We start from the raw sequence: 144179 nt of genomic DNA, 5'->3' as shown, positions 1-144179 counted from the left end.
AGACTGTTCAGAGTTAACTTCTGAATATAGTCTAGTTTTGTTGTTAGTACAGATTCACTTTACAAATCCATAATCAAAGAGGAGAAGTGTTATTGAGGAGGCCTGTTGATAAAGTCCTATATAGATTTGTTTTAAACTGTTGACCGGAAAAAAATAAATTGGGTCACAGGCCTTTTTTGGTTTGGTGCCATCATGAAAATATCTCTTTAAGATTCATGAATGAAACTAGGAAGACACAAATCCTACACATTAACAAAAGTAGACACAATTCTGAAATGGCAACAATTGCTACATGCTTTGTTTTCAAGTGACTAAGGTTAACATGACTCACTGACACCCGTCAGAGTGTTTTGCCCTACAGCATCATCTAGTGGATTAATATTGTCATAGCAGCTTAAGCTTTGGGTTGGTACCTTAAGTTAATTAAAATACACTAAGGGTTGTGGTAAACATGTGAAATGTAACACATCAAAGCAGCCTATTCAGATATTGGGAGACTATTTTTAGTTTGTTACTTTTTAAAGCTAAGGAACATTAGGGGGTTAAGATAACATTGAAAACGTGCCATATAGTAAAGTAAATATATACAAAATGTGAAATAACATTAAGTATTTTATTTGAAATACTTAGGGATAACTGTGTTATAAAGACACACTTGCTTTTTTACTCATTCAGAATTGTATACATCCCGCATAGACATGATATATGTTATAGTTACTTTGTCTACTTTATCTGTATATTCTTTTGTCTCTTTCTGTGGAATCATTTTGGACAATTACCACAATTAATCAATTATCCAATTTCATTGAGCCTGAATGGTCATGGTATTATGTTTATAATGGTCATGGGGTTCACGGATAGAAGGGGGATGGTTAGTTTGGTTAGGTATTATTATTATTATTATTATTATTATTATTATTATTATTATTATTATTATTATTATTATTATTATTATTATTATTATTATCATGTTTTTCTCCTTTTTCCTGAACACTGCCTTGGTCATGTCATGGGTTAGACTAGTTGAAGGGAAACCAGGGAAATTAGCTGCTGAGGACTGGTATTGCTTTCTGCCTAACATCACTTTTATGACTTGGGTTTCCCTCCCTTGTATAAACACAAAATAAATGATTGATCACCTATTTTGCCCATTTTATTATTGAGAGTATTTTTTTTATCTGGTTTTCCATTTAATTTAAACTACATACTTATCATACTAGTACTGCACTATAGGTTGTGTGCTTAGATCATAGTGAAAGATAAAAGCAGTGACATTATCTTAGGCTTGCGTGACTCTTTGAGTGTAGGCAACACTAAAATAAATAGGTGAAACTGAAAAATTGATTCAAAGACTTTCTTACTTTTATTATATTTTTGAAGACCTTATCTTTACATTTGCCTTCCTTAATCTCTGCAAACTAAACACTTTGTTGTGTAGGTTTGAGTAAAAGCAAACTAAACCATACGCCAATACTGTTTATGACTGACACATTTGTCATATTGTTTATTTTAGTGCGTTGCCTTGGGGCAGCTCATTACTGTTACTGTGGCTGAGGCAGAAACTGGATGTTAGCTTGTAAACAAACAAATTAAAATAACAAAGAACAAACGTACAGGGGGGTGTTCACCTCGGCATGAAATAGATTTCCTGTAGGACACTGTGTTCTTCTTTATTTATTGTTTTAATCGAGCACAGCAGTGTCCTCTTTATACTTGTGTTTCCTTTTATCATTACTTACTACTTCTTGCACCTAGCTTTAAAAAGAAATAAAATAAAATAAATGTGCAGCATGTAGAAGAAACCACACATTAGGCAGATTTTTGACAATGAGAGCGATAGTGCCATCATGTGGCTACTGATAAAACACTTAAAATGCTGGTTCTGTGCAGTCCTTCATACAGATATGACTTCTATCTTTGTAATTTATTATCACATGAATGCAGCTTCAACGGACAGAACAGCCTTCACCAACTTTTAACACCAACGACCTTTAAAGAATGGAATATTTACAGTACGAAATGCAGAGGTTGTCAGAGGTTAACAAAAGGAGACTTTGATCCTATGAATACATGCATAATATTTATGATACTAGTTCACTGAGTTCAAAGGGAGCGTTTTAGTAGGCTTGCCACTACTATACATGAAATATATACATGAAAATATACAAACAGACTAGGAAAACAAGAAGTTGAAGCATTGTGTAAACACCAATAAAATTACATGGATATACAGATACGTTCTAAGTATTGTTTTATTCAAACAGTGACGTCACATAGAAACACAGAATATACACACAAAACCACAATATTCTTCCTAATTTGACAAGTAAATATGGAATTGTGTAGAAAATCGAGTTACTTGATTTGTAAGAAAGAAAGATACCCTATTTGCATATAGGCTACAGTTTGCAGGCAAGTGCTCCCTCATGCATGTCTTCATCTTGTGCCATGAAAACATTTACTCACATATGCATGAATGCTAAAATAGGCCCACATGCAATGCAACTCCCGTGTAAGTTCCAACATTTGCACACGCAGATGCACTAGCTACCCCCCACTACACACCCGCTCAATATCAGTGGTGAACCATGTGAAAATACACTGAAGCAAAAATAATGTGGTCTTCCTCATCTCAGTTTGAACAAAATAGGACACTATGTAATATGAATGCACATCCCAGGATAATATGAACCTTTGGAATTATAGTGTTGGTACAATTCATCAGATGCTACTCTTATAAACCTTTAAGTCTGTTCTGAATCATCCACTCTATTTAGCACAGGGCATTACGCCACTGACAACAAAATGCGTTTACAGATGGATACACTGTAAGCAATGCATTCCATTGCAATAGTGTTAAGATGTGTGTGCCATTCAAGCGTGACTGTCCTATTATCAAGGGGCCCAGTGTTTCTTGAAAACACCGCCCGCATTGTCACACACAGTCTTAACGTGATCAATATGTTTTCGCCAGCTGTTCTCACTCGTTATCAACTGGATGACAAAATATACTGTAGTTTGTATCCGTTTTGACCTGGTCTCTGGCTGTATTTTTGAGAAAATGCATATTTTCTCAAATAAATAAAATGTTATATTTCATACAAATATGATATGTTAAAATCTGCTACTAAAGATTTACCCTACCAGGAAAGGAAAATGTAGTTTGGATTTAAAGCAGAAAGTAATTTAGTGTTCTACATCCCATTCCATTGTTGGGCCAGGTGGAGTATGTAAGATTCAATACTCCAGGGCCGCCCCTCCCTACAAGCCGATCACGCAGACTGCGTGGGGCCTCACCTCGCGGAGGGGGCCTCACCTCGCTGAGGGGGCCTCACCTCGCGGAGGGGGCCTCACCTCGCGGAGGGGGCCTCACCTCGCGGAGGGGGCCTGACCTTGCGGAAGGGGCCTCATCTCGCGGAGGGGGCCTCATCTTGCGAGGGTTCTTCATTTTGCAGAGGGAGCCTCATCTGAAGCGCAAATAATAATAATAATAATAATACATTTAATTTCAAAGCGCTTTTTCAGGTGCTCAAAGACGCTTTACAGTGGTGATAAAACGAGATAAAATATAATCAAAAAATATTAAAACAGCAACACAACATATTTCACAAATTAAAAGCCAATCTGAAGAGGTGTGTTTTGGTCAATGTTTTGAAAGTGGGGGGGGGTCGGTGCAGTCTCTGATGTGTTGTGGAAGGGAGTTCCAGAGGGTGGGGGCAGCGATGGAGAAGGCTCTGTCCCCCCAGGTTCGGAGCTTGGTTCGTGTGGGGATAGAGAGGAGGTTCGCTTCTGATGAACGAAGGCTGCGGGAAGGGGTGTAGTGGTGGATCAGGTCGGTGAGGTAGGGGGGGGGCCTGGTTATTGAGAACTTTGTGTGTCAGCAGAAGGATTTTGAAGTGTATTCGTTGACGGACAGGGAGCCAGTGCAGGTTTTGAAGGACAGGGGTGATGTGGTCTCTGGAGCGGGTGTGGGTGAGGAGGCGGGTAGCGCAGTTCTGGATATATTGTAGTTTATTTAGAATTTTGGATGATGAGCCATACAGGATGCTGTTGCAGTAGTCCAGTCTTGAATCCGTGGATGAGGGTTTCAGCAGCCGGGAAGGAGAGTGAGGGGCGGAGGCGGGCACCTACAGTGTAAGCGCGCACCAACCCCCCCCCCCCGTCCCCGTCGACGCTCGCGACACAGAGGGCCTCATCACATAACTTGAGGCCACAAGTTGGCCAGGGGCGACCCTGCAATAATCTCAAAAAGCGAGGCCTTTTTTCATTCCAATGAAGTTTTGTGAGTTTTAATCCACTGTACGTATGACTACTGTTCATATTAACCATTTTAGATGTAATCCTATCATGCGATCATATATCATCTATGCTTGATACAACGTTATTATGCTCCCTTGGATAAGGGATTATTTATAATTATTATTACTGATATTACTGTAGGATTTTAAAACCCAGCTTTGTTTTGTCATTGGTCATTTTGTTGCTATCTTTCTGAAGGTCCTTTTGGATGTTGTTGTTCAGGTGGACGTATAAGCAGTGATGCAAGAGTGATGAATCAAGAATGTATCATCCATGAGGCCAAGCACACACACACACATTGAGAGGTATGATGTATGCACACACTCTCCTTTGTGCTTGACTGTGATATAAACAAATACAGAACACACACGCGCACACACAAACGCATGAGGTCCGGCTGTATTGAGGTCTATTCCTGTTTCTGACAGCTACACGCATCACTGGCTGGTTTTGTCTTAGCCAATCAGCAAATGGCTCACTGGGTGTTTCCTTTTACTGCAGCGAGAGTTAAGTAGAGCAGGGCAGAAACAAATTGCTGAAAAAGAAATGCTGTAAGGTGTAAGAGGGAGTGGGAGAGAGATCGGCCCACTTACTACAGTGACGCAGATTTGTTAAATGCACGTCAAATAAGAGAGCAGTGTCACAATCAATGGACCAATAGGAGGCAGAGAAATGGGGCCACTTATGACATCAATGCTGGCATGGGATGAGAGTTGCCTGCATGAGGGAGCTTTCCAATGAGTAGACAGACGGCGTGAGCATACAGTGATACTCCACTCATCAGCAATACAAAAACGCAAGCCACACGCTTTCTGCTTTATAATCCATGTTTGGCTCATTGAGCACGAGCCAAATATTTTCTTTTTTTCATTCACACTTGTGTACATACAGAACATGAAAAACATCCACAGATGGTGATTCCTGCAAAACATTAGACAGTGGATACAACACGTCTGCTCTGTTCTTTGTTAAACCCCTCATGTTAACATACAAATCATATTCCATACAACATTTTTTTATATGCATCTATTTTACAACATCATCTTTTAATTCTTGCTTAAAGCAGAATTAGGATGTCCCTTTGTTTTAAAATAAAATCTACAACATTTATATTCAGTCATATTGTAGTGTTCATATTAATGATACATTCTCATGTGGTGAGATTGTGGTCATGTTTAAATCCTATTTTAAATAATAATAATTATCCTATACAGGTTTAGTTATGCAACCCCCCATATTTAATTTTCTTGGTGGTCAGCACTTTCTCCTGCCAAAGCTATTGCAGTACATTCTGTATTTACCTCACTGTATTGTAGTTTTTATTGATTATCAATAATAAAACACTCGCTAATATTCAAATTAAATATACAATATAATATTTAGACATTATATAACATATATCATTTAATGTAATTTAAATTATATATGCCTACATTGCATCAGTCGAGTGATCATTTCTCCTGTTGAAGTGCATACCCAAATTTGTTTAATATTTTTTTCAACAAAAAGGAAACTGAATGTCTAAATGTGTAAGACAAACTAACTGAAAAGACTAAGATCCACTCTCCTTGACCACCACATACCGATCCACCTGGGAATCCTGCAGTATGTGATGGTTGGTCACGATAAAAAACCTTGAGTCCAAGCTCTCTGCTCTGCTTGTGCACTTGCGCAAAGCAATCCCAAATACTTCTTACACACCTGTGAAATAGGCACAAATAAAATACTCACTAATACACACATGCCAATTAAGGACTGTGGAGGAATCCATGTCGCCAGATCAGGTTTCTTCCCTCAACAAAGAACTCTCTTACTGTGTCTATCTCTGTCTGCCTTTCTCACACACACACACACACACACACACACACACACACACACACACACACACACACACACACACACACACACACACACACACACACACATACACATACACATACACATACACGAACACACACACGAACACACACACACACGAACACACAAACACACACACACACAAACACACACACACACATTGGATGGCACTGCGGCAGCTACTGCTGCGTCCATATTACACAGTCATGTTACTCATCAAGAGCAGAACAGAGTATTGGCTCTAGGTGCTGAGTCTGCTGCGTAATTATAATAGTACACATGGAAACAGAGACCATCTAAAACTGATTGTTGTTTGATATGTTTTACAAGAATAATATTCTAGTAAGTAGCTTGTTAACATTAAATCATGCAGTTATTTCAAATGTAATCTGACACATTTAAAAAATCCTATTTGAGTGGAGAGGCAAGATTTCTTCATAGAGAGGGTTCAGCCCCCACCTCTAATGACTCCTGACCCATGCCTGTATGCAAGTCTATATGCAATGCAAATCAGCAGTGTGCGCACACAGCATTCATGAATATTGATGTATGTGTGTACACGTTGTGTGTATAGTATGTACTGTGTGCTATGTAAATCAACAGTCCTACCAGCATGATGGTAAACATATATTGATCCCAGACGAAAGGATATAGGGTGACATGTTCCCATTCGAAAGCACGCACACAATGTGTGGATAAGCTCTTATTGATCTCAGACTTTCTTGTTTAGAGAGATGGAAATCATCTGCAACTGGTAATGACTTTTAAATCCTACCTATTATTACTTCAGCAGTAATGTTCCCTGGAGTACAGTGACACTGAATCATAAATGGTGTTTAATGTAAAGACATACTAAATGCATGCAAACACACACACATTTCTGGCCTGACCAACCCCCACTAGAGGGATTAAGCACTGGCTCAAGAAAAATGTGTTGGATCAGCTATTAAGAAATGCAAAGGCAATTTAACATATTTAAAATCTTTTTTTGTTTTTGATTTTGACATTCCAGCCTCATCAAACAAACGTCCCCCAACCTTTGTATGTGGTGGTTGTAGATTTGAATCATGAACAAGCCACAGATTCATAATGTGCTGATGCATGCTATTATTCAGGCTTGGTTTGTAAGCAACAGACTTTACAGAGAAAAGCAAGCCACTAGGAAGTTGTGATAAGGTGTAAAGCTGCAATAAATCAAATATCACAATTATACAGATCAATATTGCTTGATAATAGGATGTGTCATTTATATTTAGTTTGTCGGGTTTCATAACAATCGTATGGCAGAGTTGGTTAGGGCAATGCCTTTCACGAAGGGATCAACACACTGCTATAGGCTCAGTGTGACCTAGGAAACAGCTTTGAGAGACATCCACAAACTTTGTGTAGAAATACCTTGGAGGGTTGTGGGAGAAATTACATCATGACTGCTGTGAACAAGCCGTTCCTCTCAGGAAGGGACTTGACGAGAGAGAATGAAACCAGGATGTGGGTAATCACGGGGGCCTGCCAACTTGTCCAGTCATGTTCCCACATTGTTGAAGTGATGATGACAAATTGGCAATTTCTTTGTCAACATTTTGAGAAATACACACATTGTACAACATATGAAAGCATTTATATATTGTTGTTACACATTGTTTTTTAAATGATTTACTTGAAACCAAATATGTGACATTATCTATTTACGCTGTGCATCACCAATACTCTAGATGAGATACAGGACTATTCATATCAATGATATTTATTATTAGAATATTTTAGTTCTTATACAACTAGACTTTTAAGTGTTGGGAACACATTGCACATCGAACATCTGGCTGCACTCACAAAAGTAATAGCAACTAACATTATGTCTGGACCAACTTCAATTTGTAGAATAATGATGTGAATTTCCCATGGGCCCTTATTTGAACAAGCTGATATGATTGTTTCAAAAAAAGACCCCTCTATTGAAAAGACCCCAGGGATTTTACTGTACATTAATCTGCATTTCCATCCTGCATTCTTACCCTCCCTCTTGTGCCCTGTTGCTGTAAGCCCACAGCTCTTATGGGAAGGTGTTGGGACGATAAGAAACAGACCAGCAGAGCAGTTGGGCCTTTACAGACGTTTTTAGTGTTTTATTCTCTTTTTTTTTATGATTCCCAGATGTTTATAAGACATGTCCCGGTTAAGTACTGTACACATGCACATGCACACATGACGCACGTACCAGGATAAATGGCTAAACATGCTGTCAGTGTATGAAGCATTTAACGATGTCCCTTTTGAAAGTTGGGTCAGGTGGGACACCCCCTTTGCTTGTACCATATGCATCGTCACATTTATTTCAACTACCCATCTGTAAAGGTTTGTGACTGCATTTTGCTCTGTTGCTATGCAATGGCGGTCACAAACACACAGACTCACAGGGTGAAAACAATACCAGCAACACTGTCGTGGTTGTTAAGAACTTAAAATCGCTTGTGTTGAAGTCCCTGCCAGAGTAGGTGTCTCCAGGCGCTCATAATGACACACACACAGACTCACAAGCTGAAAGTGATACCAGATTAGAAAAAAGCAACAAAGAAAAGTTGGCAGTAAATATAATGTAGCTGAACAGTATACGCTCTCTTCTCTTACAAACTGACATTAAAAGGTCTTACTCTAGATGCCAACCGCTGGGTTTATGGCTTAACAAATAAGGCCATGTTCTTCTGGGTCAGTGTTCCGGGTACTTCTGCTCCCTGTGAGCCAGTGAGATACTGATACAAAGCCCAAGAGAGCTATGGCTAAATGGACTTGTGCCTCTTCACAAATTGCCTGCTTTCTTTCCTGTTAAGTGTTTTTTGACTTAGTATGTTTATGTGTGCATGTGGGTACATCAAATTACAGTATGATTTTTTGGGGGAAATATATGGCAGCACAGATAATTTGTATTCCAGGAAACATGCAGCTCCTTGTAAGTTATTACCGGGCCAACTGGGAAATGTAGTTCAATCTGTCCTTCATTTCCTTCCAATAGGTCACCTCTGTACACTTAGTGAGGAGCCCCCGGGGCCCCTCAATTGCCAGAAGAACACAAACAGACCACCAACCCTGCAGGGACGTTTCAGTTGGGTTGTTTTGTATCCACAAGCTAATTTTACCTCATTCTAACTTGTTTTTGCAATGTGTTTTTGTCTCACTAAAGCACTGGTATAGCTTGCACTGTTTGGAGCACTGCAGCTGGAGGCTTTAGCGAAGCACTGACAGCATTGAGCCACATGTCGTTGGACCTTTCTGAATTCCTTATAAAGCCTCAAATTAGACCAAACATAGTAAATACATGCTCTATTTTGGCAAGCGTTGCCTGATTCATTATAGGTATGTCATTTTATTTGAATTTTATACTAGAATAGGGCATTCCACTTTTTTAATCTCTGTGGTTGGGAATGTTGGATTGTCATTTTGTGAAAGATGATGGAAAGTTGTAAGGGGGGGGGGGGGGGTTTCCCAAGATTTCCGATCGGCCAACAAGCACTTCAGTTGAAGCATACCGGCCCTTAGGAGATTCTAAGATCCTAAAGTCCTTCACTTGGGATATTTTTGCATTATACATTTGGAATTTGAGAATAAAAGGTATATTGCAACAAAGACGGTACGTTTTGTAGAGAGTAGGTCCATATTATAATCAATAAAAGATAAATGTGGTATATTAAATATAGAGCAGAATTGTATTTCTTTCTTTTGGAAGAGACTGTCAGGGTATAACAAATGACTGCAATAAAGGACTGGCTGCATGATGGAATTCAGTCCTCCACACATATGCATTTCAAAGCTCTTATGAGGGGAAATGTGAGGCAGCGTGACAAACAAATTCAATAGAGCAGAAGAGACAAATCGACAGAGAAGAAGAAAACAGATTAGTGTTTCCTGCAACATCAACTATCAAACCCTACCTGCTTCCAAACTGTTGGCTATTTTTATTTTTGATACCGCTGTTGACATCATCTTTAATAACCATTGTCACAATAGCATTAATAAAAGTCTGATCCACTTCGACAGCATTTCCCTTAAAACATCCGTAGGCCAGTCACACACAATGTTATTGGTAGCTGTCCAGAATAGAAAGTGCTGCAGAAGCTTAACCACTACACTGTCCCTCAGGAATGGTTTCTATTTCAGTATAAGTACACTGTCTGCCAATGGATATGGATGAGGTGATTGGAGGAGGTTTAGAGGAGAGAGACAAGAATATTTTATCCCAGAGCCAAACTGCTTTGGAAATCCTTCTTGCTGTTAAGCTTTGATCGTCTCATGTATCCTTGATTGGAATCCTTATAGCTGAAGAGAATATATGTATTATTTGGTATAGTACAGTTCGGGCGATTTAAAACATTGAAAGCCCAATAAAACATGTTCTCCTTTCTGTAACAGTGTGAGGCTAAACCACATAAATCCCTTCTCCATTGAGGTCAAAGAGCTCCTCCAACCTGACTGTGAAGTTTTTACAGCTACACATTAATCCTGAAACTTTACATTACTTCTCAAGTTTCATTGGAGTGGCAATCAACTTAATTCCTCTCTGCGTCACTTCAACAAACATGCATGTGACTAGCTCATTTGCAAAGCAATAGTGACAGCTGTAAAATAATCCCCTTGCTTTTGTTTGTAGAAGTTAAATTCCAACCCCTATGTACTTGATATAGCGGCATATAGATTTTTCCGGGAGGCTTATTGCATGGCTCAAACTCTGTTTACAGACTGGATGGAGGCAGCCTGCTGTGCCACCATGATTTCTTTTTTTGTATTGTGTCTACAGGATTTCAGTTACTGGCCCCTCATTTAAATGTAGTATTTGTAATAAGCTTCCAGTGTGGTAGATTATAGAAAAGGTAGTATTAATAAAGTTTTCCTACAGCTACACATGTTTTGTATCATGTGTGTGTGAAGAGACAAGCCTTTGTGCCTTTGTGTTTGTGTGTGTGTTTGTGTGTGTGTGTGTTTTAGGCCCCGTCCACACGGAGACGAAACGGAGACGATAACGATTTCGAACCGAAGTTGATTTCAAAAAGTCTTCCGTCCACATGGAAACGGCTCAAGAAACGTGTCTGTCCACACGAAAACGCTGGAGACGCTGTAGTACATATGCCGGGCCTGTAAGTGGCGCTGTACTTCCGCCACAAAATACACCAAAAGCAGCGAATAAGAACCCCCGAACATGGTTGCCATGGTTGCCTGGTTGCCCTTCTGGTTATTCTCCGCGGTTGATTTAGCAACTTGTAGTTCATGTAGTTCTCCATGTCCACTAGTTGCTGATGGTTGTGGTAGAGGAGCTGTAGATGTTGCACTAACATCTGTATCATGGTCAGTAGCGTTTGGAGCACAAACGCAACCCTGTGATCCGCTATTGTTGTTGTTGTTGGCGAAACGCATCAGCAATGACGCGGGGGTGAGCAGGAGAGGTGGGGAGAGGCGGGGCTATGGCGTCATCGTTTCAGGAAATGATCGTATAGGGCATACACACAGAGCCGCAAGCGTTTAGTCTCCAGACTTACCCACTTTGGGAGCCGTTTTCAAAGTGTATCAGATTCAGGCTCCGAAGCCGCGTTTCCGTTTCGGCCTCGTGTGGACGAACCGTCTAAACGATAGAGAACTGTAGCGGATACAACTGATATCGTCTCCGTGTGGACGGGGCCTTAGTGAGTCAGTGAAGTAAGAGCAATGTGCTGTAACATGCTGTAAGTGCCATGGTACCACATACTCAGGGAGGGGGTGTGTGGGTGGGAGGAACCAGGGGATAACAGAGGAACTCCAGTTTGTGAGCTAATGATGAGGACAGGGAAGGGCCAGGATCAGAGGGACATAAAGTCATGAAGGCTTGGACTGCTGATGTGCACTGAAGACCACAATCTCAAATACAAACGCACATATATACAAAGGCTGTATGGTAGAAACATTACCCTTTTTTTTGTAAAAAATCATTTTTTATTTTAGCATCCTTGCCCTCGGTTGATGTTGACCTCAGAGCAGGAGCACCTAGTAATGATGCTGCATCTCCTTTTTTTTCTAAGCGTGTGTGTTTTCCACATCTGTGTGTCTTTGGTTGTGTATTTTTGTGTAGTGATGTTACTGTTCATGCATGTGCAGCCATGCATGCAAGTCTCTTTCCCTGTCTGCCTGAATACATCTTCATCTTAGCATTTGTTCTTTGTCAGGAAATGCTTCCGAGCTGTTATGTTATGGGGATTATGTATGATGGACATTTAAATGAGAGATTATCACACCATGTCTGAACAAAGGTATCTCCTATACGGCTAATATTTAGCATTTCACAATTGTTTGTAATTAATTATACAATATGTATCATTAATACAATATATTACCATCCACTTGCCCTAGTTCTGCTGAGGGGAATAGACAGTGGTAGGAATTGAGTAATGATGTGATGCTAAAAAAAAATGCCCTTAGAGTAATATATATTACAAAAGCTCCTCACTGACAACCAAAAGTGGTAGTAATCATTTGTATCCAGTTTTTATTATTTTGTTGTAAGTGATTTAGCTGTGTTGAAAGGAGTTGGTCAGGGAAACTGAGCTGGTTTGATGTTAATGATGCTTGGCACAGTTGCATTTACTTCACTGGCCCTACAGGCTGTCTCTCCTTCTTTGATTCTCTTGCACCTTTTTCTTTCAACTATCTGTCAGTCAGCTCTTTGCTGATGGGTTGAAGTTTTAGATGGCTCTTTAGGCTTTAGTCTTACACTGTGTCTAATGTATTGCTTTTCCAGCAAATATTTTAGCTGGAAAATGTGTTACAACAATGACATTTTCTGCAGGCAGTCCGGCTGTTGGAGCAAAAAAGCTGCATGCTAATCAAAGCGTCAGGGAGGTAGTTTAGCCTCAGGAATGCAAGGTTTGACATTGCAGTGATTGGTAATCTGCCAACATTAAATCTGCACTGACATGGAGACAAAATAGAAACAATCCCTCGTACACACAGTCATATACAGAAAACTAATACATGTCTAAAACGTTTCTCTTAATAGTCAGAGTATGTGGTAAAGATAACATTATTTGTATTTTAACCAGTTTTTTTAAGCATTATTGGATATTTACATTAGATCTGTAGTCGGAAGTGTTACCTATAAAGTAAGCAAGACAAAAACAGCCTTACAAATATGAAATGATGCTCTGAGTACTGTGAAAGCACATCATTAAGTAAGTAATTATTTAATCAGCTGCCCACACAGAGCTACGTATGCTGCAGTGAGACAAACAACAAGCAAAACAGTAGTGTGAATAGCAAACAGGTATTAGCATATGGTTCAAAAGCAAAGCACAACTCAAGCTAGATGGGATACTTGTCTGAAGGACAACAAGAGGCCCTTGGAGTTGCAAACATAAAAACACACACACACATGCCCAGTGAATAATACAGTCCCTCTCCTCTTCACTTTATGTCTAGCCTAAATAAACTCCATTTGAGGTGTTATTGTTATGCCACATGTTCTACACACATGTAAATGTGTTATTGTTATTTTACTGCAATGGGAGAGTAGGTATCGCATATTGATCATGTTTGTACTGGCCTCAGACTGAATAAAACTGTAAACTGTTCAGTAGCCTGATCTTGTCAGATCGTTCGTCTGATCGTGTCGCTTACATATAAGACGACAGGCTGTTAAATATTCAGGCCTTTCTATATAATTCATTGGCATTTTCTATAGGCAGCCACACCTCATGTCTCTTCATCTCACAACACTAATGCTCCCACACCAGGTTACATCTTATATTTACTCTGTTTAAGTGGGATTTGGACAGCACAGGGGGGATGAGTAGCCCTGCTTTGTATACCTGTGTGAATATACATGTGTTATCCCAGTGGTTTGTAGATAGCTAGACAAACACACATTGAGAGAGGGTTAGTCAGAGGTGGCAGATGTGAAAGCAAGACACACAAGGATGGAGGGACAGTGTGCAAATAAATTGGATTGAGACCAGCAGTGAAGCACAGGTACAACCCCTTATAGCACATATCTTCTCTTTCTCTTCATGCAGTGAGGTCACACCATTCTTATCCCTGCAACCGATTTGCACCTTTATGTCCATTTTATTGCATTAGTGTGTGTTTTGTCTTTTAAAGTTATAAAAGTGAATGATACATTTTCGGAGGAGCCTTAGACTTAAGATTTAGATTGTGAATACTATGCTGTAGCTATTGTGCATATGACAATACATCCTTTGAATCTTGAATTCTCACTAACACGCACATAGATCAAACATATTACATACCTACATAAATGCAAACATATGTATGTGCAATCGCAGGCATGAAAGTGTTTTGGCCACACACACACACACACACACACACACACACACACACACACACACACACACACACCTACACACCTACACACCTACACACCTACACACCTACACACCTACACACACACACACACACACACACACACACACATTCTGAGGCTGCTATCACAGCCCTGATAAGCAGTCCATGGATTCCTAAAGGGTTAGCAGACAGCGTATCATGCTGCTGACGCAGTGGTGTCCAGTAAAGTTTTGTTTTTGACCAACAGGAGCTGACTGGTTTTGTTGTGTTTCTGAGTCTGGTCTGATGGGATCAAGACGCAGCGGGAGCCAGTATTAGGCAGGGTGCCTGTGTCATTTGGAAAGAAAAGGTTGAGTATAATGTGTTCTGGCTTTTTGGCTAGAGTCATTTATAGCACTTTTTTACCTCCTTGTAAACACATGGATAATACGGGAACAGGATAGTCTCTGCTGCGTTAACTCATAAACAACTTTTTATTTACATATGACTACATTTAAGAGGCAATGGAGATATATTTATGTGTACATGTGTGTGAGGTGCCAGTTGGGGTATTGCATGTGTGCATTTCAGTCTTATTTTGTTGATTAGCAAAGAACTTTATTAAAATGTTATAGTTTGTTAGTGATTCCACTGATCAGTTTTGCACTATTTGCCATCTAATGGCGCGTTTCCACTACACGGCCTCGCTCGGTATGGCTAGGCCTCGTTAGGACTGGCTCACTTTATGGCGCATTTCCATTACAGTTTAGGAACTGGGGTAGTATCTATAGTAACGCAGTGTAGGCGGAGCCGTGACGTCATCTTCAATGAGAACCCCAGAAAAACAACACAGCCGTTAGCTGTTAGCACTCAGAGCTCACAGCTCCTCATATATGTTCAGAAACTAGACAAAAGTTAAACAAGTACAAACCACAGACTGCCTGTGTCATGGCGAATACAGTCGCTGCTTTATTTATGTCTGTATAGGCCGTTGTTGTGAGTGTGGACGGTCGGAGCATATACTGCGTTAGCTTAGCCAATCTCCATTTAGAAAACACGCATTTTAAAAGGTTTTTCGCCTGCCGTCTGTCTGCAGACTTGACAAAGCATTAATTCATGGTTTTTACTAACCGGTATCAGTATGTTGTTACTTCGGCATCATTTTGAAACGTGTATTACAATTAAATCACGGTCAAATATGTCCATCTTGTTGTAGTTGTAGCCCCCTTGCCAGCGATGCTCTCTCTAGTTTAGCATACTCAGCCCGACTCAGCCTCGTTGTCTCTGGCCCTAGACCCACGATTTTATGAGGCCAGAAAAACTGTGAATTAGGACCCGCCGGCCGGTACTAGGCCAAGTGGAAACGCAACCAAAGACGGGCCGCTGACGTCACAGCCCTCTTAAACCGTGCTCCGCGCTGTAGTGGAAACGCGCCATAAGAGACAGCCACAAACGTATTGTGGTTCAGTAGGACATAGAGAGGCGAAGTCCCACCCATCTACTTCCGACCCATGGGACCTTATTTTGGAAAAATTATGTATTGAAGTCAATGGGGAGATAAAACGTATCTTTCGATCCCGTTTGAATTGTGCCACAAATTACACATATGATGTTTGTCAATCTTAAAAAATTATTTCCATGTCAAAAAAGTCACAGTTTGTTGTAAAACTGTTGAAATATAAGACTATGAAAAATACGCAACTAGAAAGACTACAAATCCCAGAATCCCGGTCCTGCATGCTGGCTCTTACGGAACCGACTAATTCCCCTTTTGTGTATGTACAGCTCTCAACATGCCCAGACTTGTAGTGATTTTCACCTCGTTTAATACTTTTCGCCTCATTCTGAAAGAAAGAAGTGAAATGTGCCAACGTGACGGCCGTCTTGGTGTGTGGTGCGAGACGGGAGATGTAGTTTATTGAGCGGTTTCACACAAAGAAAAGTGTTACTTCACAGTTTTACGACACATTTTTATTTTTTTGACTTGTAAAATTATCTTTTAAATTGACAAACATCATATGTGTAATTCGTGGCACAATTCAAACGGAATCAAAAAAGATAATCTTTCTCTCCCCATTGACTTCAATACATAATCTTTCCGAAATAAGGTCCCATGGAGCTCAACCGGAAGGGGAGGGACTTCGCCTCTCCATAGTAATAATAAAGCTTACTTTTATGCATACAAAGCAGCTGTGTAAGCATATTCTGAAAAATAATAATAATAATAATAAATTCAATTTATAAAGCACCTTTCATTGCTAACAGCAATCCCAAGGTGCTACAGGAGGCATAATAAAAACAATCAAAAGCTTTTTTTAAAAGAAAGGTTTTTAGGGCTTTCTTGAAGGCGTCAGTGGTCTGTGGAGTCCTCAGGTGGTCTGGGAGGGAATTCCACAGGCGAGGAGCAGCTGCACAGAAAGCCCGATCCCCCATTGTGCGGAGTTTGGTCCTCGGGGGGCGAAGCCGATGGTTGGTTGTGGAGCGGAGGTTGCGTGTGGAGGTTTGAGATGTGAGAAGTTCCTTCAGGTATGGAGGAGCGTTCCCGTGGATGCACTGATGGGTCAGTAGTGCGATCTTGTAGTCAATCCTGAATGAGACAGGAAGCCAGTGGAGGGAATGAAGAACGGGTGTGATGTGGTTGTACTTTCTCACCCTCATCAGGATCCTAGCGGCACTGTTCTGTACATATTGGAGCTTCTGAAGGCTCCCACTAGGAGTCCCGATGAGGAGAGCGTTGCAGTAGTCGAGCCTTGATGAGACGAAGGCATGGACCAGTTGTTCTGCATCTGACAGGGAGAGTGTGGAACGGAGTTTTGCAATGTTCCTGAGGTGGTAGAAGGAGGTTTTGCACAGGTGTTTGATGTGGGTGTCAAAAGTCAGATGTCTGTAAAATCTTACACCCAGGTTGGTAACTGCTGTGGAGAGGGGTATGTTTTGGCCAGAAAAGGTAATGTGGGTTATGGGGGATGACTGGACCTGGTTTGGTGAGCCAACTAAAATAGCTTCTGTTTTGGAGCTATTAAGTTGCAGGAAGTTTTCTCGCATCCAAGCCTTTATCTCCTCAATGCAGGTGTTAAGGGATGTTGATGGGAACGGTGACGATGATGGTGACAGTGACGATGCATGCGGGATAGGGTCTGTCTTTATATATATAGCTGCGTGTCATCAGCGTAGCAATGGAATGATATTCCATGCTTGCTGATGACACGGCCAATATATGTTGTATGTCTTTATTCTTTCATGCATCCTGTTCATCTTGTCTATGTGGAGAATTACTGATGCTTTGACTTCTTCCTGTAGTGCAGCTGTGTGCGTATCTGTTGCAAATCTCAAACAACATTGTTCAGATAATTATGATTCATTCCACAGCTTTCTGTGTCATTTGCAATTGGGTCAATGCAAGATAAAACTACTTGTTTCATGTAACATTTATCAAAGCTGTTGAAGATCTTCTTTCAGAGCTCTTAAAGCAGAAAAGCTGTATTGTCATGCCTCCTACTATTTAATGTACAAGTGGTTTGTTTTTTCAGTGGAAACGTTTTACTAATAATTCTGCTTCCCTGCTTCGAATGTTAAACTGTGTAAAGATGACCTGACTTTTACACAGGTCACCTGAGCTGTTGTTCACTCTCTGAAGGAATGAATTATGCTTTTACAATCAACAGATTTCTGGCTCTCCAGAGTTTCTTCATGCTGTTGGTTCTGCATCCCGTGTATTTTCAGCTGCTCAAATATGGCAGATGGTGCCACAAGCAAGTGACCAGAATCATAACACATTTTGGTGTTGAGCCAAAAGAGAGATGACATGATAGATTACTGCACTTTTTGCCTATTTGACCAGTTACTCACCATGATTTTTATATTTATTTTCTGTCAACGCTTACTCAAAAAGCCTTTTCTGTAATCTACCTTAGTTGGCTTACGATAAAGTATAGAAGCCATAAATAAGTAACAGCCCTTTCTAAATAAATGACATTAACAACAAAGTTCTACAAAAAAAGGTTGGCTGGACTTGAAATATCTTTGCTGTTTACTGCCTTCAAATTCCCCTTGTGTATGTTTGCTTGGCATCTGACTGCAGGAAGTTCCCCAAAAAGATGTACTTCTCCATTAGGAATTCCGAGCAGCACATACAGAGATATATAGAACAGTAAATAGTAAACATACAGTATACTTTTTCTGTTGAGATACATCTTTATTTGCCGAACTCTGCATACATAATCAAACACAGATAATCATTATGACCACACTGTGTTTTCCCCTCCCTAGATAGGCTTCTTTTTGAACCTCTCATACAGTCAAACTCTGCTTTGTCTGTGACGTCTGCAGGGGAGCACTAATTTGGTGTGCTTTGTTTGGAGCAGTGTGTCCTTGGCATAGAAGCTGTCCTCAGTCACTGCTGGAGTGTGGCACTGCTCCCAAAACTGTAGAGCGCCACGGGTAAAGAGTTCCCCCCTCGGAGCAGGAAAGGGTCAGAGCAGCTACTTCAAATAATCTTTCTGATGTTTAGGGAAGAGGTGAGAGAGAGAGATCAGTCATCTTACTGCTGCATAGCCCCCTTGACACAGCCCCTTCGCTCTCCTCACATTCATACATGTAGACACACTCAAACGCAAGGAGCCAGTGGTATACACACATATTATGCACGTACAGGGGCAGGAGCACAGCCAGGCAGTCTGTTGTCTCTGGCGGCCAAACAACTGGGCAGTGACGTCTCTCTGGCCTTGTATGTCAGAACATGACAAATAGTTTATTGTGCCATTATCCTAAAAAGGTTAAGACAACAGGAACACACGTTATAATGTCTACAAAGCAGAAGTTGCACATGCAGCAGGACAAGGCTGTAAGCTCTACCCCAGTTTATAACTTGGAGATACTGTATACTAAGGCAGTGAAGCTTAATGAAATACATTGATGTGTCAGTGCAGTGTACAATGCAATATGCATGACGTATGTTGGAAAATGTGTGTGGGTGTTTGTGTGAGAGACGGTTGGAGATTCTGGGCTTATTAGAAGTTAGACAATTGTTTAAACTGATAAGGAGAGAAGAAGAGTAGGAACAAAAGGGGAATCAAAACCTTCTTTTGATTAGAATTGGCCCACCACCCTATAACATTCCTTTCGGTATCCGTGTTATGTGTAGGGTATTTTTAGTTTCTCAAAGTATGTAACACTGCATATCTCTGTGCATCCCTAAGGTCTGTAAACCATGACAAAGCTTACTAGTCGAGCAAAATATGTTATCATTTTTAGTCACCCAATGATTAAGAAACTTGCAGTGTTAAGAGATTCCTGCCTGGTTTATAGTTATTTTTGTGCTTATAATCTAATCTAAGTTACAATAAATGGGGGACATTATTCCACAAAGAGTTGTATTATTGTTAGAAACAAACTGAACTAATTTTGATACTTTGGTCTCTTGATACTCATACAGGGTTGAACATATTCATACAGTAGGAACTTTTAACAAGCATTGTACTTTACTACATTCAAAGTCATCTGTAACAGAGCAGCAAAAAAAGTACACAGACCAAGGCCAGCAATTGGAGAACAATACAACAGGGCGCAATAATTCAATAAAAGGAAGTATCGGGGCATGTGGGTCATGGTTAGCATTATCGCAAAAGGGCATTATTTTTGAAAATGTTTTTATGAAGATTGTTGTCATTTAGGCCTACCCAAAGTAATCAAATGTAACACACCGACCGGGCAGCACGCTAAGTGACCCAAATCAAACAAACTCATAATTAACAAGGTGTTTGCTAAGCTAACATGCTAATGGATCCTCCAGGTGAGTTCAGTGTTCACCGAATCTACATTCACTGTGGTCTGTAATGCATTTCTGCGGTTGACAGTCATTTCTGATGTGATTGCAGATTTGGGCTCATTATTTCTGAAAGCTTTGAGCAGTTCTTTAGGCCAGACAGAATGAGTGGAGTGGTTATATTAAGGCAGAACCTGGAGCCAATTTAGGAGGCACTCGCGGTGACTCCAGCATTACGTTCAGACAGGTGAATAGGCCTCAGATAACAGATTTACTGGTTAATGTAAGCGGTGTGTTAGTGTAAGCAGATCTCTATTTTATTAAAAATGTGTGTGGCTGCAGTAGCTGTAGACTTTCATATTGTTCATACACAGTATATTGTCTGCTAATTCTAACATTGGTGGTATTTCATTTAATTTCTATCCCCCTATAAGCTAATGCTTGTTGAACATGCTGAGGTGTCCATAGAAGTTTTATTAATTATCAGTCATTTTTGTTTAATTGTGTGATTTGTGTTATTTTTGTGGTTATTTCTTGAGACTATGTTGAGACTATGTTGAGAAAAGCTATAGGCTACTTACAATTGATAATCATTTGTATGCATGGGATGCAGAGGGCCGCATTGTGATGCTTTTTTTTGTCTCTATTAGCCCAAATGTGTTATTCTGTCTAGCAATAGTTGTACGTATCAATCATAGAATATATTTCTTCTGTCTTTATGTTTATTAAAATATAGTGCAGCATACAGTATGTCCTCTTCTTTAGGCCTACCATAAACATTACGCAAGCTTACAGGAACATCTTGTGAAGAAGTCCTCATCCAGTCCGACAGGTTGGAGCATAAAGCAGAACGTTTATATATGATGACAGTATATCAGGATGTATACCTTAAGTGTGGTTATGTAACCAACCCACCTATAGATGACCTGATGAGGGCCAACAATGAAACACACAGGCTCACATCCAGGTCTCATCAAGCACTTCATAGTGATAGATGATATTGTTACAACACTTCCTCAGTGCAACTGGAAGAGTGTGTCTGGACAACGTCTTTGATGGCAAAGGTCGAACAATGTTATTATCTTGGTTACCTTTGCCAACATTTGATTTACAATGTGTTATTGCTGATAAACAGCAAAGAGAGGGCTGCTAATTTATTTGCTTGTGGGTCCCAATGTATAGGACGATATCGTAGTTCATTTCAAGAATGTAGTGCTTTTGAGATGTTTGAGTTGGCGAATGACTATGACACATTCAGCATGGACAAAATAACTGTAGATGTCAACATCCTTTGTCTGTCAAATGTAGGAAAATCAGGACTGAGGCTGTTTAGTTGTTTGTCACTTTGGAATGTGGTCAACCATTATACATTGTTTTTAACCTAAAACCAAAATCAAAGTTAAGGATTTTGCCTCTTCTGCAAGTTTTCATCTCTAAATCTCCCTGACATGCAAACCAGGTTTTTTTTATAGCTTGAACGAGAAGGAAGAGTTTATACTGGCAAATATCCACTGTCTATTGTGATGGTATGACTAAATCTTGAGATGTATGCCCTGATTGCACTTGACTTATTGTACTGGCTCAAGTTGTGTAACACTCAAGGGTGTAACTTTGGTTTGAGAAGTGGGGGGGACACAAAACAGGGGGTCCTCCGCAATGAACATTTTTCTCAATTTAATTTAATTTCCTGCCTTTCTACAAATATATTAGGGACTATAGTGTTAACAAATCCAAGAAAAATGTGTAGTGTATATAATGAGTGTGCACACTTATCTAGTATCCTATCCATGTGAACCTGTTTTATTTGTGATTACCTGACATCCTCTGGGGGGGTCCGGGGGCATGCACCCCGGGAAGATTTGTTTTCTTTAAATCGAAGCTAAATGCATCAATCTGGTGCACAAATGAAGAGATGTATGGATACAGTTCTCAACACTCATATAAAACAGAACTGTATATATTTCAATACTCCAAAAAACATTAGAATATGCTCACAAGCACAAATCATTGATAAACTCCTCTCTATATCTTTATCTTACCTAGTCTGCTTTCTTTCTTTTTATTTATGCATATTTGACTAATCACTCCCCTTTGAAACTGTGTTTTTTGATTTTTGTACTGACCTATAGATAGTACACATTGGAAGGATTTCTTAACTTATTTTATATACAACTAATATTACATAGATGGAAATATTTGTTTACATAGATGACCAAACCGTTTGAGACCCACTGAGATAACTAGACTAAAGTTTACTATCTAATCCAGGGGTCGGCAACCTTTTTGATATGAAGTGCCATTCTAAAAAAAAATGTTTATCAGCGTGCCGACGATCGTGAATTATCAAAGGGGGGGGGGTTGAAGAGCTCGACGAAAACACTCGTGAAAAATGATGTTTAAAACTCAGTTAATGGGGCTCATTCACTGGCGCTTCCACAAACAACCAACATAATTGTTACATTCAAATGAAGTACATTATTCAAGTTTACATTAACTTTGGATAATAACACGGGAGAAATGAGCGGAAGCGCTCTCTTTTCCTCTCTCCCCCTCTCTCTCTCCTGACAGCCTGTCAGTATCTCATGCAGCTCACTGATCCAGTAATGAGTGACAGTGAAGAATAAATATATTTATAACTAGTTCCAAAGGTAGATAAAATAGCTAAGTGTGTTAGGTCTAACTTGTGTGTTTTGCTCCGCTCACCGGTCCGTCACAGCGGGTGGAGCTGCAGGATTTCTGCTTCACACACGTTGCACCGCTATTTTATTGTCATTTTCGGACACCTTAAAATACTGCCAGACTGGTGAAGCGATTTTGGCGAGCTTGTTTTGCCGCACACAGAGAAAAGTGTCATGTATGTTACGTCTCGCGATCGGCCTTTTTAGAGAGCACCGATCGATCGGCAGAGAGTGAGTATCGGCCGATATCGATCGCCACGCAAAAACTGCGGCATTTTTACAGCTCCTTATGGGTACTGCAATTTGTGAAGTGCTTTCCTCTGTGGTGAAACTATCAGCACTGCATTACGGAGGAAAGCGGCAGAAAGTCGCCTGGAGTTAAAGAGAGTGGGGCTGCGTTGCGTGCATGGCTTCCTTCTGCAGGTAACGGGGAGACGCGCTCTGGCGGCGGTCTCGTTCAGGATCCAAAAATAAAATAAATATTTTGTACACTTATTCCTAGTGTGCCACTGGTTACGGTGCCGCGTGCCACCAATGGCACGCGGCACCGTAACCAGTGGCACACTGTATATACAATTTGTGAAGTGCTTTCCTCTGTGGTGAAACTATCAGCACTGCATTACGGAGGAAAGCGGCAGAAAGTCGCCTGGAGTTAAAGAGAGTGGGGCTGCGTTGCATGCATGGCTTCCTTCTGCAGGTAACGGGGAGACGCGCTCTGGCGGCGGTCTCGTTCAGGATCCAAAAATAAAATAAATATTTTGTACACTTATTCCTAGTGTGCCACTGGTTACGGTGCCGCGTGCCATTGGTGGCACGCGTGCCAGGGGTTGCCGACCCCTGATCTAATCTAATCGAATCGCTCAGCGAGTTCTTTACCTCCCTGAGCGTTATCTCTCTCAGTCCGACAGGAGAGAGCTCTCCCTCTCCTTATTGTTGAAACAGCTTCCAATTCTCCGTTAGCTCCGAGCTAGCACCAGATGCTAACAACAACCCAATCCTCCGTGACGATGACCGCTTGCGTAAAAAATAAATAATAAACACATTTAAAAAGTGGGGGGGACACAAATGGGATTTTGAAAAGTGGGGGGGGACATGTCCCCCCTGTCCCCAGTGGAAATTACGCCCATGGTAACACTGCTGCAATAAAACACCGTTCCTATGTTGCATCATAACTCAAACTATTAATGGGGGAAAGGAGAGACATCACACTTTTCTGATGCATAACATGTAACAAAATGTACTCAGTGTATTATAAATATTTTTTGACTGACGGTTTTTTACTTCTTCAGCAATTCAGATAAAACACGGCTTTTACTTTAGCACACGGAAGACAGTACAACAAAAATGTTGTAATGCTTTTCCTCAACCAATTTAAACGTTTTAGTTTTATGAATAATACTCCAGAAAGAGACTGTAGCTTTATTTATAGCAGTGCATCCTTTTAAATCCTCTCATAAAATGTAGGGCAAACAGGTGAAGGCTGCTAACTTGTCCACTGCCAGTCGGGTACACAGTAGGCAGAGGATGATGTGATTTAGGATTTTAATCTAGGAAAAAAAATTAGTAGCGAGATGATTATTACTAAAGCTAGATTATGCTCATTGTTTTGTGCTTCTCTGGTTGTCTGTTTTTCTGGCCTACATCCATGAAAATTACCACTGGGTGTATTTAGACTAAAGGAAAGGGAAATAAGCTGCTTCTATTGCAGTAAATACATACCTATTTCTACATAGTGCGTTTGACATCTGAAATTTGACTAACCTCCGACTGATAAATGATATCATTAGAAGTTGCTTGGTACCAGTATAATATCCTGTCATATTTATACAGTGTAGCACCTCCAAAATGTATTACAGGATCACTATAGTTAATTCAGATAATGGGCTGCTCCATCTTCCAGAACAAGCCAGGAAATCTCCATGTAAACATGGCATCCATCCACTTACAATAGAGTCACATCAGTCTACAGAATGAACTGAAACGCAGGGAAGAGCTAAAGGAATCACCAGAGCAGCACAAAACAGGGGTAGTGTCTAGTGGGAGGGGAGATAAAGAGAGAGAGAGAGAGAGAGAGAGAGAGAGAGAGAGAGAGAGAGAGAGAGAGAGAGAGAGAGAGAGAGTGAGCGAGAGACTATATGGAGGAGTGGAGGCAGTGGCCTAGATGTGTGAAACGCCAGGGGTTACTTTTTTGGTTCACTGGTTGACAACCGGAGCCAACCCAATAGTAGACCAAATGTAATGGGGAAGTTCTGAAACACAAAACTCAAAGAAAAGTTGGGAACCCCATCATTTGGAAAGGTTTTTTCAACCAGTCTAGCCTGCGCATTCTTATTGAACTTTTGTTTTGGAGGCATGCATCACTGACCAACATGTTGGTGTCACCTGCACACAGAGAGCATGTATTATCATGGGAATCCAAGGTGGAACATGTAGACTGAGACGCTCACACTGACACTAAATCTATTATTTTTGCTGGACGGTCAGCACAGCATTCCGCTTGACTGATCAGCGATGGCCTTGGAGGCAGACAGCGACAGAGGTTCATCAAGAAGCGCTCATGAAAAATATCCCCGGGCAGCGTTAGAGCGCAACGGCTACGTGAAGACATGTGTCACCCCGTTGCACCAGGACGCATGGAGCCAGTCGTGGCTGAGAGTCGCCGTGACATGGACTTGCCGAAGAGTGTCGTCTGCGGTCTGTGTTGCCTCAGTCTCCGTTATTCTCGCTCTGCTGCTCAGATTGGTCGACTGGGATGCAAGCAGCAGCAGCGACGCAAATAGCAGCGGCTCTCGTCTTCATTTCGTGGTAAGCTGCGCTGGGGAGCTGCTCTTGACTGTGTGCGATTGCGTCTCCCCCGTTTTTACACTCGTATGTGCCTTCTTCTGGGTCGGGTTTTATCTGATTCGTTGCGGGGTGCTCATCCGCAACGCGGTGTTTTTGTTGGCCGTGTGCAACTTGGGTGAAGCCGCGGCGCAGTCCCTCCTGCGCGGCGCGGAGGAGCAGCTGCTGTCTCTTCCCGCAACCCTGGTAGTCCTCGGCTGCCTGGGCAGCGGGGCTCTGCTGGTCGTCCGGCTGCGTCAGGGAGTGTCCATCCTCGTCTTCATTAGCGTCATCAGGACCGTCTCACTCATCTCTCTGGGCAGATTCCGGGCCAGCTGGAGACCCTACCTGGCCTACCTGCTGGGGCTGCTGGGGGTTTTGCTTGCGAGGTATGCTGACCGGCTCCTGCCGGCCTCAGGGACCAGCGGGACGGGGTGCTGTGGCTCTGTGACCGGGGCGAAGGAGGATGACATCCCTGTCTTCAAAAGGAGACGGAGGTCCAGCTCCATAGCGGCCTCGGAAATGATGGCTCACAGTCAGAGCAACAGCAAGTCCCACCGCAGGACTTCGCTGCCTTGCATTCCGCGGGACCAGGTAAGACGTGTTCAACTTCTAAACCAGAGCACCATTTACGTTTTGTTTTTGCCTTTCTTATTTCATTTCAGCTACTGTAGACCTGCTTTGCTTTTTTGTGTCCTGGCATTTGTGGCAGCTTTACGCACGTTTCCTTCTTGACAACGGGCAAGCCGGAGTAACACACATTGTTATAACACTATGTATTATTATGTTGCAATGACTTGTGTGCTTTACTAACATAGGTTGCAGCAATTGCGACCCATTGCTCACAAAGTATGTATGTGATTGTACGCCTTTTATGGTGTTTAGATCTGCAATCTTCTCTTCACCATGCACACAGTGCTGTTTATCGTTGCTCTGACACTTTGGTTAATTTGGTCATCATCATTGTGCTCTGCTGTTTTTTCTACTGATAAGGTGCACTTAGCATGCCACGTTACTGTGTGCTTGTTGGCGGGTATTTGTGTGCGGGCATGCATACAGTAGGTGTGAGATCTCATGTAAATATTTTGAAAGCCTCTGTTTATCCTGGGTGCTGGCAAGTGGTGAGGTGCACGTGTTTCCTAATTTAACACATGATGGAGCAAAATGTGATGGCACTGTGTCCTCAAAATAACCTCCTCTTGTGATACATGATTATTGTGGCAGCCTATTGTCAGAAAAAGTAAAAGTACAGATAGGATTATAAATGTCATAGTAATATTGTATATCAATCTTTAAAATCTTAATTAAAAAAGTATTCCTTTTGTTGATCCTGGAGGTGCCTGTTCTATTTTTGTAAACTTGCAGGATAGATAATTGGTAGTGACTGATGGTGTAGTGAAAAGAGGAGATATTTACAATGTGACCTGTGATTATTAACTGGGTGAAACAATTCAAGAATATCCTGGCTTTTTCAAAGAGCAGAGCACCTACACATTCTATACTTTCCTAAATCGTGTTTGTTTATATTTAATTTAAATGTGTTTACTCGTTGCCTGTTGGTTTACTGTTATTGCCCCTTGAACTTTAACACTTATATCTTAACATTTTCTGGAGAAAATCGCTGATTGCTTGCAGCCTAATATCATAAGTGATGGGTTTTGTTCTATCAAGTTACAGACAACCAGAGTAAGTTTAAAACACATGTATATACTAAGGTTCATTTTCTGTTGAATCAACACCGTTTTAGTACTTTTTAGTGCAACATCATTACTTGACAGAAATCACAATCTTCATAAAAAAGTGGGATCCCATTATATAAAGTACTTTCCCAATGTCCTCAGGATGTCTTTAACACCAATCCTTAATTTTTGCTTTGCTTTATATTTATTATTACTTAACAATGATAAGCCAATTACTATGCAAAAGCCTAAAACTGTCTGTGATATCTCTCAGCTTATATTAAAGCATTTTCCACTACTGACTCTAACATCTGATATGTATGCATATCACACGCTTACTAATTCACATTAGTATATCAAGAAAACATATCAATTCATAATTGCAGACGTTACCGCAGCATCCTGGCAAAAACAAAAAGATTCGGAGACAGTTTCTTCCCGCGGGCAGTGAGACTGTTAAACAATTGAACTGCTGAAACAATTTCAAAACATTCATCTGCTACTTAGTAATATATCTACTATCTAATATATATCATTCCAATAACTTGTATATAGACTCGTACTGCACTATTCCACATACTCACTTTATTTTAGAACTATTTTTCTTTTTGTATTACTTTTAATATCTGTATTATTATGTTGCATTGTTGGAGAAGCCTGTGCCATAAGATTTTCAACGACATAATTACTCTGTAGCTATGTTAGTTTGACAATAAAGAACCTTGAACCTTGATAATGTTTTCACGAATGGGTGATCTGCTGCTGAAACAAATAATTTGTCCACCAATCCAGCAGTTTTTGCCCCCGAGTGTGCATCATCTAAACACCAAGAGCTTTAGGGAGAAACAAATGAGGAGCTGGCAGTGTTATTGCCACATGGGAGATCCATTCACATGGATGTGCAGTGGGGATTCACAGTGATCATTCTGAGTGGGGGGAGCTTGTGTCATACTCACCCATGTGGCTTAAGTGGAGAAGCAGCGTAATCCTTACCGACACTTGTCTCTTTCTTCTGTTGGCTGGCCATGTTGCCTCGACCCATTTGTAGACTTTGAGAGACGGAAAGACCGTGTGACTCAGGAAGAATACCTTAATAGCTAAATGGCTCATCAGTTCTCTTCTATTGGTTTGTGGTGTAGTTGAAATGCTCATAATCTCTCAATGTGAGATGATTTATTTTGTTTCTGGCATACTAGCTTTCACACTTTATTGCTACCTTTTAAAGCTGCAATATAGCAGTGCCATATTCCTGGATATAAAAAACACCAAGATTTAGTATTTTAGTTTGCTTTTTTGTCGTCAACATTTTCACTGATAAAAGTTTATTTTATTTTTCAAAACACCCTCTATTTTCGACAAAAAAACTCACATTCTCTCTGTTTGTAATCATCTTTGTGAGAGTTAAATATAGGTCCTCAATAATAATTTCATAACATATCTAACATATCTTCCACAAGGCTCTCAACATGGCGACGGCTGAGCTGGCAGCTAGCAGCTAATGGTGCTAACATCGGAAACCGTGCAATCAAAGTAAACAGTGCTGACAGAGCAACATAGTGTTAATGTGAAGTGGAACAAGAGGGTGGGCGTTACACGTTCATGACAACGCTGTCGCTAGGCACAACATTATTAGTGGTCACTGCGCTATAACGACAAGTAGCTTGCCAGTTGAACCCACAAACAAACAAGGACTCACATGCACACACAGTCAGACCTGCTACATAAACAAAAGAGAAGTTTGATTTAAAACAAAGAGAGAATGCACATATGCTCAGCCATTACTCCATATCTTCACATAGCAAATCGTTCTTTGCTGCTATTAATGGTCTGAACGTAGAATTGAGAACCTTCAAGGCGTTTTATTTAGTGTTAATATGGTGGTGATGAGTCACCAATGGCCCTTTTTAAAGCAGATCACACACACCTTTCAGAGTGCCTTGATCCAGAATCACATGTCTCATCTCACAGTTTTCACTATTTCATTTGGAAGCTGGAGCTGACCCACATTAGCTGTCTGACTTTGGCTGCTTGGTTGTTCATTACTAATTGGTATCCAGGGAACCTTGAGTTACCGGACTATCTGTACTATTAAAACAGCTCCATTAGCCGTTCTGCTCTGTCATGTCTGGAACAAGACCGATGACAAATTGAACTTTGAAACTTAAACTACCTCAGAATTGACCAGTTGCCGAGGACAGCGTTTCCTCCTGAAGCCTTTCCTCGCTTTGTAATGTGAGGATCAGTGAGAGGAACATGGAGATTGATGCAGGGCACAGAGAAACACAAACAAATGGATTGCACCTAGGCTTCAAAGTCAAACAAATGACCAGACTGTGAAAAACAATGTAATTACCTGATGGAATTATGACATTTCTGTGTGTTTCATGTAATAATTTGAGAATGGTTACATCATATCCGTGTGAAGCAATGAGGCTGAGACTGGTTTAATCTGCTGCTACTTTTTTGTCCCTTCAGTGGAGCAGAAGCCTCCACGGACGTTTAAGTCACATGCTTCATGTATCATTCATTCGCTTAATCTGATTCCATCACCTCTGTCCCATTTCGCTTTTATTGATTCACCAACTTTACGACCCCAGCCTAGTGACGTATAAACTACTAGGCTTTATGCTAAGATGAAATATTTGCATTAAAACAGGTAGCTTGAAACACACCTAGTGAGGATGATTCAAGTGTTTATTTGAAAGGAAATTGTGAATCAGTAAGCAAGGAAGTGGTTTTGGACAAAGCCCAGGTCTGCATACCAAATCGTGTGGTACCATGACCCTAAAGGTGAGAGAGAAAGAAACCATGACATAATTATTTAACATTTTAAGAATACATTTTATCAGAATTAAATGAATGTACTATATAATAAACACAGTAATTCACTTTTTCTGTGTGTTTCAGTCAGCCGTGGATCATTTTATAACCTGCCATTTGTCCATTAATGATGTATTACAAAACAGAAATTCAACCATTCATCAAATGTTAAATTATCTTATTTCCCTCTCTCTTAAAGTCTCTCTCTGACACAATCATACACAGTTGGTAGGTCTAGTTTAACTTAACGAGATAATGAAGCTCTCCAGAGTGCAGTTCTACCTGAAAAAAAAGTGGGGGTTTTCATCAAGCGTTGGTGGTGCAGTATTCATGAAGCAGGCTGGTGCAGCCTGCAAAGCCAGAGGCAAGACAGGCACTCTGCTGAACTGAAAATGGGAAATAGCTTAGTCTATGTGGCTTTATTTCAGTTTTTTTTTCTTTTATGGGGGGAGAGAGTGATTTATTGTTTTGGTGTTGTACTGCTATGCAGAATAAATCAGCTTATATTAAGGGAGTTTTAAAAGCATGATGATAAGCTAAATAATATCTGATGATTTTTACATGAATTTGACTCCATTGTGATCTTCGCATAGAGACCTTGCATTTGACAGAAGTTGTTTGTTTTTTAACGAGGGTCTCAGTGGGATGGGGGTTTCGGGGGGAAAGGCCTCTGCTAGTGGTTTTTGTGTCACATGCAATTGAAAAGCAGTTGCTTTATACAAAAAGTATTCTTGTCATTTCAAAATCTTTGTTCACTTAAAAATGGAGGTCAGCCCTTGAATAAGGCCATTCTGTGTTGCATAACATATTCATCATCTCATCATCATATACAGTATGTGTCTGAAAGAGGAGGGAGGGCGGAGGGAGACATTAAAGCAGAGACATGTGCTCAGAGATCTATTTGAAGGAAGGCCCACATTCTCTCATTGACGCAAATACATTTCCAGAGAGACATTCAACCTGTTCCGGTTGCTGGAGCTATCTGACTTTGTGTAACATTGAGGCTTATTATGCCTTTGATTGAGATAATGGAGCATATTGTAATTATTTCTAATGAACACATAACAGGTTTTAACAACCCTTTTCAATCATGCCAAATGTGCCAGTGCATAATTGGAATACATATTGACTGTCCTTCTCTAAGTCAGTTTTTAATGTTCATTGGCAAGGTTAAACAAACATGGTAAGCAGTTTAGTAGGCAAGCCTCTGTTGCCGGAGGTGCAGCGGTTTCATTTCATTCAAAAGAAACAGAAAAGGTAGACATAGCGACAGACGCTGAAGATAGTGGACAGAGACAGAAAGATGGGTTAAAAAAGAAGTGATTGAAGGAAAAGAACAGACTGGCATGAGCACAGGCTGCATCCAGCCCCAAGCAGCAGTCAAACAGCCAAATGTGGGTTAGAGAGTGTGTGTGTGTGTGTGAGAGAGAGGAGGAAGGGGGTGGACCAACTAGCTTGAGGGGACCTAATGCAGGAGCGACTGCGTGAGAGAGGAGCAGGGAGGGAGTGTGAGGGGGGGGAAGCGAGAGTGTTGAAAGATTTGCTGGGGAGGGTGAGGAGAACAGGGGGAGTGAGAGGAGTTTTGCTGCCAAACGCAGCAGAAGTGTTGATGGTAAAAGGACAACTATCTGGTCCCTGTGTTCAACCTCTCTGCGCTGTTTTCTAAACACACCATCGCTCCGAGCCTTCACACAGACTCATAGACACACTGCTGAGGCACGTTTCGATCGCGTGTTGTTTTGTGCGACAGATATTGCGCGTGTGTTTGTCTCTGCATAATATGAGTATGGCGCTATGCCATATGCTCCCACAGAGAGGGCCAGGGAAAGAACAAAAAGTGTGTGTGTGTGTGGAGGAAAGGCAGCAGCGAATAATTTAACCTGGCTAGGCCACTTCACACACACACACACACACACACACACACACACACACACACACACACACACACACACACACACACACACACACACACACACACACACACACACACACACACACACACACACTATACATACACTTACAGTGGCTTCCCTGCTGGCTGTCCAGATGAGGTTTGGTGGCCCTGGACAAGGATTGCCTTGTTACTTGATTCAATGGTGTGTTTTAGCTCCAAAATATGCTCGGTGAGAGGTGAGAGGGGGGATGGTGGTTGGCCTGGGAAGGGGGCAGCATCGACGAGCAGAATCTAGATCTTTCCATACTGTAAGTCAGTCTGTATGTCAGTTTACCTTTCTCTTGCACTACAGTACAGCGGCAGAGAGTTATAAACAGTTCTGCGCTGACTGTTTTATGCGAGTGCTTCACTTTCAGGACATTTGTCAGTTTGCGCTTTTCGAACACAGGTTTAACATAATGAGCGATTTCCAATTTTAACATACAAAGTATTTACAGCATAGGCGGTTTGGAGACGATAAAACCAGTTTACATCATCATAAAACCAGTGTTTTTTTATGCTATGATCATCCAAACACTATTAAGAACACACTGAAGAGCCAAAGTTTCCCTGGGTCATATGTTTCTTCTGAATACTAAATCACTTAATACACAATTTCTCTCAGCTCATCTGTGTTATATTTCCTCTTCTTAGCAGGATACTTTGATTGTTTGCTTTCGGTATTTTTAATTTGATTTGTTGAAAATAAGTAGGAAAGATAGCTCAACACCAGCCTAATCCTTTAAAGCAATGCAAGTTGATCTTTGAAGAGAGATAATTTCTTATCTGCAGTGACATTATTCCAGGGGCAATTTCTCAGAATCCTAATTTACATTGTAGCATCAATCAGAACATCTGCCTTTGGCCCTTATTATCCTGCATTGTATGTACAACACATTGTGCAAACCTCTTTTCCTCTACATAGATGAGTCAGATAATTTTTTCCCAACACGCAATCATTCCCACCTCATTTTCTAAACAGCATTATTTAAAGGAGAGGTGTCATGCTTTTCCGGTTATTACCCGTCCCCTTGTGTGTTATGAAGGTTTTTATGCATGTAAACGGTGTGCAGAGTCAAAACCCTCAAAGTACACCCTGTAGCGAGTAAAACTCTAACACAGAAAATACCTCCCCAAAACGCCTCGTTGGAGATACGTCATTGTCCATTGATGCGGTACCCGGAACCAAATGGACCAATCCGTGGAGCCGTTACGTTACGTCCGCGGAGCCGTTACGTTAAGCCCCTGCTGATTGGTCCAAATTGACCAATCCACGGACTTCCTCACACACAGGCAGCTCTGCTGATTTCTCCTCCCTGGCTGCAGGCTGATAACAGACAGTTGGGATTGCGGCGAAATTCTCTCTGCAGACCCATTCTCACAGCGTTTATCAACCTTTTTCTTACTCAATATCAAGCCGCACTTATTGTTTTTACTTCGGCTGTGAGTTTGTGTGTGCTCAGGATGAGTTTGGCTGTGTTTCGCTGTGTATCCTAAACAAGGAAACAACACCTCCACGGAGCTCAGTGCGATTCACAACGTCCCGACCAATCAGAGCACACTGTGCTCACAGGGAGGCTGGGGGCTGGAGCTATTGGAGCTAGAACGAGCCGTTAAAGGCAGAGAGGGAAATTCAGTGAATACACGTAGTTTACAGAGATGCTGTATGAGAAACCAATGTGAGTTTGGAAAATTGCACAATATAAATCTATTTTAGTAGACCTCAACAATGGAATTATGATCAGTTTGTTTGTTTGTTTGTAGCCTTTATTTAACCTGGTGAAAAATCCCATTGAGATCAACGATCTCTTTTTCAAGGGAGACCTGCAGTACATTGGTTACACATAAAAACAACAGAAAACAAAAAGGACATCACAACATAATTACAGGGGTATAAATTAGCAACCTATTCACAATGACAGGTATCTAATAACATTTCATCCAGCCGTGCTTTAAAATGATGCAAGGGAATCAAAATGCTCAGTTTCAATTTTTTTTGTATAGTGTTCCAAGCTAGAGGAGCAGCGCACATAAAAGCTTTAGTACCTAAAACAGTCCTAGCACTTGGCACATGTAATAAAAACACATCCTGGGATCTCAGGCAATAGCTACTTGCCACTCTCTGTGAGATCAAAGAGCAGATATAAGTTGGGAGTTTACCCAATATAGCTTTATAGATGAATATGTACCAATGACTGAGCCTCCGTACAGTAAGTGAAGGCAGACCTGCCTTGGCATACAGGGTACAGTGATGAGTAAGTGCTTTACAATTAGTAACACATCTCAGAGCACTGTGATAGGCGGCATCTAACCTTTCCAGGCAATGGGCAGGTGCATTCATATATATCAAATCACCATAGTCCAGCACAGGTAAAAAGGTCACAGTGACTAGCCTTTTCCTGGCTTCAAAAGAGAAACAGGACTTGTTTCTAAAAAAGAAACCTAGCCTAACCCTCAGCTTTTTAAGCAGATTAATGACCTGAAGTTTAAAAGTAAGACAATCATCAAGTCAGATACCAAGGTATTTATAACAGGTAACCACTTCAAGTACTTGTCCTTGCATAGTAACAATATCCAAAGCAGTCTCTGGAGTCTTTTTAGCTTTAGAAAAGAGCATTACCTTGGTTTTTCTTAACATTTAAAAGAAGCTTAAGCTCAGCGAGCTGAGTCTGAATAATGTTAAAAACAGCCTGTAATTTAACAACCGCCTCCTTAATGGAGGGACCTGCACAGTACATCACGGTATCATCCGCATAAAAATGTAAAGTAGCTTCATCCACATTTTCACCTAAACTATTGATGTAGATGGAGAATAAAAGTGGACCTAAAACAGAACCTTGAGGAACACCATTAGCAATGTTCAACCACTCAGAAGACAGCCCATCAAAGTGAACACATTGAGACCTTTCAGAGAGGTAGTTCACAAACCACCCCACTGCATGGCTGGATATGCCAATACTGAGTAGCCTCTGCTTTAAGATGCGATGATCGACGGTATCAAACGCTTTGGAAAGGTCAATAAATAGAGCTGCACAACTCTGCTTATTATCTAAAATACTTGTAATGTCATTCACCACTTTCATTGTGGCAGTGATGGTGCTATGTTGCTTTCTGAAGCCTGACTGATGTTTAGACAGGATATCATTTTTACATAAAAACTCCTTTACTTGTTCACTCACTAGGCATTCGAGCAACTTCGCCAGAACTGACAATTTCGAGATTGGCCTATAGTTATTTAAAATAGTTGCCTCCCCTCCTTTCAGTAAAGGCAAGACATAAGCTGACTTCCATACTTTTGGAATTGCATTTGTGCTGAGGGAGAGGTTAAAAAGAGTAGTGAGAGGTGGAGCAATAAAATCTGCAGCTATCTTTAAAAAGAAAGGTTGTCCGGGCCAGCCAGTTTCTTAGGATCTAACTTAGATAATGCTTCATGAACAACATTAACAGTAAAAGGAGTAAAACTGAAAGGGTTTTCCAGACCACATTGTTCAGAGTCACAGACTGTGGTGTTCACAGAAGCAGAGTTAGTCACAGAATCAAACATAGAACCACAGGACACAAAATGCTCATTAAAACAATTTAATATGGTGGCCCTGTCCGATATAGTGCCAGATGCTGTGGTAAGGCACGGAGGTAGCTCATTTCGGATATCACCGGTGGATATCGATTTTATGGCTTTCCAAAATTTCCTAGGATTATTTAGCTTTTCAGTAGTAACTGACAAATAGTACTTCGACTTAGCACTTTTGACATGTGAAGTGAAGCTATTCCTTAGTTGCCTAAAACACAGCCATTCTACCTCTGAGCCTGATTTCCTAGCCTTTGCCCAGGCCTTGTTTCTCTCATGCAGGAGACTGGACAGTTCAGCAGAAAACCAAGGATTGTCTCGTCCCTTTACTCTAAATGTACGTAGGGGTGCATGTCTATCAATGATCTCCATAAAACCAAGATAAAAATAAGATCATGCAGTTTCTACATCAGCACACAGATCGATTTTTCCCCAATCAAACCCAAACAGATCATGAACAAAACCCTGCTCCACAAAATGTTTTATGTCTCTCTTAATGATAATACGAGGTTTAACCTTTTGGACCTTAGTGTCCCTAATTGTGGCTACAGCACAGTGGTCACTCACATCATTCGCAAATCAGTGGAAATGGCCATGACACCTCTCCTTTAAATCAGCGCTTCACTAAACTTTAATCCACCAGTGAGTTGGTGGAGAACAAAATCAGAGCTACAGTAAAAGAAAGTGAATAAATTCATTGATAAAAAAACACATTTGAATGAATACTGATACTGATTGCTCAGAGACATTACAGTCTGTTTAAAACTCTGTCTTTACGAAATGATGGCACATTTATATGTGGTTTCTTCTAAATGTATAAAGGTGATTGGATTACAAAAGCAGAAAGCAGCTCAAAGAGATGGGTTACCATTTTGTTTCTTGCCATAAAGAGTTCATTTTACCATGGTACATTTTGTGCGTGCATCTTTCAACATCTTTCTGTAACTAAACCCAACTTGGAGTGTAGACTGCACAGCTAACGTTGTGTGTTTAACTGTAAAGACATGTGGAGTGCACACAAACTGTACACAAACACACATACACACACTGAGCCTGGCCTTCGTGAAGCCCCCAGATGTGCTGCGTCCTCGCAAAGCAGGACCTTTATTCAGATTGAGTTTGACTGTCATTGTGGGTTTGATCACTGACCCTGTCAAGCGATGTCTCACACACACACACACACACACACAGCACACACAGCACATAGCACATGCTGTCAGCTGCCAGCTTTATATGCATGCATGGTTGTTACAATTAGAGATGTCCCGATCCGATCACGTTATCGGGGATCGGAGCCGATCACGTGATTTTCAAAAGATCGGAATCGGGAGAAAAAAATCGGGGATCGGGAAATTTCTTTTTTTAATTATTATTTTTTTTTAATAAAATATTTGTATTTTATTTAATGTTACAAAACAAAAATGACCATGTTCACGTCTTAAAGTCATCCCGAGGCCTTAGTTTTGGTTTAAAATTACACAACATCATGTATGTGTTGCTTCTTTTGGGCTTGTTTTCATAGACCTGGTTGCTTATTTCTCTCAAATCTGGCAACAGAGTGGGCGCAGTGTCTAATTGTAGCAGTAAGCTAACAAGAGGCTACGTTCAGCTGGTGACTCGGGAGTCGGGACAGACAAAATGTCAGGAGTTTGGAAGTATTATAAAATTGAAAGCGAAGGCAGTGTAACAGCCAGATGCAATGTTTGCAAGGCGGAGGTTCCACGTGGTGGAAAGAACAGAGCTACGTTCAACACGACCAATCTAATACAAACACCAACAACAACACGACGAGTACACAGCGGCCACTCAGGTAACGGCACTGAAACAACCGACACTTTCAGAGACTTTTAAAAGGAAAGAGAAACTTCCCCAGAACAGTGAAAAGGCCAAAAAAATAACAGCCAAGACAGCTGAATTCATCGCGTTGGATGACCAGCCGTTATCTGTTACCTTTTTTTTCTCTTAATGCATTGCATAAAGATCGGATCGGGAAAAATCGGTATCGGCAGATTGTCAAAATCAAATGATCGGAATCGTATCGGGAGCAAAAAAAGGTGATCGGGACATCCCTAGTTACAATCAGCATCATGGTTTTCTTTCACACAATTTCCAAATAATAAAACGTTTTTTCCTCGCACAAACACACTCAATATACTGTGTGTGTGTGTGTGTGTGTGTGTGTGTGTGTGTGTGTGTGTGTGTGTGTGTGTGTGTGTGTGTGTGTGTGTGTGTGTGTGTGTGTGTGTGTGTGTGTGTGTGTGTGTGTGTGTGTGTGTGTGTGTGTGTGTGTGTGTGTGTGTGTGTGTGTGTCTTTGTGGTTTATGCTCGGTCAACAGTCTGCCGACAGTGTGTTTGTCTTGGACGCCTGCAGCCTGCCTGTAGATTACCCAATCAGATAATCAAGGGTATAATTGCATCACATGCATCTGGGAGTGTTTTTCCCTTCCATTATCCCTCATAAGGCACGCATACACGACACACACACACACACACACACACACACACACACACACACACACACACACACACACACACACACACATACACACACACAAACTGCAGACACACATTGATGATGTACATATAGCAGCTAATTGACTGTTCCAGATTGGTACAAAGTTCGGCCTTAACTCTGGGTTGTCAAAATGTGTACATTGAGGAGTAGATGTTTTCTTGTGAATGGACCATATTCGAAGATGCAACTCTTTTCAAAACATGTCAATCTGAAATGAATAGCAAAGCTAAGCAGTTATTAGATCCCTAAGTCTCGACACTCAACATTGGGATACATCTGATCTCCTGTGTTGAATTTCAAAGATTGTAGAAGTGTAGTTATGGCATTGAAAAACTCAAGTCCCGAGCTCCTCCAACAATGCAACAGGACATACAACAATAAGACACATACAAAATTAAAACTTTTAGTCGACACAATTTGCATGACCCAAATCTTTAAATGCATAGCACTTCCTCAGTAGATCTTGTGTCAAGAGAAATGTATTCATCTGAATAAAGTAATTGTTTATTGACATTGTGAAATACAGTATACCTATTACATGTGTGGATATTAATATTATGCATTTGTGAATAATATTATGCTGCATAAAACATAGTCATGTCTCAAACTACTTTGCTGCACTATTTCGTAGTCTTCAGTGCAACATTTAGGGGAAAGGCTTTAGTGACTGTTGATGAAACAGACATGAAAATGACTTGACTGCAGAATTAATTTGGGTAGTATTATCCCACAGGGCATTTTGCCTCAGGCTATAAAAACTCTCTACTGTGTTGGTATCTCTTTCATTCTCTCAGCCTTTCTCTGCCTTTCTCTCTCACTTTCTGTCACTTTTTTGTCTGCCTGTCTCTCTCTGTTTTCTCTCCCACTCACCCAATTTCCTCTCCGTCCAACTTTCACAGGACAAATGCCAAAGGCTGTATTATTGTGTCCTCATCTGCCGTCACTCACTGTGTTATGTAAGAGACTGCTGGTGTGTGTGTGTGTGTGTGTGTGTGTGTGTGTGTGGGTTGTGTGTGTGTGTGTGTGTGTGTGTGTGTGTGCTGGTGTGTGTGTGTGTGTTGTGTTGTGTGTGTGTGTGTGTGTGTGTGTGTGTGTGTGTGTGTGTGTGTGTGTGTGTGTGTGTGTGTGTGTGTGTGTGTGTGTGTGTGTGTGTGTGTGTGTGTGCGTGTGTGCTTGTATTTTTGCCTGGCTTCAGTCCTGATATGCCTTCTCTGAATTCACAAACTGAGGCCAGGCTTGTTTCAGCTCTACAGTGTGTCTTAACCTCGACCTCCTCTGTGGCTGCACTTTGTTTTAACCGTATAGAAAATTGGCAGGAGTGAGGGAAGTTAAAAAAGAGAACCTTTCTTATCTAAATGATGCTAAAGTTGTAATGCGTAAAATTGCTGATATTTTATATCATAAGCAAGGTGGCGTTTTGACACCTTGTGACAATGTAATGGTTTGGGTGCAAATTTCGCACCTGTCATGTTGAAACATTGGGGCACCTAAATGTGGTTTGGAAATGCAAAATCACACTGAAAGGGGGATGAGAGTGTGTAAAGCAAACTAGAGTAAAGGACTAGTAAAGCTGTCATGATGGAAAACATTTTTTCTTTGTATATTTATTTAGTTATTTTATTTTATTCTGTCACTTACCCATTCTATTTTTAATATTATCCTTGTATGAACTCATACCTGTACTATCCTGTGTTTAACTCTTATTGCTGTTGCATGCAGTCCCTACACATAAAACAACTTTTACATCACTTTGTACCACAGCCATTTATAACCAGCAGATCATAGTCCATCATTACTCTAGTGCATTATGCTCAATTGTAATACATTCTTATGATGTCTCCAAAGTATTCAGGGTGTGTAAAACCAGGTATGGAGGAGAGAGTTTATTTCAGGTCAAGTTTTAATATTCAGAAATAATTGGATCGTTTCTATAAATGGCACCATGTTTTTTCTGCGAGCTGTGGTAACGCACCAAGAAGGGAGCGCTTGGTTCTCATCTGAAGAGCAGACGAAGGAGCTTGCCTCGGGCTGTGATGTGTGTACAGGATGGTCCACACACTGCACAGTGCACACACAAACCGTCTCTTACTCTCACCTTCTCACTGGGTGTTTCTCAATCGTGAGTACGCTTGCTTGGTAGCACATGTCTGCCGAGCATCTTGCTTCAGAAGCGAGGCAAGAATACTTCCTGACATTTGGAAAACAAAGAGTGGAACAGGCTAGCAAGTGTGCAGGTGTGCGTCATATGAGAGGCCCCGCCTTACATCTTCCGCCACAGATTTGGGGAAATTGGTCCGTGCGCAAAGCATTGTGGGGATTTTAAGACCGCGGAGTCTACACATGTGCAGCCTCGATATTTCTCCAAACGGAGTACGCCGGGCTCAGTAGATTTCCAAGTATGCTGGAGATTGGAACAGTACTTCGGCGGCACTCGATGACGTAGTATGCTTGAAATAGTGGCTCTGCAGCAGCTTTACTCGCGATTGAGAAACACCCCCTGTCTCAATCAAATGCTTTCACAAACGCGCACATAGCGGCATATTCACACACACGTTTACTATAGGATCCGGTTTGGTTCCTTCAGGCCTGTGCAGCTTGTGCTAATGTCAAGTGTTCCCTTCTTTCATTCAGCTTATTTTCTTTAGCCTTTATCTGCCTCCCACTTTTTCCTCCTCTACCTCCCTCTGTCCAATCTCATTCAACAAGGAATTCAAAGAACGAGTCCTTATTGGATGAGGCTGCTGTGGTGTAAAATAGGCTGAGTGTGTTTGGTTTAGCCTGAAGACACGGCTACCCAGAAGAGACGCTTTCTTTCTATGGATTCGTTCTCCTTCAAGTTTCATACTCTGTGTCTTTTTTATTGTTGTTGGGCTTTCAGACCTAAGTGTTATCTTTTGAGAACGAAAACAAGAAACATATCTTACACACTTAAACAAGAGTTAGCTTTCACATACAGAGCGGCCTCTGTTTGTATCTCTGGATGAGACAGGGACAGAACAATACATTGATATAGAGACATAATGATCATGTTACTTATGGATAGACTGTGTTTACAATTATCAAACTCGGAGTAATGTCTCGGATAACCAGAGATTTTTTTTTTGTTTAAAATAATATTTGTTCGAAAGTATATACATTTTGATATACACCTTTTATTTCTGCATGGATATTATTCATATTTAAACCAGTAATCCACCAATATGAAGTGTTAACACTTATGTTGCAAGATTGTTGATGATGAGAGCTCCCTTTAATTTAATGTTAGCGCTGTGGACAGTTTACATCTATATCATTTGTATTAGTTCAGAGACTTTGGTGACATCTCATACATCATGCATAATTACTACTGATGAGTAGTATTTCACAGTATCTGTTAGTACAGTATATGGTCTCGATAAATAAATAATATGTAAATAAAAGTTTGTTTAACTCTTGCACCTCAAGTATGGCAGAAAATGCTGCGGAAGAAATTACTTTTATTGGTTATTTTCTGTTTAGAGTATCATCTTGAACATTTCGGAGGGGAAACATGAAAGAGTGAAACTTCCAGGAGCACAGACACAAAATGGAATTTAAGTCATTATGCATGCAGCTCCAAATGGAAGACCAGTGTCTGGACGCTCACGTTGTTCCCATGGGACTCTGCCTGAAATGCTAACTCCCGGCAACGTCAGTGTCAATCAACGTGAGCAGAAAGCTGACAGAGAGAAGTGGGGAGTGGGAGCTGTGACGCACTCCCCTCTCAGTAATAGGAGTACAGAATGACAAGCTGGGGTAAGTAGCCTAACATGGGTACAACAACACGAGGGAAAAGCACTCCACTTAGACTTGGAGCCTTGGAGGGCGCAGGAAGGTGTGTGTGTGTGTGTGTGTGTGTGTGTGTGTGTGTGTGTGTGTGTGTGTGTGTGTGCGGTGTGTGTGTGTGTGTGTGTGTGTGTGTGTGTGTGTGTGTGTGTGTGTGTGTGTGTGTGTGTGTGTGTGTGTGTGTGTGTGTGTGTGTGTGTGTGTGTGTGTGTGTGTGTGTGTGTGTGTGTGTGTGTGTGTGTGTGTGTGTGTGTGTGTGTGTGTGTGTGTGTGTGTGTGTTACAGTGAAGTAAAAATGACAAGCAAAGCGTGCAAGATTATGAATGGTACACATTTAAATATGTAATTGTTTGTGGTAGTATTCAGAGATAAAGACAGTTCTTATTTTTTTTTATATAATTGACCAATAGTTTTGGGTTTTAAGGGTGAAAACCTTTTTTACCGTGGTGTATATTGCGTGAAACAATTAGATACAGAAACAAAAAATAACCACATGGCATGTCTGGGATTTCCGTGCAAGGATGCATTATTGTTCAAAAATGTTTGTTGCCGTATTTGTTCTCCGATTCCTGAGAAAAAGTGTGTGTTTCTTGGTTTTTGCTCAACTTTTTTCACCATTCCACATCCACACAGGAATTCATTACTGGTTTTGCCTTGTACATTTCAACATTCCGTTATTCGACGAGCCAGTTAACACAGTAAACTCATGGAGCACGTGTTTTGTCTGTATTGTATTTACTCTGTTTGATATATGTTATATTAATCATTAAACACATCAGCAGATACAGGACATACGATCAAACGCAAATGCAAAAGTGCTGTTTTATGAGCTGTTGTTTATGTGTCATACATGAGAAGGACATTACAAAGATGTAAATCTTAATTTGCTGACGGATGCATGAATGTATTTTCTTGACAGTACATGCAAAGTCTTCGTCATGCAACTCCGCTGCAGAACACGAACACACACACACACACACACACACACACACACACACACACACACACACACTGAGATACACACATACACTAATATTTTGTCTATATATTCACTGTCAGTGTTACCTAATTTTTCAATTCTAAATATTTGTTTCAATTTCTTTAACACTATACTGTATATTCTAACATCGCCATCATCAATGCAAATCAATATTTGATAAACATGCTCAGATAAACGACCAGACGCTTGCTAAGCGGAGTGACGTGAGCATGTAATGAGATCAATAAGCAATCGCTGGGGTGGTCTGGTCTCACAGTGCATTGACAGGACCCCTGATACTCTGATTGGAAACAATTAGCATCAGTGAGCAACGCTAACATGGTTTTGAGTGATGGCGGTCATGAGTGCATGTTTGAATTCACGTGTGTGGATGGGTGAGTCATCATCATCCAGTCCATCTTTCTCCCTCACGCACACACACGCATGCAATGGACAAACACATTTGTAATATAACCAGATGAAGGGGAGGAAATAATTGTGATATATCAGATTTCATATTTGCTGATTTGGTTTCTTTCATTGTTTTCATTTAAAAATTAACATCATATTAGTTCACAATGGTAATGTAATGATAGAGGAAGTATCTCTATATTTATTCGTACATTCTTCCTTGCCAATTTTTGTTTTGATTTGTGATCATCCCTCTCTTGTTCTCTCTCCCTCTCTCCATATATGTCCTTTGTCTCTCCCCTCTCTGTTTCGGCCCCAGCTGGGCTCTGGACAGAACATTTGCTGGTCAGTAGGGGATTTGGTCTGGCTTGCTGGGTTTTTCAGGACTGGAATCCTTAGGTCGTGACAATCATAGTGTGTGCGTTGTATGTATGTGTATACTTCAAATATAACAAATATTCCTACTGGCAGATCTTTTGTCCCTTCACTCTTACATGGCTTTGTAGTATGTCATAATGTACACAGTTACACACAGTGCTGTTAGTTTAAATAACTTCCCCAAGGTTAAAGTTAATTTCACAGTGCGTTACAATCTTGTAAACAACCACGATTGCCTTTCCTTTGAAAGAGAGTACAGGAAAAATAATGGGGTACACAACAAACTGGTGGATTGAAGAAGTATTTTCTACTATGTTCTACTACGTACGATTTCTTTAAGCCTAGGAGGCTGCTGAAGAAAATGCTGTGGTTTTGAATGGTATTTATCTTATCATAATGAGACTGATAAAGAACATGCAGAACTAGACATCGTTTAGTTGTAGTCAAAATGTACATACTCTGTTGTAATATGTATAATTGTGTCAACAGTTTTTCAAGTTCAATGTGTTTTACATTCTTCTTTACTTGGGAGAGCCTTGCAAGTAATATCTCTGTAGGACGACGCTCTCATGGTTACATTTGTATGGGAATCTCTAGATAAAGATATGGTGTTCATGTAAGGATGCGTGGAAGGGTAGGACCCAAATGCAGACTATCAGAAAAGGTAAACGGTCTCGTAACAAAAACGAGCTTTATTCTAAAGCTGAACAATAGCATGGCATGAAACACATAGGTTCTATAGAAAACTGACCGTGACCAACATGGTGGGAGACAGGAGAAACAAACAATGAACCGACAGGGGAACACAGGAAGAGACAAGACTAAATACAGAGAGGGGTAATCACAAGACGAGACACAGCTGGGGTAAGGGAGGCAGAAACACAAGGGCAACAGGTGAACACAATCAAACAATCAGACACACCAGGGAAACTAAGACAGGAAGGCAAACACAGGAAGAAGGAACAGAGAAGACACGAGGAAAACATTTCAAAACAAAACAGGAAACCAGAAAAGGACAAGACAAAACACAACACAGACAGATCGTGACAGTTCATGCATGTTTCAAATACATGGTGAAACTAAAAGTAAGTGGCATAGTTGCACAACTATAGAAAACCATGGCTGTTTTTAAATGCATATGTTTTTATTACTCTTTGAGTTGTATGCTCTTGTTAAATGTGTGGTTTTGTAACATACACACAATAGGCTTGTCCCTGGGAACAGATATAAGTTCTGCATACAGGAAAAACACCCCTGAGAGCAGCAGTGTTCACATAAACAAAAAGAGCTCCCCCTGCAGTGTGTTGTATGTTCACGCATGTGTTGGCCATCCCAGCAATATAACACTCAGGTGTGTTAAGATAAACCACCCTAACACTGGACAAAACGTTGAAATGTCTTAGCTATTCTGATATGAAACTATGCCTGTATTGGCATAAGTGCAATTAGCAGCAGTCTACGTAACTGAATGATAGAGCTGTCAGAGATTAAGTGGCTCAGATGTGCATTAAGACTCCGTGATTTCCCAGCCTCTTATAGACTTGACATTTAAAGTGTACGTGAGCCGTAAAGGAGGCCTTCAAGAAAGAGCGGAGTGCAGAGGAAGATTTAAGGGGCCGGTCGAATGATTGAGGCCTAAATGTTGTGTGGTTTGTAATAGAGAGTAGTATTTTTTTAAATGGCACACGGTGTATTCCAAAATTAGATGTACATATTATTTAACATGATCATGGAGTTCATTGTGATTCAGCATTACCGTGCTTTTATTCTTCCAATCACCCTCCCATCCTGAGGGCCCCACATAAAACATGAATCAGCTGCATTAGACAGATTATCTCGTCTGCCATTCAAGATGCAAAGTCATCTCCGGTGGATGACAGTTGCACTGTCAGGTCATCTAATTTTGAGCCACTTTATACATCAGCCTAACAACTATGACAACAAGAGCAGTCCTCAGACGCAACACACATTTGCAGACGTACAGGGACTTACACACACACACTATAGGTTTGGGAAAAGTTATTTACAAGTTATTATATTCATTATAAATATGGTAGTAATAATAATAATACTAGAATATGTCAGACCATCTTAAGATATGAGAGAGATTACATAACATATTACAATGACCTTTTTATTTTGTTGTAGTTATAATTCTTATTTGTGGTGACAGGCCCTTTAAGGTATGGGAGAAACGTAATATAATGCACTGTGGTGTTAAGCTCCACTGGACAGATATCTTCAACGCAAAATAAATCCCCTTAATTTGTATTTCACACAGTGGGGATGCAACAGAGCAGAGCATCATGACTGAAATCAACCTCTACTGTCTGGTATGATTAGTCTTTAGCCCTTTCATTAAAGGGGACCTATCATGCAAAATGCACTTTTGTACGTCTTTTATACATGAATATGTGTCCCCGGTGTTCCAGGGAACTCACCAAGTGTCAGAAAACACAACCCTCTCTATTTTCCTCCATACCCAAATCTCTAAAAAAGGGGCTGCAACGGATCTGATAAAAACTGATCCAGATTTGAACACTGTCCTGACGTCAGGACAGTGGTGCTACGGCTATTGGGCCAACTCTCCACCTATCAGGAGGAGACAGCCACGGCCATTGCCGTTCGAAATCGCTGGAGACGCTGTAGTACATATGCCAGGCCTGTAGATGGTGCTGTTCTCACAGAATCAGCCCTTGCAAAAACAGAGCTAAAAAATGTCAAATTGAGCAAAATGAGGCATGGCTAAAATGCATGATCTGTTTGGTATTTTGAAAAAAAAAAAAGTATAAATATGCCTTATATAGGTATGGTCCTACACTATATTATTCAAATATAGCATGATAGGTCCACTTTAAATAATAAATCAAAAATCAAATGCAAAATCCTCAACTTGCCCCCACACAGGGATGGTCAGTTTTTCATTTATCCTTAAATGGGGTTCCCATTTTTGGCTATTCCTCATCTTCTTCATACGTACTACAACAACTGTTATCTACATGAAATATAGTAGGTCAAATTAGCCCAAGATCTCTGCCTTGTTTTGAGATGTCCACATTTAATACATTTGATCCGGATGCCTTTTGGGACTACCAGTGGTCTTCCTCAGTTTAAAATGATGCCTCTTTTATTCATTAGAATAGAGATTGGTCTGGGAAATGCTTAATCCAGCTCAGCACAAAAATGATGCAGTGGAAATGGTTATTAAAGGGGCTTTCCCGAAAACTTCAAAGCTTTCGTATTTAGGGGAAAACCACTCGGAAACGTATTGTCAGACTGTTAAATGTAATCACGTTTTGATACAGATATAATACACTATTGCAGCAAAGGGACAGGTGGTGATGGTGGGGAGTGGTATGTAGATCAGCCCTCCAGTAATAAGTGTGATGTGAGCTTTTCTTTTTCTTCATCATCAGCGCCTGCTCTTCTCTTATTTTTAGATGGGTTGACGTAGAGAGAGGGATGAAGGGAGGAGGAAGTAAAGGAGAAGAAGAGGAAAAGTGTGTGTCACAGGTCTCTTGCAGAAGAGTCTGTTTTTGCTTCTGTCTTCAGATTATGTGCCAGCCAGAATGGGGCTGCACAAGCTCTGAGCAGATCCCAGGTCAGTGTAGGCCTGAGGGAAAGGGAGAGGAAGGATGTGAGCGTGTTTGGCTTCATTTTTTTCTCCGCTTAGCGTAGTACAATAGCACTTGACACATTACTGAGGGACATTTTCTAACAACAGATTTTAATTAGTTTATGATTTCATGTGTTTAGGTTGTCTAGATTTGAAGTAGGTTTGGCTGAATGCTTGAATAAATGTAAAGTATATTGTTGTTTTGGTACAGTAACATCAAGCCCATGAGCTTTTAGTCTCTTTAGCTAAGGTATAAGCCGGAAGGTATTTTCAAACTCTTTTAGTAATCAAGACATTTAAGTAATCATACAGATGTATCTATCTTTATTATTAACTGAAAATACAGATGTTATTACATATTTAAACATTTTAACTGGAGGATCCCCTTATTATATGCCTCCTGGCAGCCAGTTGCTTACTTTCTTTTAGCTATTTACATCCAAACCTTTTAATATATGTTTTATTACTAGAGGGAAAAACAGAAAACTGCGCATTTATATGTATATTTTTTAAGGTGGGTATGGCTAATGTGTTAGCCAACAGTATTACATTTACTTGTGAAGAAAACAGAGCAATGTTGTAGTTCTGTCAAAACCATCCTTACACCTACTTGTTACGTTTCACACACTTGCATTCTCGCCAGGATTTAGTTAATGAACTAATGAGGAAAATAACTGGCACATTTTGGCGTTACATTATTATTAATATTATATTATCTATAGGCTTTGCATTTTGTAGCAGGGTTACTTATACCATGTGTTGACAGTAGTTGGCCACATGTTTATACTAAGCAGCATTGTTTTGGTTTTGGATTAGACAATTAATTAAGATGACTAACACAATGAACAAAAATCTGCTTAAAACTTGCATAAAGAAGCAAAATAAAGTGTTGAAAACCAGTGGTATCAGCAGTGCTAGTAACACATTTGCTTAACTGATTGTCAGTTGTTTCTATGTCAATTCTAACATATAACATATATTTAGTTAGGTCAGCTCATTGTTTATCTAGCATCAAAGAGAGCTTTGGCACGAGCAAGGCTATCAATGTTAAGGTTATAATATTAATTCAGAGATCAAAACCAAAGAAGAGATGATTGCTGATTTGACACCACTAAGGCTCCTATTATTTTTTAAATCAGCAAGATCTTTTCAACAAACATCTGAAAAATATAACTTGTATATTATTGCTTTTAATATCCGAAACTGACATCATACTGGACATGCGGCTCCGGCTTTAGCCTACAACAAATCTACCATCTTAATAGACTTTTAATGAATCAATATGTGCATCCGTTTCCTGATGCAGAAAGCCCTTTTCTGATAATGCACATCACTTGCTGCTCGGTTGTCATGCATCACCTGCTATCACAGGAAACACTCGACAAGTAGTGGGCGTAGTGTAACTGTGGCCAACTGAGCCCCGAACAACAATTTGATGGTACATATTCGAGTCACTTTGATCTTTGTCCCAAATATCCTAGCAACCAGGTATGTCCAATACAACTGATTTCAGGGTATTGCAAGTCTTCTCATCGCTCAACCGGTGGTGAACATTTGCAATTGGCAGATGCGGAAACAGGGGCGGGTGAGAAGACAGAGGGAGGTTCATGAAGCAGCGGAGAAGAGGAGAGCAGTGGAGAGGAGAGGAAGTGTTTGTGGACTTCATTAGTGAAATGTCACTTGCTTTGGATTGAGGTTCTTATGACTTTGACATTTGAAATAGGGCTAAGGAAGGAAAGACAGTCGTATTGAAACTACAGTGGAGGAATCTGGATTTAGCAGTTGTCTTCAACCTGAACACGAATGATGCAGAGAAGACACTCAGCAAGTACCACAGGACGCCATCAGGACAACACACGTCTTCCTAAACAGGTTCAGTATTGGTTTTCCTGTGTTTCCCCTTCAGTCTGTGTGTACATGTGCCAGCGCTGTGCCTGTGTACGTGCGCACATGTGTGCAGGGAAAGGAAAGCCATTTAATCAGTAATGATGAGATGGTTTAAATAGGACAACTTGAAGCAATGTCTAATTTAGGCTTCTTGAGTTTTTAGGTCAATTACGCATGTGAGACTGTAGTGTTCGTCAGCAGGAGAGTGAAGCCACTGTTTGAGAGATTCAGTGTCCCTGTGGTTCTTAGATTGGAGATATTTGTTGAGCAGCATTTTCTCTCGAGGTGGATGTTTCATGTGTTATCTTACTCAAACACAATGGTTAGAATAGTTTGATTATCTCGAATATTAAGCTTGAAAACAGTTGCATTGATATCTATTGATTTTCTGCTAGCACCATTTTTGCACATTGTGAATATGAGAGACGGTTAAATATTTTTGCAAAATTGAAAACAAAGGGTGTTTTTGTCCAGCTCATGAAACACATGTTAGCTCACCTGTGATCCCTCCAAAACACATACTTATCTCATAATTATTACCAAATCAATAGATACACGTGTTAATGATTAATAGCCTCACTACTGCTAGGCACTCCTGTTCTGCAATCCTGCAACTGTTTGCAATTCTGCAATCATCGCCCTGCATTCAGAATATGATCTTGGCCTCCGGCATGCTACGTTGGCTACAACTGCCTCAGCATTCATTCTTAAAGCACAGAGACTTTAGCACAGAGACTTTCTCCATATTTGACTCTTTTGTGTTCTGTTGGTGTCGTAGTACAGAGACAACGGGCTGCTGTAGTGCTGTATGTACAGTTGTTGTAGGTTCGGCTGTGGAGAAGCTCAGCTGCCTGTTCTCATTTTCACTTGACTGGCCATGGCCTGCCTGTGGACTCAGCCACTCTCTCTCTCTCTCTCTCTCTCTCTCTCTCTCTCTCTCTCTCTCTCTCTCTCTCTCTCTCTCTCTCTCTCTCTCTCTCGCTCTCTCGCTCTCTCTCTCTCTCTCGCTCTCTCTCTCGCTCTCTCTCTCGCTCTTTCTATCTCTATCGCTCTTTATCTCTCTCTCCCTCTCTCTCTGCTCTCACCATCTGCCTTTATGCCTGATCTGCCTACATATCTCTTAACTGTCTCTCAGGAGAGAGCTGGGGGATGGGGTAGAGAGTGGAAAACTGATATTGTGGGAAATAGCAGATATGGGAACAAGAAGAAGATGTGAAATAGGAAACTGGAAGAAAAGATTATTGCAAAACGGGTGAGCGAAAGTTGGCGATAGTGTACAGTACATCCCCATGATAATAACGTAGACATACATCTGTGCTCGAAGGGGAACCATCCCATAGTGTGTGTGGTTCAGGCCTGATGACTGAAATCAAAACATCACATTTTAAATGCATGGGCTGACTTTAAATCAGGTTACATGTTTTGGGGCCTGTGAGGACCTGTGAAAACGTCATGTCAGTTTCTTTCACAAAGGTGTCTTTTGAATCCTATAGAGCAGTGCTTCTCAAACTTCTTTCAGTAATGTACCCCCTTTGAAACATTTTCTCAGCCAAGTACCCCCTGACCGACCCCAAACATTTTTGATAGAAAAAGCCTATATAAATAATTACAATATAGTGATGTTCCATCAGTGTGTGATTTATTAACTCCTTCATGCATTGTACAAACAGAGAAGAACCAGTTAAGCACCAGAAAAGCACAAGAATGGATCTTGAACCCTTGGTGGTTCTAGGAATATTTTATATAAAACTGTGTTTTCTATTTAACTTATTGTACTATAATTATTTTTGTAATGATGCATGGTATTTATTTTATTAACCTTTTTTTAATTGTTTTATCTCACGTACCCCCTGCAGTACCCCAACGTACCCCTTGGGGTCCGTGTACCCCCATTTGAGAATCACTGCGATAGAGGTAAAGTGAAGGATAGATTTCAATGCTACTCTCTTTACTTTTTTCTTGGCATAGAGAGAGGTCTCCTATGGATTTTATTGATACAGATATAAATACTGATACTGTGTATTGATACTGATACTTCAATCAATATTCTTGTTGATACTACCCTCCATAGTTTGGTTTAAAAAATAAAGGCATACACATATTTGAAAGGATTCAACATTTAGGAATATAAGTTTTAACTTTATGAGTGCCTAAAACAGATGCCAACTGTGTCCTGATTTAATAACTACTTAATTGTACATGATGTCAACTATTACCTTGATTTGATGATGTAGAGACGATCACATTCTTAGTTTTACAAATACCATCTGCATGAGGACGTAGGTGCAGCAACTGCTTTACAAAGGCAGTCAAATATGTTGCACTGCTTCAGATTTATTAAATGTAGTATTTGTATCATGAAGTTTGTGGTGTCACCTTACTTTGCATGGAAGCTGGATTCTCAAAATATCCTGGGAAATGATTGTCCTGTGAGTGAGGTGTTACCTGCTGCTAGGGGCAGTGGTTTAAGTCTATGCTGAAATAATATCAGTTATAACATAATAGTTTTTTTGTTTATTAAAAGAAGAGCAAAGAAAACCCCTGAATGTTTTTGTAATTGAAAAGACAATTTCCCTTATCTTCCAACTGGTTCCGTTAAGAGTTGGATTGAGAGATGATCCAATCCCATGCCAAGTATTTTATATTTGCAAGGGCCTGCTTTCGTAAACAGTTTTGAAGGACAGCTTCTTAAGTGGTCCCATTGACAAGCAACTACCTCTTTACATGTGTTGCATTTAGATGGATTTTCATAATTACATTTTTCATTTAGCTGACACTTTTATCCAAAGCGACTTACAATAAGTGCATTCGACCAAGAAGATACAAACTTGAAGAAAACAGAATCATATAAGTACATTAGGTTTCATAGAGCCAAACCATTTTAAGTGCTACTCAACAGGCTTTAGATGAGCCAGTCCTTTGTTAGTATATAAGTGTTTTTTATTTTGTTTTTTGTTTATTTGTTTTGTTTTTCATTTTTTTCATTTTATTGCTCGAAGTGGAGTCTAAAGAGATGAGTTTTCAGTCTGCGCCGGAAGATGTGTAAGCTTTCTGCTGTCCTGATGTCAATGGGGAGCTCATTCCACCATTTTGGAGCCAGGATAGCAAACCAACGTGTTTTTGCAGATGGGAACTTGGGTCCCCCTCGCAGTGCGGGTGCAGCGAGCCGTTTGGCTGATGCAGAGCGGAGTGCACGTGCTGGGGTGTATGGTTTAACATTTAGTAAAGTTAGCCCATACTCTCTGAGTCTAACTTTGATGATGTTATGCAGCTTTGAGTCGTAAGAGTCAGCAGCTCTACACTTGATGTTCACTGACCTTATTTTTCTTATTGGTGTTCATCATCATAGGCCAGTGTTTAATATTATGTGATTCTGGTACATGCATGCCTGTGTGTGTATACACTCATTTGCCTGTGTGTGCCCACTGTTGATTTACTCATTGACCATCGCTCCGCCTGCTGTCTCGTCTCCTGTCGGCCTTTATGCTGGGAGGAATCGATAACCTTCTCCCTCGTGTTGCCTCACTGTGTCTCCACCAGAACGTCGCTCTGTAGCACTCCATCCTCTCAAATGCTTGTACATGTTTTACTGAATGGACTTGCCAATGCATACATATAACGTAGCCTTGTTCTTTGTTTCCTAGGCTTAAATAGACATTTAACTGAGACCATCTTTTTCCTGAAACGGCTGCAACACACACACACACACACACACACACACACACACACACACACACACACACACACACACACACACACACACACACGGTCAAGCTCCTTCTATCTGACTCTCTCCCTGACATTAGCTGAACAGAGACCATTACTGCCAGGTAATGGGTGAATGTCACAATAGCAGGATGTCATAAAGCTCTGGAGTGGTCTAATGGGTTTTGTTCAGGTTGAGGTGACACATGCACACCCGCTCATGCACACAAACAGACACGCACTCTTCCAGGAAACTATCTTCCTATGTGCTTGATGCATTTACTCATCACATCACAGGCCGGAGCTCTGATATGTTTGAAGAGCTAATACAATCTGTTTAAAGAAGCAAATTATGAGAATCATCAGTCACTTTGTTTGACTACAGAGGGGGGGCTCTGCCATTGTTACATTTTATGTTTCCCCATCTACTCTACCTACTCTACTTTTAGTACCGTTTTAGTAACTAGAAATAAACTCTACCAGAGTCAAATATATATACAGTATGTGAAGTAGAGAAGAGTGACTGAACGTGTTTTAGATTAACTGAGGACCCAAATAGAGTAGAATACTGAAAATCACTAACAACGTGGAAAGGGCACAGATACAAGCGGAGTGGCAAAAGCAGAGGTTGCTGCCAGTCTCCAAGCCTCGCAGCCTCGGGAGGGCAGGCAGATGGGAGAGTGAAGGCTTATGCATGGAGTTATCACGTGAGCTAATTTGCTTCATGTGCTGGCACAGTGGAGGAGAACAGAATACAGGATCGAAAAAAGGAGAAAAAAACGTCAAGGTTTGCATTACATTTTATTGTTTGCTGTGATTATTTTTTACCAAGACGTCAAGAGTAGAGACAGATACATGAAGAGGATATCTAGACTATATACTGAGTAAACAGGAAAGGTTCACACAAAGTTCAGCAACTGTCATGATGAGGCTTCATTGTTTTTTCCAAAAGATTTATTTCAAAACTTTGGTTTTTGGTCCAAAAGTTCCTAATAATGTTCTCCAAATAAGTTTCTAACCTAAACTAGCGTTGTAAACACACATCCCTGTTGGAGAGTAGGCCGGGCTAATAAACCCTCTGAAATGTAGCTCTAAGAAAAATATGATAACTGCCAATAACTGAAGGTTGGCCTTTGATTTCAGACACGCATTTAAGTTTTCCATTATTGCATTGTTGGAAGATTTGTGAGTTTCATTCAAAGTCTACATTATCGACTTTTTTTTTTCATGTACCAATTGTGTCATATGGATTACAAATGCTAAGTGTGAGTGAGAGTGTCGTGTGTGTGTACGTGTGAATACATATGTTTCAGAGTGTGTGGAAATTGATTAGAAGCTAAAGAGGAGATGATTAGCACATGTTGACATTAACGGTTGAATCCATACTGAAAAATAACAGGGGTGACCTTTAACATACATGAGCCTCTGGGCTTACGAATCAATATGATGAGTGACAGCTAAATGTAGGCAGGACGGGGGAAGCGGGAGTGTTTTTAATTCCTAATAGGAGTGTTGTAGAATGTAGGACACGGCTATTATATGTTTTACAGCATCATACATGTTCAACCTTAATTGCCATCATGCTACCAGCTTTATTTTCTATCACATATTTAGACTTTCACATCACCTGAACAAGGATGTCATAGTTAGTACCTCCTGGGACTGTAGGATGTTAAATTAAGTATAAGGACAGATGCTCCAACACACGGCACATATTCCATTTTCAGAACACACACACACACACACACACACACACACGCACACACACACACACACACACACACACACACACACACACACACACACACACACACACACACACGTATATTCCCTTCTCCTCTCAGGTACCGAGATAAAATAGCTGTGTGCGTCAGTGTGGTGTGACGTATGTTCACCGCATCATCATTGCATTACACCACAAAGATGAACAAAGAATTATTATCTCATTCTCTATCTCTTTATCTCTTTTCTTCTACAGTCTTCGGGCACGAATGTGGTCGTGGACATCGCAGTGATGGGGGAGGCCCACGGTCTGATCTCAGACCTGCTGGCAGACCCTTCGCTGCCCCCCAACACCTGCAGCTCCCTGAAGGCCGTCAGCAACCTCCTCAGCACCCAGATCAGCCTCCAGCCGCTCCATCGGCCCCGCATCCCTGCAGACATAAACACCTGCTCTGACTCGGAGGAGGGGCCGGAGAAAATAGAGAGACTGGCCATTCCAAAGGTAAATATGTGTCTCCCTTTAAAATTAGTTTATTTTCAGTTTTTTGGTCCTGTGTGAAATAACATCAATAATCAATATTATATCAATTCAAATGACGATAGTGATTTTAATTGGAAGTTCACCCGCCAGCTAAGAGGACAATTAATTGGGCCCCCAAAGACTTATTGTAAGAATGACACTGATTATGCTCAATAGCATAGTCTTTTATACTGAGTTATATAATACAGATAAATAAATCAACACCATGGTGACTTGTAGCACTGGACCCAACCTGAGGGTCAGGACCCTCCCACAGATGTCCAGTTAAATTGTAGGCGTCAAAGATGAACTAAAAGAGTAGCGAGACATTACCAATTAGTGTTGGTAATGGAAATTCCTATGAAATACCAAATTAACTTTTTGGTTGAACCACCCCCAATTCACTCAACCCTCCAGTCGTGTTCGGGTCAAATCTGACCGAGTTACTACTTTCATCAATCATAAATGTTGTGTTTTACATTTGATTGCCTCAAGGCATTATGATATCCTCTACAGTGGGCATTTTGACATATTAAATTGCTGATCACCACTTTCATTGAATTTTGAGTGGTTTAGTCAACTTTGTGGTTTAGTCAACTTTACCAAAAAATGGCCGCCATATGAAATGAATGGGTAACCCTAGATGTTCATCCATCCATCAGATAGTACACACCCACAAACCAACTAAATTTAAATTTAAATTAAACTAAACTCATTTTAGAAATCATTTTCAGTGTCTATTCTTTGTATATTCACTGACGTTATTAATGTAACAAGTAGTCTGAGACATTGTTTACAGTACAGCTTAAATGGCTGTTAAATAAAAGGTGGTGATGATTAATGTTTTTTATGCTCATCTAAGAGCAGTTAAAACCAACCAGTAAAATTTGTCCTGGAACACCAAAGTAAGGGGGAAGAAACAAATCTCTCTTTCTCCACATCTCCAGATTCTTGTAGTCTTCAAACCCAACTGACGCAGTCACGTTAGTTGAAGCAATTTATCAGATTTAATGCAGCTCCCCCTGGAGCCGCAAAAGGCGTTATGCTACTATTATTCAACATATCTCAGGAATCAACCCATGTTTTTTCAGCCTAACAACGTCAAAACAGAGCAGATAATAAAAAGAAAATGCTAATATAGAGAGTACATTCTGCAGTTGAGTTCACACACTTCACGTATGATGAAGAGAACTGTACACTACCACTAGGCTCAATGACCAAAAAAAGTTATCGAGCACTCCCTCTCGCCAGCTCCCTCCCCTCTTCGTCCCACTCTCCCCTACCCCCTCTACCATCTTTTCACTGACAAAATGGTCCAAAAGTGAAATATGGAATTATTACACTGAACCAACAGTAGAGAAGGTGTCAGCTTTGGAAGAGCAATAGCTTTTTTAAAGATCATGCATGTTGAAACTTCCTCTTATGCAGTTTTGTGTTGGAGTGTGTGTTATTCTAAGTAGACTTTATCGGCCTCCTTAATATGTATTAATACTTCCTAGGGCTTGTAAATAGATCTTGATGTTCTCCATCAGGAAGCAAAGTATAAAGGAAATATCTCTGAATAAGAAAACTTAGATGTATTACCATAAGAATTTAAGTTTTGTTGTACGCTGCAGTACACCCCCATTCCTTCCCTTACTGCTTGCGTAGTGTGGGGCTCTAATGTAGCTAACAATGACGCACAGGCTTCCAGAGGGCTTTTTAATGTTTTACAAGGCCAGTACTTCAAAATGTATGCGTGCACTTAAGGCGGCAAGGAAACTAAGTAAAGCGTGTGATGCAATGCAGGATAGCCTACCAGGAAAGTGACAAGCAGCTTTAACACTGCCTGAGTGCACTCAAATGCTCGACCCATGTAGTGAAACTCAATGAGATGCTGTCTCATTTGAGCTCATTGGGGATTTGTGAGTCTGCATGAAGCAATGGGTTAAAGTTGGTGATTCAGCTGACTTGTGCTGCCCTGTTGTCAAGCTAGAAATAGCAGTTACATAAAGACAATAAGAAATGTTGATGACCAAGGTGCATTTGTTATTCTGGTGTTTACTTAGCTAAATGGCACAGAAAAACACTTTGTTTTATTTTTGTTAAACAGGGTTTACATCAAGCAGTTCTGGCTATTTGTCAATTTTATAGCATCTCCCAAACATTAAACCACACTTCTGGGGCACTGGTTTATATTTGTAAAAGTGCATATTACAGCTACACATCCAAATCATCCCAATGGGGTTTTTATTTTCTTCACTTTAGTACAGAAATAAAGAAGCAGAGACTTTATGTGAGACGTCCAAGATAACATGCAGCAGTCCATTACAGCCAACTTCATGTCTACTTATATTATTGTCAGCTACATGATTGCATAATAATGCAGTGCAGATGTTTCAGATCTGAATTCAAAGCTGCATTTCCACACAGTAATATAATTCAACAGTGAAAAGCAGACGTGATGCTCAGTGTTTGATCACTCTGTCCTTCTTCAACACTGTTAGATGCCTATAGCTTTCCTTCACTGTGGGGGGGAAGTATACAGTGTGTGTGTGCATGTGTGTGTTTGTGGTGTGTGTGTGAACGGTATGTGTGCATTATCCTAACAAGTTAACAATCAACTTGACTTCCTTCAATCTATGTGATCCTCTGCTGCCCTCTATAGACCATTGTGTGTGTGCCTTTGTGTGCGAGAGGGAGAGAGAGAGAGAGAAACACACTGACTGTACAAAAATAAAAACTGACGGAGTTTGGCTCAAGGCTTTACAACAAAATGTACAACTTTGGATAGATTGAATCCACGGGGGAAACAAGTGCCACTCTCTCTACTTGCCATTCTGTCTCCCATATGCTTACAAAAACAAGAATGGGCTGGAAGTACAAATATGGCACCCATCTAGTTTGATGTTAAAGAGGAGACACAACAGTTTCTTTGTGAGAAAATATAGCTCTGAGTTAACTCATTTGCCTGAGGCTAACTTGAATTGTCAGTTTAACTAATAGAGTTATTTCTGTGTGGAAATGGAGCTGTGATTCGTTCCTTGATGTTCTATTTGGTCTCTAATTGTGTGAACTGTGTGAACTGTGACTTTTGGGGATTTTTCCCAAACTTTTTCTCATACTTGCCTATCATTTAAAACAAAAACTGTTTAAGGGGATGTACAAATGCCATGGTAATATATTCATTTAACATTAACAAAACTTGCTTTATGAAAAGAAGGCCTTGGTATTCATAAATGGAATTCGAGCAGATGTGAAAAGACAGAAAGCAAGACATTTGAAATGCAAAAGGTACTCATGTTAATTCACATCCAAGAATCCAGGGTATGATATGAAATGTAGGTATTCTAAGGGTGTTGTCATATATACTGTAGTTCTACTTATCATGACATAAAAATGTACTTTTCTTACAAACACACTGGCAAGATATATTTTTTTTGTAGTTTCCAATACCTTGCAACTCTTAGTAGTTTTCCCACTCAAGATTCTGTTCAGTGCCCAAGCACAATAATGTTGTCCTTATGGCCTCATCAGACTCCTGAAGCTTCTTCTACAGCCTAAACGTGTGTTTGTTTATCTGCCTTACAGCGTCTAAGACGGAGCTTGCCCCCAGGATTGCTCAGGAGAATCTCCTCAACTTGGACCACCACCACCTCAGCTACAGGGCTGCCCACCATCGAGCCGGGCCCTGTGCGCCGAGACCGCTCAGCCAGCATCAAACACACCACAGAGAGGTAACGCTCACACACGACGCACTACAATCAAGAGCATTACAGTGCCTCTGATACAGTAATGGTGATGGTTTTCTTACATTGAATCAGTGAATCGTGGAACAACTCCTTGATGATGACCATCTCAAAGAGTCGCTCCATGTCCGCCTCCTATGCTGCCAACATCACCATCAACCACCTCTACGACAAACCACTGGGAAGACCAGGTGTGTGTCTGTGTGTTTGTTGAAAAAAATAAGTAAATTAATAAGATAAAGACAGAGGAAAACGGGTATCAAGAGGATCAAACTACAGAAAGACGTTTGGATATGAGTTAATATTGCCCTCTCTTTCAGGTTTCCCCCCCTCCAACGTATCACCTCTGGGCTCTCCGTGCCCATCTCCTCCCCACCAGGGCACGCCTGCCTCCAGCCCAACCATCAAGACATGTTCAGTGCAGCTTCCCGAGCTGGCTGTGCCCCTTTTAGAACAGACCCCTGGCTCTGTGGCCCCCAAGAGCCACCACAGAGCCTTAACTCACAGCCAGAGCGCCCCGAGCTCCACCACCCCTCACTGGCGGCCTGCATCACTCTGCGGCAGGTAACATACATGCACAAACACTATATTAACTTCCATTCAGAAAAGTTCCAATTCCCAAATATTGTAATGAGGCTTTAGAAGCGCCTGTTTGTGTGAAAATGAGGGAAATTCGTTTTTTCAATGAGTCGCTTCTCTGCTCTCCTCCCATCAGCTGTGGCAGGCCGTTCAACAATCAATTGAACCACAGGGGGGAATCTGTCGACAAAGGGGACAGAATACCCCATCCAGGTAAACAGCAGAGTAGGTTCTATGATAGATTTTTTAAATCTTATTTTCGAGGTTCATAATATGATTTAAAGGCCCCGTTTTATGCAAAATCCACTTTTTCACATCTTTTATACATAAACATGTGTCCCCTCTGTGTAAAGAGATTCTGAAAGTTTCAGGAAAAAAGATTCGCTCACTTTTTGTCATGATCCATTTATATAAAAACCTGTCTGAAAATGAGCTGATCAGATTTTGGCCACTTTATGATGTCATAACCAGTGGTGCACACCTTTCTCAGTGAGGGTACTCCAGGTACAGATGAGTACCTGGAGTCAGTGTTTGGTACTCCAACTTCTGCCGATTGTCAACGGGGGGGGGGGGGGGGGGGGGGGGTGTTAGTGGAGTACAGCGCTTCACGATTGTCAACGGGGGGGGGGGGGGTGGGGGGTGTTAGGAGTACAGCGCTTCGCGATTGTCAACGGTGGGGGGGGGGGTGGAGTACAGCGCTTCGCGATTGTCAACGGTGGGGGGAGGGGGAGTACAGCGCTTCGCGATTGTCAACGGGGGGGTGGCGGTGGAGTACAGCGCTTCGCGATTGTCAACGGGGGGGGGGGAGGTAGTGGAGTACAGAGCTTCGTGACCGCGGAGCGTGTGAACGTTGTGATCAGCTGTTTTAGCGCAGGGCTGCTGTACAGACCGACGTTCACAGCAGCCCTGTCTGTGCACACGGAGACCGACTCTGTCGTCCGGTGATCTAACCGCCTTCTGGAAAAGCTTCACAAGTACGTCGGTACGCAAATGCGCTTTGTGACACAAGTGACGGTACGCATTTCAGATTGTTGCCGCGCATGCGTACCTGCGTACCAGTTATGTGCACCCCTGGTCATAACGATTGTTTAGCTTGTGTAACCATTAGCCAATCACCAACCAAGGTAACCCCCCCACCTTATCACCTGAATCTCCTCCTAGAGCACCATTGTGTTCTTTTAAACCAAATATCTCTCAGAGGGGCGTGGGGAGTGGCTCCTTATTTTCATCTAAAGTAAAAGACAGAGAATCAGCACTTTTGAAACAGGGCTGAAACAGAGGGGATTACGGGATGCTGCAATGCACGATCTGTTTGATATTTCGAGTCAAACACTTCAGAGACATGTTTTGTATATATCTGAGACCTATTATATATTGATGAAAAACAGTATAATAGGGGACCTTTAACTCCTACTTATCTTCTCCACATCTGTCCCTCATTGTAATTTTGTTTAACTGCCAATAACAATGCATTCAATTGCAATGCGTACTGTGTCCCCAGATGAGCGCGCAGTAGCTTCCTCAGACTATGACAGCACCTACGACAGCACCTATGAGACCAACCACAGTGACAGCAGCGACTTTGCACAGAATGATGAGGAGGGAGAGGGAGGCAAGAAGCAGCCTGAAGCCAGGGAAGGTTGCAGGGAGTATCTGGCAGAGGGCATCGTTCTTCACCCACTCCTGCCATCACCAGAGGTAGGCCGTCAGAAAGGGCTAATTGGGTAACAGGAAAGAAAAAGTCTCAGTTGTGTCATGAGCTCAAATGTGCTTCAAATCCCTCAAAAAACAATGAGAAAAAGAAGAACATGGATAATTTCTTTCTTAATAAGGATGTTGAAATGATATAAGTTATTTTACTCTACCTGACAGGACAAGCCAATCTCTGCCCAGGAGCCTCTGGCGGTGTCGGAGCTGGAGCCTCTCTTGTGTCAAATCAACAACTGGAACTTTCCTATTTTCAGTCTGATGGAGAAGACCAATGGCAAGACAGGCTGCATCCTTAGTCAGGTAAATCACTTATTGATGATGAAACACTTAAAAGATTTCTGAGATATCTATACTGATTCAATTAAGGGGGACTCTAATTGTAGGACTGTTTCACATGTATGCAATTAACAGCTTGGTGTGGAAGTAACATTCGCTGTACAGGCAGTGGGAAGACATATTTTCCATCTGTTCCAAAAATAATTTTGTCTTAGCCGATTCTCAACCTTTCTTTAACAAAACATGTGCTATGGACAGAGGACTACTTTCAAACCTTTATTTAACCAGGTAAGTCCCATTGAGATCATTGATCTCTTTTTCAAGGGAGACCTGCAGCAAGTAGGTTACGGCAGTGGCTCAGTCAGTAGGGGCTTGGACTGTGAGCCGTAGGGTCGCCGGTTCAAGTCCCCGAACAGACCTAAATATGGAGTGTGGACTGCTACTTGGAGAGGTCCCAGTTCACCTCCTGCCCTGCCGTGGTGCCCTTGAGCAAGGCACCGGACACCCCCCTTCCCCCCTCACTCCCATTGCTCCCCGGGCGCTGTACAGTAGCTGCCCACTGCTCCTAGTACTAGACTCCTGGTACTAGGATGGGTTAAATGCAGAGAACACATTTCACTGTGTGTGCTGTGTGCTCTGCATGTGTGACCATTAAAGAGGGGTTTCATCCCTCCGATTCTATTCTATTCTATTCTATTCTATACAACATAAAACAATAAAGGACATCATATTTACAGGGCACATTTACATACCTAGCGACATTGACAAGTACCAACAGTATCAAGTATCATTGCACCTATCCAAGCTTTAAAAACATGCAGTGGAACCAAATTCCTCAGTTTCAATTATTTTTGAAGACTGTTCCAAGCTGCGCACATAAAAGCTTTCGTACCTAAGTCAGTCCTTGCACTTGGCACATGTAACAAGACCACATCATGTGATCTCAGGCAATAGCTACCTGCAACTCTCTGTGTGATCAGAGAGCAGATATAAGACGGGAGTTTACCCAACATGGCTTTATATATTAACATGTACCAATGACTGAGCCTCCGTACAGTAAGTGAAGGCAAACCTGCCCTGGCATACAAAGTACAGTGATGAGTAAGTGCTTTACAATTAGTAACAAATCTCAGTGCACTGTGATAGGCGGCATCTAACTTGTTCAGGTACCTCTGAACCTCTATTAAATGTGACTCACAGTATGTTTTCCTTGTTTCATATCCCAGGTTTCCTATAAGCTCTTCGAGGACACAGGTCTATTTGAGACCTTCAGAATTCCTGTACGAGAGTTCATGAACTACTTCCATGCTTTGGAGAACGGATACAGGGTCATCCCTTGTGAGTGGAATTTTCATGTTTATTAAATGAAGTGAATTATTGATGTCGAGCATTACTTTTATCAGCCACAAGGGGGATGTAGCGCCTTGTTAAAGTGATATGAGAACACTTAACAGGCCTTGTTTCTGCTTTAGTAATTTACGGTTTGCTCTTATACTTGACAGTTGGCAGACATATTAAGTCACAAGATGATCATATCTAATTAACTATGTGTTTATGTCAATTCGTATTGAAATGGAATATGTAGCTGATGGGTAGCATGAGCTTTTAAAATGGTTTTACAGCATCTAAAATCCTTATGTTTCTAAAATAAAGTACAACTATATTTATACATTATGCAATTATTTTTAGGAGGTGTACATGGTTTAGATTTTCTCTTCCCTATGAAAACCGGGAAAATAGTGCCTGCAATGTGTACTACTTTTGCAACATATATCTAAGATTTTAAGAATATTTATTATAAAAGAGCAAGCCTAACACTGCTGACTGCAATCAATCGTATCAACCCCTTTTAAAAATGTTTTTTACCCTCCCCAGATCATAACCGGATCCATGCCACTGATGTGCTCCATGCTGTTTGGTACCTCACCACTCAACCGGTACCGGGTCTGCCGACCCTGCTGACTGAGAATGGGATACACACTGGTGAGGACTTTTAATGCATGCGGTTTTAAGAGCAGGCCTGCACAATATGTTCCCCATAAGTTCCAGATGTTTGTAAGTATAACAAATTGCTGACCCATCCTGTTAGGAGCAATGGGCTGCCATTATGTACGGCGCTTGGGGGGAGCAGTGTGGGGAACGGTGCCTAGCTCAGGGACACCTCGGTAGCACTTGGACTTTCGGGGACTTGAACTGGTGACTTTCCAGTTTCAAGCCAAGTCCCTATTGACTTCGCCACCACCGCCAGTTGATCTCTTGTGTCCAGATAAATCATGTAATACATGCTGTAACATGTTGCATATTATTTCACACACATTCACAGAGGTAGGCTTACGAAACAAAACAAAACAAAACTGAACATGCACACATTGTTTGCAAAGGATAGACAGACAGACACAGTATGTTGATAATGTCCTTCCGATTAAATAATAATAGTAGCTAGGTGAAATTAGTAAAAATTACAAATTTGCCTCAGGGGTTTTAAAATGTGTAAAGGCTGTACACAGTTTAATTGTTGTTTGCTGTACAGTATAGCAAAACACACCCTCTGTCATTAGCCCCTTGCAGTGGACAAATATAAACTCCCCCTCAAAAAACCAAAAGGTATTAAGAAAATCCAAGAGGCGGAGGAATCCCTCTCGAAGGAGAGACAGACTTGCAATAGATATCGTGCGTTTAGAATAAGCAACTTAATAATCACAACATAGACAATCCATATGAAAAAAATAACATTGTGAACTTACTTACATTGTGAAAAATAAAAGTTGTCTAACAACTGCCAAAAATAATAACGTGGGCGTCAAGAAGGACCAAGGCAACAGGCGCAGCCACAACTCATAATCCAGACAGCCATTTAACACGACAACCTACAAGACGAATAATGAGGTGTAACTAATAAGGGGGAATCATTCGAGCACAGAGCACCATCAGTGACTGGAGTGTGAGCTTTGTTTCTTTTTGCTCGTAGACCCAGAGAATGGCATTTCTCCTGGTGCCACAGGCTTCCTGGTGTCCAAGATGAACTCTGTGCTGGAGGACGGCTACAGCTCCCTGGCTGGCCTCATCCCTGGCCTGGAGCTCATGGCCCTCTATGTAGCTGCTGCAATGCACGATTATGACCATCCTGGAAGGACTAACGCTTTCCTTGTAGCTACAAGTGCTCCGCAGGTAAGACTGGCTCTGCGCAACAGCATAAAATAGAGCAAGCTGTCACAAAAAACGTTTGCTTTGAACTCAATAACTCAATGTGACAACCTGTCCTATATGTGAAAAAACATGTATTTCATGAAGGTAATAATTTACATTAATAGTAGTTATTCAACAACCTAGGGGGAATATGCCATAACAAACTAGTAATTATTATTATTATTATATTATATTTGAACATATCAATATTAGCTTATTGCTGTGCCAACCAGATCATTAATAAGCTCTATCCATTACATGAGAGTCAATATCAATACCACAATTCTCATGGTGAAAAACACTGTTCAAGTGTTCATCTTATATAACAAGATAGAATGTTATTTCACCTTCTCCTCTTGGTCTTCCACTGTAGGCTCTTCTGTACAATGATCGTTCCGTCTTGGAGAACCACCATGCAGCTTCAGCGTGGAACCTCTTTATGTCCCGACCTGAGTTTAACTTCCTGGCAAACCTCGAACATGTGGAGTTCAAACGCTTCCGCTTCCTAGTTATTGAAGCCATCCTGGCCACTGACCTCAAAAAGCACTTTGACTTCCTTGCAGAATTTAACGCTAAGGTAAAAAATCTTTGAAATAACCTCTCAGAGTGTCTTGAAACTAAGGGATTTCATAACGGTTTTAACACAAACCATCCTGTGCACATCTCCCCAGGTGGGTGATGAAGGGGTTTCCGGTATTGATTGGACCAACGAAAACGACCGGCTGCTGGTGTGCCAGATGTGCATCAAGCTGGCTGATGTCAATGGACCGCTGAAGTGTAAGGAGCTGCACCTGCAGTGGACAGAGGGCATCGTCAACGAGTTCTACGAACAAGTATGCTAAAAAAATCCCCTTACAGTTCTCTTTTTAAAAGTTGCACATTGATTGGTGGAAATGTACTTTACCAAGTACAGTAAGTTCTAAATACTACTTACTGGTAACAAATTGCAAAGACGTTGCTAGGAAGATATATAAAATCTGAACAAAATTATATTTTTTCTAGGAAAAGGTCCCTGTGATGTCATAAAGGGTTTGTGGACTAGGGTTAGGAGGCCCCTAGTATGTCATTTTTGCTATTGCCATCTTAGTTTTGCACTAAGAAGAACAGGGTAGAGCAAAATAAAACCAAATGCTGGAAAACCTTTACAAATACGTTCCTGAACTGATAACACACTGTAAAGGGTTATAAGTTGAAAGTAGGAAACAAGGAGAGCAACCAGATTGGACAACATAGTGGTACAAAAAAAGGTAAAGCATATGGTGCTTAATCATCTGATTTACTTCAAATGGGATCATATTTTTTAAATGAACATCATGCTTTATTGACGAAGGCTTGAAACTAGCAATTGAGATCATAAACTCGTCAGAATGTATTTTACTTGGGTGAGCAATTAAACAACAATATATATTTTTTAATCTGCTACTATAAATTCACATTGGCCACCTTAAGCTATTGACCATTCCAGACCAATTCCGTCCTCTCGCTGCAGATCCTTTGAGTGTCGAGAATTTAATAATAGTGCATTTTATTTTCAACATCTCAAGTGTACCTTTCTCAAGCGTACAAGGTCACAGATACAAAAAAGACCCAACTCTCCTTGCCGACCGATGTTCAGTGAGTTCAGAAATGTTCTCCCAAGATGTCGGACCAATAGATTGAAGAATCCATTAGTCCCTGTTTCTATGTGTTTGTATGCTGATTAGTCTGTTGACTGTATAACTGCTGGCTGTGCAACAAATTGCCCCTCGGGAATAAGAACAATTATCTTGCCTTCCCTTGCATTTTATTTACAGAAAACATTTGTTTGTATTCGTCTCACTTTAAAACCCCTTAAAACTTTAATGCTAATCAACATTTATGAATACAAAAACAACATCTTTGATATTTTTTACTCAAGGTCAGAAATAACATGCATCATAAGGACTGAGTGGGTGATGTTTTATCAGATTTGATTGACAGTCAGCGAAAAGCCAACCAACTCTTATCCGATTCTTGGAATTGTATTACAATATTTCCAAGGATAAAGCTATAGATGTTGCTTCCTAGAAGCAATTCAGCTTTTTGCTCACCTCTTATAGAGTGAGGTCAGGATCAACTGCATAACAGCATCTCTGCAGATGATAGTCATTTTCTTTCTCGCTCAAGGACCTTCCACCAAGTGCTTTATGTGCGAAACTGGATGTTCCCTGCAAACAGAAATAGAATAGTCAAAAGACTTGTCTACTAGCTCATGAATTTGTTAAGAGATCACTGTAGATGGATGCATGGCAACAAATCCTGCCCTTAACCAACAGTGCGTCTCATTGGTCAGTTCAGTAAGTGCCAAGCAAATCGCCAAAGACTTAAAGGTGGGGTAGGTAAGTTTGAGAAACCGGCTGGAGATACACTTTTTGCTCAAACTTATCTCGTGCCCTCATTGGTCATGTGCACGTTTGTGTGTGTTGGAGGAGGGGCTCTGTAAGGAAGTGGCAGATTTTTTCAGGCTGTGTATTTTCAAATTCTAGCGCACTCGAGCTGGTTTCTCCAAGATTACCTACCCCACCTTTAAATAAAGCTATTTTTTGCTGTGGATTAAAGAAGGTAAAGATGCAAACAAATATTTCTTTCACTTTTATCCCTAATATTTATTCAACTCGAAATGAAAAAACACATTTGTATTTATACAAAGATTTATTATCACAATGCTTCTCAATCAGCAAACTGACTCTCAATATTTGTTTATTTTGTCCATTCTTAATAAAAATATGTGTGTACAATCATATTTGAAAACCAGGAAAAAAATCTAGAAAAAAAATCATAGCTTTGCTGATTTGAAATATGTATGTCTTTTGAGGGACTGCGTATGTTTTTCTCTTCAGAACAATGGATGGCCTAAATGAGTCATCCTTGAAAGCACTCATTCGCAGTCACAGAGAGAAGGATCCCAGGGATGGATTGACACAGACACATGCACATATTATGCACACACAAATGTACACACGTACACACATACGGACCACTTTAAATTCAAAATATCAGCAATTTCTTGTTATGAGATGAACAATCCCCTCTCTCTCTCTCTCTCTCTCTCTCTCTCTCTCTCTCTCTCTCTCTCTCTCTCTCTCTCTCTCTCTCTCTCTCTCTCTCTCTCTCTCTCTCTCTCTACCTACTATAAATATACACACACATAATCACATTTATAACATGAACCACTAGTACAGCACACTGATGCCATACGAGTTCAGGTTTCCATAGCAACAGGAGCCCTTGCCCCTCTGTCCCCCTATACTGAAGCGCTTTAAAAGCCCCGGCAAAAAGAAAACCAACACAAAAGCTCAGCAAATGACTGACACAATATAACATAAGACTCTGCAACATAAATCTAAGCCATATTTATTATCAAGAAATGTCAAAAATGGAAAAGACCACAATAGGAAAATCTCTTTATTAAAAACTGTAACTGTGTGTTTGTGTGCATGTAATGTTTTCCAGCACATTAATGTTTAATCCATTCTGTGCATCTGACATATTTTCCATGTTTGTACCCTCCTAGGGTGACGAAGAAGCGAGCCTGGGCCTTCCCATCAGCCCTTTCATGGACCGGTCCGCTCCACAGCTCGCTAAACTGCAGGAGTCGTTCATCACTCACATCGTGGGGCCTCTGTGCTCCTCCTACAACTCTGCTGCTCTTATGCCGGGACGCTGGGTTGACCCCCCTGAGGGAGAAACAGATGCAGAAGAGGCGAAGGAGGGACTCGATACAGAAGACGAAGAGGAGGATACAGCAGATGAGGACACATCAACAAGTTCTGAGAACTCCCGTATGTCAACCTCTGCAAAAATAATACAGTCTGTCTCCGTCATGTTTTAATACAAATTGTTTTACTCACATTTATTGGAAGGTATTTGTACCCCACAGCCACTTCATACAACTGTGATGTACTTAGTTAGAATGCCTACAGAGATTGTAAAATTGCATTGTTTGTTATTTAGCTAACATATCAAACGGCCCATTTGGCATTTTGGGATATAAAAGGATTTGCTTTCTTACTGAGATTTAGATTAAAGGATTGATACGACTTGTATTTATCTTTGATAATATGGAGCTGGAACCAGGAGACATTTTTCTTGGTTTCGCATAATGACTAGGAACGGGGAAAAACAGTTAGTTTAACTTTCATTGTTGCTATGGTAGCCAGACAACGAGAGGCAACTTCAAGCAGTCACTGGCCACAAATTTGCATTTTACATTTAAGATGTTGCATGTGTTTGACTAAAGAGCGCTTTAGAGATGATGCTTGTGGACTTTTACCAACTTTAAACATTGTCAATGCGGTTTTGCCCTATTTGCTCTATTGATGCTAAGCTAAGCTGAGCTAACTGTCTCCAGGTTTTGGCTAACATTTCATGTTCAGACAGATTGCATCAGTCCTGTATTCTATCTTTTGGCAAGTAAGCAAGGTCAGCTTTTCCCTCCTTTGTCTAACTGTTGACTTTGTCTCTGACAGAGCGACAAGAAACCAACAAGGTGAGCAGGAGGAAAGTGTTTTGCCAGATAACACAGCATATTCTGGAAAACCATGAAATGTGGACAAGAGTCATCGCTGCAGAAGCTCAGGAGGAAGCTCAGAATGAGGAGCCAAACTGCATCAGCAGCCCCACTGATCCAATCACAGCCATTCACGAGGAAGAGGAAGAGCTAGCAAGCAAGGAGGAGGAGTCAACTGACGGCCTCGATGAAAGGGAAGAGATACCGGCTATAGAGGAAGAAGACATCTTTCCACAATCAGAGACTTCGGGGGAAAAAGACAAGGAACCAGAGTGATATTATGAACTTTGTCTTCCTCGTTAAACCAGGAATCTGAACGTTGTCTAAACATTTGTATTTCTTTCCTAACTAAACTCTTGATATGGTAGCCAGCACATCACTTCGACACAACACTGTAGAAGATATCTGGGGTAATATGTGCCTAACAAAAACCTGAGTTTGAGGACAGGGATTATGCATGCCCAGTTTATCTGTTGAGGGAAGAGAGGTGCAATGAGCAAAAGAAAAAAAAATATTGGGACTGTACTTGTTTTTGCTGTAGTGTTTGATTTAGTCTGGATCGGCTGCCCTCACCCAGGCTGCCCGTCCCACTACAGGCTAACCACGCAGATTCACAGATTCATTCCACCAGTGAGTAATACACTGTCACAACCACCCCCCCCCCCCCCTTCTTGTTGCACTGAGCCACTCAGCTGGTGGAGGATGTGCAACAAGTCCCTTCTCCGTGAAGACAATGGGATGAAAGCCAGGGGAAAAGCTGTGTCCATTGGGGCTCAGCCGTGTGGATTTCAGAGGGAGACGGGGAAAAAGGCCCAGTTGTAGTACATTGTGAATACGGACATACACCCACACAAGCTTCACACACACGCACACAATGCTACTGTAGAATCACATTCCATTCTCGGAACAGATAAGAAGTTTAACAAAGAACCCTGTTGCTCTAAAAGCTTTATTCTCGCTCAAGGAAAAACATACAAAACAAGGGTTTTGTTCATGTACTACAATGTTTGTCCGCATGTTCTCTCCCTGTGTTTTCTTACAAAAGTAAGTCCAGCACACCTACACGTTTCAAAGCCACACAACTCAGGAAGGCAGAAATCCATAGAGAAAAAATGACCTGGACAGGACGTGTAGCTTCCTTGTCCTTTTACTTGCCGCTTTTACAAGATCTTCTTTCTATGCTGTTTGTGATGCTTTTGAATTACTCAGACACGTGGTGCCCTTTGTGAAAAACAAAGGGCACCACAAGGAAAACAAGGTAATAGATCACATTATACTGTAGAACACAACTCTATTGAATTACTGCTTTTTAAGTGTAAGCTCCCCTTATGCTACAACACTGCAGATCATACTGTTAATTACATCAAACCAATTTACAAGACACAAAACTAGCTAATAAGGTCATGTGTTTTGTCAAGAAAATATAATTTATATTCACATGTTATGCCACTTTCTAACTAATGACCAGAATTATTTCTTCTTTGCAATATCATTTATAGCTGGTATGTACTGTAGGCCAATTTTTCCCGAAGTAAATGAATCCAGTAAGCCATAGTGGCCCGGGAAAGAGTTACCTCACAGCTCCAAATCACCCGAGAGGATTAACCTCCCTCATACATAAAAAAATCCAGGGGTTGCTGTGTACCCGCTAAAAACGATTCAATCAGATACAAATCCTTCATTTGTTATGTTGCACCAAATTGCAAAGACCCATTTTTTTTTTAAGCCTTGCTTTAAGGAATAACACAAAACAAGGGTCACAGCTGCATAAATGTCTATTGATAATTCATATATAATATTAGTTAATCCTTTTTAAAGTCAAATTTAGAATTGACGAAGTGTAAAACTGTAATTTTCTGTGATACTGTCAGGGTTTTCTTAACTAACACTGAGGAAATCAAAATATGTTGTACATTTAGTTAATCCTCAAGGAGAGCCAATAAAAAAGGGATGTTAGAATTTTACCAACACAGGTAAGGAGATAAAAGTGGTTTGAAAAAGGCTGTAATTGAAGATGTCTGTATTCTGCATGGTTTCTTTTTAAAGTAGCATATACTGTAATGGGCAAAAAATATAGAAAATATAGAGTTAGAGAATGTTTCGTTGAGATCTTATCATAGGTCAGCAGACCTGGATTTTTTTTCTCCATTGGCAGTCCTTACCAATGACACGGTGTATGGCCTAACAAGGTGTCTTTGCTCTCCTTTGATGTTCTCAGAGAATGAGACTGGTGGCGATGGAGAAGAGTGTGAACACGGAGAACAGCCTTAGTAATGAGACTTAGTAATGAGAGAGGAAGGAGGAGAGGGAGAAGCCTTTTCGCCTGACTTGTAGTTGCTTATGACAAGTCAAGGGGGGGGGGGTCTTAGATCCTTTTCACATTTCAGTAGATTCCTCTAGATGTAAGCCTTTGAAGATGAGCCATTTAGGTCGGATTCCAAATCATGTGATGATATACGTCTCCAAGTCTGCAAAATGTATTACACAGATACTCAGTACAGTGTATTTGATCTGACATTGGCAAAGCTACGCAGCACTGGGGATTCAGGTTCAGAGATGTATAGATGCTTTGTGTCTTCACTTACTGATGTGTAGCAGTCAATGTGTCAAAATTGCAAAGTGAATACAGGCACACTTTAACACAATTGAAAGACTTTTGGGGATTTTGACAGCACTTTTGGTAGAAGCTGCCTTAAGGCTTGCTCAGGAGGCGATGTAGGCTGATAAATCACAGCATGTGCTTCTATCTGAGGGGCTTGTTAACAGAGGTATTTAAGTTCATTGATATGTTATTTTTCTTCAGCTCTGTAGCAGGTAGGGAATTTGCAAGAAAGCAGTCGTGGAATCTCTGAGGCAACATAAAATGCCCAGGAGAATTGTGATTAGTTCATTCACAAAGAGCATTAGATAGAAATGTAAACATCCACTAAGGATACCAATTATACTTAATTACATTTAATTATTTAAATGCACTGGACAAAAACAGCAATCTATTGAATAGGCTTGTTTGCAGACACTATCTAAGTTTTGTTCTGGCTGAACCTGCCCTACTGTGACCCAATTTCTTAACTCAATTAGAGTTTTACTAACTTTAATACTGTCTAAATCCTCAGCTGTATCCATTGCACTGTTATCAAAACACCCATTGTGCAAAAGAGGGCTCAACTGTGCAACCTAATGCCCTTGACTGCTTATTTCCTTTGTACGGAGAAGGGTGCAGTGGTGAGAATGTTTTCACTGCTATAAAAAAGAAAGCCTGTGCTCGTCGATGCCTGAGCATATTGTTAGTGTTTCAGATCCAGCTGAGAGGAAAAAAAAACAGGTTTATTTATTGTAGCACTTTTTAACAACAGGGAAGTTTGAGTTTATTTATAAAAGACATATTATGCATCAAAAAAAGAAAAACAAGTATATACAAAAAGACACATTTGAATGAATAAAATAAAATGAAAGATAAAAAAGCTAGAACAGATTAAAACAAAAGTGTCAAACTCAGTGCTGCTTCTCCATTTTTAGTTCTGACTTTGGGGACGGTAAGCAGACCTGACGCTTCATGACGGAGCAGAAGATAAGGCTTTTATTTTGGCCCTAAAGCCATTCGGTGCTTTATAGACCAACAAACAAATAGTCAATTCCTTGACACACAGGAGGCCAGTGTAACAATCTGAGAGCTGATGTCGTCTCTCTTGGTTTTAGTGAGGACTCAGCGTTCTGAGGCAGTGCAGACGTCCCATCGATCCAATTCTACATCCTGCTGAGACTCAAACCTTTTATTTTTGATATAATCTTATCGTGATAGTAGAATTATTTGGTAATTTTCTTAAGGTGGATTTCAAAATGTAGGTCTGACTCCATGACTACACTTTTGAGTTCATTATTTCAGATATTTATATTCAGTCATTTTTTAATTGGCGAAAGATTTCATTGAGTTTCTCTTATAAAACGTTGTCGGAAGTCCTTCCAGCTTTGCTAAATTACCCCCTGCATTGATGTGGCTCAGTCCATAATGAAAGGAGCAAATGTTGCTTGGCAACAGAAAAAAAGGAAAAGAGAAAGGTGTTATCAGACCCCTGAAAAATGTACGTCTTATCTGCCAAAACGTAGTTTGTAGTATAGCAAGTTCATTTATATTTATACATGTCCCCTGCTGGACCTTATGTCTTCCAATAGCCTGTCCTTGCATTGGCTTCTCATGATAAGTTTATCTGTAGTGGTGAGAATGATCTGCACACCAGCTGATACACAACTATGTAAGGCAACCACATGGGTCTTTTAGTTGAGCCTTTTTGAAGCTCTGTAGATATCAAATTTCAGTTTAAAAATGACACAAACTGTAAAAAGCTTTCTGTAAACAACAGGAAGTTGTGGCACTCATGAATGAGCTATTGCTCCATGCACTGTAAATACGCGACGCACCGTATAGTATATATCGAGGCCTCACTTGCAATCTATTGTGCATACTCTTGCAATGGATTTTTTCTTATATCTCACATTTGCACCATCCCATGCCTACTTCTGTTTGGGAATTTGTAGATTTTCTCCCACTCCTTTCCCTTTATTAGCTTGAATTCTAACTGATCAGAGAATTCAAAGCTCACTAGGGATCCAGTTAGTCAAAATAGACACTTCCCTTCCTCTGATCTCCCTTTCCAGCCCTGCCTCACTAACTGTATACACTGCAGTGCAGCAATCAAAGAGACGGAATCAAAGCTGTGATATAATTTGTTGTCGTTATTCTTTTTGTTAACAATCTGAAGCTGTGTGTCGCCATTGAGGGGTTTTTTTGTCAGACATAAGGAAAGGTTTCCTCAAATCTTAAAGAGTAGCTTTCTTCATCTTCGTTGGCTGGTTTAATAAGTGTCTTGTGAAATGTAAAGTAGGCTACAAATGATTAAGTGAAACGTTTTCAAACTTTTTTGGTATGATCCCAGTTTTGCAGTAACTTTAACCCAACCCTGCAGTGATGTCATGGTGTACTGACACACCTTGAAGTACACTTGTACATCACTGCAGAGAAAGGTTAAACCACCTGAGGTCAGCAAAAACTTTTTTTGAGAGGATGATGAGTTGCTCTTTGAGTTTGTTTGACGCCCTTCCTTTTGGCCCTATTAAATATCAACTACCCGCTGGCTCTCAAAATTCTTTATTTTCCTCAGAAATATTCTTGGCAACCAAACATGAAAGCTCATTTGACCAGTTTTTTTTAATTATCTGAGTGTCTCTTGGCAACATCAGTGGCCAGAGACATCTCGTTTTACATCGTCTTTGTGTAAAAACTGGGACAGAACTCAACAAAAGAACAGGGTCCATGACTAAATTATGTCAGTTCATCAAAGCCAGTATCAGTAGTTTCTTTTAAATAGGGACGAGTAGAAGGCGATTGCTGCACACTGAATTAACTTGTGCAAACCAAAGAAACTTTATGAACTCTGTCTTTTTCTGTGATTTGCACAAAAAAGAGCCCTAAAAGGAGCATGTTTCTTGCATCTTCTTATTTTTCAGTGTGATTCGGAACCTAAGAAGGATGTCTGGATATGCTTAGACTTGGTAACAATTCTCATGTACAGACAGAGAAGATTAAAGCATAAGAAACGTTCAAGCATTGATCTAACAGACGGTGTAGTATTTTGATGTCACTGCATTGTGATAGGCAGCAGTAGCACTACAGTGGACCTGGCAGACTGTTCTGCTCTCAGACTGAAGCCCTTTCTTTTGATGGTTTGAACCAAAAACATTCATTTTTGTATTGTTTGTTGTTTCAGCCAATTTAAAGGGGGCTTTGCTCCTATGCCATACCATTTTCACATGTATGTCTATACTCTTTGAATGCTACATTCTTCAGCTTTCGGTGTTCGTCACAAAGGAAACCAAAACAAACTTTTTTTTCATCTCCTTTAAAGCAACACAAACAAGACTAGTATGTTTATTTTTTATTTTCTACTGTATAGCAGGCGCTTCACAGACTCAATTGTTTTCTTCTCACCAGTATCTTGCACTTGTAGCAATACACATGTAGCAATACCTACAGGATGGGACATTGTGTGATTCACCAGTATTTGTTTAAGTGATATATGATATTTTATTTCTGGATATGGTTTGGCTTTGTATAAAACAAATATATACTGTACAGATTCAAAGTATATTATGAAAAAAAAACTTTTAGAAAAATATTTATTTTTACTGTTTTGTAATTTAGACACAATACTGTAGCTCCTCTATTGCCAGACTTACTGGAAGTGCCTCTCGATAATGTATTACAAATTAACTATACAATATATTGGGATTATTAGAACCTGTCTCTAGAGCAGTGTTGATGTTGTAATGTGAATATTGTTGAATAATAAGATTTATAAATGCTGCACATGTGTCTGTCATTTATCCAAGTTTCATTTTGACTAGGACATTTTTATAACAAATAGTGAAATGTATTTTTTAGTCCGGTGGTCCAGAAAAGTCAACTTGTCATAGTAAAGCAAAGCCTAACTAACATAAAGGACAGCTCCCTGCATTTGGCCTATTTAATAGTTGCTCGGACCATATCTGCTAATGACTTTGTAATAAATAATGATGTTATATTTTCTGCTTGAATGTATGTGTTACAAGATATGTGTAAGGGAAGTATGGCCAAGTGCAATACAGTAACACTGAGAGCAGTGAGTGTCAACAAAAACATCTTCTGCTGCCAACACTGAGCCTTGTGGCTGTGAAAACAGATTTCTTTTCACAGGTTGAGTTTGAAGAGGAGACTGGCCGCATGCCACATCTGATTTTAAGTGACATCTAATCGGTAAGTCCGTTTGAAGCATGGCTAACACATTACAGTTTGATTACAGTATATATTCAATGATGGTTTAGAAACAAAGTGTAATAGTTTCTATTGCAATATTTTTAATTAGCTAGCCATGTTTTTGTAAGTATCTTCTCTCTTGTCAAAACCTCGCATTGCATCTTGACTCATGACGGATCAGTCAGTTTGGGTTGTACTCTGATTTTTAAAATAAAGGCAGTCAAAGATTGATTGGAACAAATGTATTAAAAGTAAAGTACAACAGGATTGTATAGTTTTATTTAAATCATGTTATATAACATAAGTAACACTTAACTGAGGCCAATATACTTTATTGTATTTAGAAATGTCCTCCCTGTGGAGTTGGGAACAACTTAATTGTCTGAAGGTTACTAAAATGTATTGCTTGCTTCTAAGAAGACAGACAGGCGGCCATGAGATGTGAGGGGAAATGTTTAATATTCACCACATTGTTGCAGTGACTATGACAATTCAATTGTTTGTTTTTCTTGTGCGACTGTTTGTAAAGTGTGACTTTTGTAAAGCGTCAATTTCAATGAGCAAATTAATTCTTACTTTTCCAGTATTTCTGGGACAGAGGGTTTTAGAAGTTGCATATTCTTGTGTCCGGTATGAAGAGAAAGTAATCTCTTTGGTAATCTGGTTTTCATGGAAACTGCCTTCTCTTTGAAGCCCTTTTTATCTGATCAATTTTGCCTCAGCGTTCGGAATTTACCAGTGGGTGAGTTTGAATATCAAAATCAGACATCCTCTTTTTCCATTCACCGGGTGGATTAAGGGTTATAAATTAGGTCTGGATTTGTATTTTGATGTAGACATTTACTTTTTACTGTTTCATTCTGTGCTCTCAGTGACAAACCCCCCCTCCCATTCACCATTGTTCTGTATCCACAACTATCCTCAGAGCTTTATTTTCTCCCCTTCATTCATTCCTTTCTCCCGATAATCCATGCCCTTCTTAGATCTGACTGTGTGATGTCGGTGGATAGTGATCATGCATGCTCTCAAGCCTTGTAAGAGAGGCGGAGGGATCACAACTAGCCAACAATCACATCTGCTTTTTTTTTATCTACATGCCTGGACCATTTATTTTTAAGAGGAGGGTTGAATAGTTTACCTGATGCGCAAAGGGGAAAGTCTATTTTAAATCGACAAATAGGACAAGAGCTGCTAGGATTTATGGGGATGTGACACAGCTATCCTTGACTTGCTGCCATTGTTTTTTAAGATATGTGTCACATCAGTTATTTATCTCCTGAACCCTCAATACCTTAATTAGAATGATTTGGTCAGTGTGATTACGTATACATTTCAGTGTGTTAAGCAAATGAAAATACGTTTAACCTCACTACCTAAGCACAGAACCATGCCTAATTAGGCTATATGAGTATCAACTCACACTTTGTCATAGACATATATTGACCTATTATCCAAATGTAATCGTATTGTATCACATAGATTTGTATGTAAGGGCAAAGACCATGGTCCTACCATAATAATAATAATAATAATACATTTGATTTATATAGCACACTTTAAAAACAACGTCATCTCAAGGTGCTTCACAAAGCTATAAGGAACAATAAGTAAAAAGTTATCTAAAGGAGTATATTGGATAAAATATGGCAATATAAAATAAAAATAAAAGGTTAAGAGCATAGAAGGTTTAAAAAATAAATAAAGTAAAGGACAGTCAGTAAAATGCGGTGTGGAACAGGTGGGTCTTGAGGCATTTCCTAAAAACTGAGAGTGATGCCGAGGTCCGTATGTTCTCTAGAAGCTGATTCCACAGACGTGGACCCAGGGAGGAGAAAGCACGGTTTCCCATGGTGACCAGTTTTGTCCGCGGGACAGCCAGGAGATTGGAGCTGTCTGACCTGAGTGTGCGTGAGGTATGTGAATGTTTTCTGGTTAGCAGTTCCTGTAGGTAGGTGGGGCCAGTGTGGTTGATGGCGTTGAAGACCATTATGAGGACTTTGTAGTTGATCCGGTGTGTTACAGGGAGCCAGTGGAGTGAGTGAAGGATGAGGGTGATGTGCTCTGATTTGCGTGTTTTTGTGAGTATCCGGGTGGCACAGTTTTGTATATATTGTAGTCTCTGAGTGGTTTTTGCTGGAATGCCTGCAAGCAGAGAATTGCAGTAATCAATGCGGGAGGTGATGAAGGCATGGACCAGTTTTTCTGCATCCGGTTTGGTGAGGGAGTGTCGCATTTTGGAGATGTTTCTTAGGTGGTAGTATGAGGCTTGGCAGACCGTCTTTATGTGTGCTTGGAATGAAAGGGATGAGTCCAGTTTCACACCTAGGCTCGTTACAAGTGGGGAGAGGGGAATGGAGTGGCCATTGATGCTGATATGAGGGATATCAGTTGTTTGTGTTTGATGTGGTGTTCCAATCAGAATGGCCTCTGATTTGCTGCTATTTAGTTGGAGGGAGTTGTTGCTCATCCAGTGGTGTATGTGTTCCAGGCATCTTGAGACATTTGAAAGTGCCAGATGTTTATCCGGGGCAGTTTGGAAATAAATCTGTGTGTCATCAGCATATGTGTGGAAGCTGATGTTATGGCTCCTCAGTATTTGTCCCAGGGGCAACATGTAAATTAAAAAGAGCAGTGGCCTAAGGACTGACCCTTGGGGTACACCAGAGGTGACACAGTGTGTGTCGGAGGTGCTTTTTCCAAGACGGACATATTCCTGTCTTCCACCATGTACCAATACACAGAGGAATTAGCAACAGCAGATTAAGCAAATCGCCTTAATCCGTTTGATTGAGATTAATAACAAAAAATGACATGGCTTTGTTTTGCTCATTATGGTCCAAAACTCCTTCAAAGGATAATACTATATTTTGCAGTAAGGAAAAAAATCATTATTCTTTCAAAAGCACAATTAATGCAAATATATTCCAGATTGGAAAATTAAACTTTAATATAGTTATCAATTGAGCATCCAGTCAAGTTTTCCTTCTGTGTCAACATCAGTGATAATGACCGTTTTAGAGGGGAGGATGCTATGTTCAACAGCCATACTGTGTCATAGTGCCACTGTATCTGGCCTGGCGTCAACCAAGCCCTTCATATTCCATAGACCACAAGTTACCATAGCAACACAGAAACATGCAATACTCTGTCTAATATGGAGCCCGTCAGGATCAGTGGTAAAAAGAGGGAAAGTTTCATTGTATTATTATCCTTTTCTGAAAGGGCAAATATTTTGGAAAATCCTAACTATTGTTTAGGTTTAGAAGTCAATGAGATCATCAAAATATGCTTGTTTCTAGCCTTGAGTATCACATTTGTATAGGCCATTGCTAAACATATAATTTTATATTAACAGGCAAGCCATTAATTGTAATTGACAGTAGCGGCCTAGCAAATGGCAGCCTCTTGGGGGAAGATGGGAGGGGCTAAAAAATAGACGTAACATTCAAAAGCCAGAAGCACACTTATTTTTGAATAGTTTTTGAGTGTATTTCAGTTTAAGAAATTCCAAACAAATACCAAGCAGGACACGATTAACCCATCCAAGCTTCCCAATCCCAGGAAGTCTGCAGCCTGAGAGCGCAGAGTGAATAAGTGATACACAGATGCTGAACATCAGGTCAGTGCCATCAAGACAGAGTCAACTGCTCTATTGATAAAGTCAACAGCGGTTCTGAGGAAAGTTTGAATGAGACAGTGTTACGTTTTTTAATGTGTACCATCTGACAGGTTCAACTGCCAATATAATCATAGAGTGGGAGACACTACCAATATCCAAAGATGTGCATGCACTTTGAGTTTACAAGTTATCGTTTCCCACAAATTAATGACATTAAAAAATAACTAAAACTTTGTTAAGCAATGAGACATATCCTTTGATTAATGACAAAGCTATCTGATTTTAGAAATCTGCTTCAAAAAAAGAAAATCCCAATAATCTCAGAATTTCTGGGCATAAAGCAAAATAAATGCAATAATGGTGATGATAAAGCAAGGCAGGCAGCACAGCAGGCTCCTGTACTCCTATTTTATGTTGACTCCTATGTTGGATGAGAAAGAGAGAGTAAAATGATGTTCAAGAAATGCAAGTTTCATAAAGTGGGGATTAAGCAGGTCATGGACCCTGGATAAACGTACAATTCAAAACATTTCTAAAAAAAATCTGCTAAACTCATCATCATGACAGATCATATTTTGGAAACACAATGTTTATCCCTCTGATATTTCTACAGACATGTCCATGATAAAAAGTGCCTATTCAAGGTACAGAATCCTTTTAACCCAAAACCTAATCAGGACTGAAACAAGGCCCCACCATTTGCAATGTGACTGGATAAAAACAGAAAGAAATACATTACAGTTTATAACACACAATTCATGCCCAAAGGGGATACGTCACCGTCGAAACAGTCTGTTATCTTGATCAAAAGTATTGATTCCTCTAGGCTTGAATATTGTTGAAAGCATTCATGTTAGTCAACAGAAACATTAATGAAATATAGGTTAAACAACTCAACAGCATAAAACAGGTCTAATTGTAAGACATTTGATATTTTACCTTAAAGGAAAACTTCGACCAATTCCAGCTTAACGTAGTACATTCTCTGTTACTTCACTGGGTGACATAACTCCATGATGTGTCTGTTCTGTTCTGCAACACAGAAATGTGTAATGTAGACAGGATTTTGGCATAGGAGGAGGAAAAGCGGAAAAATAAAGTCACTTTATAATCTGTGCCAAAAAGAAATTGATGTTCTAAGCTAATTTTCTCCAAATAAATTAAATCAGGGAAGTACAACTAATTTCAAAATTCCGACTGACCATGTGACCATGACTCAGCAGCCATTTAAAAACCGTTAGGATTATCATTTTAAAAGTTGAAATCTTAATTTTCTGATTATGATAATCACGATGCTTTTAAATAACTGGTTTTTTTTAAGCTTGTGAATACCACAACAGCCTCTAAACAATGCATGGCACTGTATGATAAAGCTCAGTGGAATTTTATAGAAATTATAGAGAGAGGGGGTCAGGGGGAGGGATAGAAGGGAGTAAAACAGAAAGAGGCAGGGAAACACGGAGAGAGAGAGAGAGAGAGAGAGCAGTGCAGATTAAGACGTGTTTCTGTGTAAACTATTCCGGCTATATGCAGAGTCAGTCCAGGAAACAGAGGTAGCAGCGCGTCGAGCACACCGTATCTCCAAGATGATGGACACCAACCGGTGATGACTAGATGTTTCCAGAGATATAAATCCTTGTTTGATCTGGATTCGTCTGCCTAAAGTAACCGTGAAGTCGGCTGGAAATGAACTCTGAAGGTGCATATCGGTCTCAGAGCATTCATGATACGGGTGTTCGCTTCTCCTCCTTTCTCATCCACATGAAAAGTTTGACTGGAGCTGGCTGAAGGGAGGCTACCTGTCTTTTGCTTTTTTAGTCTGAGTAGTAAAGCAACTGGACTTCACAGGACACCGAGGTAAGTGGTGCGCTTTTTTTTTGTTGATGCTCTTTTTTTTGCTGAACATCTGATTTATCGCACTTTCTTTTATTCCAGTGGTGAAGATATTGAAATTCTTTTTTGACTTACTATGTTTAGGCTTAATATGTATTTAAAAGCCAATTCCTCTTTAAACATTTCATTTTCAGGACTTCATCAACTCCTCTAATTGCTCTGGGAGAGGAACAGGTGACGCCATAATAGCTTTTAAACCAATTGTGCACCTGGAGGGCTGCAAAACCCTGGCACGAGTTTTACACATTTCTCGTGTGCTTTTTGATACAATCCAACGGCTGATCATTGCTGACAGACTAAAGGAGAAGTTTGTTTTGGAATATAAACTAATCACATGGATGTTAAATGTCCGAAGGTTTGAGGGTAGACAACAACACCATGATAGAGGTGCGTTTTACCACTATACGCTCGCCACAGGACAGTGGACATTCTCCATTTCTGTTCATTTTAACCCCTCGTGTGTGTGTGTGTGTGTGTGTGTGTGTGTGTGTGTGTGTGTGTGTGTGTGTGTGTGTGTGTGTGTGTGTGTGTGTGTGTGTGTGTGTGCGCGCAGATTGTTGTAACCGCAATTGCGTCGCAACTGTGCAACATGTTGTCAAGGTCGTCTTGCTAGCTTCAGTGGTAAACATTAAAACTCTCACCCCAGTAATTATACTTATTACATATTTATATACCATGCAATGTGAATAGTTCATTGTCTATTCTGAGGAAGTGTTGTTACACAAGTTGCAATTTTTAACATGAAAGGGCAGAAATTACCCATTTGAGTAAATTTGAGTCTGAATAACGAGCTCTCTTTCACCAGTCATTACATAACAGTGACGGATTAAATGAACGTTGATAATAATACTCTAGGCCTACTGGCGAGTGGCGACAGCACCATATTCGTGGAAATAGGGGTACGGGGTTCAAATGAGTATAAACATTGGTGGTACACAAGGAACAACAGTGGAATTCTGCTTCATATTGGCCTGCTTAAAGCTGCTGTTAGTCGAATTATTTTAAAGTATCACTAACATGGTCCCCTTGAGCAATTTCATCCACTGTTTCACAATGACTACTGGAAATCTACTGAAGGGGTGGAGAGTCCAGTAGTATGTGAAATAAACAAGATGAATGTGAGGAGTGAGAAGAAAGTACTCTTAGAAAGGAAGAGAAAGAGGACAATAAGGAATAATTTAAAGTAGGGAAAAACAGATTTTGATTCATATAATTTATCTCCATATATTGTATAATGTGACAGTCTTTGTTAGGGCTTAAGTGTTGCTTTACTAATATCAGTTGCAGTTAATTCGAATCTCCATACCATTATACAACGAATACAGTGGTATAAAGGTATCAAATCAGAAAATATGCTGGCTTTTCCTTAGACTTATTAACAGGGACTGTCATAAGCCTAAAATCAATCTCCCATGCAGGAACAGCCTCTAAATGGTTAAGGCATGTAAGCTTTATTGATGCCTTTTTTACCCTAGTTTAAGTGACTTAGTTGACCATGATGTCAATATAGCTTATTAAGAGTGTCTTAATCATGCTTTGGTTCTGTTTACAAGCAATGCATAGATTAGCTCAGAAATGTTTTGTTGCAAATGCATTCAAGAACCTGGATATTGCCTATTACGTATTGGTGGAAAAGTCTGTATGATCCTATGGACTGAGAGTTGGGTTTTAGTAGTGTCATTGATTGTTGTTGCATGCTTGATAATTTCTTTACGTTTTTTCTTGATTTTCTCTGTAAGGGAGTTTTTTCAGAATGCAGTGTTCAAGTGAGGACTTATTTGATAATTGACCGGTTTTTGAAACATGCGCTGTTGGGTGTTTTGTGGACCCCACTTTAGCTGTCGCATGTCTTACTGTAGCTCCAAAAATTCAGCCAGGTATAGGTAACTTTCAAGAGTTGGTGAGGTATAGATCTCCCAGTGAGTCCAACCCAGGTTGGATGTAGAACTCAACTCCGACAACATGCGACTAAAAGTGGATGAGCAAGCCCTAAAAAATAAAGGTACTAGTACATATTCCAACTAGTGTTTTGTTTTTCCTATATACAATTTAACGGTGAAACTCTTTCCCTTATGTATATATCTATTTTATTATGCCTTAATATTTAAGTCCAAAACGTTTTTTTTAACAAATATCAGTCGCACTTGTTGTCCAGCCAAAAAAAAAGGTGCAGAAATGTAGTTGAGGTTGCAATAAATTCTAGTGATGAAAAGCCCAGCTCTATTTAATGGCACAATCAGATCTTCCTTTGATGAACAGAAGCAACGATCCCATTTTTTGTGTTCCATTCACTTCTCTTCCATCAACTCAACTGGTATGTGGAAATTGAAGAGAAGATCACTGACAACAGTAAACATGAGAGCCCATTATCTCTGCTGTCAGTATTCCTAGGATTCTGACACATATTTTCACGCGGTTTACAAAATCTTTCCCCAATAATGGTGAGTAATTATGGCTTTAAAAAGCAATGGAAGTTTACCATAATAATCTTATAGCAAATCAACCTATTTTCTGTATCATGTCAGGCTTAAAGGTCCCATGTCATGCTTTTCCGGTTATTACCCGTCCCCTTGTGTGTTATGAAGGTTTGTATGCATGTAAACGGTCTGCAAAGTCACAAACCCTCAAAGTACACCCTGTAGCGAGTAAAACTCTAACACAGAAAAGACCTGTCTATGCTGCCCCAGAACGCCTCATTGGAGATTTCTCTTTTCCATTTTTTTCTTCTTGGGTATAGTGACGTATTTGGGTACCGCGGAGCCGTTACGTTAAGTCCGCGGATTGGTCCCTTCCTCACACACACACACACACACACACACACACTCAATCTTTTCTCAGCTGCAGCTCCGCGGATTTCTCAGCCTGAGATGGCGGGACACGGCGAGGCTGTGAGTCTGTGTGTGAGCACACACACAAACTTACAGCCAGGCTGCGGGTGTGTGTGTGTGCTCGGGCTGGTTTCGGGCTGGGTTTCGCTGTGTCTCGCTGTCTCGCAGACGGCCACTGGGCTCACAGGGAGGGGGGGGGGCAGGAGCTCCAACAAGCCGTTTAGGACAGAGAGTGAATACACATACTATACAGAGATGCTGTATGAGAAACCAATGTGAGTTTGGAAAATTGCACAATATAAATCTATTTTAGTATACCTCAACAATGGAATTATGATCTGTAGAAATGGCCATGACACTTCAAAACCCGGGTTTATGCTTCATAACAGTCGGTCACATGCTGTCAATTACCGATCGAACAACAAAACAAAGTATGTAGTTGTGAAATGTATGAAGGCTGAGCTCAGTTTTTCATACTGTGGCTAAAAATTGTTAACTGGAAACGAAAACCTATTGTTCTGAAAAAGGGCACACGTCATCTGTGTTATTACAATGTTTAGTTGTATTATAAGTCTTATGATCTCCAGAACACATACAGGGACTATTGTTTGTGTGTCTGTCTCCCCTCTGCTGGCTGCTGCAGACATGTTTCTGTTTTGAGCTGAGGATGAGAAGTGGGTCACATGCTTGAATTATCCATTTGCAGGGTTGCATGCATCAGTGCCAAGAAATTGCATTACGTGGGAGACTCCTTAGCAGAAGGAGACATAGAGACGTTTCTGGAGGATGGAGGTGGGAAATGAGCAAGGACGCGCACAGGGGAATGGACGCAGTGACGCTGCAGCCGGAAAGCCCCGCACCTCTCCCTGCAACAGCCTGAAGGTATACACAAACATGTGGAATAATGTAGCTCCAGCTGACTCATGTTTCTCTTTTATATGCTGTGCGTGGAAGGGATCACATGCTGTCTTAGTTCGTATGCTACATAACCAAATTACAGTCTAACAAGCCACTTCCACAAGGATGATGTGTGTCCTTGAGGGTGACTGTTTTAAACCTGAGGCATTCGTAGGATGCCACGGGAAATTAAGCATGCTTCTATTCAACAGTACACTTTAGGTTATCTAATACAAAGGGCTTTGCACTAATTTGACACATTTGCAAGTTTACACAAGGCACTAGAAAGTAACTTATGTAATATGCAGAATAAGGGTGTTATGCGGTCTTAACATATAGGCAAATCTTTTATTTAAATGGTAATGTTACTTGTTGGAGCAGTGCTGTTGATAGTTTGGGACACACAGGTCATTGTTCACTCCCTGTAAGAGCTAAATATGTGAAGTCTAGTTTTACTCTACTGGATTTATTATTGCTGCTACTACATTCGTTTATTGATGGAAAATGTGTTGACTGATCAGGGCCAACTAGTCTATCAAACTGTGGCATATGGTAACAAATAAATACTTCCACAATACATTCCAGCATGAGTGCAACCTACACATTTGCCTCTGAACTGTATTTATATGCGTTTCCTGCAAGTTTTTTTAATTTCTGAATACTCAAAATATATACATACTAGCTATCATCAGTTTGCGAACCCCCTGTCGTGATTATTTGTTAACAGGAAATCCATCTATTGGCACTTGTGTTGTTAGCACTTTAATATAGAGCCTTGCCTTCTGCCAATTGAATTCTAGGAGAAAGTGAGGCTGTACAGTGCTGATGCTTTCTTTGTAGATTTGCAGAATTAAGTACGTTTTATTTACTTACAAATTAATGAGACACAAGGTAGTTGTACATGTTTAGTAATCACAAAACAACATTTTCCATCACCTTTATTGATGATTGTCAACGTCATTACATTTTGGACCTTGTAAAAGTGGTTGATAAAACAATTTCACTTGAGTGTTAAACAGCAGATTGAGCTTGCTCAGTTGTTCTTAGCACTTCAAGGACTTCTCCTGTTTGCTTAAAAGGCTCACAAAATGACCGGTGATAAAAACCAATGTCCATTAAGAAGCTAGCTATTGTGGAGCTTTTGATCACCTATACTGTATCAGCAAATAAAACATATTTTTTAATATATCTGTAACGTCAAGCACATTGGAAAAGGATTTGAGTAAGAATCATCAATCTTTTAATAGATACATGTTGACAAATGACATGTCCTAAGCAATAACATGCACCATTGCATTATTCAATACACTCTGTAGCAGCATCCATTACTTTTATTTTAATTGTGTTACTGATACACAATTTTTATTATGTACCATTATTTGTTAATTATCAGTTGTGACTAGAATGTCAGATTCTGAATACCTACATGTTGAATTGTAGAGCACTTTAAACATATCAGAATAAAGGATAATACAATTTTAGTAAACACTTTCTAAAATAACCAATTTAAAAGGGAAGCTAAATAATGTGCCACCGCCTCTGTATTATGTTTAGCTGTTAAAATGGTAGCTTAATTAACTGTTTTCAATAGAAAGATCTCACATCTCCTCTAATATCTTATCTGAAAAAAAATCCATCTGCCATCCCTATTTGAACCTTATTTATTTATCCGGCAACACCACACCAAACATCCTAACAGGTTTAACCCTTAGATGCACGAGTGACTGGACCCTACACTCTTCCATAAGTGGGTCAAAAAGGACCCGTATTGGAATAATATGTGTTTTTATGCCATTTTTGTCATTTTGGTTAAGAAAAATCATTTGTATAATATTTAGTATTTAGTATTTTTGGTTCACACTAGAAATATTTTATATTTAATTTTTCACTATTTATAATTTTAGACATTTTTTTAACATATTGAAAAAAAACGTTTTGAACATATTGATGCAAAGATCTCCGCTATTCTGAGACCCTCACAGTATTCCAGTCCCTTTTCAAAACTCATCTCTTCTCCTCTTGTCTACTCATAGCCCACCCCCCATCAATCCATGCCGGTTTATCAAGTTTGATAGTCCTATACCCCCCACCCTAACCTTCCCTTATATTGTAAAGCGATTTTGAGTCCTTGAAAAGCCCTATACAAATATAATGTATTATTATTATTATTATTATACTGACAGGTATCAGATCTTGCTGTGTAAAATAATCTTCCGGAGAGGTGTCACTTGTGATGTAGTCTGTGTGGTCTACAGTGAATGTATTCCTGACAGCCACAGGTGATAAGAATCAAAGGTTCCCATAGTATTCCATCGAAAATGCATGCGGGTCATCTTTGACCCACTTATGGAAGCTTGGGGTAGTAATACAAAAACTACAATTTCTTAAAATGTATCAAATGTCAATTTAAAATTTGAATGGCATGATATCCAAAACATGTTTTTTGAGGAATAGCTGGAATATGAAATGATAACAATTTTTAATTACAAAGATACTTCAAGAAAACCACCTCACCGGGTCAAAAAAGACCCACTTGTGAAAGCTTGGGGTAGTAATACAAAAACTACAATTTCTTGAAATGTATTACATTTAAAATTTGAATGGCATGATATCCAAAACATGTTTTTGAGGAATAGCTGGAATATTAAATGATAAAAACATGTAATTACAAAGATACTTCAAGAAAACCACCTCACCGGGTCAAAAAAGACCCACTTATGCATCTAAGGGTTAAGTACAATCTAAAGCTGATTGCTTTGTGTTCTTGGAGATTTTGGGTCATGCAGAGAAAATAACTCTTGAATTAGGCAAATGTAAGCTAATGGCTTTCTACTTCAGCCACTTGCTTTTTTACATTAAAGGTAGGGTAGGTAAGTTTGAGAAACCGGCTCGAGATACACTTTTTGTTATATCCATGGAATGCTCTTAACATCCTGATAGCAATGAATATCTTAAGTGCTTTGACAAAAAATCCATTAAAAGATGTCATCTGTGGAAGCTGTAATACTGTAAAAAGTACGCCCAATCATTTTAGCCGGCCCGGCTAAAATAACTGGATGGCCTACCTGCCTGTCAGCCTTCCATCTGTGCACAAACTTATCTCGTGCCCTCATTGGTCATGTGCGCGTTCGTGTGTGTTGGAGGAGGGGCTCTATAAGGAAGTGGCAGATTTTCTCCGGTTGTGTATTTTCAAATTCTAGCGATCTCGAGCCGGTTTCTCAAACTTACCTACCCTACCTTTAATACTACGAGTGTGTCCTCTTGTTGCCATAGTGAACATTTCACAATGGTTAACAAGGTTTCTTTCTCAGAAAATGAGGCAGAACATAATGTGAATCTTATAAATAGACCACCTCAGGCTTTTCTTCTTTCTCTTTTATTTCTTCTACCTCAAACAACCTTCTAAAAAATAAAACGAGATCAGACACTTTGTTGCTTTTTCCCCACATGAAAGTGATGTGAGACAATGGTGTTCAAGCAGCTTATCACAACAGAGACTGCAGTGGCAGGACAGACTTGTGTTTTCTTCTCAGAATTGTTTGGGTTCCTGATCGGCTGGGGCATGGCACAGCCCGCTTTAACTCTAGTATTGTGCTCAATGTTAGTCTCTTTTTTTTTGTTAATTCATCCACTAAGACTGGAACGTTAGTGCTACAATATCCCAGGTTTTGTTTTAATTCTAATTTCTTATTTCTGTCTGGCTTTAAATGCCATCTCAGTACTCCTGTAATTGCTTCTTATCACCTTGTGTATTTAATGATAAATAATTTGTTCTACTTTTCGTCATCACTTTGACAAATAAAATTGGTTGAATGACATCAAAAGCTCAGAACAAAAGCGGGTCGCAGTTCATGAGGAAATGTTTAAAGAGTCTTAATGTGTATCCCTTTTGAGTGATTAGTAATCCCAATGAGGCCACTGCTCATTTGGCACTTTGAAAAAACGAATTAAAATAACAGAATGAAAATGTCACAATTCATCCCATTGTTGCAATTCTCAATATGGGCAAGCAGTTTCTAAAAAAACGTAAGCCATTTATCATCAATTTATTTTGGTTTAATTGTGATTTTTCTCGATGATGACTTCCAACCAGCAGTTTGTTAGCTTAGCTTAGCTTAGCACAAATACTGGAAACGTGATCAAACAACTAGCTTGGCTCTGATCAAAGGCAACATCATTGTATTTCTGTCAACATTTTTTAACAGGCTGACATGTTATTGTTGTCCCAGCCATAGCATGCCAAGAGGTCGCAGGGCATGAGTAAAATAAATGTCATCTGTCATCAGAGAACAGAGGTTGAAACAAAAAGTATCTTTCAGATTTAAATGATTATATTCCAACATGCGTCTCTAATGAACTTGTTACCACAGGCAACACTAGAAACTAGGTGAACAGCTTGAGTCAACTCAATCATATTGAACAAAAACAGCACTACATTATACCTTAGAATGTAAAACCAACTTATCTCCTACTGATAAACATATGGAGGAAAGCAACCACTGGATTGTTACAATCTTATTTAGATAGATTTGTATGTTAGTTTCTTTACCGTTAACCTTTTTACCACACTAAAACGAGTATGCACGCTTGCTTGCAGGTCAATACCCCGAGGAAATGCACATGTGATGAGTTACTTTCGTTAATACCCCGCAGCTTGCACTGGTGGTGGGCATGATCTCAACTTTGTTTGCATAGATCCCATTCTATTATTTCAATGGACACTTTGTAAGAGGAGAGGAACAAGCATAAGAGAAGGTGTTACTCTTAATCTCACAACTGTTGTGAAGCATGTAAGAGAGGCTCCTGCTCAGAGCTTCTCTCTCTCTCCCTAACTTTGCTAATGTGGTTTTATCAGCACTGGTAGTATAGTCAGCTGCTTCCTATTCAACACTATGGTCAAAAGGTGAATCTGCATCCTAATGCTGATAACTTGCACTTTTTGAGTGATTTTGTTGGGACATGGTATTGGATAATAATCCCTCCAGCCATTGTTCTGTCTATGAACATGTATGTCTCTGCCAGATCATGTGTGTAATGTGACTCTCATGTGTGCTGCTTCTCTCACGTCAGTACTGAAGAACCAGAAAATAGACTAGGGCAGTATACACTAACCATTACCAGGGCCACAAACTATTACTTATATTCAAGCACTAAGGGGAAATTATTATCACACTTAAGCTATTAAACAAAGATTTTGTTCTTCTTCTCTCTGACCTCTGCGTGAAACCACTGTCATTTTGCCCGCAAGGCAAATTGCATGAAAGGAGCGAGCCGTTTTTTGTAGTGGATATAGAGTGTCAATTCATATAGTAAAATAAATATAGACAAACATATTTTTGTGACCATGTTCTCACCACACATATGCATACATGTGCAGGCTGAAGTAACAAACCATTGTTGTGTACATGAGAAGCTTTTATGTACTTTTCTAGTACATATTCAAATAGTAATTTTACCTACAAAATGTGACTTTGTACGTTTCCCATAAGCATTGCTTTATGAACTGACCACTTCTAGACTGTATCAAGCATTTAGATGTATGGTCATTTATATCAAGTCAAAGTAAAGTTTCTTATTTATTTAATATTAGCCCAAATTCATCCATCTATTGAGTAATTGCTCTTTATGTTTATTATTGATGTTTAGTTACAATTAGTTTTGCCACAAGGTAAGATCTTCCAAATGAATCCTCAATTTACAGCCCAAAGAAAGTCAGTCAACCATTTCTCAACCAAAACAGGAAGAATATTGCGCTTTTATTTCAAGGTAGCTACTTAATCAACAATCATAGCAATTTGCACTTATTTCCCCAATAGAGTAAATTATGCAACGAACAAAGTTACTGTGGGAAACACAATTAGTTTGTCCTGTGTTGTTTGTGTTTGAGACTATGTGTAAAACAGAAAGCGATGCAATTGTCTCTGACCCTAACCCGTCAACAATAATACAATTTGGATATGCTGGGGTGGAGGGGAGTTGAAAGGTGGTCTGTTTCCCCTTAAACATTTTTTTTTCATTTTATAATGAGATTTATTTTGTCTAATTTAATATCCTTCTCAGTGAAACAAACGACATAAGTAAAAATATAGTTCCGAGTAGATTTTGGGACTACTTTGATGTTAACAAGGAAACTGAATTTGCGTGGTGTTGTGGACCTCTGTCATTATATGAGTTTAATAAATTGGCTTTGGTCCTAACTGTGAGCATCGTTGATCTGAGTCCAGTCACTATTGGAGTCAGCTCACTGCTCTTTGGTCTCATTGTAGCACAAATAAAAACTATCAAGGAGGACACAACTTTATGGGGATTGCTTCTCTGTCTCTGCTAGGTTTCTATTTATATCGTGCACTTTTGACTTATTTTATTCTCTACATCTAGCTGTGTGCTAGTCCGTCCTACATGCACCTTCCCTTGTCAATCCAAACATTGATCCATTTGTCTATCTGGCTGTATTCATTGAAATATATGCCAAAATCTGACCTACCCTTTGTGTTCATCTCCTATCATCCCCTCCCACTACTTAAGCCTCAATTTATCAGACCACATTATTTCTGATCCTGATAGAGAGGCTGGCACGTGTTAATGAATGCACGTCAGACCAGTGGAAGTAGGGTAATGAGCCGAGTTCATGCAGAGGAGCAACTGAAGAGATACCACTCAAGGGCTTCTTTTTTGTGTATAGCAAGTTAACAGATAGCAAGTGTACACCACACTATGATACTTTTATAATTAGATTAAAACACTGCTTGTATTAATTGTAATGCCTTTCTTCGTGTCTTTCTCTCTCCCTTTCTCATCCTACTCTCTTCTCCCAGATGTTTCTGGTGGCTTTGTCCTTTGCTTATTTTGCAAAGGCTCTGACGGGGAGCTACATGAAGAGCACAATAACTCAGCTGGAGAGGCGCTTTGACATCCCCAGTTACCTAATAGGTGTCATTGACGGGAGCTTCGAGGTTGGTGAGTAGGCCTGACACAGTCACTGCTGTTATTTTGTTGTCCAGTTCGCAGTCTCCGCATCACGGGCCCGCCTCCCTTCTCTTTTTCTGTCTTTGGTACAAATGAATGGGTCACAGAGGTCATCATCAAGCTGCAGATAAAGGATTCATCAGGCTTCCAAGAAGAGGACGTGTGTGTGTGTGTGTGTGTGTGTGTGTGTGTGTGTGTGTGTGTGTGTGTGTGTGTGTGTGTGTGTGTGTGTGTGTGTGTGTGTGTGTGTGTGTGTGTGTGTGTGTGTGTGTGTGTGTGTGTGTGCACGTGCGTGCACGTGCGTGCGCGCGTGCAGGCCTATCGCGATAATCAATAAATTGACTTGTCGTACGATAAATAAAAATGGACTCGATAACTTTTCTGAGCTCGATAAATTGCCGTTTACATGTGTGTTTGTTTACATAAGGATGTGACCAGCATTTTAGCCCGGCGGCTGTGGCTGCCAGCCCGGCCGCGCTGTGAGGGGAGGGGCTCACACACAGCCCATGACACAGCCAGGTCAGGACACTCCGCGTGCAGCAGTGTAGCAGCCAAATTAATAATATAGAGACAAGCAGGAGACAACGTGTGACTTACGGACCGTCTACACAGCAGCGTTAAAAACATCTTGAAATGCTTCTGCCCATTCACTTTGAATGGGGTGACGTCACTTTCCCTCACTTTTCGCCGAACTGCATTGTGGGCAGGCGAGCGGAGATTTTCAGGATTTTCAGGATTCAAAGTTGAGCAATGTTCAACTTTTGAGGCTGAGGTGGAAGCGTCAGCCAATCAAATCCCGTGTACGCAAATCTGACAGTTCAAGCTCTAGCCAATCAAATGGCGTGTATGCTGGGAGAGACATACCGCAGGTCATTTCCTCATATTCCAAAAAATGGAGGAGAAATTAGCGGTAGGGAATCACCCGGTGCTTTATGACCAGTCCCTATTTACCTACCGGGATATAAACCGGAGGAGCCAGGCATGGAGGGAGGTGGCAGCATGGATGTATAATAAGAACTGGATACAGCGTGGGAGGCGGGGCCTCATTCATTCCTATGAGAGTTGCTCATTCGCGCATGATGATAAAATGGCCCAACTTTTGAGAGAGCGAAACGTCACAGATTACCCGGCATGCCTGAGAAGTACCCGTATGTGCGCTCATAGCGCATGCGCAACTTTAACCATGCCCCCCAAAATGCTCGTTCACATCAAGCACGTCAATTCGCGTACACGTAACAGCACCGCACGTTCATGACAGCATGTGGTTTGTTATGATAGATTTGATATTAACGAGGCGGCAGTTAGCAGCTAGCGGTTAGCTAGTAATTATGCTAATTTACACATCAATCGTTATGTACTTTTATATTACGCTGTAACAGGATCTAGTGATATCCAAGCAACAGAGCTTCATTTAGCATGAAAGAATTATTGCACTGTATATATATGTATATATATATGTATATGTATATATATATATATATATATATATATATATGTGTATATATATACAGTGCAATAAGCTTCTTAGTGCAATAAAAAGCTACAGTGACGTTAATCTACGTCGGTAATATTAACTTTATTTAATACAACATTTACGGTACAAGATTTAATCATACAGCCCATGTAGTATAATATTTTACAAATGATGAATTACAGCAAACATGTGCAATATATCCATTATTACAGCTCCGTGGGCTGGCAGTAAGGCGATATGGGTCCGTTCTTATTGTACATCCATGGGTAAAGATAAACGCATGTACTAGTGCTGAACACGTAACATCAACGTGCCGGGCGGCGCGGTCCCGTGGGTTAGATGCGCGTTCATAATGCAGAGGGAAATAACTCTCAGAATAACGTTATTAGCACATTTTTACAACTTGAGGAACGAATGTTTTTAATAAGGGCTATACAAGTGTTCATACTGGGTAGTTTATTTAGTTTAAAAAAAATTATCCAACGATTTACAGACCACTCTTTCCCCATGTAAGTCAATGGGAAAAAGTGTTTCCGGGCCTGGCAACCAAAAGGAAGTGTAGTACCGCCGTTTGGCCAGCACGAATATTTTCATCAGAGTCCGGCGCACTTCCTGGGGGCTTGGGTGGCAGAGACAGTGGTATGATTTTGCCTGTTTGGGGAGTTTATATCCAGTTTACTTCAAACTTTTTTGCTTCTTATGTCGGGGGCGGGAGATTCATGTGATTGGTTGTTGGTGCCTTGCTCGCAAAAAATCCCCAAGCTTCAGATACGCCCACCTCCAAGATTTTTTTAACGCTGCTGTGTGGACGGTCCGTCTGCTTTGCTGTGTGCAGACATTTAGATAAATTATCAGATTTACCCTTTATTTGCACAATATTTCAAACAAATTGTTTCCACACCAGGGGATGTTGGTTCTTAGGGACACACATTTGATCATTACAAGATGTGGTACATGGTAAAAAATGAAGAGAAAACACAATAAACAAAGCAATTTTCCGAATTACAGTTTATGGCCAATATTTTCATCCAATTTAAGAAGAAGAAGAATTGGGAGGGATGAAACCCTCTTTAATGGTCACACATGCAGAGCACACAGTGTTCTCTGCTTTTAACCCATCCTAGTACCAGGATTCTAGTACTAAGAGCAGTGGGCAGCTATTGTACAGCGCCCGGGGAGTAATGGGAGTGGGGGGGTGGGGGGGTTGTCCGGCGCCTTGCTCAAGGCACTCAAGGCACTCAAGGCACTCCTCCCAGATACTTCATCAATATCGATGTTAAAATTGCTCATTACTAAGATATTTGCTTGTCAGAATTGCCAAGAATATGTGATTTTGAAACAATTACTCAAGAAAGAGTGAGTCATATGTTGAGTCAGATTGTACTTTTTCTAATGCTAATTTCTGGTTTTCAGGTACCACTTGTCCTGTGGGCTGTTGTGTTAACTATAACAAGTTGGACAAAACATAGTATCGGAGTTTGATTTGAATTATTCAAGCCAACCACAAGTTTGATTTTGCTTGCGAGATGATCTGGCTTGCAGCACAAGTCCACAACTACTAATCATACTGTACGTAACCTTGATGACATTATGCAAAGGGCCTGTTATAAATTACACAAAGCTTGCAGTAAGACCCAAAGAGATATGATTCATCCAAGATAAAAGTCGTCCTGCACTAATAGCCATTGTACATGGGTTTGGGCCCATGGTGACATAAAAGTAGTGAAAAATAATTAACATTTGACTACAATAACATTATGGCGGATTGTAAAACCTGCTTTCACTCTGATTGAGGTGGGGCATATCTGCCGGACAATCTCCCTTCATTCATATCTCTCCATCTCTACGTCTCCTGTGAAAGTTGCATCTCTCACGTGGCCAAGGCAACAAGCTTTTTCTATAGGACTGTTGCCAGGGTAACATAGAGGCAAAGCAGGGCATTGTGAAGAGGAAGGGAAACGGGAGGAGAACAGAGCAGGTAGAAGACAAAGGGTGAGAAGAGAGAAATAAAAGATGCTTAAAGAAGAGGAAAGACAGTATAGAGAGCTAATCATGGATAATGAGCACAGCTGATTGGAGCTAGCTGTTATGAACAAAAAAGTGAAAAAAAGAACATGAACACAATTAAATGTTTTACTGGAAAGAAATAAATCTCCTGTTTTACTCTGGGAAAGTACAAACCTCATGTAGTGAATTACATGCAGAATACTAGGTAAGATACAAGCACTACTTAGAATTCCTTATACCCACAAAACAAGGTTGATAAGGTTTCACATTCACATATACTTATAACTATTGACATGTTCTAAGTGCTGCTCTGTCTTTGCCTCTCTCTCTCTCTCTCTCTCTCTCTCACACGCACATGACAACAGCTGAAGGATTGTTGGAGGGTCTGACGTCATCCCATCAAATTAGCCTTTTACCACAAGGCTTAAGTTTATCTTTCTAGGCCAGTTTTCCATCTTGTTATTACAACAAAGTTACCACGTTGCCCATAATAGATGAAATGTGCTCAAAGGTGACCATAGAGAAATGGTCATGTTCCCACCCAGCATTGTTTAATATTCATGCCACCACATGCTCCAGATAATAAGATATATTTTATAGATAATGTATCACGTGTGATGACCCTTATCTGTTTTTCAAACTATGGACATGCACAAAAATGTCCAGTCATTTGAAATGTGCATGCAGAAGACAGAAGTCCTCCAACATAAGACACATCAAAGTGTTTGTGTATATTGTTATAATTATGTGAATTTGCGGTATGTAATGGGTATTATACTGGCTAGAACATTTAAGGAAAAATAACAGTTTTAGATATATGTATGTTTTTTTTTTTGCTTTTCCATTGTGTTTCTGTATCTTGTGTTGCTAGAGAAAGCATTTTAAAGCACTTATATATACTGTATATATTTACAAATGTACGTTTCATTTTATTACATCACATTTTGAAACAAGAGCATACAGAGCCAGAGGCTTGATTACACACAGTGTCACAAAAATCAGTATGAATCAAATGCAATAAATCAACTTTTTTTGCTCAAAGCCTTGCATTTCTTTTCATTTTCATGCTGTGGAGATGTAAGTACTGTAGCACTCTGAACCTCTTGTATTTCTGGCTGCCTCTGTCCTCCCAGGTAACCTGTTGGTGATAGCTTTTGTCAGTTACTTTGGTGCCAAGCTCCATCGACCAAAGATCATCGCAGTAGGTTGCGTCCTGATGTCTATTGGCACCTTCATCATCGCTCTGCCTCACTTCATCATTGGACGGTGAGTCTAAGATATGATAAACAAATTCCATCATTTTTTTCAATAATATAATTATATAATATAATATATTAGCACTGTTATTTGTCAGCCTCTCAAATAATTGTTCAGCCTCTCTACTGTACAGTAGGTCGAATATTCTTGCTGTTCCAATGCAGGCTTCACTTTTTACTTTTTTAAGTTACTTATGAATTCTCTTTTCTGCCGGATTCAAAAATGGTATCCTATAACCAAGTAGAATGAGTATTTCACCCCTGTCAGCTGTATTTTGAACCGTTCCATTTGTATTTTGCTTACAGCTACCAATATGAAACATCTGTGAGGTGGGTAGTGAATTCAACACTGAACCCCTCTCCTTGTCCAGTGGGCTCACCGGCAGACTTAGCTCAAGATAGAAAACTGTCTCATGTGCCAGCCACAGGTGAGCACTTATACACATACAGACTAGTGTCCACAAGTACACTTGGCTGATTACCCTTATATTATTTTCCTTGCCCTCCAGGTTGTGAAGGCGACTCAAACCTGTCAATGTGGATCTATGTGCTCCTTGGAAATGTCTTGAGGGGGATTGGAGAGACACCTGTTCAGCCTCTTGGGATCTCTTATATAGATGATTTTGCTTCTGAGGAAAATGCTGCGCTATATGTTGGTAAGAAAAACCTCCCTCCAGTGGAAAAGATATACTTGAAAAAGTAAACACCCTTTATCATTGATGATATTCAACGTAAGCTGCAGAAGGAAATATCTTAAATACCACCAGAAATAAGCAATAAACAGAGGTGTTTAAAAACTTGGCAGTGACGTGCGGTGAGGTTCATGGCTGGTGAGGCACTGACTCACTGAGTCAGATTTACAAATATTATATTTTGACCTTAATCGAAATATTCGGTTATTTTCAAAAGCTTTTTTAGTCTGATGCTTCGATTCATTTTAAACAGACCGTTCAACAAAAGGATACCCAAAATCTAAATATTGGATTGTTCTTTCATTTTCATTACACATGTGGTCTTACCTTGACTTGAAGATGAAGTCCATGCTATCCTTCTGGACAACAATCTCTATTACTTTTTTGTAAAAGTCCTCCTTATCTTCCTCTAGTTTCAAAACAAAAGTCTAGTTTGTTGTTTGCTCTACCGTCTCTGCGTAGAATAACAGTAGCAACAAGAACCTGTGGGCTCACGTGCGCCCCCTTCAGTGCGGCAGAGGTTATGGCTGCCTCTCCTGGTACTTTTTTCATTGCCGTTGTATGATGAGACCAGCGAGCCTAAATATCATATATACGTGAAATAAGTTATTTAGAGACTATGGATGGTGAGGATAAATGTAATAAAGGGATCTACAAACATTACATTGGTGACCTACAGTGAGATGGTAACAGGCATGCGCTTCGGGCCCGCTTTCCAGACAGTTTCTGTGGGGTGACGCATTCTGAGGTGAGGCAGATCTCATCTGTGCCTCACCTCACCCCACAGTAACTGGCTTGAGTGCGCTCACAAAATAAGTGCCCGCGCTAAATTAGTGCCCATGCTCCAGCAAGTTACTGTGGGCTTACGAGAGGCAGAGCACGTCCCTGCCTCACTTCTCATCGCTCCCGTAGCGGAGCTCGGCAAATTTGCTGATTTTGACTATAAAAAGCGATTGGAATCATACATAAATCACACTTACAACACAGATCAGTGGAGAAATTTTTATTATTATTACTATTTCGTTTTTCTTTAGTTGTTTTTCCGTTACATTGGAGTATGACAGGTGAGGCTCTGCCTCCCCTGACTGCACGTCGCTGAAACTTGGGTAACATTTTGTAGACCAAACAACCATTATTGATCCATGAAGCTGCTAGTCACAGCTAATAGGTCCTCACTTCACGTTAGTTTTGTAGGCAATATATATATTTCCCAAGAAAACTGGCAACACAGCACACTGCTGAAACACCCTAGAACAAATGAATGCCCAAACTAAAAAAACTCATAAGTTTCCTTGTGTTCATTCACAATTTTCTACCAGACAAGATCTGAATTCTCTCTGGAGTTCCACAGGGGTAGATCCTTGGACCATTGCTTTTTAATCCGTTCTTGATCCGACCAAGTAATGTCATAAGAAATCAGAACAAACCCTGTCATTTATATGCAGACTAAACAAAGATGCTAGCCTTATTGACAGCCTGATAGAATTGATTTTAAACTTAGATTGTTGGATGACAAAAAAATATATGATATAATATATAATATAACAAAACATATTCTTGAATGTCCCAAAAAAACGTCCTACATAGTCCACAAAACTATCAGCAGTGTTGCTCTTAGTACATTAGACTGTCATTTCTGAGTAAGTCTTCTTACTCAGATAAGGGGGTAAATCCCTTGGGTGTTTTCCAAAACATTTCACTTGTTAGACACTTTTATCCAAAGCGACTTACATACACTCAATACTGTGGGCAATCCCCACAGGAGCAACTTGGGGTGAAGTGTCTTGCCCAGGGACACAATGACATGCTGACTGCAGTGGGGATGGAACCAGTGCTCTCCTGATCAGAAGATCAGCGCACTAGCCCTCTGAGCCTGTATGTTAAATGTGTTGAGTGTATCAGTTGTTAGTACAGATATTTAGACTCCTAACCATTTTGTGTGTTGTGTGTCTCTTGTTGTGTGTTTGCTGTTTCCTAGGCTGTGTGCAGACCATTTCCGTCGTTGGACCTGTGTTCGGCTACCTGTTGGGCTCCCTTTGTGCCAAAATCTATGTGGACATTGGATTTGTAAAAATGGGTGGGTTTAATCACGAGTATATGTCTAGGTCTCTTAAGGCCAGAATTTGCGGTCCGTCTAGACAGACTTGATGTCATTAACTTCTCACCATGGACTCACAAAGAGCTCATGTGAACATTGGAAACCATATGTTATCTGAACACTGAAATAAAAAGCCTCACATGGAGGTTTGTAGTGGGTACTCATTTGTTCTGTTTGAGCGGTCAGTAAGTGCAAACAGGCATGCATTATTGCACACTTGATAGCTTGGGTTAGCTGGGATCTTTTTAAAATTCTTTATCATTGAAGTTCTTTTTTTTCATTGGTTTATTACCTGTTTTTTATTACAGTTTACTTTATTATTTTTTATGTGGCTGTTTACATCCCCTTTTCAACTGTTTCTTCATACTTGTTCCTTCTTTTCTGCTACTTTTCTATTTTCCTGTTTGCTGCACTCTATTTGATTGTAGCTTAGTTCTTCCTAACCCTCGTCATGCTTTGTTCATTAGCTAATTGATGCTAATCCTGTACACCTGTTCTGAGTCCTTGGGGCATACATATGACGCTGGTGATATCTGATAATACCATGCCTCAGTTTTATGAATAAAAGGACCTCTCGTTGAAGCAGACATTTTGATTTCAATTTGGTTTTACCAATAAGATTGCCTATGGCTCTCTTCTACTCAAATGTCAAAGGAATTCATGAAAATTCATGAAAACCTATTCAGCGAACATTTATTGTATTCCTATCGAGGAAGCACCGGGTACACCAGTGTAGTGTAACCTAACAATAAAAAAGATGATATCCAAATGTGTGAAACCCTGAATATTCAGTGGCTTTCCATAACTTAATATGGTCACTAATATTACAGTGTCTCGACCTTCTATGGATTATTAAAATACAAACACACAGAAGAAACCGCTCTCTGAGATGCTTCTAAGATGTAAAGAAAACCTCTGTTTTGCCTTCTTGGAAAAGCTGCCGTCAGTTCTCAATAGGCTCACTTTTTGCATTTTGTATTTGGTTATTCAGTCAACTAGAGGGATTCAAGCAGGCTTTAGATACCCTTAAAAAGAATGTATCAAAAACTGCCAGCTATATTATAAAATGATCAAGATGAACCTTACAGGATCTTTGTTGAACCATAAGTGTATCACTGAGCATTGATTACATCTCATCCTCTGTCTCCCAACACAGAAACTATCACCATCACCCCATCAGATGCCCGCTGGGTGGGGGCCTGGTGGCTGGGCTACCTCATAGCAGGGGTCATCACTCTGCTCTCTGCCATCCCATTCTGGTTTCTGCCTCGTTCCCTGCACATACCCGGGGCCCAGGGCTCAGAGAAGTGCACACCGGAGCAGACAAGTTTCATTAAAGACCCTCATAGTGGGAAGCACAAGTATCCTGCAGACCAAAATACTACTTTCATAGAGATGGCCAAAGGTAAGTATCAACCAAGAGCGATTAGTTTATCTATAATCCTGCTGATAAACAGACAGACAAACCAAAAAACAAGAAAAAAACTTAACCTACTCTACAGAGGTGATTTTAAATGTTCAGCGCTTTAGATTCCCTGAATGGTCTCTTTGTTCATACATATTAATGGATTGACTGTTTTATAAGTGTAAAGCCCCTAAATGATTAATGAGCTGTAGAAATAAATGGCTGAAAACATTTACACTACACATTTCTACAAAGAAAATCACAACACTTCACCATATTAATAAAATAACAATAATATACTAGTTATAGGAGCTTGAAATAGAGAAATATTTCCAAGTTGATTTAAAACTTGATTTAACTTGCATTATTTATATCCATGTTTACATGCTAGAAGTCTTTTTACTGCCTTTCTTTTTGTAGCTGTATAGATTGATACAAACAGCAGGATGTGAATTGTTTTGGCTCCTTGCCCACCCACACCTAAAAACATCCACAGTATTTCTTGTTCCCCAAATTCCACAGGTTACCTTTTGATTTGTTAAGTCACTAGTACATACTGCAACTTTCAAATCCAAAACTTAAATGATGTCCTACTGTCACACGTGCCCCATGTAGTCAGAAACTTGATTCCATAGCACTTATCAGAAAGTGTTACAGTCATTTCTTACTATTACATTTTGCATATTAAACATTTTCAATATTTCGATTTCTCTGCAGACTTTATTCCATCCCTGCGAACTCTACTGGGAAACCCTGTGTACTTGATCTACCTGTGTGTGTCAATCATCCAGCTGAACTCCCTCATCGGCATGGTAACCTACAAGCCCAAGTACATCGAGCAGCACTTCAGGCAGTCGGCATCAAAGGCCAACTTTCTCATGGGTACATGCAAAGTGCTCAGCATATGAAATGAAATATCTAATGATGGTGATAACGTAAGATGAAAGTCTTTATGTTTATGTGGTCTCATCAAAGGAGGTGTCTGCATGACCTAGACTTGCTGCATATGAAAGAGAATGCAATATTATTGACCAGAGCAAATTACATGATGAAAGACCATGCCTTCACATTGATGTCAAATGAAGGTATGAGAAAGAGACTGAAAAAATAAAAAGCAGGCCTCTACTTTGATCAAGGCAACTGGAATTGTGTAGTCCTGTTTCCTCCTCTGTATTAGCAAGAAGGAAAGATGATAGCCACCTTTGAAACAATAATCAATCATATACTCTGTATTTGTTTAAATCCAGATTTATCATTGAAAGCAACATTTCATTTCAGTGAGAATGTATCTAGCATGCTGCTGATTCTCTTGATCTTAGGTGTGATTAATATCCCAGCTGTGGCACTGGGGATGTTTTCTGGAGGTTTACTGATGAAGAGGCTGAAGCTGAACATCATGGGCGCAGCCAGGTTTGCCTTCGGCACATCTCTGATCGGATACATCCTGTCGCTGTTCTTCTTTGCAATGAGCTGCGAGAATGCCAAGGTAGCCGGAGTGACCCTTCCATACATCAGGTTAGTCATGGGAAATGATTTTGTATGTCGGAGATAGTGTTTTCAAAGTACAAATATAATATTACAATTTGAGCAACAATACACATGAATGTTATTGATCTAATAGACAGGTAATCAATTACCATAACTTGAATGCGCTTCATGAGTTTCAAATAAATAACGATTATCTCTTAAAGATACATTTTTATTTCAAGTCCCTCATGATGTCTGCCCTAATAATTCATTTCCTTTGTATTGTACTTTCTCTCACTCTCTCCTTTCCAGCTTGGATAGCATATCTTATGATACACACTCAGTGTTCGCAGCATGCAACTCAGACTGCTTTTGTTCAGCAAGCGACTGGGACCCAGTCTGTGGAGAGAACGGCATCACATATGTTTCTCCCTGTCTCGCTGGCTGCGCCAGCTCTTCTGGCTCAGGGAAAAACACAGTAAGTGGACAAGGTACTTAAACTGTAATACGGAAATGTCATTTCTGGTGTGAAAAACCATAGTATTGTGCTGGATTCACAGCACAATATGGTACATGCCTAAACAGGAACATGATGTATAGTCAAATACATTTTTGTTGCCATGAAGTTTTGTTTGAATATAAAGGTTACGGTCCGATCCGGGGACCATCACCACTCCTGTGTAAAGTGCAGGGATTCAAAACAAAAACGAAACATTGGCTATGTTTCAAGCTTATAACTGAGAGGGTTATACATATATCACTCTATGCTTTTTTGCTTTTGAATTTATTTACTTTCCACTTAATAAAGTCAGATTTGTTTCCAATTAAATGTTCTTAGATCCCATAATCGAATGAGTGCTAACAAAGTAGTCACATCATCCTTATGCGCCTGGTTGGCTTTAATGTTTAAAAAAAAATATATTATTAGATAGATCAGCCGTATATGTGAAAGTTTGTATATACAGTATATACAGTATATGATTCTCTATCCACATTTGATAAATAAATCCCCACCATACATGTCTCTCCAGGTGTTCTCCAGGTGTAGCTGTGTCGGAGTGGCTGGTAACTTTACGGCCAGCGCGGGGCAGTGCCCTGAGAAGGACGACTGTGACAGGATGTTCCCGTATTTCCTGGCTCTCTCTGTCATCACTTCCTTTATCATCTCCCTTGGGGGCACACCAGGCTACATGTTTCTCATAAGGTCAGATTTCAATTATAAAAATCATGAAAATATGTAGAAAGAAATAGGAGAAAAGTCATGGTATATTCTGTCAAAAACATAATGAAAAATCACAGTATGGTATGACTAAAATGCATAGATATTAGGCATTGATATATACAGTTGACCTCTTGAGTTAGACAAAAATCTAGAATTCAGTTATTTTACAACCCAGTTCAAACGCTGCAACGAAGATGGAAGGCAAGAAGACTTGACATGTAACAGAAAGCATATTTATTTTCAAGATTAATTAAGAACCAGCAAGCAGCGAACACAGACAGAGACCCCTAGTGGAGGGGAGGGGGTTGTAACAGTTAGCAACAGGTGTTTTAATGATATGATATTAATGATCTTCTGGCTCCATACATGTGCACTTAGCTAAGGGATTTGAGAACACCTGGAATAATAGGGCCCGAAAATAGGGTCATAAAAAATCATAATATAAAATGGCATTAATATGGCACAAAGCATGTATCATAGTTTGCCATTAAAGAAACATAGTAAGACATTGTATGAATACAGAAGGCACAGTAAAGTATGAGTCATAATAAATGTCATGAAATATAGTGCTGTATTCCAAAACAATTTCATAAAAAGTTCATAAAGCAATGCTTTTGCTGTTGGCTAAAGTTATCGATAACGATACACAAATCTGTAGTTTACTATGGATGTGAGATCAACAATAAACGTTTTCTTTATGTGTGCACTGTTACTGTGCTGCCATCAATCCTATACTGGTCCCCTACATTGTCACCAAAACTTGAGATCCCCTGGACTAGAAGATAGATTATTCTGCAACACAGCCCTCACTGCTGGTTAACACTCCACTCAACACAGAGACACTGTTCCCTTCATATGACACGCACACACTCTTACACACACTTACACAATTTCCTTAAGCCATATCATCTGATCCTGTTGAACTGCACTGGCCTCACTGAACATAAATTGTTGTTAATGTCATGTACTAATGTACTTTCAACCCAGTGCCATACAATGAATGTATCCCTTCATCATGAAATAGTGATGCAACATGCATGGTTTATATTCTTAGGGTGTCCGAACTTGAGGTTTCTACTCTTTTCATTAAATTAAATTAAGAGTAAGACAGGTTACTGAGTTAATCTATAATGGGCTGTTTTTTTCTAAATAGTCGACAATTTTTTTTGATGCAGGTGCATCAAACCACAGCTGAAATCCCTGGCGTTAGGTTTCCACGCTTTGGCAACTCGTACCCTAGGTAAGTCCGCTTAAAATACATCCTCTCTTGAGCTGGTCTAAGACGCAAACCATGAAAATGTGTTAGCATCGGTTTGAATCCTTATTCCATTTTTCTTTACAATGTTTCCTGCTCACAGCGGGGATCCCAGCACCCATCTACTTTGGAGCAATCATTGACACCACATGTCTTAAATGGGGTCAGAAGAGGTGTGGAGGTTTAGGAGCCTGTCGAATCTACAACACCACTGCATACAGGTAGTACACTCAGTTGAAGTTCTGCGATTCTTTTTTTGTATGTATTGTATTTTTCAGGCTGAGACTTTTTATATTATTTTGCAAAGAAAAACAACATGACATTTTAAACTGATTCGGACAAAAACAAAAACACTGAGCCCCTTGATATTGCCAAGATGGAAAATGATGAACCAACTTTGAAATTATAGAAACTGTGTTGCAATGCTTGCTTCGCTTTAAAAATCATTAAAAGAAAACAATCCTTATAATTCCAGAAAGGTCCTAAGAAGTGTCACGTTTTTTATTTTGCTTCAGGAAGTAATCATGTGATGTGTAAATCTTAACTTCTCAGGATAGCATACCTTGGTCTGACTCTGAGCCTACGGTCTATCTCCTTCATTATTTGCATCCCGGGCTTCATTCTGCTCAGTCGGCAGCTGAAGAAGGAGGAAAGAAATGCCGTCCATGGAGCACTGGCCAACGGCGGAACAGAGCTGGAAGCACTCAGGAAGGAAGAGTTTGTTGTTTCTAATTCTGACCAATCACAACAAACGGCAGACAACAGCACAGACAGGGAGACACGGCTGTGACAGAACTGACCCGACTTGTCTCCTACACACACACTCACAAAACATCACACACACACACACACACACACACACACACACACACACACACACACACACACACACACACACACACACACACACACACACACACACACACACACGTATGTATTTAAAGGGGACCTATCATGCAAAATGCACTTTTGTACGTCTTTTATACATGAATATGTGTCCCCGGTGTTCCAGGGAACTCACCAAGTGTCAGAAAACACAACCCTCTCTATTTTCCTCCATACCCAAATCTCTAAAAAAGGGGCTGCTACGGATCGGATAAAAACTGATCCAGATTTGAACACTGTCCTGACGTCAGGACGGTGGCGCTACGGCTATTGGGCCAACTCCACCAATCAGGAGGAGACAGCCACGGCCATTGCCGTTCGAAAGCGCTGGAGACGCTGTAGTACATATGCCAGGCCTGTAGGTGGTGCTGTTCTCACTGAATCTGCCCTTGCAAAAACAGAGCTAAAAAAATTCAAATTGAGCGAAATGAGGCATGGCTAAAATGCATGATCTGTTTGGTATTTTGAAAAAAAAAAGTATAAATATGCCTTATATAGGTATGGTCCTACACTATATTATTCAAATATAGCATGATAGGTCCACTTTAAGAATACATTTACACCTACAGTATGTACAGTGATACTGTACACATTTAAATGAGATTTGCAGGGAATCACATGCTGTATCCAATCATCTCAAATAAAGCATACATTCTATATTTATACTACTACTTGACATATGAAGGCTTTGTGAATTTGACAGAAACTTTGATATAACTTCACTATTTCTTGAATGTACTGTATGCTGTTATTATTTTTTTTATAAAGAAGAGTAAACTTTTTGGTTTTAATGGTGGCACAAGATAGATGGGACATGTGATTTGTACAGACTACTACAAAAAACAATTTAATCCTGAAGACCAGCACTGTTTTTATTCCTGTCATCACTCGTCGTGGACAGAGGAGGATAAGTGGCCTTATAAACTAGAGGCACTACACCAAATTCAAACAGAGAGGATGAAATAAGGCCTTACATTTTTTTTTTTCAAACAGGTTGTTATATGAGGAAATGGAAATATGTATTTCAATAACGCTCAGAAGGCTTGTCTGATGTTGTTTTGACGTGTGCCTCATTCACTCAACAGTTACCTCTCTAAATCATGTCTCACATCTTAAACAGATATCTGAATGCCATTTCATTTGACTTGTAAAGGAGTGGAAGTCTTTACACTCATTTAGAAAAAAAAGTCTTAAACTGTAGTCATTTAGTTTAGGCCAAAGTGTAATTGTATTGCAGTTTGTGTTGTGCACTTTTTGGATGTGAACTTGTTCCATTGGTACTCATACGCTAAAAATGGAAATTGTATTTTTGTGAGTTTTGCTTACCCGTTTGTCTAATGGATGCTCCTCCATTTTGCTTTTAGACAACACCAGCCCTAATTTACTCATTTCTAAATCTGGTATTGAAAAGGAAAATAAATGTCATCAAGAATAAACAGTACACAACAGTCTGTCACAACGCTGATAGCTAGGATTAGATAGAATTTGCTCAGAATATCTCTATCTCACTTTTGCAGGCAGTCTTTTTGAACAGCCATTTTGTTTAAACCGCTGGTTGAGGTCAATGCTTGCTAGTGTCTGCCATGTGATGTGCCTTAGAAGAGGCAGAATGTGTACTGTTAGAACATTAATGAAAAGATATATAAAGATATACTGTATGTTGTTTTAATAATAGGGCAAAATATTCCTCCGTGTGTGACCACAGGAAATGCCCATTTATGTTTCTGCTGTGAAAAAAGCCATTGCTATACATTATGTTTCACTGATCGGTCTGTCTTTAGGAGACATTTGTATTTTCTTGTGTGTATTTTTGCGTGTGTATGAACTCCTGTGCCAAAACCCACACATATAAATATCATGGTCTATTCTCAGGTTTTTTAAACAATTCTGTTTTCATAAACAGCTTTATCCCATAATAAGAAACCCATTTTCTTGAAATCCGTCAAAAATCGCCTAGCTATTGTATCTCATGACAATTGTTTAGTGTACATTTATAGCATATTATCATTTTGCAAGACTTTATTTCCACAATGGATATGTATCATTTTGTTAACATTATGTGGTATTGTCTTTTACATTCAGGTTTAAGTTTCAGGCACAGGTGGCCACTAGTACAGACTCAGAATGACGTGTAGAGGAAGGAAGTCACTATCAATCTCAGTGATGCATTTACTTGCATCAAAAATAAATCAGAATATAAATAGTTTTCTGGATTATTTTTGTAACATTTCAAAGAATATCTTAAATGTCATACTAAAATAAAACTTTTAATATCCAATGTGTGTTGGTGTTATTCATTTGAAACAAGGCACAACATAAAGAAAGGTATCTTTATTTAACAAAGTGAACATTTACCTTAAAAGGCACTTTCGTCTGATTTCCGAAGAAATGTCCAAACTCAACTTAAAAAGGCATTTATGCAACCTGAAAGTAACTTTTGTAAGCCCAATATCCTTATTTATTTATAAAAAAAACGCTGGGGAACATTAAGCATCTGTTGACAACAACCTCAGTTTCAAGGCTCTTTCTGGATAAAGGTGATATAACAAAAACATACAGCCCCTTTCAGGAAGCACACAGTAAATCCCCTGGTGCAACTCTCACTATTATACGCATGAAACACACAGTGCAGAAAATACACAACAAATTGGAACGTTCAAGTTAAGACGTGTAAACCTTCAGTTAGATCATAAGGTTTCTATCCCTACAGATATACAGTTTCATCCACAGATCTATTACGTCAGATTTTCTTCAAGTCAAGTCTACAACTTTAAACTAAGTAAGAAACCAAAAGAATAACAAACGTATTTACTGGATGTTGGAAATCTCAAACCACAATCCAACACACCACTACTTATGTTTAAAAGTACATAAAATCAGCTGGAATAAAGCAAAAATGAGTGAAGTGCAACTGTACATGCAAAATATATTACATTATATATTTGCTCAGCCATGCAGCAGAGAACGACTTTGCATAATGTTGTTAAAGTGGCAGGTGTTCCTGCTACAGTAACAAAAAAGCAAATCCTCAGTATCAAAATACATTCATAGCTGTCACTGCTCAAGCTTTCAACAAATGATGGACCCTACGCTGTGCCCTTTGCAAAACTAATGCCACAAACCATAAAACAGCCCTACTTGTTGCACAATTCTTTAACATATGAAGTGCTCTGTGATCAGACTTACTGGCTAAACTCTCCAATTACAGTCCCTCGTGTGATGACTAGAAGAAAAAAGCAATTATCTAGATCAAACAGCACCAGTCAGAAACAGGACACCATCAACATTACTCCAAATAAACCATCAAAGCTAATCTGATGTCCTGATAAAAAAAAACGTGACTCCATGCTTTAAAAAAGGCTTTACCTCAGAGTGGCAAATTCTGGTATTGTGATATGCACTCTGACACACAGGGTGTTATATGAAGGTCAAGCACCTGTTGCATTGGTTCTGTCCTGATTGGGTTAAAGTCAACCTTAAAAGGACTTTACGATAACTAGTCGTCCTTTTTGTTTTCACCATCTTGAAGATTCTGGAATGAAAATGAAAGAAAATGCCAGTTAAAGTGATATAACATTATGTAAAGCAACATTAATCCATTGGGGTTTTCACTAACCTTTACAAATGAAATGGTAATAACGAAACAAAGTCTATTCCCTCTATCTACTCTAAATTAAACTCTTTCATTAGAATTAACAGTATTTTTATGTCAAAACATAGTACCTAGCACTTAAGGAAACATACTTTTAGCCGATAATGAAATGGACAGGCTTCCTAAAACTTGATATACGGAGAAGCCTCCCACCTGCCTGATGATGATTAGGTTTAACTGCTCTCTGAAACTGTTATGTCTAGGTAGCGAATGACCCAACAAGTCATTAACCAGCTGTATTTAAGAGCTAGCATCACCTGGAGCTCCTGATGTTCTCTCAGCAGTCGGTCGTACTCCCTGGCGAGACCATCTGTCTGCTTCTTCATTACATCTGCCTCGGACTGGGACTTCTTCACAGCTAAAGGGGAAACAAGCACACGTTAACATAGGGAAGCCACATTTTAGACGATGTGTGAAAACCATTTAACATGAAGGAGGATATTTGCACATGTACATGGATATTTACCATCTTCTGAGGTCTTCAGCGCCTCTTTCATTTTCTCCACTTCTTTCCTCAACAGCTCCATGCCCTCTGCAGTAGCCTTATCGCCCTTCCCCTCCATCAGAGTCTGAAAATGATTATCACAGTTACAGTTATTTGTCAAGCTAATTGCTACGATAGAGATGAAATGTTCACAGTGTGTCTTCACATTTAAAGATGGTTAATGAAGGGAAGCAAACGAAGTATGAGGCTTTGGTAGATAAGTGTCTCAAACATAGGTGGGGTCAATTGACTCTCTGGACACTTTCAAAAAACATTAGGTACATTAACTAAAGTCTGACTCTGACCACCCATTGGCCACTCACCTGGACAAGAGGATTGGATGTTAAAAGAAAGAAAACACCCAGGAATCTGGTCTTAAATAACTGGAAATGTTTTAAACTGTCTCACAATGTCTAAAAAGAATCTCCACTGCAAGAGGAGTTTAAATTATAAGCAAAAAAAGCAACATATAAAGTCCGACACATTTTGTTCGCTTTCAGAAGTCAGGTACACATTGTTCATTTGAAGAGTGTCAGACTTATTAATTGTCTGACGAAGATTTTGCATTATAATATAAAACATATTTAGTGTAGTCTATGCCGAACCAATGTGCAGCCTACCTTTTTCAGCAGCTCATTGTCCTCTGTGTATTTCTTGGCAGCCTGGTTAGCGTTGTCAGCCTGCAGCTGAAGAGCAGCCGTGCTGCCAGACGCTGATGCCAGTTGGTTTATCAAGGTGACCACTCGCTTCATGACCCTGCAAAAACACAGTGGGAATTACAGGGGTCTGGGAAACACATTTGATATGTTATGGTATCAGTAAAAGACAACAAAGACTCACAGCCAGAGGAAGACAGCAAAGCCAGAGATGTAGAGGTTCCTCTGGGCTCTGAAAAGCTTCATGTGGAGGTGATCGAACATGTTGGGCTGCAGCTTGGCATCGGTGCCAAGATCTTTAGCTGAATATTTTCTCACCTCACGCACTGCATCTAAAGAAAGAAGTAGACAATGACCACAGAGTTAGACCTTTTATACTGGGGAATTTTGATGTAATTCTCCATACAGGCAATCTATTTGAGAGAGTGCAAGAAAGTGGTTTGATGAACATTAATGTCCAAAATACATATGTAGTTATTTTTGTCCTTATTTTTTAAAGTAATTTGTAGGGTAGACATCTCTCATGTTGTGCAGGTTTAGTGAATTGGGCAGGTTAGTCCAAACATATGAATACTTAATGTTGCCTATCGTTTTTCTGCTTAACCTTACTTCAGTTTTACCATTTGTTTATCATCACATGACTGACAGAAGATTTAAATAAACTTACATAATAGGGAAGAACAAGTCAGCAAAACGGTGAGGTGCAAAATCATGTGAAGGTGTATGTTAAAGACAATAGTAAAGGGATCTGAGTGACGCTCTGCCTGTTGCTGTGTATGGCTCAGGGATTCATCCAAAACATACTCAGAAAACTGCTGTAGCACGACCAATAGTGATGGCAACATGAGGTAAAGAAGTGTCTACCTTATAAAATACACACATTTTTGGGACCAAATGACCCCCAAATTACTAAGATTGTTAATATCGTGGCTAACTCTAATAAGCTTTAGATTATCAGCAAACCACACTTTTATATATATTTTTAAGAGGATAACTGTGTCTGTAGGCAGTGTAGAAATTAAATAGGGGACAACTTTGAGGGTCCCTGTCCCCTATATGGTTGGTTATTATGATCAATCAACATGAAGAAAACATTCTGTTCACACTTCATGTTTTACTTACCAAGGAAGAGAACAATGAGTATTATAATCATTGTGAGAAACACTTTGTTCCAGAACCTCGACATACAGCTCCAGATCCTCAGCTGGAAAATACTCTGCCATCTGTAACCACCCACACATAAACACAAGCATTTATTGACAGACAGTATATCACTGACTCCTCCATTATGCAATATACAATAACAATCTTTTGCAAAATCACAACAATGCCAGCAAGGTGCAACGCTTACCCTATCTTTCAGTTGGGTATATTATGAGATCATGTTGTGACAATACAAATATGAACTACATGTAGGGTTTTGGGAGACTACTACTTACCTCCTGGCTGAGATGAAGGGTATACAGAGGATGACAAGAATGCTCATCTCCACATAGAGAAAGAGGGCCACAACAGTCCATTGCAGAGTCATCTTTAGTGGGAGCTTCTGAAGATAACCTGACAAATATAGACACGAATGCTATCAGGAAAAACAGGCAAGACCTGTGTTGTGACTATACAGAACACAAAGCTCAGTCAGAGCAGTTGGGAGGTTTAGCTAGCGCAAATGGCTTTAATTCCACTTCGACAACAATGCAACCTCAGTTGAGAAATATGTATCTTAAGCTTCTTATCCACTCTGTTCACAGTTCACAATACGTAAACTCATGCAAACTCACGTCACAGTCTACGTCACACTGGCACAAACTGTGGCAAATGTACGAAACATGTCACTCTTTACATCATAAATCCAATGCTTCGTGAATATAAGCTAACGTTATCTTAACTAAAAGCTATCGTTAACTATCCTGGCGATAAGGAAGTAGCCTAAGCTACTGTTAACAAGCTCAACACTTTAAAATGGCAAGAAGGTAGACTGTTTTGTGTCAGAATTCAAAATTAAAGATGCAGAACTTACCAGCAAATTACTAAAAATACGAATTAAAAGAGAGTAACTATAGTACTGAAATCAGCCAGAGAAAGTTTATAGGCTATGTCTGGCTGCGTCTCACTTCCTGTTCCTGTGGTTTCTAAGGCGGCTCGTTTGTTAAATATCCAACTTCCGGTTGCCTTTCTTTTCAGAATAAAAATATTTCATTGGCAGTTATCAAAAATCACCAGGGCGGAGAATTTCACAGTCGTTTGTTAATTTCTTTTTTTACAAGGCAAACAATATACACATAGCATATAAAAGACAATATAAGCTCTGTACCAGTATTACCTTGTATGTATTTAAATTGTATTTTCTAATGTAAGAGACTGCTAATAAATAATATAAAGTCAATCCATGATGCTGACTTGGAATATTGCACGATATTAATTTGTTGTGATGCTGTGATATGTATGTATCCAATATTCCACGTTATAAATATTTTGTGAGACGAAAAAAAGAAATCAAGCGTCAGTAGTAGGCCTATTCCTCACTGTTTAAGACAAGCAATTATTACAAATGAATATATTCTACAAGATACTGATAAGATCTGGCTTCATGGGAGAAATTATCAGAATAAAAAAGACATCAGTGATTCACCTCAATAGCTTAGCAGTTTTATTTGGCATAAAAAAAAGACACAGAGACAAGAAAATGTTAAAATGTTAAAATCTAAAATATCACATTTTAATATTCTCATGTTGCCAGATCACGCACCAACCCATATGTGTTTTGGAGGTAATCTATGACAGCTGAGGTACTGGATAGAGAATTAAAAACTTTTTTCTCAGGCATGGAGCTAACCCTCTCAAGCATGTAGATAAGGTGTTGGTGGAAGCAGGTGAATGAAGTGCCCTGCTCTATAGCCATGTCCACCCAGTCCCATATACACTCCAGAGGGGCATCCTCGTAGCCGCTGAACATGGCAGGGTTTGCAAGCAACCCCCGTGCAGCCATAACACCTATAAAGCAAATCAAACAAGAAATTAGCAAATTCAAAAGGAATATTGTCATTATTATTGTCTAGATGTATTAATGTACTTGTTCAAGATTGGGATTTGTTGTAAACAAACATACCATCGACACCAGTGAGCTGGTGAATGGACTCCACATCACGAAGGTACTTTATGTCCCCATTGGCAATGACAGGGATGGACACACTGTCTTTGATTAACTTGATGGCATCATAATGGACTGTCTGGTGGCGTTCTTCTGCTGTGCGGCCATGAACAGTTATCCATGAGACTCCTGCTGATTCAGCCTTCTGGCACAGATCTACTGTCTGCCTCAGGTCCTTGTGAATTCTGTGGGTGAAGTTTATTTACATTTTTTTATTAGTGGCATTATTAGGTTTTTACCATGATTTTTAACACATCAGGTCCTAGGTACGGATTCTACATGTAATTACATGTATTGATTATTGAAATATGTATGTAAAGTATTAAACATTAATGGATTATTTACGACAATGATGGTGTAATGTGTCTTTTTAAGTATAGACATATAACTTAAACAAACAATCTTGATCCAAATCCTTTAAACCTTTAAATATATATTCAATTTTGACCAAGAATACAGAAGAGGACCTTTTAAAAAGTACTGACATGATTTCTGGCCGGCAATGTCTCACAGATAATGATGTAACTGCAATAAGTGTATATCTGCCAATATATAAGCCTTGTAGTGTAGCTGAAGTATAACATCAGATATATAACTAAATACATATTATAAGTGGGTGAAGGGTGTTTACCTTATTTTAATGGATGCTGTGTAATTTGGATTGTCTACTTGGTTTCGGACATGTGTGACCATGTCTTTCACCAGTTCAGGCTTGTTGATGAGGCATGCACCATACCCAGCTGACGTAGCCCATCTGAAAACACAACAACAAAGTTAACCAAACAACCGAGATAAAACATTCGGAAAGATCTTCAAGCATGCTTAGTTGTCAAAGGGTTTAAGAGAGTTTTTCTGTAGAACTGTCCTTCAGGGTAACACTTAATTCATATTCAAAATAAAACCATAACATAAAAACAGAAACATACTATTTTGTTATTCTATTAGAAGTGAAGAAATGAACTAAATGTGAGCTTTTGAGCCTCTATAAAATCCAGTTGATTAAATAATAAAGTTATACAAAAATGAACTGAGCCCATATTGTATCAGGGCCTGCTGTTAGTGACTGTACCTCTGGGGGCAGCCACAGTTGAGGTCAACTCCATCTGAGAAAGGTGCTACCACACAGGCTGAATCAGCCAGAGTCTGGGCATCATGGGCAGCAAACTGCACTATCAGAGGCCGGTCACCTGAGGAGGAAAAGGAATAACACACAACTGTAATACAAATCAAGTTTCAACAAGACATTTATTATGTGGCAAGATTGACATATTTGTGTACAAATGCTAATCATTCAAAGTGGCCTTGCACATTACAGAAACAAAATGCTTATGCTCACATTTTAATGTTGCCACTCACTTTCATTGGTAGTGAATTCACTGTCTCTGGCTTTGACTGATCGCATGAAGTCATCAGCCACTATCATTGGGGTGAAGCAGATATCACAGTTGTATTTCCTCACCAAGGACCTGAATGCCAGCCTATGAAACAAATACTTTATAAAGCATGGTATGCAACAGACACACAACAAAGGGCAGTTGTACCTACAGCATGTCTCATGTTTAAAGCAGGACACAGAGCACTTCAAACTGTTGTAAAATTAGGAAAACTAACGTTAATTGCTTAACCTTATGCATTTAACTTGGACGTGTTTTCTTATGGAATTTCACGTGGTTAATGGTTCACTAACGGTTATAAGCAAAAATAGCTAAATGAATAGCTACCAGTACATAATAAAAACAGCCTCCACTTACTTTGAATATCGTACCATCGGAGCACATATTTTCAGGACCTTGCCCTTTTCAAACATGTCCATAATACTGCTGTTATGGTTAGAATTCTCCATTCTTCACATGTATACTGTCTGCTAGCCAGTTAGCATAACAAGCCACAAGCTATCCAAGAGTTTAGTTTAAGGATAGGTTCTGTCGTTGCATCTATTTCATTGTTTCAAAGACAAGAACAGAGTGAAAATACGAAGTAAAATCCCACACAGTCACATACAGCTACATATTTTGCTAGGCTTACTTCGTATCACTTATAAACAACGATACTTTCAGTACACATGCGGAAGATAAATGTAGGCGTGTTTACGACCTCTGAACCCATACGTCATACATGTATCGATGTGTACGTCTATCTTTTTTTTCTTCAAATCCTTACCATAATCTATCAAACAATTTAAATAGTTCAGTTTGTTTAACATGCAGTCATTTTGTATTAAGAAAAATATTGAAACCCTTGAAATTGTGTTTTTATGTTACAGCGATATACAGTCATGAGTTCACCATGCAATGCTGCTTTCAGGTGCTGTGGGGAAGTGTCATTTTTTTAACTTTTGGTTCACTGAAGCGCACAAAAAGCCTAGCATGAGTTTGTTGGCTCATTATATGTGTAGGGACCATAGACTGTATATATAAAGGTAGGGACGTACAAACTATTCCAATGCCATCAAGAAACAGGGCATAGCTGGTTTGATAGAAATACGAACATTACATTATTTTTGACACTTAGAGCACCAACTTACATTCATCCTATGTGTACTATCTTTACATGAAAATACAATATTTTGGCACCTTAAACATAATGGAAGACAAGCTGGAGAAAATATATTAAATGCTGTGGGTTCAGTGACACTTTATTAAATCTAGTTAATACAATTTTGAACAGCCTTTTCTAACTGATACACTCAATACTTAGCAGGTTGTGCAAAAGCATCTCCATTGGTGGAACAATGGGTCAGATGTGTAATGAAAAGGGAAAAGTGAAATACGAGGAAATTATGCAAGAAGTCACGTAATACCTACTTTCATCAGGTCTTAGACTGCCAGTGGTGGAGGCATCTTCTGGGTAACCACCTTTATACAGTCTATGGTAACCGCTCTCGCAAAGGAATGCTCAACAAACACTGAACTTATAGAATAAGCCCTAATGGTGTGGTGAGTGAATCCATTCGGTAGAACATACTTATTAATCATAAAAACAGAGATTTCTTGTTGGATTTAATGTGATTAGCTTTTTGTGAACTAAGAATAAAGTCCAAATGCATGTTATCTTAATTATCTCTATGTATCACAAAGTCAAGTTTTATTATATCCAAACAAAGATCTTAAATATAGAAAACTCGATTTGAAGCAAAGAATCAACCTCACTTTGGAATGACAGGGAGTCCTCTGTAATTCCCTCTCTGGCCACAGGAGAGCATCAGAGCAGCACAATTCTAAATATCTCTCTCCCTGTGAGTGGTCTAATGCGGGCAACCCAGATTCAAAAGTACCCGTTCATTTCCTACCTGAAAAGATCTATAGGAAATCTGTCCACCCACCTCATAAAATACAAAATTGTTGAACTGATGAGCACTTTATTTCAAACTGGCACTGCAGCGATTAATATTTATATATAAAAGCATCAACAGATACATCAATAAGACTCAAACGGCATCAACAAAATATCCCTTGCCATGACTGTGGAGAGACCCGTTAAACAGCTGATAAAATCTCAGAAACTGAAACTCCAACATAATAAATACAATTTAAATCCAAAGAAAGTGATGGCAGTGGAATGCAGCTTGTAGATGATATAAAAAAATATATATCCACTTTTCAGTAAACTCTGAATTCATGACACATTAAAATCAGTTTGTTTAGGGTAAAACATCTCAACAAACAGAAGAGTTCCCTTATCTAGCAACATTTACAAAATACATTATGAATCATAGCAATGGCCAGAAAGAAGGCTTGTGGGAGCTTAGTTTGTGTCTATGTTGTGCAGAAACACAAAATACCCTGTGAAGAAAGAAGACGTGTGTTGAGTATTATCACTACATCCTCTGTGGACAAACAGTTACAGTGTGTATAAGCTTAAGATTTCTTAGCATGCATCTAAACCCCGGCATGCATCACATTTTATTTTTACTTTCCCTTTTATCTCTCTTCTCTATGTTTGGAATCACTTGTTCTGAGTGGATACAGGCCTCATAGTTCAAATTGAAAACCAATCACAATTCATAATTGCCCAATTGATGTCACATTCACCACATCCCTGTCCTATGAGCCTATTCTACAGCCATTACAAAACAATCACACATGAGCATGCCTTTGGAAACCAAAAAGCTGCAAAGTGAAATATTAAATGAAATATCCTTTCCAATGGATAGACCACACATTGAAAGGCGGAGGTATGGACCATGTAACACCGTCGCACAGCACAGGTGCTTCCTGTCTGCAGTTTAGGAAGGGGACTGAAAAAGATGACAGGCTACACAAGTGTAAAAAGACAACACAGCAGGTCGATGGCAGCCAGCCTTAGGGGAGCTACAGTATAAGGGCCTTGGGCATAGCACCCTTGTGTTCCCAGCCACCTGTCCCATCACTGAGAGAGCTCTCTGCGACCAGCTCCACACTAGAGAGGAAACGTTTAGATAGTCGGTTGCAGTTGTAGCTCAGCTCTGTGGTGTAGAGGGCGCTGGTTTTCTTGGGGTAGACAATGGTGGTGCTCTTGAAGTGCTGTGGTCGATGGCGAGGCTGGAACTCCAACTGTGTCTTGTAGTGGCGCCAGGTACTGTGGGGCACCACCATGATGGTCTGCCTGCAGTGTTCAAGGCCACGGCCAGTGGGCTGCAGGGCCAGGGCCTGGATGAAGTGGCGGTCCGAGTCGTAGTGCACGGATGAGGTGTATCTGTAAAGGAGGGAAAGTGTGATGGTTTTACTTTGTAGACAACTAGTCTGCATCCTACCTACACTAAATATCACTACAACACAAGTCTGCCCAACTCCAACTTCTTGTTGGCTCATTTACACACTTTGCAGTTGTTAGCTTTCTTGGTACACAATACAACAACTCCTCAGGGTGTTCCATTTGGTGCAGCATATCATCAAGCAGCAAACCAACCTACCGTATTTCCTTTGGCGGTAATGGATCAAGTGCTATGCCTTCCCCAAAGGACAATGGGTGTAGCTGCTGGAAAGATCCGGTGGGTAAAACTGGAACCTGCAATGCAGAAGTCAGCCACACAGTCAAAACAGAGCCAATAGTGTAAATTCTCATAGGCCCATTCAGAGCAGAAAGCCACTTTCTGAACATGCAGCAAGTTCTCGCAGGTATGTTAAAATCATTGTCAAAGGACTTCCAAAAACATTTAGGTTAACTGACATGTGATAATTTCTGAGCTAACGTCCAGTGTGCAGTGGACACATTTATTCCAAAGACTCCCTGCAATTTCAAGGATAAACGATCATTTTACGTTTGCACAAGCATGTGTGGAAACTAGCACAATTGCAATACTAAATTCCTGGTAGTACGCCGTCTTATAGACTAGTATCAAGTAAATGTTCAGATGGAATCTGTGGTCGTTGAATGCAAAGGGAATTTATATATTACTGCTTAGATCAGTACAATACTCAGGTAGTAGTATTACCTACCAGGGAGCCCCTTTCCTCGTCCTCAAACACCGGGCTCACGCCACCTTTATCCGGACACACAGGCAGCAGCCAGGCGCTGGGGCTCGGGCTCGGGGGTAACCCGGAGTCCGGGCTGTCAAGTCCTCTCTCAGCCCTGCAGCTCATATCCAGTGGATCTCCTTCACATACATTTGGCAAGTTCAACCTGCCAACCATTTCTAGTCAAACGTTGCAAAAGTCCAGCGACTGAAACGGAGATTGCAACAGAAAAACAGATTGCAGTTCCTCAGGAGTGTTTTTCCGATCCGTTAGGGTTTGTTGCAATGCTCCACGGTGTTACTGCTGCTAACCTCTCCCCGGACAGGATGCACGTCTGCCCGCTGGAAATATAATCAACCAGGCGGTAATTCGGTCCAAGGGGCGCCCGAGGTTAAAAGGAAAATAAAATAAAAAAGGTCCTTTACTTTGGATTTCAAAAATATCAAAGCATCACCGGCGCAGTGAATGTGTATAAAAAGATCAGAAAGTTTGTCCGCTTTTAGGACTAAGCAGAGAGAGGCTGAGGGAGCCCTGCTGCCCGCGGCTCGTCTTCAAACTTATATTTTCCCTCACAGGGGCCTTCAGATCCAGACACACCAAAGGAAACGCCTTTTGGAGCTTGTACAGGCTCCTGATTGGATGCAGGATAAGTGGCAACCAGAGACGGAGCTGGTCATGGGAACTTTTCCAGCCCCACATTTAAAATTGGATCCTGGTAAAATCAGGTTGATATATTTCTTGGTATTGTGCATAAAGTGCACATTGAAGCTCTGTACACACATGGATACATGGAGGCAATGTTTTTAATAGTGTTGACACAATTCAGACACACAAAGAATCAACATTTTGTAGCTAAATGCAGGAATGTGTACACCAATGCATTTGCATTTTCTTGATTTATTACAACTGAGAGGCACTGCATCAAACTCTCTGATCTTCAAATAAGTAGCTGATTTTATTTGTCTTCCAGAGTGATATATACTGCAAGTGAAATTGCTGAGAATACATGACATAATGTGTTGAAACACAAGTTTTCTCAATTTGCAGTTTGCCCTACAAATTCCGATAGAAGGATAAATAATACACAAAAACAAACTTTTGATTTAATGTCAAATCATACTGATCGCCACACTAAATGCTCACATACTTTACAGTATAGTATACACCCGAAGCAACGGCATCAGTTAAAAGTCTTTAGCTAGCTGGTTCTCATATGCAAGTCAGCCTAGAGGGATTTCAAAAGCCAAGACAAAGCCAGCCTCATTTCTGACTAAAGATGGGAATATTTCTCTACAGGATCTCCAACTGAATACAGTTAACCGCACTGCAACCCTATATAGTGTACAGTATATACACTGCGCAATAATGTTACAAAGCTCAGACATTGGTAAAAATGTGCAGAGTTGAATGACATATGCAACAACAGCTAGTAGCATTTGAGGAAGTGTCTTCATAATCCAGCGTCAGCTTGTGTTGATATTATTGTCAGTCAGAACATTCTGTCAACATTTTTGATGACTGAATGGAGTCAAATTAAGTCTTTGACATGACCACCATCCAGGCCTTCAGTCTTTACATTTTCAAGATGACATTTCAGTTAATTTGTCATTTCACAATCTTTTCTTGATGAGTTTCTCCAGTTTGCGGATGCGGGAAGACTCTTGCTCCGGGGTGGGGGCACTGAATAGAGAGGGGCCACTGTCGGCCCCTGATGGCGGAGTGGGTAGCCTCTGCCTGAATAGCTCCAGCATGCTGCTCTGTTCACTGCGCTTCAGACCCTTCACAGCCATGCACACAAACAAACACAAGAAAGAAAATTCGATTAGTTCTCAAGAAAAGAGAAAATTAAAAACGACGAGTTAGGCAAAAAGAGAGAAAATGCTAAATTACAATGTAAAAGCTAAAGCTGTGGAATAGTTTGACATTTCAGGGATACGCTTTTTTTTTTTCAACCAAAAGTGAGATAAGGATAATCGTAACAGCATTAAACCTGTATGTTCATGTTGAAGCTGGAGCCAGCAACCAGTTAGGTCAGCTCAGCATAAAGTCTGGAAGGGCAATTGCTAGACTGGCTCTATCAAAGGTAACACAATCTGCCAACCAACACTTCTAAAGCTCACTAACTAACTTGTTATATCTTGTTTAATCCGTACACCAAAGACAAAAGTGAAAAAAAACGACCACTTTCGGTTTTATGTGCAGCTGTTAATTAGTGCACTTTAGAGGTTCTGGTAGGCAGATTTAGTTACCTTCCAACAAAACCTTGACAGTTATTTCATTCCAGTAGGCTAAGCTAACTAGGTCCAGATCCAGCTTCGAAATTGAAGAAAGAGATGAGAGCAAGTTTTCACTCTGCTTTTATAATTTAAAAAAAAGTCGTATTTCCAAAAATGTCAAACTATCCTTTGAAATGACAGGTAAAGTAAAAAACAACTGACCTTCATGTCCAGGATCTTCTGGAAGGTCTCAGGATTTCCGTCAGCCAGGAGCTTGATGTAGTTATCAACAAACACCACTGGTGGTTCATGTGGGGCCATCACCACCTGTGGAAAGTAGAGTTTAATGTTGGGTTCAACCCTCCCTCCTTTCCTGTGAACCATCATGGGACGACCCAAGAGATCTTTAAATGATCCCACATGGGGCAGCTACGGCCCAAATGAGGGAAAGGGGGGGGGGGGCTGCAACTGACAAAAGCATGTAGTTCTGGCTACAAACAAAGTTGGGACTATGGTTCTAAATTTAGGAGCCCGATCCTCACTCTTTTTTTTCCTTTTACACAGCAATTACTCCATGCATCAGTGGCAAGAAATGGTTTTACCGGTAATTATTTTGGGGGTATAATGAGTCTGGGCAAAAATCAGCATTAGTCAAGAGCAGACAGAAAAGGTTTAATGAGGCACATGTCTTTTTGGATTAGATTCTATTGGTGTCTTTTTTTCCTACAATACGAGCACGAGACTGGAAAACGTGGATTGGGTAGCATGTCTTACAGCCGCTACAAAGCAGGCAGACCAACACATGGCTGACAGACCCCCACCTCCCATCTCATGCATAGGCATGCACGCAGGGATCATCTGACTAAATGTTTCTCATTTCCTTCAATTCTAAAAAAGACCAAATCTGTCAGTGTTTACTTTTTTTTACTCAAGGTGAAACATATGGGAAGGTGAGTGAAACAGTGAGGAAAATAGTGTTTAGAAATCAGAAGCAGGAGAAAAGAGGGAAGAGCAGCCATGAAAGAATTGTGTGGAATTCTTTGCTTTCCCTGCTGACTGTGATTTACTTAGCAACTGTCCTGGAGCCAGGCCAAAGGAAAGGCCTGTAGGGACCTTGTAAAAAACAGAAAAGGGGGGGGGTTAAGAATGAAAAGGGGCATAAAAAAGGAGAGTGAGAGCGACAGAGTAAGGGGGGGTGCATTTAGGCTGAACAAGGGGGGGAAGGGGGGTTGCCTTTTAAATACTCCCCAAAAGAGAGCTTCAGAGGTGGTACAGAGAGCTGGAGCAATGATGGGCTGGGCTGGATGAATGTGGAAAACAGCCACGTCTCACAGGCATCAGACGAGAGGCGTCTCAGACACACAGCTTACAATCCTATGCACTTTAAACATCACTGAGCACACAACACAGATAACCCAAATATGTGTAATACTAATTTAGGGTGGTGGAAGTGGGAAAAAAATACAGTAGTTAATCTTGAGACTTTCTTTTGTCAGCTGACGTGCAGAACAATATGCAATTTGAATCTTGTTATTTTAACAATGGAACAAATTATCACACATATTGTGAAAGGGGTCTCTAGTAGTAATGAACACATCAAGAAAGGATCAGAGATCCGCTCAGCGTCATGGACTTTTTGAACATCTTTAAGCTCATTGTTTTGGCTTTAGGACAAAGAACTTCATTGTTTTGGTTCAGTCTTACCGCTCGGCCAAACACAGCTTTATTTCTGCATAACAAAGAAGCTCCGATGAACCACTGTACTCATTCCCGAGCTGATCCAAAGAGAATAGAGATAAAGTCAGCTGGTTCCTGTTGAACATTGTGAAGCATTTGGCTAAATAGGATCCCTGAGGAGTCAACACCACAGACTAAATGTGTTTGTCTATGTGTAGTAGTTAGTAGGCAATTGTTTGTATAACACATAACAACTTCATCAGGTGATAATAAAGGCAATTGTGTGCTAACAGTCTGTTTCGCGGCTCCAAAGAGGGCAACAAAAAGTACAACCAAGTGCTGAACAAAACAATTTGTTGTGATAAATGTTTACAATTATCTTATGTGAACAAATACCACACACTGGGAAAGGGTTCAAGTTTGAAGGTGAACACATAAGGTTTTATACACTATTATTCTCTAAATAGGACCATCATTTACAACACAAATATGATGATGTATTGAAGAAGACTTTGAACTACTGTAGCCATTCAGGAAAATGTTTTACTGAGGTAAATCAAGTGAGATGTAGGGGGATTTTCTCATAGACTTCTCTTTGCCAGCTGCACTTCCACATTGGCTTCACTTTTCACTAACCGCTTGACTTATAAACATAGTTACTTCACTTCTAATTGAAACATCAACAGGATTGTTTTGATAAGTGTGAGATCATTATACCACCTCAAGAACAGTAACACAATCATTTAAATGTGCAGCTGTGTAGATGGAAAACTATTCAAAACAAAACATACTAACTTAATTGTTTTGTTGAATCTTACAGTAATAAAACGTACTATATGTTCTCCAGTGTGTAAATCTAAATGTTCAAAAACAAATATTTTATGATCTGCTTAGATTTTGACATGTAATCCTGAAGTTGGCTTTCTGCTCAAATCTTAGTGAGCTTTGGGAACTTAAAGTGCTCCTTCAATTGTCCCAATGAATTGCAGTTCCTTGGTGGGGGTGTGCGCCGGATTACATTTCAAGCCACAGCATCACAGAGAGTAATTCAAAACTATTGTTGAGGCTAGACAGAGGAATTATTATATTGACCCTGTTCCGATGCAATTACCTGTGAGGAAACTTTAAGTTGCACAAAGCTGATGGCTTAAATGCTGCCCATCTTACAAAAGCTTCTCTAAACTAATATGAGCTTTCTCTTTCCAAGGCCAAAACTGTTCAAAAAACTGGCCCTTTTTTTTTTCTTCAAAGAGATGCAACAGAGACTTCTCCCTTCAAAGACTTTTTGCTAAAGTAGCAGGAACATTATGCAATGCTGATTGTATTCATTAGAAATGTATACTTTCTCTATTATTCTTATTATCACTAATAATGTACTTCTAATCGATGTGAACCACTTGGAGGCTTTAATGCACAGTCAGCTACGTCTATGAGAGTTTTTAAGAAGCCATATAGATCACATTCCAGCTGAAGGGGCCCGCTGGCAGTCGAATTCAGTAAAAACCAGGCAGTGAATACTGATGTGAATACACTCTATAATTCTATAATGTGAAAGCCCCTTTAATGTGTGGCAGATGAGTTGAAATTCATGTGTATACATTCAGGGCATTTTTCCAGGAAACAAAGACAAGCCTTAAACAGGCCTTATGGAACAGTGTGCATCCCAGTAGAAAACTGACAAATGATCAGAGTGGTTAATTTGCAAAGTATCCATAAAATTAAAGTAAAGCATGGCATGATTAGTGAAGGTCACTCTTATTGTTACAAACATCAAAACAGCCCAACCATGACAAATTCAGGAAGGAAAGAAGGCCTCCCGGGAGTCCAGGGGAAATGTAGGGACAGGCGCGTGTGAGTGTCTGCATTTCAGTACACTCCAGAGACAGTTAATTAGGGTGGGGTTAATCTACATCAGCCACATACCAGAGTCCTCTCAGGTCTCATAAGGTAATTCTGACGCATGGCTAACTGGCTGTTTCCTGTGTTTGCTCTCCTCACTGACAACAACACCCATATGCTATGTACACCATGGTCATCTCAAAGTGTTTCTTGAGTAGATGCATGGTAACATGTATATACTTATTTACCCACTCACACCTTTCCACTGGCTCAAGGTCAGCCACATACTGTGTTAAAGAATATGTTTGTGTGTGTGTCCTGTGTTGGCCCGTCTTTCACTCATTAAACCAGTAGTGCATGAGCTCCATTCCTTCCCTACCTCATGTGAGGTAAGTTATTTGATGGAAACATGCTCATAAAGTGCTATTGTAAGTAGGGGTAAAGAAACAATTCAAGAGTTATTCTGCCAAAAATTAACTCTATGAAAAAATAATCTACTCGAGTGACTCAAAATACACTGTTGAATTCTGACTTGCCAGGGAAGCCACAGACACTTTAGGAAGAGATGTTGTCTTTTTTTTTCTTCTTATGATGAAACCTCAATTAGTGGAAAAAGCAGTTAGCTAGAGGTTTTGCCAGACTATTCTAGGTCAAGCGTTAGCATCAACACCAAAGTTCATGTTTAACTGGATATGTCAGCAACATTAAATCTGCACAATGGCAAACCAAAATTAAATTCAGACTGCACTCGTCCAAAATGGCCCATCTAAAGTTCCAAGTCCTTTTAAGGCCAGAAAGTGAAGCTTTTGTTGTAAAATGGAACGCATGAGGTTAGCCACCCAAGTTAAATGTAATAAAATCAGAAGTGTCCCATAAACATCAAGCGACTCTGATAATGTGTTTGAGTTGAACTATTGTGAATTAAGAGAACATCTCAGGTTCTCATTACAATCCATCAGTCAAAGAAACAAGCTCATTCTTTAGTTTATTTCAGTAAGGTAAACTGTTTAAACTAATATCTACTGGCCTTAAGAGCATGGTTGAGTGTTTTTCCAACAGTATTCTGGGAAGTGCTCCGCCCTTTGTACCAAATGCAAAAGACATGTACAAAAGGCTTCTGAAAAAAGCTGCTGCACTGAAGCCCACCCACTCCTCACCTTTAGGATCATCTCTGCTCGGGTCATGCCTTTCACCACTATCTTGGTGTAGCTGGCAGGGGCCTTGCGGAGCACCTGGGAGCCTATGGAGGGCAAATCCAGCAAGACTGTCTTCAAGGAGTGAGTGTCAAGGAGAAGCTGATGGGGTAGGATACACAAGACAGAAAATCAGGCATTTAAGAACAGCTTTTCATGATTAAACATATACACCAGTGCACATTATGAATGCTAACAATGGATTTTCTGCTTTGATAATCATGTATTTGTGCACATGCATGTACAGCAGAAGATACATTGGGATGATGACTGAAAATTAAGCTTAATTAATGACACTTTACGATAGATAAGCAGGAATTAAACTTACTTGTTCAGCCCCAACCATGCTGATAGGCTTACATCTGAACAGGTGGTTGATGAATTTGGGAATGAAAGAGCTAAGGGGAAAAAAATACAAAAACATCAATTCTTTGAAGTGTTAATTGTGGCTTATAAATATAGCAATTATGTGTGTTGTATATACTTTGTGTGTGTATATTGTACTTTGTGAATTTGATGCAGAACTGTGTGAAGTATTTGCGTGTGGAGGCCAGGTTTTCTCTGATGATGGGCACATTCTGCTTAATGTGCATGATAATTGAGGTCACATAAGGACTCTGGTCTCCCACGTGCTCCACACTCTGCCACGGCATCTGAGAGAGAGAGAGGGAGAGGAGAGGGGAGAGGAGGGAAGCTTTAGCATATGCTCTATGATACATTTTATTGTAATATTTATGTGACAATCCCTTTAATGCATTACACATAAAACAAGGACATCTTTTACAAGGTTTTCTGAATGATGATGGTTAGAAAGAGACATTCACAAAACCACCAGAAACCTTGTGTTATGGCATTCATAATTTAAAAGCAAAAAAATAAAATGTTTTTTTCACTTTTCTGTATCAATGGCAATGGTATTTGATCCAATAACTAGAGATGATGTGTGATTGTTTGTGTTTGTGTACAACCTTGCTCATAGCAGTGAGAGCAGGGTCGCAGGCAGCATCAATATCTTGAACGATGAGCTGGATGCTGTTTGAGATGACACTGTGAAAACAAGAAAGAAAATAATTGACACCATTAAAACATATTATTCACAAAACACACTGTTAGATAAGCACATATGTTTTGTACTAATAAAACATTGCATGTCTGTAGTTGTCACTTACGTGCTGAAAGTATCCATCTCCCCAGTCAAATTAATTCTCTCCACTAGGACTTTATCAACTTTTTCCTTCAGTTTCTCCTCCAACTAGAAAATAATAAAACAAAATAACGTCAATATACGAAGCTTTATTACTTCGAGTGCATGCTTTGTAATGCATGTTGTCATATTTCTTTTTAATATTGTCTTCAAATTGCTTTGTTGCCTAAAAAAAGGAGCAGGAATGAAACCTTCCAGGATGCATTGTAATCACACTGAGTTCCTTAAAACACGGATGAAACACAGGTCAAACGTTCTGTAACTGCTACATGGAAGGAATCTATTGTGTCCTCTAGCGTCTACTGTCACTGTAGTTCATCTCATGCCATACATTTATAGATATTTAAGATGAGTGCATCGGTGTGCTTATATGTGTGTGCTTATATGTGTGTGCTTGCCTGTTGTGTGGTAGCCAGGCAGTACTCCGCAGTGCTAAGGATGCTACAGATCAGGCAGAGCTCGTCCATGGTGAACTTTGCAGCCTCCGGTCCGTCCTTCTCCTTCAGCAGACTGCTTATGGTAAGACCTCCACTGTTACTGCTGGATCTGGATCGAGAGATATAAGGAACAGAAGAGAAAAGCAGTTAAACAAAGATGGAGACAGAGGGGTTAACATATTGGCTGGTTGTAACATTTAGTAGTGAATTAGCATATATAATTCAAGATTTTACTTGTTGGCAGAAACCCTACACTTCTCAACTAATCATACCTGGAAACATATGAGTTTAATAATAACAACTAAGATATAGCTCTTAGTAACTGTTTTAAGACATTTATCAACCATCTATGGGGTGGCAGCACCAACATGATGCCTCTACATTAATATACATCATCACAGAGACATAACAGAGAAACCACAAAATAGTTTAAGCTCCTTTCGAGGGCCCCTCTGCAAACCTTTACAGCACACCACATTGCACGACTGTCTCTCCATGTGTTTGTAAGTGTACGCACTTGCAAAGCCTTTGAGTGCATCTTTGTATCATGTTTGTGTACAGCTCAGAATATGGTATACATTAGTCTGTGAGCACAGGTTTGTAATTAGCATGCATGAATATCTGAGACAGAAACAGAGCCCCACTGTGTGTGAGAGTGTGTGTGTGTGTGTGTGTGTGTGTGTGTGTGTGTGTGTGTGTGTGTGCACACCACAGCCAGTGATGAGTTATAATGTGGCCAATGAGCCAGAGATGTTTTTGCTGGTAGCATATTAGGCTTTGCCACAACATAACTAACTCCAGATCCCTTAAAGCATGCCACCACAATCCATCATACACACAGCACTGAAGACATTTTGTTTTAAACTAAACTCCCAAACATCATCTTACCAACAGATTTGACAAATATTGGCCTGACAATTTTGTTCGTGAAAAATGAATCCCAAATAAATCTGTTTGTGTTACTGCCCAGAATATGTATTGATTGGATGGAAACAGGAAATATTAAAGCTACTTCCACAACATAGAGATTGGAAGCCAATTTGGAAGTGTTTTCATTTAGAAGCAAAGTCATGCTGGATTACCTTTTGTTCTCATATTCTTTTAAAATCTCCATGTTATGATGGACATGAGGAAGAACATTTTCAATATAATGACTTTTTTTAAATGTCTTACTTAGGAAGGTTGCCAGAGAGGATCTTCCAAGCGTACTCTCTGAGGAATTTCTGGAAGATGGTTGTGAGAGCGATCATTGGTTCCCCGGTGCTCAGTTGTGAGCACTGCACCATGCACTTCTTGTAATAGACAAAGAGGTCGGCACAGCTGGGCAGCACGGCTCCGCCCTCTTCCGTGCCAGCCTTGGGTGGGCCTTGCGCTCGAAAGTCAGCCACAAAACGGTCAATCAGTTCGCCCAGGTTCCTGCGGATGCCAGAAAATGTACAGCCAAATCCCCATGGTTGGATTAGGATTAGGAAATAAGTGACTCAAATATAAAAGACATGATCATTAAAATAAATGATTCCTAAACCCATTAAGTAAACTTAAGGATAAAATAAGAGGCAGGCAGACAGAGAGCCACACGGCTGAATAGGAGAAAATATTCCATGCATATCAAAATCAAAAGTGCTACAGTCAACAGGACCACAGTCAGTTGATGGGGCCCAATCCTGCTGAATCTTGGAACTAAAGCCAAGGACAAAACAAGCAGGCCACTGTTCTCTCCTGCTATGTCCCACTGGGGACAGGCTGATCTGGCTGTTGCCTGCCTAAGGCCTTTGGACTGAAGTAAAATGAGGTTGTAACTGCAGAATAGGTCAACACTGTTCCCTTGGACAGACAAACAGAATTTAACGGGCCAGAGAGCCAAAAGCCAGGGCCTGCATGCAAGCACAGCACTCCCAGAACTGTGTTCAATTTCAGGAGAGATTGCCATGACTGGGGGAAGGGATTACAGGAGGAAAAGTGAAGGATGGTGGTAGAAGACAGGGAGACAGGAAGGGAATCAAAAAACATAAGCATGGGCAGAGAAATGTACAAAATAGGAACAATGAGAGATTGAGATGAAGAAAGGAGGAATCAAACAGAAAGACAGAAAGAGGGGGGGGGGCAAAAAGAAAAGCAATAAAGAGGTGGGAAAGAAAATAGGCAGATCTGCTGTGGCAGCACTTATTCAAGCTCCCTCTCTCCTCCTCCCAGCGTCTGTGGTCGCGTAGCTAATGGGAAACATTTCTGCCACAATGGAGACAGAGGCATTCAGAAACAAGAGATGGAAAGACAGAAGAGACAATGAAGTAGAATGGTAGGTGGGGGATCTGATTGATGAGTGGAAAAAGGATGCGCGTGCCATCCTTAAACACAACCTGCCTCTGACCCTGGGTCTGTGCATCACGACCCAATATGGCCTTGTCTGCTTGTATATTTGTGTGTTGCTCACTTGTCTTGGGATTCTATGTAGACGTATAGATGAGGTTCAAAGCACTTGGAGACGATACCATGGAAAGGGTTGTCCGGCGCTTTTGGCTTTCTGGGCTAAAAGGATTGAGACATAAATTAGGCATTTTAGTTAAGTTGTAGCTCCTTTGAGTATCAATCAGTGAGTTTATGATTTGCCTCGAGCTCAGCAAACAAAGGTCAAAATATGAAGACAGTTTTCAAAGATAAGGTGGTGTAACTTGTTAGAAATCACTTCTCATTTGTAAGTACAATCAGCTACCAAGTTATTAGCTCCAACTTAAAGTGACTATGCAGTTTACACCAATCCACCCTGCTTTAAATGGGTTATAAGGTTATTGTTTTTTTAAAACTGAAACAAAACAAACATTAAATATTTAAATTGAGCTGCTACACAACTGTTCTACTTGCATAAGCCAATAAACCAGTGGTATTACCTTTAGCAAGAGTACTTTAGAAAAAGAAGAAAAAACAATCAATCCAATCAAAAAGCTCCACATCAGAGGAAGAAACATCTCATTGTGACAAAACAGATGGGGTCATTCCAGGTCAACTCACCTTAGCTAGATCCTCGTCCTTATCTGCGCCCACATCCTCACCCGCGTCGTCATCCAGGAAGGGGTTAGTAGATTCAAGAGGACTCTCTGGCCTCTTTTTCTATAAAAGAACAGATAAATTGCTCTATAATTGATCTATTGCGCAATTATTAAAGCAGCATTAGGGGCTTTACTGCCACTTAGGCATCCCATGCTAACAACTCTCTTGACTTGCATAAATATTTCTGTAATTATTTAAATCGTTCAGTATTAGTCAGTTTCTTCTATTTCTATGTAGACAATTTAATGGGAGGATTTGTTGAAACTGCAAATCCAATTATGAAATTCCACTCAACTAAATACCCTGATAAAATTACAGAACCCAGCAGGCATTGGTGTAAACCTAACTGAGGACAAAAGGGCCTCTGACTAACCTAAATATTGACAGTGATGAAAAAGCTTGGCAGAGTTTTACGTCCAACAAAATAATAATCATTAACTGTCCATTTTTCATTTATTGCTTCCAATTCGACATACAACATTACGAGTAAAAGATTTATTTATGCTGTGACACAGAGAGGACTGTGTGTGTGAGTAGAACAAAACAAGACAAACAAACAGCTTTATGTAATTGTGATTATGGAACAAAAAAAGCGAGCTGCATCAAAACATTTATTTTGATTGGATGAAATGTTGTATTGTAAGAAAAGTGTTATTTAAGGGCAGAAGTGCAATTAAGATCTCTGATTTATGCTTCTATGTGTTTGGACAATTTCATCTTGAAAAGGTGGAAGCAGTTGGAGTTTATATTGAGTAAAACTGTATGTAATTATTGGAGTTTTCTTACTCCGGGTATGTCAGTCAAGGTGCATCCGGTGAAGCGTTTGGCCAGAAGACCCTCGAAGTTTGTGGTCCTCTGAATAGCAAACAGAAGCAGCTTCACCTCAATCTCCTTAGCCCGTGTTCGCATCACTTTGGCAAGCTCCACCCTTAAAAACAAAGATACAAAAATTGAAATTGCTTACTTTATTAATTTCTATGCTTTGACCCTTGTTAGTACTTTTATTTGACACCTATCCTATTACCTAACGCATGTCTTTTCAGGCTTCTCGTAAGACACTGATTGGATTTATGCATTTTTGTTGTCAGCTGCAGTCGAGAGTAGCACACACACAGTGCCCACTTCTTCTTGCCTTCTGTAGCTGAGGGAAACAGACTGAGTGTGTGGTCACTACAGTAGGTCACTGCTCATGCAGGCCACCTACGTCAATTGCACTAAAAGCCAAATCAAAGACTCACGAGAAGCATGCCATACCAGTGTGGTTAGTGCCAAAATGTTCCACAGCCACTTTCTCTTTTAATTTAATTACATTTAATTATTGTTCTTTTATTTATTTTTCTTTCTTCTCTTTTCTTAGGGACAGAGACACACCATCAAAATATTCACTAAATAGGCTAGAAACACAAGCTATAAAATGAATAGCCTATGATAATTTGCACCGCTTTTTCCAACATGGGTTTTTATGCTATATGTTGTGGTGTTTTCGTTACCTGGTGATGTGGCAGAACTCCACAGCAATGCGCTCCGTCATGCTCCACTCCTCAGGAAACATGCGTCCGTACTTCTCCTCGTAGTCCACGAGCTGCCGTTTGATCCAGGCGTAGCGCCGATCGATCTTGTCTAGCCATGCAACCTGAGCACAGGTCATGGTATTAGTATATACTATTATAGATATCATCTTGTTCATTAGAGAAATCAGTTTCTTACTCACATCTTGGTTTTCCTGGAATAATACCAGGTACTCTGAGAGGTGCTGCCTGATAAACTTTTTGATGATCTCCTGTTTGATGCGTGGATCCAGCACATTGGCCACCAGGCAGGCATCTCTCAACACGTTACTGGGACCACCTTGTCTCTGGATGGATAACAATACACGTTTTTTACAAGGTGGAACGAGACAAGAACAGTGTCTGAATAGTGAGAAATGGTATTCATTTTTACAGAAACAAATTAAACTCAACAAATCTGAAACTCTTACCTTGGAGCCTTGAGAGGGGAAGGATTCTTCAAAATCTGCCAGGATCTGAGTCCCCAACTCACTCTGTGCTGCTTTTACTCTGGAAATCCAATAAATTATATATTTTAATTAAAGTTGTTTCCGCAATCATTCAAATTGCATAAGGGAATGGTAGCAATTACATGTGGAAGCTTCCAATATACAACAGACTTTTGGCATATGACATTTGGCCACCTAGCTACTTTGGCAAATACCTTTTATGATAAACAGCCAGGTAAAATATCCCTAATGTAATCATTGTTCAGTGATTGTAGACAAAGACACTGTTTACAAGTGGCTAGTTTTTTTTTCACCCACTATAAAGTCACTGTATAAAATGTTTCGAAAGTGCTTATACAAAAGGGTCCACTTAGACACTCTGTCTGTCCAGTACTTGGAGGGTCTGTGTTGCCTGAAGGCTTCCAGGCTGGGTTAACCAAGGACAGCTCCCAAAGCCATGACAATGGTCCAGGATAAGCAGGAGAGGGTGCAGAGATGTTATCACAGATGGAGGGCAAATGAACTGGCAGCTTTATTTCAAGTGAATGATGTCGGCTAAATATCCAGCTAACAACCTCAGCTACTGAGTGTAATAACAAACACTGCTCTATTGCTCCTGTTTCAGCTGAGTCTCATGCTCATATAAACTGATGTCGGAGAGAACAGCAGGTCATGTATGTGTATACACACAGTATACTGTACTGTATATACACACAATAGTACAGTACATAGATACAGTACACAACCAAACACTTTGTCTCGCTGCCTGTCAGCTGAACTGTGAGAGTCATGGTGAAGTTTAGAAGGTGAGCGAAGCATTAAGCAATGACAAGAGTAAGGCTTATTAAGATAAAAAAAAAGTTGATCAGGTTCAACTATGACATTTGCACTTTCAGTATAGTAAGTATAAAGACAAATTAAATAACAATTTCCTTAACTGAATTAAATATTTTAAGGCAGGAAGGGAGAATTGTAATTTGGAGGCCCTAATATACATTTAGACTGTAACCATGTAGAATATTCACATAAACCAAACCATTCTTCTTCTTTTGTATTGCTTTATATTTATTATCGTCCCTTTTTAAAATTTAAATTCATAAGTAAAACCAAAATTACTTAAAGGTGGGGTAGGTAAGTTTGAGAAACCGGCTCGAGATCGCTAGAATTTGAAAATACACAACCGGAGAAAATCTGCCACTTCCTTACAGAGCCCCTCCTCCAACACACACGAACGCGCACATGACCAATGAGGGCACGAGATAAGTTTGTGCCCCGATGGAAGGCTGACAGGCAGGTAGGCCATCCAGTTACTTTAGCCGGGCCGGCTAAAATGATTGGTCGTGCTTTTTACAGTACTACGGCTTCCACAGATGACATCTTTTTATGGATTTTTCGTCAAAGCACTTCAGATATTCATTGCTATCGGGATGTTAAGAGCATTCCATGGAATATAACAAAAAGTGTATCTCGAGCCGGTTTCTCAAACTTACCTACCCCACCTTTAACTCCTTCTCTGTAAATGTTTTAAGTTTTTAATGAGATTGAGTTTAGAATTTAATAAAATATGTAGTCTTTTATTGTCTTGCTATGACTTTCTTTTAACTGTTTGCGTCCAGCTTTCTGCCTTGTCTTATTATCTCGAGTCACTTCTTCCACGCAGCTGTTATTTGGTAAAAAACTATTCGGCCACACCTCAGTCAAAACAGAACAGAAGGTCATCTTTTTTTGGGGGATCAGCACTGCTTTAAACTTGAACATGGCCAATGTGTCCCAATTTGATTTACTGTTCTTGGAAAATAATAGTAAAAATGGAAATTAAATCAGTCAGGGCTGTGGGAAACGAGAGTGTAACAATGCCCTTTGTTGTTTGTGTCTGTGTGTGCGTGTGTATCTGTGTGTATTTTCCAGATATTGGCAGGAGAGCAAACAAACATTCTGGAATGTACCATTAATTGAAGCACATACATGCAGACACAAACACACCCTTAGAAAAAGTATGCTCCTAATCTCTCACAATGGAAGAATCACGGCCATAATGGGACTCTGTTCAGTGTTTCCTTCCTCTGTGTTCCTGTATTTGTGGAGTTGTGTGTGTATGCGTGTGTGTATACTGTATCTGCATAAACAGGATGCAATACGCAAAATACCTCCATCCAAATACTGTAACCACTTTTCAACAGTTCTGCTGACGAGCTGTGGAATATTCAGCTGTAAGCAGAGAACAGGCTCTGAACTTGCTACTGGAAACGAGCTGTTCTTAATGCTTTGATACTCAACCCCAGAGCTGTGTGTGTAGGTGTTAGCGTGTGCACTTCAGTTACCTCTCAGATAGCTGTCTGATCTGGGGTATGCCCATGTACTTTTGGAAATGTTCAAGCACATTGACCACTCCCTGCAGCAGGTTGGCCACCTCACCATACTGCCTCTTTCTGGTCATGGCTCTGGAACCCAAAACAACACACATTTCTATTATTAAATAAAGAAAATATATTTGATACGCTACATTTGTCAAGTGATAATGCCACGCACATCTGTAAAACGTATCATCCAAGCATCAATCTAAGTGTATATCTCTCACATGTGCAAATTCCTTCCTAACATGCTAAAGGGGATAAAAACAATATCCTTAAAAGATAGAAAAGATAACACAGAAGGATGTTATTTTTACAGATTTTAAAGACAAATCAGATGTTTTATCAATATACATAAGAAGCTTGAACCCCGTATTTTTTTTAACATGCCACTGAAATCATATTAGACTGAAATAAAACTCCTCATTCAGTTCAGAGTATTTCTACTGGCAGCAACTAACTCTTTATCCGAAAATGTAGAACGCTTATCACAACTAAAGAGCTTCTGAAAAATCCCAAATGCTTTATTTAGGTCAAATTAGATCCATTCTGTTAAAAGGGATTGCACCCACTCTAAAGAGTCGACGCCTCCTGCCAACATGTGCAGGTGGTTGAGGGTGGTGATGGATGTTGTTAGGTGGCGCTTGGCATGGTCCAACTGCTTTATGTCCCTCGTAATCTCCTTGACCTGCGCAGGAAAAGAAAATGTCAGAGAGGTTGGTCATTTATATCGCACAGAATAAGGAGAAAATAAAATGTTCAGAGATGGGAAAAGAGGAAGCAAGAGAAGGTGAACACATGTAGGTGGTTCGACTGGATGGAGCGATACGACAAAGATAAATAGAGCAAGATAAACAACCCACCCACTGGTTTGAGAAATCATTGCTCCTACATGCCACTGAGGGAGGGTCTGCTTTCCAACCTCCCCCTTCATCCTTTCTCTACACACCCAGCCTACTTCCTCAACTTTAAATAACCCTCTCCTCTATTGTAACAGAAGGATACAGAGTGTATATCCCCTTTGCCAGGTCATGTCACTGATAAGCTTCAACAAGCCACCTTGTGTGTGTGTGTGTGTGTGTGCATACCATTTGTTCAGACTTCTCTGCCTTGTCCTTGATGTCTTTGATTTTTCCAAAGAGCTGCTGGATGGCAATTTGGGCCTCTTCCAAAGCCTGTCCAAAACAAACAGAGAAAATATGAAACATACCGAGAATACGTTTTTTTCACCTGCTGCTGCTGCTGATAATGTAAGTGTGTATTTATTCTCAAATAAACAGAACTGAACAAAGGGATGAGAAAACTCCTACTCAGTTAACCCTTAAATGCTGAGTTTGAATGAGTGGTGTTGTCTACCTGTAGAGAAATGGCAAGTCATGGAAACAGCTAGAAAAAACAATCCCTTGCTGTTTGGTGCTTCCACCTGAGAGGCGTGAAAGGTGTGTATTTAAACTCATGCATTCTTTTTATCCCTTACAAGTGTCCTTTCTAACAGACAGTATTGTACTGTGGATATATTTCAAATGAGTCAACCTACTGTACCAAACTCACAATAAAATGTCCCTCTGGTGTCTAGAACTTTATTATACTGTATATTCTTTAATCCACAAATTCATGAGAGAGAGCAGGGAAACCCTTTAATGAAAATGTGTCATCCCATACATAAAATGTGAACTTTTTAGCAAAATTGTATGAGAAAAAAACATGTTACACTTAAAATACAGTTGATTTGAGAAGCAGGGCTGTGTGGAATAACTGTGTGTCAGTTGTGGTTTGCCAGCCTGGGTCGTATTTCCAGGGATATTTTCTTATCTGCTCACTACTGGCTTTGGTCCATGTAAAAAAAATATCCCGCTTATGCCTGTTCACAGTTCTGATATATACACAGTAATTGCCCATCTATCTGGAAAACTAACTAGATATCTGACACTGATAGGTTAAAGGCTAAAGACACTATTAGCAGTTTTAAAAACCTATAAAGCCAGACGGGATTAGATAACATCAGACAGTTACAATTGTAAGATAGTTAACGTGCTATTTGAATATTTCCCCATCATCTGACATGGCAGCTGTTCTTTGATGGTCCTAAACAGAGATTGTGCTCGACATCTGATGCCAAGGTAATTGGCTTCACTTGGCCCGATGCTACGACACAACTTTGACTTTCCTAAGATTTACACACACACAGACTGACACATGCACCCAAGGAATGCTAACAGCCGGCACCAGCTGTGCAAGGAATTTACCACTTTTACAAGCACGTCTAAGAAACAGTGATTGAGCAAACAGACACAAACTGTGCACATACACACAAACATAAATACAGCTTTCACTGACAGCAGAGGATTCACTCTGCTTCCTGAGTGTGGCTAAAAAGCAGCACTTGGTGACAGTGTCGTGGAGACCCAGTGAAAGTCAACACAACACCAAGACAAGGTCATAAAATCAACAAAACCATTCTGACATTTAAACCGGCAAGGAGTTTCACTCTTATAATCTTAAACTAAGCTCACACTTGATCTACTCTGTGTAATAAAACTACATTAGGGGAGTCGGCCCTGGAGGCCAGACAGAGAGGATCTCTTCTTTAATACAGATGAGAAAAAGTCTAGGTTGCACTTTTCATTTTATGCTTCAAGCAACCCATTGGTTGTCGGGTGATTGGATAAATGCATTAGAAAAATGCATGCAGGTTATGTCATTACTCTCTGATCTGAGCGGAAGGCAGTGCCACTGAATCTTCTAAGAGGTTCCCTGGAGGAGCTGTTCAGAAAACAAACTGCATGCAGGAGAGGCTGGTTCCACGGCTGCAAATGCCTCTCATGCAGGCTCAGCTGAGACAAACTGGCTCGCTTCCGAGCGCTCATTTCCTGTATTTAGCCTTGAGGAGAGCAGAGAGAGAGAGAGAGAGACCACTGCCCAGCAGGCGCCTCTAAGCCCGAGATGTTATCTGCTCTCACACAAACACACATATGCTCACCAGTGTATCCCTTACATGCAATAAGCAGCAGGGCTCCAATGCATACATATGTAGTGTTATAGAGGTACAAAGGAGCGTGAACAGGATGCACTTCACTCCTCCCTCTGACAGATGCTAGTGTAGCTTTCTGACATACAGGTTGGGTTGAATGGTAATTCTGAGGTTAAGGCCAATTCTAATAAATCTGATCGACCAATCAGGGCTATTTTAATAGTTGTTTCATTGCCATCATGTTAACATTTGTAGGGAGAACATTTGGAGAGAAGAGTGTTTCACTTAACAGAGAATAACTTGTAAAAAGATTTGTTTAGAAATACTCCCTGTTTTAAAACAATTGTTTTGTCATAGCTAAGCCTGACAGTAAACAAAATCCAAAGCACCACTTTCTAATGCATTCTTTTATAGCCTAAATATAAATATCCTAGTATCCAGCTGCCTCGTATTTCTTTAATTGTTTAATTTCTCCTTTAAAAAGCAATACAAAATGTTGGCAAAGTTGGTGTTTACAGATGATGTTTTAGACAAATGTAATAGGATAAACTGATACAGTCACTAAACATATTTGTGGCGAAGGTTGAAAGTGACTAGTGCATTTAGAGCAGACAGAGTTCTGAGAACAGGAAAGCATGGACGCTAAAACAAGCTTTGAACAACCTTTTCTGAGATAAATATTGACATTAATGCCGTTTCTACAGGAATACCAGCCTATACTGTATTGCATCCTTCCCTGTACCAATGTGACTATATATAAAAGTATGTAAACACAAACAGACAAATCAGACACACGGAAAGAAAACACGCAAATACCAGACTGCCAACCATGCAGGACGCAAGCCCCACTATGTGTATGTGTGTGTTTTCATACCCCTTTTTACATACTGCAGCTTTTATGTGAATGGAATTAACTGGTAACAAATGTTTGGGTTCCTTAATGAGATCCTTTGACTCAGACATGAACATATAGATTCCCACCGAGCCAGGCTTTCATGTCATTCATTAGCGGTGCGCTGCAATATTGAGCTGACTGTGGAGCAGGTGTGCATGTGGTATCCAAATTGCTTTAACAACAGACAGGAACAGTGTGTGTGGCAGGAAACTCTTGACTGGCAGGCTACAACCATACAGATATTTTCATAGCACATTTACCAACATAGCCAGACTGCTCAGAAGAATCCAACAATTAGTCACCTTCAGCACTGTAGGCATAACCTCTGTATTACCTTGACACATTAAATGATGCAGATTAAAAGGAATTAGTCTGGATTGTTAAGAAATTAGCTTCTGACAGAGTTTATGTAATAATTGAGTCTGCAGCAAAGCCACTTGACATCATAAATTACAGTCAATCACACCGTAAACAATTCGGCTTGCAGTGCCATTCCTGTATGCATCTGTCGTGCTGTTGTTGTTTTTTTCATAAATGAATGATTGCAAAGATTTTTGGTTGCTAGGTAACACAGTCATTGTAACACTTAATAACAGCGCTAAGTCGAACACTAAGGGAACCACATTTCCACACTCTCAGTCCTGCAGCATATGACTCCAAACAGAAAAAAACCACCAGAGAAATATTTCCCAGAATCTCCTCCACTTTCTCTCTCCTCCTGTCTTCTTGATCTTTCCATTCTTCTTCAATAATCTTCAATTTCATCCTGGGCATTGCTTTGAGCTCAGTGAGTTGAGATCAGTCAACAGCAGAAATGACTAAATTGCTGATACTTTTGGTTTTATTCTATTGCTTTATGTCTTAATCGCCGTCTTGAAATGAACACCTCTTTCCATCTACAGAAAGTATTTTCCCTCTGGAAATGTTCGAATGGCACTGCGGGGTTGGAAAAACAAACTAAAATGATTGTGTGTGGCTGTGTAATGTTATTGGTCTGGAGGGATTTAGAGTGTTTCCGCTACCAAACAGTAGCTAACGGGGAAAGACAGGGCCACCGGGCCAGACACCCTGACGACAACACACACCTCATCATGTCAACTGGTCAGAGCATACACGGCTCACCCGTCAGGTGTCACATTCCCTTTGAGCCACAACTCCTCGACCTGGATTAAATCAGCAGGGGCTGTTCTTTTCCATCTTGCTCCAACATGAAAAGGCAAAGACTCAAAAGCCAGGGTTTAAAATAAATCTACGTTTTCACATACGAGAATCTATTTCCCAGACGTGTTTTCCGTAAAGAAGGGCAGTTTGAGCAGTGGGAATGGTTCTGAGTCATCTTGTCCTTTTCCATGGAAGCAATGTGGAGAGAGGAAAGAGGAGGAGAGCGGGAAAAACATCTTTCTCTGGCTTTAGAGAAGCCAGTGGCGCTATTCTAACTTCAGGGAAAGGATACTGTTTTGAAAACCACAAGTGAAAAGTAGGCCTTGTGGTTGCGTGTAAAATAAGAAAACAGTGTTATCATCCCCCATATAACGTAACGTCTACATGCTATTTTTCTATAACGCTTTATATACTATGGTTACATTGGACACATATCAATCAGCCTTTGTGGAAAGATTCCAGCTCCACCATCTTCACTATAACAAGATAATACATTTCAATAGTTACATAAATCTTAATTCTGACAACCAACGAAACATGTTTCATAGATTAAATAAATGTATATTTTTTTCTAGCCATAATTACATAAATGACACAATTCATTGTGCCGGAAAACATATTTGAAGTCGATCAAGTTTGTTTAACCACTGTAGCTCGACTCACCTGTCTGCCATCCTGACCCACGTTGGTCTGGCCTCTCACCACTGTCCTGATGTTGTCATCCAGGCGCCTATCAAATGTGACACAAAGGGCACTCCAGTCAGTTTGAGGGTAAAATAATGACCAAAAACAAGAAATGTGCCATCAAGTCAATGAAATGAACTCACCGGATCTTCAGACGAATCTTGTTTACCACGTCATCAATATTAGCCAATGACTGATGGGAAATACAAACACAGGTAATCAGCTGTTGAACCTATATTATACCTCTGTACTTAAATACACACGTTGTAGCATTTACTGCATTTGTGCCTAAGGGACAGTTCACGACACAAGTCAAATTCCTATATGAAACTACTAAACAAAAAGGTTTATAGATCATCTTGACTTAATGGGTCATGATTTCTGATGACACATTGCAGCACATTTTTTAAAATGTATTTTTTTGCACTTTGAACACCATAAGCCGAGTGCCATCTAGTTCCATTATATTCGCGAGTAGGCAGACATCTTCTTGGCCATTACCTCCAACACGGTTACTAGTACCAAAACAGTCTAGATTGATAAATACTACTACAGGTGAGAGGAAACATATGTGTTTTTGATTTTGACGTAAACTGTCCCTTTAAAAAAGCTTCAGGGTATACAAATCTGTTTAACTAGCCATTTCAACTGCAGCACAGGTTTACACCTTACCTGATGAAATAGTACACACAGAATCCATTTAGGTGAAAACAAATTCATGCACATACACTAGGGGCCCTTCCATGTATACGATGAGCACAAACTATAGGGTAACAGCGACCCCTCATGGAAATGGAGTATACACACAGACACTTTATTAAGTATACCGTCCAAAAGTGCAATACATAAAGATTCACAACATACTCACATACTCATTACATCCACATGATATGTTTTCAATAACTGCTATAGCATGTGACATCTAGATCAATGTAGAGTTGTATTATTACACTGGACAAGTTGTACACGATTTTGTTTTGTGATTTTTCGTATATGGTTATTCTTGTGAAAATTCACGAGTTTATGTATTGAAAGGTCTCCTACCATTGCAGTGGATAAGTAGAGCACACCTATTTTTATTATTAAACAAGTTTATATAATAAAGAAAACCAGCATGTTTTTATAGTTCTTAAGGTTTTTTCAAATAAAAGTGTGAGAAAGAATATATGACTTTAAACTGTGCTTATGAAGTAATTACAAATATATATATTTCCAAATGTATAATAGAGTCACTGGGTCACATGACATTGAAGCTTTTGAAAATAAATCAAGACTTTTCAATACAAAAACTGCAGAATGTTCATAAAAATGTTTCATAGAAAATAAAAGAAACACTTCAATCCAACAGGTCCGGGGTAGACAACATTGCTGGTATGAATTTGGAGTCACACATATGAAAGCTATTGAAATAAACTGAAATGATCTTTTGATTAAATGTTTTTGTTAAATAAATTAATGACAGATCAGCAATTAAAAAAGTTGTGAAACACAAGACCCTTTTTAATATATTTATCAGCATAATTTTCGCTAATATGAGTATTAAGGTATTGCAACTAAGATTGATCTGGTGTAAGAAATGTATTGACAGCCCCTGAGTGAGGGCTCAAGAGTTCGTCCTCTGACAGCTGACAGTCTGTGAAACTGAGAATACTAGTAGTTTCTATCAGTATCTTGAATTTCCAACCTAAAACTAATTCCACAACAGTATAACCAAAGACAAACATTATCAACCCACTAATGACAAATATAGCTGTTGACTGCCCCCCAATCAAATGGATATCAGTAGCATAACAGTCTTTATCACATCAGTGTACCCATGCATGTATAAAGTGTACAGTACCTGCTCGGTGGGGAATAGGGTGTTGATGTATTCCACAGCATTGAAGTCTGCTCTGTCCAGTGGGTCCTGGCTGGGGAAAACCTAGTACACAAAACACACATGACGTCAAGTCAGTACGTTACTGACAACGTTTCACTAAATATTTGATGGAGTAATTTGGCATACTTCAACATGCAAACCGGTTTTGGCTTGTCACTGAAAGCATACACTGACAAGTTGATAAATCGGACGTGTGTAATTTGCATTTTACTCTCGTGTTATTTTAAGCAACATATAAAACAACCTGACGATGTTTTGGAGGCTTAACAATGTTAATATATCGAGGAACCCAAGGTGTTTCGGCTAGCTGTGACAGCACTGTAACGTTGAGCTAGCCTGCTAACAGCTGGTTTATAGGCATGAGCAGCAACACTGTTTCAAAGCTGCTATAGTAACCGAGGGTCAAACGGCTACCTGTTCAATGGCTAGTTGCACCTCTGGGGTGAGATGCAGAATAGCCTCCAAATCCTCAGCCAATTCAAATTCTTCTTCCTCCATCATTGTCAAAACAAATCCTAAAAAAAAATCTCCGGCATACCACTTCCTGGTGAGAAGGCTTTTGGGATACTCGATGACGTAGAAAAACGGTGCATTCATGGCTGTCGGAAATCAGAGCTACACTTGAACGTCTCATTGTAGTTACACGTTACATACCTTGCGCTTTCTCTTTCTTTTTTGTCTCTTTTATTTATTCAAGAGCATTATATGAAGGTCATATATTTTGTATACAAAACAGTTGACATCAGGGGTATAGATATAAACGAATACAAAAAATACATAAAATAAACACAATTAGTTTTGATTGCCATTGTATTTATATTGTTTTTAATAGTGCTACTATAATGTTTTAATTATTGGTAAAAATGTTCAAAATTAGGTTTGAAATCAGCCCATTTATTTTTTATGAATATGACATTTCTTCAATTCCTTTTTCTCCTGCATCCCTTTCTTCCCAAGCATTTGGTTCACATGTATTCTTCTTCTTGAAACTACTAATGACTTTTCCAACTAAAGTGGTGACTACAACACATATTTGTTTTTGTCTCTGCCTCTATGATAAGTGTTTGGTTTGCAAGATCTCACAAGTAGATGGACTAGAACGTGAAAGAGTGATGAGTAACATGTATTTCTAATAATGTTTAGGTGCATTTTTTCCTGACATTAAAAGCACATAACAGTGGCTTACTGTGTTTCTATTACTAGTTCTACACGTTTGCCAAATTAATGAATTAAGACAATAGATGTTGAAGG

General features: G+C 40.0%; 6 protein-coding genes across 7 annotated transcripts; 2 read left to right on the top strand and 4 right to left on the bottom strand.

The window, feature by feature from the left end:
- Positions 1-25082: 25082 nt before the first annotated feature.
- LOC117470539 (cGMP-inhibited 3',5'-cyclic phosphodiesterase A-like) lies at positions 25083-75788 on the top strand. Of its 2 annotated transcripts, none has more exons than XM_034115347.1 (15): positions 25083-26304; positions 54984-55229; positions 58818-58963; positions 59051-59166; positions 59296-59539; positions 59691-59767; positions 61056-61252; positions 61427-61564; positions 62767-62878; positions 63416-63523; positions 64509-64708; positions 65100-65303; positions 65398-65559; positions 68259-68526; positions 69214-75788. In XM_034115347.1, the coding sequence occupies exons 1-15, from the start codon at positions 25402-25404 to the stop codon at positions 69528-69530; spliced, it is 3438 nt and encodes a 1145-aa protein (XP_033971238.1). In that variant the 5' UTR covers positions 25083-25401; the 3' UTR covers positions 69531-75788. The 2 variants fall into 2 exon arrangements, with proteins under 2 accessions (XP_033971238.1, XP_033971237.1); XM_034115346.1 differs by having other exon boundaries at positions 59691-59779.
- Positions 75789-81395: 5607 nt separating this feature from the next.
- Positions 81396-105935, top strand: LOC117470418 (solute carrier organic anion transporter family member 1C1-like). Its single transcript, XM_034115191.1, has 15 exons — positions 81396-81517; positions 85088-85263; positions 92094-92235; positions 96859-96991; positions 97288-97409; positions 97491-97637; positions 99652-99750; positions 100928-101176; positions 101894-102058; positions 102496-102691; positions 102956-103121; positions 103675-103847; positions 105041-105105; positions 105224-105341; positions 105673-105935. Exons 2-15 carry the CDS (start codon positions 85168-85170, stop codon positions 105908-105910), a joined length of 2109 nt encoding a protein of 702 aa, XP_033971082.1. The 5' UTR covers positions 81396-81517; positions 85088-85167; the 3' UTR covers positions 105911-105935.
- A 2386-nt stretch (positions 105936-108321) lies between these two features.
- bcap29 (B cell receptor associated protein 29) lies at positions 108322-112931 on the bottom strand. The gene is made up of 8 exons (XM_034115153.1): positions 112815-112931; positions 112237-112354; positions 111920-112020; positions 110982-111129; positions 110762-110897; positions 110124-110226; positions 109915-110015; positions 108322-109537 (listed from the first exon to the last, which is right to left on the bottom strand). The coding sequence occupies exons 2-8, from the start codon at positions 112326-112328 to the stop codon at positions 109502-109504; spliced, it is 717 nt and encodes a 238-aa protein (XP_033971044.1). The 5' UTR covers positions 112329-112354; positions 112815-112931; the 3' UTR covers positions 108322-109501.
- Positions 112932-113429: 498 nt separating this feature from the next.
- On the bottom strand, positions 113430-116033 carry dus4l (dihydrouridine synthase 4-like (S. cerevisiae)). Its single transcript, XM_034115152.1, has 6 exons — positions 115697-116033; positions 115302-115423; positions 115015-115132; positions 114577-114699; positions 113904-114130; positions 113430-113788 (listed from the first exon to the last, which is right to left on the bottom strand). The coding sequence occupies exons 1-6, from the start codon at positions 115786-115788 to the stop codon at positions 113523-113525; spliced, it is 948 nt and encodes a 315-aa protein (XP_033971043.1). The 5' UTR covers positions 115789-116033; the 3' UTR covers positions 113430-113522.
- A 1169-nt stretch (positions 116034-117202) lies between these two features.
- On the bottom strand, positions 117203-119938 carry rflnb (refilin B). The gene is made up of 3 exons (XM_034115038.1): positions 119363-119938; positions 118837-118931; positions 117203-118619 (listed from the first exon to the last, which is right to left on the bottom strand). The coding sequence occupies exons 1-3, from the start codon at positions 119555-119557 to the stop codon at positions 118256-118258; spliced, it is 654 nt and encodes a 217-aa protein (XP_033970929.1). The 5' UTR covers positions 119558-119938; the 3' UTR covers positions 117203-118255.
- A 227-nt stretch (positions 119939-120165) lies between these two features.
- On the bottom strand, positions 120166-143484 carry vps53 (VPS53 subunit of GARP complex). Its single transcript, XM_034115037.1, has 22 exons — positions 143343-143484; positions 142890-142970; positions 141193-141242; positions 141029-141095; positions 136427-136513; positions 135911-136026; positions 135309-135428; positions 132970-133048; positions 132703-132846; positions 132482-132624; positions 131778-131919; positions 130953-131051; positions 130378-130472; positions 129120-129362; positions 127908-128055; positions 127475-127557; positions 127274-127352; positions 126810-126958; positions 126634-126703; positions 126270-126407; positions 121819-121923; positions 120166-121158 (listed from the first exon to the last, which is right to left on the bottom strand). The coding sequence occupies exons 1-22, from the start codon at positions 143427-143429 to the stop codon at positions 120991-120993; spliced, it is 2493 nt and encodes an 830-aa protein (XP_033970928.1). The 5' UTR covers positions 143430-143484; the 3' UTR covers positions 120166-120990.
- Positions 143485-144179: the final 695 nt, after the last annotated feature.

Source organism: Trematomus bernacchii, unplaced genomic scaffold (assembly GCF_902827165.1).
Source record: "Trematomus bernacchii unplaced genomic scaffold, fTreBer1.1, whole genome shotgun sequence".
Taxonomy (NCBI): domain Eukaryota; kingdom Metazoa; phylum Chordata; class Actinopteri; order Perciformes; family Nototheniidae; genus Trematomus; species Trematomus bernacchii.
Note: the sequence above shows the minus strand (reverse complement) of the source record. Positions and strands in the feature narration are given on the sequence as shown.

Coding starts and splice junctions, on each gene's coding strand:
- bcap29 (XM_034115153.1), bottom strand. CDS start 112,328: ATGACTCTGCAATGGACTGTTGTGGCCCTCTTTCTCTATGTGGAGATG. Junction 112,021..112,236: donor CCCTTCATCTCAGCCAGGAG/GTAAGTAGTAGT, acceptor GGGTGGTTACAG/ATGGCAGAGTATTTTCCAGC. Junction 110,227..110,761: donor ACAATGAGCTGCTGAAAAAG/GTAGGCTGCACA, acceptor AATCATTTTCAG/ACTCTGATGGAGGGGAAGGG.
- LOC117470418 (XM_034115191.1), top strand. CDS start 85,168: ATGGAGGTGGGAAATGAGCAAGGACGCGCACAGGGGAATGGACGCAGT. Junction 99,751..100,927: donor CATTGGATTTGTAAAAATGG/GTGGGTTTAATC, acceptor CTCCCAACACAG/AAACTATCACCATCACCCCA. Junction 105,342..105,672: donor TACAACACCACTGCATACAG/GTAGTACACTCA, acceptor TTAACTTCTCAG/GATAGCATACCTTGGTCTGA.
- vps53 (XM_034115037.1), bottom strand. CDS start 143,429: ATGATGGAGGAAGAAGAATTTGAATTGGCTGAGGATTTGGAGGCTATT. Junction 132,625..132,702: donor TATTCCAGGAAAACCAAGAT/GTGAGTAAGAAA, acceptor ACCTGTGCTCAG/GTTGCATGGCTAGACAAGAT. Junction 121,924..126,269: donor GAGCAGAGATGATCCTAAAG/GTGAGGAGTGGG, acceptor TACTTTCCACAG/GTGGTGATGGCCCCACATGA.
- LOC117470539 (XM_034115346.1), top strand. CDS start 25,402: ATGGCCTTGGAGGCAGACAGCGACAGAGGTTCATCAAGAAGCGCTCAT. Junction 55,230..58,817: donor AGAGACTGGCCATTCCAAAG/GTAAATATGTGT, acceptor TCTGCCTTACAG/CGTCTAAGACGGAGCTTGCC. Junction 61,565..62,766: donor CAGGCTGCATCCTTAGTCAG/GTAAATCACTTA, acceptor TTCATATCCCAG/GTTTCCTATAAGCTCTTCGA.
- dus4l (XM_034115152.1), bottom strand. CDS start 115,788: ATGGAGAATTCTAACCATAACAGCAGTATTATGGACATGTTTGAAAAG. Junction 115,424..115,696: donor CCGATGGTACGATATTCAAA/GTAAGTGGAGGC, acceptor TTTGTTTCATAG/GCTGGCATTCAGGTCCTTGG. Junction 113,789..113,903: donor CCAGCTCACTGGTGTCGATG/GTATGTTTGTTT, acceptor TTTGCTTTATAG/GTGTTATGGCTGCACGGGGG.
- rflnb (XM_034115038.1), bottom strand. CDS start 119,557: ATGGTTGGCAGGTTGAACTTGCCAAATGTATGTGAAGGAGATCCACTG. Junction 118,932..119,362: donor ACGAGGAAAGGGGCTCCCTG/GTAGGTAATACT, acceptor TCTGCATTGCAG/GTTCCAGTTTTACCCACCGG. Junction 118,620..118,836: donor TTACCGCCAAAGGAAATACG/GTAGGTTGGTTT, acceptor CCTCCTTTACAG/ATACACCTCATCCGTGCACT.